The following is a 132,625-nucleotide window of genomic DNA, read 5'->3' on the forward strand; positions in this document are numbered from 1 at the left end:
CTGTATATGGTCCTTACGTGGACTTCAAATGCATTGGCTACCTGACGGGCGGTTTGTCCAGCTTGTAATCGTCCAAGGGCTTGCTGTCGCTGATTTTTTGTCATTCTTGGCACGTGGTAGCAATTCAATAACGAATGCATGTTATCCGATCTGGGTGGATTTGTATAGGGCAAGAAATGGGGGAACGCATGTGCATTTCAAATTGCACGGAGCTCACGTGCATCGGGTTACCATGGCCGTTGTCGTGATGCGTTTGGGCGATCGGTTTTATTGTCATCTGCTTTGTTTTTTTATCATCAAATTTCATTTTTCCGGACAAGGCAATGTTAAATTTTAGAAACTTGGACAAAAATTACCCAGATATATAAATGACAACTTTTCATGCAATGTTACTTATGGTGACGTTTCTTTTGCGGTTCAGTATATTTTAACGCGTGTATATGCCACTACATGGATGATCAGATATGTGCTGACTGATAACGAATATGTTAACAATTCAGTTCTTAGGACTTAGTTGTCAAAGGCGCCACAATTCGCTGTGCAGAGTTGCGTCCCTTGGGCACGTCAGTAAACTATGATCGTGGCTTCGAATCCCGAGTTCGCCCCGATACTTTCTAGGTTTGTCAGCACCATGCCCGTGCTCCAGGGTTTCACCAAAGTGGTAAACGTCTGAGACCTGCATCACTTCGGGCTTCGAATGCCTCCACTATTAAGCTGACACGCCGTGATATAACTGGAATACTGTTAACATCAACTTACTCACGTGTTCCGCGAAATCTACTCTTCAAAGATCAAGAGTAGAAAACTGAAGAGATCATTCGAAGTGTTCTGTTGATCGTGCAATCTTGTAAATACAGCTAGAATACTTCAGATTCCAATTAAGTAAAAATCGCCATTTTCGTTCCACCTTTTATGAGGCGACATATACGATTCCACTTAATCACCTGGAACAGCTGCCGTGGTTCGGTATGCAGGTATGTGGGGTCGAGACATTTCACGTTGGGTATACTTTATATTGTGACTAAACCTTTCAGAAACAGGTACAACAAATGTATCCTGACCGTACCGCCCGTTTGAACTGTGGGTATAATATTTGTTATAAAACTAGAATCTAGAAGCTTGACGCGTCAGTGGGAGAGACATGATGTTTTACGTCAGCAATATTCCAGTTTTATAAAGCAGTCATGCATGTAAATAACCGAATCTGCTGGTGGACGTAAGACCTTGTACATCCACCACACGAGTCCGAGTTTCAGTATCATTCGGTAGATTCCAGTGTTGCTGTGAGACGCGTCTTATCTGTTATGACCGAACCTCGCGGTTTATACAGATATATACATTACACGTGTATGGTGAAGGGTTTCTATGGCTTTGCTTTCCATGATGTTTGGATCGCTACGAGTGATTATCACTGCATGATGGACGTCAACAGCAACTTAGATTATCGGATTGACATTTGAATCGACACGACCATTCTCGACAAGGAAGGGCACTGTGTACATTTTACGAACGTTTCGAAAATAATACATGGCAGTAGCTCTGCAAAGAACCATGGTCGAGTGTTGGGCTGTGATCTCAGGAACACGTGTTGCTTTGCTTGTCTTGCCAGAAAGTGTGGCTGCATCAAGTTCAAACACGAATAATAGGGGAATCTCATTTTTCACATTATCATTATAATAAAATCATTTATTTTCTTTACGGTTCAAGATAAGCGACTTAGAAATCCACTGGAAGAAAATAATCTTTATAAAATGCATAAAATACACAACCCCAGACACAAGCATGACACTTGAATCTTATCGTGCATGCTTATTAAACAGACGTGTCAGCTGGTGTGAAGTGAAATATGTAACGTTTTTTCTTGGATACTTCCCAAATTCTATTAAATAGGTATGAGATTCGTGCACAGACTATATTGTCAGTTACAAAATCTGTAGTTACCCTTGGAGTGTTTGTAGCTCCGTTGCTATGTAATACAAGCATATGTATCTACATACTCACCAAGGAATATACAGATGTGGCTAACTTGAAACGATTAATACTAGGCTTCATGTTTTTACTCAATCTACACTATACATATGGACAGAGACCATATATCGGTATATGGTCTCTGATCTGGAGAACATGTAATGATTCAAAACTAAACTGTCGGGCAAGAGAAAGTATACGTTTAAAAATTTAATATTGGTTGGTTTGTTGTTTAACGCCGCACTCAGCAATATTCCAGCTAAAATTTAATATGACCCTAAAATTAACTAACGTTATCAATACATTACTATGCTAAAAATCAGTCACCGAAACACTGCAAAATTATTAGGTCCAAAACACAACTATGATACCCTATCAAACACGTTAGTCTGTTAAAGTATGTGAGTTGCCACAGTCTTAGCCCTACGATAATTTTGTGAATTCTAAAGGTGGACCGTTGTATGGTATTAAATTCATACTTTTCAACTTTTGACGTGTTTGAAGTATTATTCTGTTAAACTCAATTGGACTGTGCCGTGGATCGTGTAGGTGTCAGCCTGTTCATACTCAACAGTATAATTCTAAAAACATTATAAATGGCAAGTAATAAATAAAATACTAAACTCGCTCCCGTGTAAAACCAATTTTATGAAACTCTGAATTCGCTCGTCAGATACCACAACTATTCACTGGTTTCATAAAATTGGTATTACACGAGAGCTCGTTTAGTATTCTATATATAAGGAAACAAGAAACCTAAAAAGTCAGTACCTACATTCAACATCTGAAGCACAAGCAATAATATTAATCAGCACTGCAAACAAAAATAACAAAGCTCCTTAATTTATGAGAAGTGAAAGTTTAATGAACTCAATGACTGGCTGAAAAGTTTAAAATCAACAATAACCGATGAAAAGCATAAAACACATGAAGTTCTATTTCTGGGAAGAACCTGGGGGTTCCATTACAGACATGGTAACTAGTCATCTGCTGTGTTGGTGGGGCACCTGTATCTGACCTAATTTACACCAGAATATATCCTGAGTCAGTGGAAGTCACTTACAATGCCCTATGTCACTGAACTTGGACTAATGTTCATAGTGATGGAAGTCACTGATATCTGTATGGGGTAGGAGTTATGGGCCTGAGATTGACAACAAAGTGTAATATGATGAAACTTGAAGTTGATGAACAGTGCAGTTTCTTACACAGAAACTTAAACCAGTACATGGGTTTGAATGTTTACACATCAAAATCACTCAAATGGAAGAAAAACAAGTCAATGTAAGAGAAGAGTAACAAAACATGGCTTAAACAGTAAGGAGGAATCTTAGTCAGTACATAATTAATAACCCTCAACTCATATAAAACAGGTGGAATTAACAATTACTGTCAATTTCCTTCATAACTTTGATGTAGATTTCAAGTGTGCAAGTCAATCCAAACAAGTCACTTTATAACCTGCTGATAAACCAAGTCAAAGAAATTATCAATACTCCCTTCAGATAAACCGGAAAATGATAAAACTCAAGACATAGATCCTGAACACTATAAATTCCTTAGTCCTATTTTTAAATTGATTCAGATATCTTAAATTGATTTAGTTTGTCTTCCCTGATGATTATAGAAGACTATTGGAAGTGACGTAAAAAGTAAGTGAGTGAGTTGGTTGGATTTTATTGTCCCATTTTGAACACTATTTCAGTTCTATCATGTTGTATCAGTTTGAGGTAAGAGAAAAGCCTGAAGTGATGCAGGTCTTCGACGTTTACCACTTTGGGGAAACTCACAAGCACAGGTATGATGCTGACAAACCTAAAACATAATTGGCTTGAACCAGGGATTATGATCATAGGTTTCTGGCATGCCAAAGGGACGCAACTCTGCACAGGGAATTGCGTCACATTTGACGACCAGGTAACCTGTGAAGTAATAATGCTGGCGAGGTAAGCCTGCAGCACTGCTACAAAACAGGTCGGTATCTCAATGTCAACATAATCAGTGATAAGCTCTCTCTGAAATAAAAACATATCATTGAATCATTTGTGCATTAACTATACACCATGTTTTTCCATACAAAAAAGAGCAAATATACAATTTACTTTAAGCAGTTAACCATGTCTGCTGTTTGTTGTCATATGTCTGCTGTTTGTTGCAAGTTGAAACAAAAAAAATGGAACAGGTGACAGGACTAGTTTTGTACAAAAGGGATGGAACTTAATGGTGTGTTTCTTATAAGAGATGGGTTTACAGCTTAAGTCATGAACAGATTCAGAGAAATGGTGTATCAATGTCTAGTTGGAAAGTCATGTTGGTTTCCTCATAAATAACAAAACAAAACAAATGTATATAATTAGATGTGTGAAAAGAGAAATTACCCCTAGCATAAAATAGAAAGGCACAAAAGATTTTTTTTTTTACAGTTAAAATAATAACGAAGCAATTTCTAATGTATTTATGGAGTGATACACGAGATACAAATTTACATAAGTCTAAAAACTTTTTGAATAATTTACAAGGCATTATAAGATTTTTTTTTACAGATTTAAAATGTCTGTCAAAATAATCAACTCAGACTATGTACAAATTTTCAATTGCAGTTTCCAGATTTAGCATAGGCCACTTGTCTTCATCAAAATGTCAAGATCAAGCACTTTACAGCTCATAAATAACAGTCAATGTCAAATCCTTCACCATATTCTGAAATCAAACTTAAGTATAGCCATGCATATATTAAATTCAAATAATAATTATCAAATTTGATGATGATCATCCATAACATGCACACAACATAACACATTGTTCTTAAACTAATGCAAGAATTTTGAATTCATAATTTAATATCTGAATCTGAAAATAAAAATATTTTCAGATCATTGTGCAAGCATCAATAACTTATCCTTAACAAAATGTGAGCATGTCTGTGATCAGTTTACAAATTCACACAGAAAATGGAAAATAAACTTTATAGGCAAGCTACCTGGTGCTGCTTGTGTTTGCATGAACTACACACAGATTGGAACAATGCCCAAGGCATATTTCCTGTGAAAGATTGTCATATTGCCTAAAAAAGTTGATAAAAATTTAGAACTGTCACATGTGTATTGTGATCATCAAAACAAACCTGGATGGATTATGGAATTTGATAAATATGCCATAACAGCTTAGAAAACAAGAGACTTGAAAAGAATGTATATGTTTTGGTGAATGATTCTGAAATTGGTGGTAATGGTACATGCTTAGGTGAAACAATTGAGTTACTAAACATGGAATACAATTATGTACACTTCAAATCAAATGGTGGCCTTTAAGGCAATGTAACGTTGTCAACTAGTATCCCAGTTGAAGCATGCAGCAAGAAAGGAAACAACACAGCTAGGCAACACATGGAATGCTGGATGGCTCAGTGTGGAAACTGAGTGTGGAAAAATTAAAATATATTTAATTATTATATTTGAGTTTTATACTGGTTCCTACTTTTGCTCATGAAAATTACACAAAATTGACAGCCATGATAAACACTTCTAACCTCTTAGCACTTTGTCATAAATATATTTGCAGTTGCCTAAAATTCAAAAGACAACAGTCACTGGTAATAGCAATGTAAAATATAGCATATGTAAGGGTTCAGAACAAGAAAAAGATTATAAGTAGGAATAATGCATTTCCTTTGAAGGTTTTAAAATCTAATTCCCCAAAACACAGAAACATGGTTGGACAAAGACAAAATCAATCTTTTTTATATTTCACATAGACATACATAATCAAATGTTGGAAGTTTAATCATGATGGTATCGAGAGTTTTAGAATGACACACTTTCCACATTACAGTACAAAATCTTATCACATATTGTATGCTGAAAGACCTGTATTAGATAAATTTGGATCTTCAATCGCATAAGGCATTCAGTCTTGTACTCAAATTATGTTTTAAGTATAGCAAGGGAAGAACAAAAATGATGTAAATGCTAAATTCCCTTCTAGTCCATCATTTCAGTTCATTAACATGTTGGCATGAATATTAAACCATCAAGATGAGGGTGATGAGGTAATGTATACAATGACATGATTTTCTTCTGTTACTGGCAGTTTTTTGTACCATGAAAGGCATTAGATGATATTTTCGGACAAACATTCACAATAATTGTAGAACATCAATGTTTCACCTTTTCACACATTTTCTTTATTTCCAGGACGCTTTTCTTATCAAGGTTGCTGCACTGTGCACATGGTTTGATTACCTGGCCAACAATACAATCTTAGTCATGGAATACCCATCTTTGTTAAATAATCCTAACCACCATTCAGTTGAGTTTGAATGCTCATAATGTATCAATACCGTTGATCAGAATCTGCCATTTGTTAACAGATACATCATTATATAATAAATATTTCATCTAACTCTTTTTTGATTTTTCAATAACATACTTCATGATTTCAATATGACCATTTGACTGTAATATCCCATATCCCAAGCTGAATGTTTCAGACCACATAAACCATGTGCAGCATGAGATGGCCTCCATCTGCCGGTATCCGTAACAAGCAGTGACTATAGGTAGGCTAACATACACGAGAGGAAGGTGTGGCTGGCGTGTGTGGATGTCAGTGGTAACCACCCTGCCTCTGTGATTGCTTCAGGAACTCTTCATAAGCTGCTTCTGTTTCATCATCCATCTCATCATCATTAGGGCTGTGAAGAACAAGAAATTACTTACAATTTCTTCAAGAAGTCTGTCATGTTACTTAGCATGTGAGTAACTGTCTTCATATTCTGCCATAATTCATACTTTCTAATACATTGGACTTGGACATATATAGTCCATATCCTGAAATGTATTTACAATGAACAAACAAATTTATCCTTACAACAAAGGTTAATTGTTTGAAATTGAAACAAAGGGGTTCATGTCATAACATTAATGTTAACAATTAAAGATAAAGGTCGTCCATTATCAAAATACTATAGCAAGGACCCGCTCAAAACACTGTAAATCTATTGTCAATGAATAGAGAACTCTTCCATCAAATAAGCAATTACACATAAGGCCAATTTTTGGTTTTATTGTTCGATCACCAAGTTTTTCTACCAAAGTTAAGAAGTCAGAGGAGGGAGGGGGGTGGGGTAGGGGGTAAGAGGAGACATGACATCTGTCTCAATAGAACTGTTAGTGAGCAAAATGTTTGCATTTCTCATGAGACTTTGGCAAATTATGTGTATTGATGACAATCAACAAAACTCTAAATTTATTAATTTATCCAATAAACACATGGTAAAGCTGTTCAGATTCAGTGAGAATGTAGAACTAGTGAGAACTTACTAATATCCATAGTATGTCTGGTCCTCATTGTTCGACCAACTACTGTAAGCATCATTGTGAACTCCCTCGTTGTTGGCTTCAGCCTGCCACTCCAGGAAGGCTTGCTCCTCATCTTCATTGAGAATATACTCTCCATCTTCCACCTCCTCATTGTAGAACCCTGCCTCCTCTCGAGTGATGGTCTGACCACTGGCGTTGTAAAACACTGGCTCATTCTGGTTGAACAGATAGTATTGAAATTACAACAAGAGTTTGCCACTAACGTGGCTATATCCCCCGCCCCTGTTGCAGAATTTATGACATAATTAAATCTAAACAAACCCTAAACTTTTTTAACCGAGGTGGAACTTGTCATGGAAATTGTAAAAAAAAGAAGAGTTTCGAACTCTTGCTGCCATGGAAACGTAAAAAAAATAAAAATGTCTAAAATTTCTAAATAGCAAAAGGCACCAGCTCAGCATGTACCTGACAAACCCGCAAAGTTTGATGAAAAAATATTGAACGGTTTCTGAGTTATGCTCCGGAAACGAAACATGAAGGACGGACATACTTTGTTGGGGGTATTATAACAGTTCAAAGCATGGGGAGGATCTAGTGTCAACGCAACATAGCTGGTACCAGAAGGTGTATGCCCCCAAAGCTGCCTAAGCAATGACTTCAGATAAAACATCACAAATAAATACATTTTATTCTTAAAATCAAAGCAATCTTGCAAATTCTATCCATTGTCTTGCCATTAAGTAGACATATTCTGCTGGGCTTGTGACTTTGTTCTAAACCATGCAGTACAGAGGCAGACGTGGGGAATAATCAACAATCGTTTGTCCTTGCTCTTCCATACCTGTACAAGTTCATGAGGCAAGGACCCATTGAATTCTGAGTCACCACCCTGTGATGAGGAGGTGGAATCAGGCCGCCCCCAATTGGACGTCCTTAGGTTCAATACGGATTTGATTAAGAACTTGGAGTTCCTGAAAAATATAGAACAAAATACCATGTGGGTATTAGCTACAACTTTCTTTGAAGCTGTGTTTAGGCACACATGCCTACAGCAAGTAAACAAAATAAATCTGATATTGATACAAATGAATTGAAAGTATAAAACTCATATTAACATGATTATCTGTTAAAATGTATACATTGATAACAGTACTCAGACCTGCTTGGTTTAAATTTGTGATTGTTAATCAACATCACCTGGGGATTGATAATAAGAAGTTCACAACGCATGCATATAGCACTTCATGTTCAAATGATGGGTAATAATTGTTGACCTATGGGACACAACTCTGGACAGTATACTGTGGTGCCACATATGGCCACTTACCATCCTGAAAGTGGAGTATATATACTGATCTGTTTACAGGTCACCCCTAGAAAACAGCTGTTCGATTGAGATGAGTTTAACTTGTGCAATGTAACGTGACTTACATTGAGTTGGAAAAAGTATGCAGCTTTAACTTCGAAGTGGGGTATAAAGGATTTATTCTCCTGCTGAAAAATCCATGAGCAGCCTGTTTTCATCGAGAAGGGGTATAAGGGATTTATTCCCGCTGAGAAATTTATTTCCCTCCAAGGTGGGATACATCGTATTTTATCTAGATCATGTGAACCAATCAGATCTCATTATTCTGATATGTAGGTATGATATGTTCTTTATGTATATAACTCTAGAAGTTATATATTGAAGCCTTGTGCAGTAAGAACAAATAAATAAATGTAACTACATTTGACCTGAAACTAAAAATATAGTTTGCTAGCTGTTCACCCAAACTGCTGGTATCTGGAGTTAACAAAGAAATATAAAAGCAGATGCCATGATAGTCTGTGGGGTAATATTCCATTATCGATTTTATTATAATAGAATCAATAATTGTATTTAAGCAAAATCAGTATTCAGTAAAGCAAAAAAATGATAAACCTGTACACTACTAGTTTCCAGTTTTCACTTACTCTTCTAGCGACCTCGATTGCATAACGAGTTGTAATTGAGAAAATACTTCATCGAAATTATCAGCTGGTTCCATCATGTCCTCCATGTTTGCACCGACAAGCTGTGAACACAAACACAGCTGGTTACTGCAGCCGTCCCAGCAGGATATAATGTAGCAGACAAAATGAAACAATGACATGAAACAAAAACAAAGGTAAAACAAATAAAGGGACTATCCAAGAGCTTGCTGAGTGGAAAAATAGTTTATTGGGCATAGGGACTGAGAGTTAGGAAATAAAAGCTTCAAAATATCCTTTAATGTTACAATATGAGCAAGATGGGCTCAGCTAATAAGACTGTATCATTGTAGTTAACTTCTAATAAGTAGGCTTCTCATCTGTCTGTTTGCAGTGAATGTATTTATTCCCATGATCACTGTCCGTGACTTCAGTCACTGGTCCAAAACCTACTGGTAGTAACATTCAGTTCGGTCAAGTAAGCTTAGCAAGTAACTGTCCATATAACAAGAAAATCTGCTGAAAATTATGCTTAGAGCCAGGTTTGGTCTTGCAGACTCAAAAGTTTCTGTTACACATGTACACATTTTCTTTGTCACTCACCTTGAGCAATTGACAGGAACACTTGACCGTCTCTTTGCCAGGCTGAGATAACAATGTGAGAACCAGATCTTTCAGAATATTTGGAAGGATTTTCATCTTCGTTGCTCTTCCATCTGCTGAAGGAACCTGTGCACAAAGTGAGGGAGTGAGTTGGTTTTATGCCGCTTCAGTGTCTTCAGACATTGTACCTATGTGGGGAATCAAACCTAGACCTTCAGCTTCATGTGTGAATGCTGTAACCATAAGGCTACCCCCTCTTCACAATGATTTCACGTACACAATTACAGATCATCCTACTGTGTGCACTGGAGTGTGAACTGAGGCATATTTTGAATAGTCACATGCCTAAGGAGACACCTCATGCAACTGGTGTTTCAGTGTGGGGCAGGACCAAATCCCTAGAAACTCTCAAGGGTAAAGCATGCACCCAGTGCAGAGGACAGAGGACAGAGGACAGACAATCTATATCTTTGGTGAAATGACACCTCTTCTTTAACACAACTAACCTAAAACTGAGACCAAACAGACAACACAGTTATCTCAAATGACAAAGTTTGTAAATATTCTGCTTTTAAAAGGTAATGCTGAATGAGGAAACTGTGAAATAAAGATGAACAGCTTAATTGTAAACAATATGACATAAAAAGGGTTATTACCTCCAAGTTAAGGAACAATTCCCCCATAAATAACGTGAAACCAGTGAGTTCCTCAACTTTGTCTGGTATTGTGACCAGTTGCTCTCGTTTCTCATACTGTTTCTGACATCTGAAATGAACATTGTAACATCAGTTTGGAAGCTGTAGTTTCATGGTACTATGTTTTTAAAGCTATTGAGCTTCTCAAGATATTGAGCTTATTAACCAAGTGTGTATCTTTATTGTAAATTATTCCATAACTATCACATGCCATAGTATATTAGGAATAACAGTTGTATCAAAGAAAGTCTTTTGGCAGTGAACCCCCCATTTATTATAGAGTGACAAATGATGAGTAGAAATTTACATGCAATGCCATTTAGAAAGTGGTCAAATGTAACAAATGTTTCGGCCATGGGAGCCATGCCAATTCACACTTGTCAGAGGGGTACTGTTATGTCATCTAGACTACCAGTTCATTTTTGTGGAAGCCTCGGTGACTGAGTGGGTTCGATCACTGACTTTGTGTGCTGGCGACTAGGTGCTTCAATCTGGCAGTGTGGATTCGAATCCCAGATGGGATTCAACCCAAAACAATACTAGAATGATGAGTACTTTACTTAGATAGGGCTATCCCCAAATAAAATTCATTACATTTGACCACTTTGTAAATGGCAGTGTGTGTTCATAGCTTTCGGCCATGGGAGCCATGCCAATTCACACTTGTCAGAGGGGTACACAAAGTATGTCAACTAGACTACCAGTTCATTTTTGTGGAAGCCTCGGTGACTTTGTGGGTTAGATCACTGACGTTGTGTGCTGGCGACTAGGTGCCTCACTCTGGCAGTGTGGGTTCAAATCCCAGAAGGGGCTCCACCCCAAAAAGTACTAGAATCCATACTTTACTTACAAAATGTCATCCCAAATAAACATTTGTTACAGATGAGTAGTCATGTTTGTTAACAAATAAGATAAACACCTGCGATTAAGGAAACCCTTCAAAATTTACAGGAAATATTAGGCAATTGTTGCATTGCATGGAGTTTACTTCATTTGACTATTCATTGGATCGCAATTCCAAGTTTATCGAATAGATTTATTGCATTGTTAACATTATCTTTACAACGAACAAAAATACTTCATAGTCTAGTAATTATCTTGGTAATAAATGGAAATGTCACTCTATGAATAGTTGAGCTAAAAATAATATTACTGGTGTCATAAAACCATTTGTTTGGATGAAGCATACCTTTTCAAAAAGGCATTTCTGAATGAAGCAAACAAAGAATGATCTTTGAGTCTGCTGCATATCTGCTGGCATATTCTGGCCCCTGTGTATCGAAAATTTGACTCTGCAACACTCTGGAAAACAAAACCCCAAACCAAACAAATAAGATATGTACAGAGCAAGCGGAGAACACTGCAACACATAATTAACAACATGAACTCAGCGGTTCCACCTGGTCATTCAAACCAAACTTCTACACTGCCTTTTTGTCCATGAAGTAACACCAACATAACCATTATAACAGATGTCTCTCTGCGTTATTTTTTACAGACAGACAGACAATGTAAGACATGAAAAAGGACCTGTCATACACCTGAATGTAGCGTAATTTATTCATGACCTCACTATACCATACTCCTATCATGGCACCAAGAATTGCCTTGCACCAAAGCTGTAATGAACTGTAAAACACCTAGCAATAAAAAAAGGGAAAATACAGTGAAAGTCGGTCAGATCACCTCACTTTCCAGCTGATCTTGTTGGGAAAGGCCATTTGTATCAAATAACATTACTCATAATCCACAGTTTAATAAATTGGAAAATTATTAATGCAGACAGTTTCATTGGGAACAGATTACCGAAGTATAAATGTGTTTTATTAATTATCAAAATTCACCTGGAGAAATAAAACGTCAATGATCTCTGTAAGATGTTCAGCAGTGGTGACCCCATGTTTGAACTTCTCACACAAAGGTCGCATGTACTCCTCCACATTGCCAGGACTGGTGTTCAGTATCCTCAACGTCTGTTTGAACTCCTCCAGGACGGGATCATAGTCAATCTGGGAGATGTAGAAAGTCATCAATGTTAACTTCAATCTCACTTAAATCCAATCTCTTACCCCGATGAATATATCTCTCCATCAAGAACTGACACACACTGCATAAGAGGTTATGTCAGGTTAACTTTGTCCTAGGCATTTGGGGCAGTACATCTAATTTCAAATCATCTAATCTCAAAAACAAAAAGTAAACAGGTAGTTCTAAATGCAAATAATAACAGCAAAGCTATATTGTGAATATGAGTAAAATCTAAATATTTTTTACATTTGGATACTTATCCTGCATTACTACCTTAATGCTTCTACTGCTGTTCTTTTGACCTAGGAGACAGAGCTGTGAGAGGTCTTGGCTACAGAAGTTGTTGTATCAACCACTTCTGTGGCCTCTTTCCTCCCACAGATTTTACTTAATTCTTTAGCTAATCCCGCATTACTGCCATAATGCACCTTTATCAGATGGAGCCGGGGGGGAATACTTTTCAGATGGAATTTAGGATAGATCATTCAACCAGTCCGGGTAACCAGATAACATCCTGGAGGTTGAAAACGAAAAAACCCACAGACTTTCCTGTCCTATAGAGCCACATGAAGTATAGGACGTGTGAAATCCAGTCGTATAAAACAGGAAAAGTAGAAAAGGGTGTCAGCCAAGTTCTAAATTCCAATTCATGTAGCTGGAATAAGCGGAAAAATGAAAAAATTACTACCAGATAGGCCGCAGGGTCAGTTCAGAGGTGTAAGAATCAAGATCATCTGGGATGAGTGACCTGCTTTGCTACAAACTGTGGACCAAACCTATGAACACCTTGCACATCCTCAAGAGACACGTCTTGGAGACAATGGTGGATTGCATATGCAGAACAGTTGCTGTGGAGAGCCATGGTCGACAGCTCGAATCTCCTAGGGGATGTTGGCTAAGGCAGGTCCTGCTAGGTCGTACGCCTGCAGTATGATGGAGCGCAGCCATAGTGAGATAGTGTTATGACTAACTTCCATGAGACCGGAATAAACAGTCTTTTTCGAGATCAACGTTGTGTCTTGGATCAACAGAGGAAAACTCAAACTGGGCACAGAATTAGTTCATCCTCAACTTCGGATCCCACTATTGATGACAAGAGAGGAACGGTGAAAGATCTGTCTGGCTGTTGAGTCTTAGCAATGAAATCAAAGCACAGCCCAAGATGCACACTTTCAAATCCCAAACTGGGGGATGAAACTTGGCATGTTGATACTCCAGACGAACGAACGCAAAAGTGACTGAAGTTCCAGGATCTCGGTCATTCTGCAATCTGAATGGAGGCCAATAGGAATGACAAATGGGGAGACCCCTTGTTGCGAAGACACCAGACGATCGTGTAACGGACGTAGTTGGAGTCGGCCTCTGGCTGTCTGATATTGAGCTGGCCTATTATTATCTGCCTTTGAGGCTGTGTGCGAAGTTTGTGAAGGGCAGGAAGAACATGGTGCTATTTTTATGTGCCACCTGTCGTCTGGAACCAGGAGGAGATCCTGGTCCATGCCAGACAGGCCGCCTATGAACTGGAGCTTGAATGACGGATTGAGTTCTGACTTGAGCTTGTTATGCAAGTTTCCGTGTCCTGATGATTTAGTAGGCATTCATGGATGTAAGACTCAAACTGAATGTTTTAGATGCAGGTATACGGTAATTGTCTTGGTAATCTGGGTAAACAACCCCAGGGCCGTGGAAATGGCAAATAGAAGGACCACCCACTGGTAGTGTATACCCTGAAAGAAGAACCTGAGCAACTACCTGTGACTTGGGTGGATGGGGACATAAATATAAGCGTCCTGGAGGTCAAGACTGATCAGGCAATCATTGGCATTGATTCTGGTCCTGAACAGTCTCAACGTAGTTATATGAAAGTAGGGAGGATGTTCCAAGGGCGGACAAGAGGTAGTCATAGATATTGGCCATAGAGGTGTGTGAATATGCAGGGTAAGGGGAGGTATTAGCACAGGTGCAGAGGCTGGGGGCGTTGGAGGTGTACTGATTGATGGTTGAAACCTTGGAGGCTCCAGAGTAATCAATGGTGTCGTGACAGCCAAGGGGCACGTTGGGTGTGATGTTTTCTCAAAACCGTGAGGTAAACAGCTTAGTTGCTAGGGGAGAGATTGTGGAACAGTGACGAGGTGAGGTGAGGTGAAATGGGGTTTAACGTCGCGTCCAAGATTATTGCACTTATATAGCGACGTGCATGCACGTGTATGTGTGTGTCTGCTTGTACTAGTCCGAACTGATGCCGATTTATAGTGCTAGCACACTGAGATACCATGCCGCAGTTTAACACGAATACCCCACTCAGACACAGGATACTGACTCCGAGGCAACCAGTCCTTGTTTTAGCCCCATGATGCCGAGCGCCAGACAGGGTAACAACAAGTACCATCTTTTAACGTCTTTTGGTATGACGCGGCTGGGGATTGAACCCCAGACCTTCCGCTCTCTGGGCGGATGCTCTACCATTAGACCACAGAGGCGGTCGGAACAGTGACGATGAGGAACAGGGACCGTGCAATTGGCGCACCGGAGGGGCGGATCCCTTGCTGAGTTATTGCCCTAGCATAATGAGCAAAGCGACATATAATCTATAAAAAAAATAGACAAACATTGCAAGCAGAATAGACACACATGTCAACAAAGAAAGACGGACATGTAATTATTACTCAAACTTCTAGAAAGTTTACAAGAGAAATTACAAAAAAAAGAGAGTATAATTATACAATTAAAAGGCCCAGAACTGAAAAGTATTTAGCACCTGAACAAGAGCTGAGATAGACATATTGAATTATCTAAACACAAGACATGTAAATATGACAACATGGCAAAACAAGATGGCGAAGGGTACAACACAGGCACAAAGTAAGCATAAGTCAGGCAACAATTACGCTAAGGTAAGCCTGAAAAGACTACCCTAGTACACCAGACTACAAAATACACAATCAATGGAAAATGTACTGGTTGCCAAAGGATAAGCAAAAGGATAGGCGAAGAATGCAATCTGGTTCTCGAATGTCTGTTCAGTCCGATGACTAGCAGTGATGTGATGATACATGACATCGCCTTTCCAGTAACATGGTCGCTGTGGGAGTAAGGAAGCCACACAACTGGTTGGTACTACAACTTATGTAGCCAGGACCCCTCACAGCCTAGGTCAAAAGAACAGCAGTAGCATTAAGATAAAAAATTTAACACTGGGTTCACCTGACATGATGTTCTATCGAGGGTTTGTCAGATATTGAGAGATAGGCATTTAAAATATGCAAAAAATTGGATTCTATTGAGATTGTGAAAACTGCACACAGTCTAATGAAGGAAAGAAAACAATCATAACACTTACCAACCTAAGTTGGATTCTGAGACACTTGCATTATTCAAACTTTTCAGGGTACAAATAATGACAGTTACTTTTCACACATTGTTTCACATAACCTACATGTAAGCTCCTTAAGAGCCAATCCAGCAAAGAGCCTGACCTAATCAAGAGCGAGAAATGTTCCTTATCAAGGAAATGTATAACAGCCTAGAGTTGTGATAACACAAGACAGAAACAGGTTGCTGTGTCAATGTGACCTCACATCAGTGAATGTTGTTAAGGTCAACAAGTACATTATAGCTGCTTGTAAATAATGGAACTGACAAACCAGTGATTGAAGGCATGAGCAACGATGTACACCTTGTAAATAAGGGACCCGTCAAACCAGTGATTGAAGGCATGAGCAACAATCCACACCTTTAAAAAATCAACCCGACAAACCAGTGATTGAAGGCATGAGCAACGATGTACACCTTGTAAATAAGGGACCCGTCAAACCAGTGATTGAAGGCATGAGCAACAATCCACACCTTTAAAAAATCAACCCGACAAACCAGTGATTGAAAGCATGAGCAACGATGTAACCTTGTAAATAAGGGACCCGTCAAACCAGTGACTGAAGGCATGAGCAACAATCCACACCTTTAAAAAATCAACCCGACAAACCAGTGATTGAAGGCATGAGCAACGATGTACACCTTTTAAATAATAGACCTAACAAACCAGTGATTGAAGGCATGAGCAACGATGTACACCTTTTAAATAATAGACCCAACAAACCAGTGATTGAAGGCATGAGCAACGATGTACACCTTGTAAATAATAGACCCAACAAACCAGTGATTGAAGGCATGAGCAACAATCCAAACCTTCTAAATTATGGACCTGACAAAACAGTGATTGAAGGCATGAGCAACGATGTACACCTTGTAAATAATAGACCCAACAAACCAGTGATTGAAGGCATGAGCAACGATGTACACCTTTTAAATAATGGACCCGACAAACCAGTGATTGAAGGCATGAGCAACGATGTACACCTTTATAATAATAGACCCAACAAACCAGTGATTGAAGGCATGAGCAACAATCCAAACCTTCTAAATTATGGACCTGACAAAACAGTGATTGAAGGCATGAGCAACGATGTACACCTTGTAAATAATAGACCTAACAAACCAGTGATTGAAGGCATGAGCAACGATGTACACCTTTTAAATAATAGACCCAACAAACCAGTGATTGAAGGCATGAGCAACGATGTACACCTTGTAAATAATAGACCCAACAAACCAGTGATTGAAGGCATGAGCAACAATCCAAACCTTCTAAATAATGGACCTGACAAAACAGTGATTGAAGGCATGAGCAACGATGTACACCTTTTAAATAATAGACCCGACAAACCAGTGATTGAAGGCATGAGCAACGATGTACACCTTGTAAATAATAGACCCAACAAACCAGTGATTGAAGGCAAGAGCAACAATCCAAACCTTCTAAATTATGGACCTGACAAACCAGTGACTGAAAGCATGAGCAATGATCCACATGTTGGGGACACAACGACAGTCAAGTCAACAAGACCACTTGTTCCTCGTTAGATAGCTCTTACTACAAACGTTGGATGCTGTCTGGGGACCTATTCTTCCCTAGAATCATCATTGGGACCTGTACATGTAGAATCAAATTCCAGAAATAAATGTTACTGGGACCTCAGAATCCCCTTGGGTTGTTCCCAGTGAGTGGTATCTTATAGTCTGTGCTCTGTCATGTGTATGTATAGTAGAAGTTCCGTTTACGAAACCAGTGTCAGATAGTGTCAACATAAACCAATGCCACCCAGGGCAGGAGAAAGCCAGTCTTTCAAAGATCAATACATGATCAGCCATTTTGGCCAACAAGCGCATACTAGTTGATTTTATGACCAGTTCTAGGTCACAATTCTTTATTTGATTAAAATGTTCTTGAACACTTCACGATTACTCTGTGTATTTCAACCATCTATACAGATGAAACCAACAATTGTAAGCATTTGTTTGTCTAATGCACGCTTAGCAATAATCCAGCTATATGATGGCAACCTTTAAATAATGATGTCAGGACCAGACAAACCAGTAACTGATATTGTGAGGCACAATTCAAAACATTGGGGTATGTTGACGCACAATCAACAAAATCACGTGGCCTGACCACCCAGTCCATAAAGTCACCTCATATAACAAGCATAGGATGCTGAAGACCACTTCTAACCCATAACTCCATGGGGAAGCATTTCTCTGATCAACAAGTATGTAATTTTCCACTCAATGCACATAATTCAGCAATAACTCAGGCAGGAAAGACCTTGTTATGTGTGGATTAATAGCAGACATTTAAACTTAAACACAAATATTGTACTAGTGACTGAAAACTATTTTGCAAAGGTTCTTGCACTAGGAGCACTTTGAATGTAATGAAAATGGTGGGGAAAAAAATGAAAGCACTCAATTAAGCATAAGCTCACACAGACATTACCTGTGGTGGCAATATAAAATAATATATATGCCAAAACCAGTCATTAATCTTTATTGAGGTTGGGACCCTTATCTCACTGTTCACATGCTGTGTAAGCTGATGATCTTCATTCTTGAAGATCATAAAAGTGTCTGTAGCATACACCTGCTACCTATCTTTTCAGATACAAGACTAGATTATGTATTTGCAACTGGCTACATGTATATAAAATTTCAGTCAAGTTTCAAACTGATAAGAAATGTCAAACAGAAATTTGTTTGAGTTAGCACTTTGAACAGTACATCAGTTATAGTTGTCATAAGATTGTATGGTGACATAAACAACTCAAGTTCATCTTGAGGATGAGAGTGTCTGAAAATGCAGCCAGGCATCGTCAATACTTCACATATATACACCACCTTCATCCATTACTGTTGAATATATACAGCCCCCCCGTGCACTGAAGTCACTATTTTTAACCACTGGTGAGAGGGAAACAAGCAAATTTTCTGAGACCAATGAGCTCTCAGATTACATCTCACCATGGCAACATATCTTGTGCAACACATGTTACAACCTTGCAGCCACTTTCAAAATATATTGCTTAACTACCAGGCAACGTGATTACTATTCTGAACAACCATCTACGTCATTGGGGTATGATGACATGTAATCAACCAAGTTACCTAGTCTGACAACCCGGTCCATTTGGTCACTGCTTATGACCATCATAGGTTGCTAGGGACCTCTTCTAACCTTGAATCCCCACAAGTTCGGCGGTATTTATTCATGGTAGTCAGACGAATGTAGTGTATACAAACCCGTGAAGTATTAATGATGAGGCCAAGTATTTCCCTTAAGTGACTCTTAAACTTTTGGAACTGTACAATACTTGACTAGAGTGTAAAATATACAAACTGAGCTTCACAGTTATATACTGCCCTTCATTCACACTGAATTAAATTGATTGTTATACATAATTATATCATAAAGCAAATCCATTGTTGTCAGTTCTCCAACTCTACCTCTAATATTTGATAATCCCTAATTACCATTTACAGAGCACGACTTGGTATTGCATTCTGTGATGACTTTGTGCATGCACATGGAGAAAGAATGAGTACTACCTGCTGAGGCTGTGAGTACACGTCAGCACCCATCTGCTGTCTGGGCACAAACACAGGGGCGGAAGCGGACAGTGTGGGGGGCTTATAGCCAGATCGGCCCTACAACAAAGTCAGCAGTGCTAACACTTGATATTCACAAAAGGGCGAAAAATGTAATGTAAAAAATATTGTGGTATTGTGGTTAGGAAGGCCATTGTTTTATATAAAAAATAATTACCCGTTCCCACAAAATTGAGTAAAAATAATTAGAATTACATAATGTATAAACAAAACAAAAAATAGGTCACATATGCAGTACCACAATTGTTAACACCTTAGTAAAAAAATATGCAATTTTATTAGAAGATACTTTTTTCAGAAAATATTATCTCCCTTGGAATATGTAAATGTCAAGTGTTCAACAAATGAAGCATTTGGCTGAAAGTTATCTCCAGTACGTTTAAACAAAGCAGAAAATGTATGTAACTACCCTATCACTGTCTCCATTTGAAAATATAATGATCACAAATGCAACTGGCATCTTTCATAAGTTTTATACTACAGCTGCAAAAAGCCGGATCATTGCTGATGCTGCTGTCAACATAAATTACTCAACCACTTCCTTTCATGCTCATTGGTCAACTTAGTGTTTTTCTTTCTCAATCTTTCTTTCCTTCCAAAGCTGAAATTATTACTTTCTTATTCATAAATATATCTACTGAAGTAACAGCTTTGGTGGACACACAGACACTATTGCAACAACCCATTAGTGGTTGACTGGAAATATTGTTCCATGCGTAAAAATTATCCGGCAATAGCGATCAGCTGTAGCAAAGTTAGTACTACACTTATGGTTATTATTATCCTAAATACATATAGTAAAGTTGCAACAAAAATAACACATTATTGGAATATATTACTCCTGAAAAAATAATAGTTTAAGATACAATTCTTCCGATCACAGCATCAAAATTCTTTAAAGTTATATTATTAGGTAATTTCTAACCGAATCACCGGTAGAAATTGTGTGTACAGCTAATTTCTGTTTCTGGATTAGTTTACGAGTAAATACACACGGTTATCGTAATCTCTGCATATAAAACAATGCCCAGTAGAGCTGGAAATACAATTTAAACTGTAAATCATCATGTCCAGTGATTTTAAATTTGTATTAACCAAATATATCACCTGTTCGTTTACCTGAATTTGATGAAGGGATATGATGTAAAAACTTCTGCACATAACAATTTCCCCCCGAAAATGCTGAATACCCTAGTTTGAGGTGAAAATGATACAATAGACATACATGTACAACGTAAAAAATTATTATTTATTGTTTATTGATCTGTGTAGTAGCAATGCTGTTGTGCATACAAGATAGAAAATTAATCTTTTAAATTCCATTCAGTACTCTAAGTGTTCTCTTTAGTTTTGCAAGTGCTCCTATATTGAAATAATAAGGAGTACGTACTCCTGATGCTGAAAATTATCTGGAACCCTGTAACTTGAAATGCAAGCCAGAAACCCTCTTTATGATATTTATATGGCTCACAAAGTCTTAAGTTTTGATTTATATCTGTATAATTTTTACATTGTAAACAAAGAGTGACTAACAGCTATGCTTTTGTACACAATAGGGGTGAAACGATACAGTAAGGTCACAGTATTATATGTATTGTGATACGCATATTTACGTCAAATCGCATTGAAACTTCTTGACAATATAGATATTTCAAAGCAGGTTGAAAAAAAGAAGCTTGCTATAGTCACATGTTCGTAGTGGCTACTTTTGGTAGTAAACTTGAAAAGCAAATAAAAACGCATTTTGCTAAACCAGACTGACAAAAACACCAGGGGTCATTAAAGGAGTTGCAAGTATTTTTTTTCAGTGTATCTTGTATCGATACAGAAAAATAAGCATCGTGTCGTATTGTCCCATGAATACTCACAACTCCCCGATGTATTGCTTCACCCCTAGTACACAACTAATACAAAATAGAATTTGAGAAACTAAGCCAGCATTCAAGATCAAAAGAAGTAGAACAGAAGAAAAGACCCAATAGCTCACCTGATTCTAAAAATTATCATAAATAAAATAAATAGGATCAAAAGCCTAAAATTTGTTTGCAAAAAAGACAACACGAGATTTCACACAACAAATGTACTTGCTGAACATAACACACTGATACATGAATTACTGTCTTCAGCATGTTGAGTAAAGGGACAATTTACATTTCAACAGCAATATCTATAACAATTCAATGTTGTATTAGAATTCAAAACTATCGATGCTGATCAGAAAGTTCACCTGACTGTGCATCTTATGGAGAGAGATATGGCATTGGGTGTAATAGATCTGATTTTAATGAGAATATTGCTCAGACAAGAGTCAGCTTTGTCAACTCTGTGCTTTAAGTGGAAATTTGGAAACAGAAGGATAACTAAGGCGTCATGAACAAATGATAACAAGAAATAGGCGAAAATGGGAATAAACTGCCATTATTAATATTGATTACAATACTTTGAACATATATAGTAAAACATCATTGCAGGGATCATTCAAGCAATGTTTCAGCAACATTGAGTTTTAGTTTCTAAGGACATTTCAAAAACGTAAAAGCTTACAGTGGACGGGAAAGGACATAAGCAATACTTCAGCCTCAGATTCAGGTGAGCTAAAATTTCAGCATGGCAGGCCTAGTTTCAGAGAAGATATCAGAAAGACTGTGATAGTGGACAATAGGAGAACTTGCCTAGACAAACTCAAACAATTTAGTAACCCTGTACCAGTGTAAGTTGCACTGTTAAAAGAAAGGCAGATGGCCAAGGGAGATAATTCAGATGGAAAAGTCTCTTAAACTTTGATCTATCCCTATCCAACCTGCATTTCTGGTAATCACAAGATTTCTGTGAAGTAATTATTGGAATCAACTAAATTTCAGTATTGTAATAGTGTAATTAATATGTCATGAGATTGTAGCCAAGCATGTCCAAATATTCAAACCTGATGCCAGTCACAACGAAACATTTTCAAATATTAATGTAATAATAACATTATCAGAGGGTAAATGTCTATTTACAATTACAAACAGCACAAAAGCAGTTAACATGACAAAAAATGCAGAGTAAGCCATTGACAAACATAAAGTTGTGAAAATAGAATATGAACATGAGGCATGATCATAAATGAATAATTCAATTTCTTCTGCCAGAGTCTATTACAATTCTGTTTGACCTAGTGAACTCAGTGAATAATAAAATATAATAACACTAAAATCTATTCAAAATGATACCAAAAGCCAAATGCAGGCAAATAGACTTAAAAGTTTTTAACACAGACTGCTACTGAATTAATGTTGAATTGATTGTACTTAAATGCAAAACACATTTACAAGATACACATTTACATCAAAATACAATTCCACAACACATTAGGAAACTAGTGTTGTTATGTGTATTTTCAATAATAAAGCTTGAGTGGCCTACCAGTCAGAAATATAATCAATTACATTTATAATCTTTTATTCATCTGATAAATTGTAACTTACTGATGATCCACCAAATCTGGGAACAAATTCAGGAGCACTTGCAGACAAGTTGGAGGCCTTCGTCTGACCTCCCCCTAGAAAGAAAAACTCTAAGCTATGGGCATACTCATGGTCATATGCTGTCGCTGTTATACAATCAAAAAATAACCATATGAATATTACACACAAACGTCAAAATTTCATGCAACTTTCCACCATTGAAGATCAGGGTATACAGGCTAGGGTGTTATGTGTCAACTGAAGTTACACCTTGATTGTAACACATTTCAGGATCACAGCCCAATCAGATAACATATCAATATCAACTTGTTGATTTTTCAGTTGGGAATCATTTCTTAGCTTAAGCTACCAATTTAGTTATGCTCTTTCTTGTAAACATAGTACTCCAAATAAAATGTCCAGAGCACCTATAGAATACAGCACCACATCTTCTTGTGAGGATGATTTCTGCCTTAGGTCACATGTCACTTATACAAGCAACCAGTTTTCGTGACAATCTGTCAGATGCAAACCCGCAACCTTTGGAGCGTTAACCCAAGAGCTACCCGACTGAGCTACGTCCACACTTAATGCAAATGTACATAGTCATGCCCAAGACGTTACGGACGTTACGTTAAGGCACTTACGACCAATACCGATGCCATTTGGCACACTTGTCCCATTCCGTAATCTACAAAATACCAACTTATGAGGAATGAGCCAACATGCCGTCAGACATTGAATTCGCGGATACACATGAATAACATGGAATCTTATAATTCATCAAGTCATTTTGTGACAGAAAAGTGTGAGAAGTAACACTGTTAGGAAAATGTGGATCATAGTAAGGAACAAGGAAGGCATAAGCATGGCTAGTGACGCCATGAGGGTGAGTCGGCTTTTGAATCATTACTGGACACATGTAGCGGGTGAAAGTAGCTTGTGTGGATCTTCCAGAACAGTTTCCAGTTGCCAAAATATTCAAAACTGTCCACAACACTGGGCTTATCCAATGACATTGCATGTTGAGATAATAGATCACTGAGAAAAGCTTATGCACACTTGATGATCCCAGCAACTCTGTTGATGGCTGACATCACAGGGATTGTTTCGCCTATGTGTTTGCAACAACATTTCACAAATCACATCACAGGGTATAGTGACGTGTTTGTAGACTTTTGTGGTGCTGAATTCTAAAGGTAAGTCAAATGTCCTACATCTGAATTCACAACATGAAAAGGTAATATGGATACAATTTCTGCACCACAAAAATGCATTTTGAAATTTTGAAATTTTCATTGTTTCACACACAGATAACTTTGACTTAGTATAAGCAAATCTCTGGTTATCCCCTAATTGACATAAGGCTTAGCAGCAGAACAATTGAGCAAATATGCACTGCCATATTATCATCACAGTAAAGTGAGATAAAAAAACAACAAATATGACATGCTTGTATTAGCCAGAAATATAGTTTACAAAGGCATGACTGAAATAAGGACAAAACGAAACTTCACAGTGGTAACAAGCTACTATATCACAAATCCAATCTACATTAGTCAAGTTGCTTACTTTGATTCAAATGAAGTAGGCTACACTTGGCTGACAGAATAATTAGCATTTTCATTCTTCCATAATATGACAATCGTTATTATGGTTTTGTAATATTCATGACAAGGACATTACGTCGGTTACTGAATAAATATACAAGACTTTTGGATGACAAAAATGATCCATATGGTTTGCAAAACATCACACCACGGTTATTTAGCAGACGAGATATTGTCTCTTCCTTTGGCTGCCGCAATCCTGAATTCGCATTTTCTCCTGCTGGCATGTCGTCTTTGCTTTGTTGACCTCCACAAGAAGCCATTGCTTCAAATAAGCAGGAACCTAAATTTTGATCGACTTGTCCAGGAGTTTGCTAAGAATGTAAAGTCTGCGAAATTTTAGCCTGCCCGTCTTCCTTTCCCAGATTTCCCTTCGCTCCGTAACATTTGATATCAAGAAATGATGTTCCTACAATATATTTCATTATAAAGACAACAAAATATGGACCTTTTGCAAATAAATATTTACAACACTGATTTACAACCATACATTCATTAAGACTTATTTAATACGAAGCATATGTAAATGGTTTATTTAATTACTAAAGTTTGAATATTAATATCTTTGGAGAACATTGCGTAGATCAAATTCGCGATTTTATTTAAATTATACCCATGAAACATCAACATATTTTGTATATGCTATGTAAAATGTCAAAAAATTAAAACTATATTTAAGACATTTGTTAGTTCCTAATATTGTCAAAACATGGTCCGCAGTTAATTAATATTAACAAGATGGCGAAGCGCAAGGTTGAAGATGGGAAAAAAGCCAAAGAGACAGTCAAGAAACCCAAAGTTGAAGATATCATTCTGCCCCCTGTTGTTTCCTCGAGCGTCAGACCAAAAATACAAGTGAGTAGCACGAAGTACATGGTCAAGAATACGCTGATAACCTTCTCAATCTAGTTTCTACGATGTAAACAAACCATTTTACTGCGAGCACGTGTTCATCTGAAACATTCCTTCGGTTTTCGCGCACAATATGTGGTGAATTAGGAATGCATTTTATCTGTCGCAGCGTTTCGGTTTTTAATGTGCTTTGCATCCAAATATGAAAAAAGGCCTCAATGGGTTGTAGGTTGTTAAAATGGGAAGTAAATTTATGAAGATAGTGAAAACTGAAAGTTGTAAAAGGACTTGCTATAGATCTATATCCCCACTTCACACGTTTTCGAGCCGCTTAATTATACGTGACCACGCGCTTAAGCCCACTGAAGAAGTGTTCGCCACCTTTTGCTGAAGTTATATTGCGAATTATGCTACACGAGGAAAGATATTCAATAAGTAATGAAAATAACTCAAAAACTTACTTTTCACTTATGCACATTTTAGTCAAACCTGATCTGATGATAATTTTGCATCAGAACAATTGTATGCAACAATTACCGTATATTGCTGTGTATAAGGAAAAATTTTCGTACCTTAGATTATAACTGTGAGCACGTAACACCGTAAATACCATGTCAACAAATCCGTAATGAAGTATACCAACTGATCATGCAATTACACTGTCTGGTTATAAAAAACAGTTATTTATATATCTGGACCTACCTTTGTAGTCTATTTTATTAATTTTATTCAAAATTTCATTCAATATTGTTTATTTAAGATTGCACAACTCACAACTCATATTATCGCTATTGACACCTTGAAACAAACTTTAGTGGATAGAGAATATATATATTTATCATCCAAAACTGGCTCCCACAGGAGATATCGCTTGGATGAGATCAAGCGATATCTACACTGTAGATATCGCTGCAATGAAATTACATCACAATGCTTTGCAGACCATTGTGACATCACTGGTTACCATGATGTCACAATCAAATGACATCACTAATGGCTCTGCTACTGAAGCTGTTTGCAGTACTTTTTACACTGAAGACACTGCTAATTACTGTCTACAAATTGAAAAAGTTGAAAGAATGATGTTGGATGATAAATAAAATCTCACCCTCGTGTCTTTTGATATCAAATATATCAACACTCGTTGATAAAAGTGGCAAAAATCATAAATGCGGCCATACTTTGACTCTCGGAAAGTCATATTTGTTGCGAGCGCATCGGCAGTCATAGGTCAATTTGTTCCATACGAAAAAAATAGCAATCAGCTGTACCAAAGTGCTACGCTTATGGTTATTAATTCATTTCAAATATATAGTAAAATACTACATAAATAACATGATATTGGAATAAATTATTCCGAATAAAATAATGGTTTCAGATTTCATTCTTTTGATATTTGTATGAAAATTCTTGAAAGTTATATTATTGGGTAATTATTAACCAAAACACCGGTAGATTCTCAGAAACGTGTGTCCAGCTGATTGCTACTTCCATCTCTGTTTACGAGAAAATACACACCGTCATCTTAATCTGCGCATATAACACAATGCCCTATCAGAACAGGAAATACAATTTAATCGGTAAAAGATCATGGCGAGTGTTTTTTTAATTTCAACTTTTAAATTTGTATTGACCAAGTTTAATTGTTAGGATCTGTTGGTTTCCCTGATCACTGAAGTTATTAGATATGTAATCAGAAATACTTCTTAAGGGCTCAAATAAGACGTAACACAAGGATATTGGTACAGTTGCCAGGCATCACCTAATAGCATTCTTTGTTTCATATCAACTACTCTCTGTCACTGTGGGGACAATGGATGGATCTTGTGCACTGTACTATTTACAACACTTCTGCATCTTGAATTGGCAATGTCATAAAATATATGCAAAACCTAAACACCAGTCCCTCCTTAATCAGTTACCTCCAATTCCAAATATGTTTTTTGTTTAAATCCATACTCAGAAATATTGCAGCTCCTAATAAATAAAGCTGGAACAGACAAGTTATTAATTTTATACTGTAAGCAACATCCCACAGTGACACACAATCAACCAAATCACTGAACCTGAACAACCCATCTGATTTAGTCACATCTTACAACAAGCATAAGTTGCAGAGGACCCATTCTAACTTGGAATCCCCAGGGGCTCCAAACATGTATAGTTTGTATCATTGAAAGTGAACAGTGTTATTTGGGTGTGAGGCATTAAAAATATAATTTACCTGTGAAGAACCAGGTTAGAATAGGTCTTAAGTAAGCCATGCTTATCGTAAGAGGCAACTAGCTGGATCGGGTGGTCAGGCTAGCTGACTTGGTTGATGCATGCCATTTTATCCCAATTTCGTGGACCGATGCTCATGATATTTATCATTGGATTGTCTGGTCCAGACTAAATTATTTACAGCTCGCCATCATATGGCTGGAATATTGCTGAGTGTAGCGTTAAACCCAAAAACATACAAACAAGATCTGGTTATCTTAACATATATTTCATAATGGTAGCAAATTCAAAACATTCGTTGTCATGCTTTGCAAAATTCCTTTACTTAAACATACTAACATCAGTGTTGATAAGAATCTTCAACTTTAAAGCATCATTCTGGAATAATAAGCAAGGGAGACTCTGCTCTATCATTGCCTGGTCAGAGCTCCAGATAACTTTTTGAGCAATTGAGTTTTTTTACTCTGGGGTTTCTATTTTAATTGGGCTATTACAATTTTCTTTGGGTAACCAATATTTTTTCACTCCTCTATTTATCCCTATTTTGGGTTTTTCCCAAAATTAGTGAATATTTTAAGATATAAAAAAATGAAATAATGTTTTGGATGTATATAACTATTCTAAATATATACATGATATGGGCTTGACTCGGAAAGTAAGTTAGCTCGCAACTGTGTTTCGGAAATTAGCTCATTTGTACGCTTGCTGAAAAAGCTTCTTTCGGTTTTTACACATGCTGTTTTTATACATTTGAGTTTTTCATTTAATGTATGCGTTTCTGTACACAAGTTAATTGAAAGTAATTGGGCTTTGACATTTTTTTTGGGGGGGGGAGGTATTTTACGCAAATACGCTGCTTATCTGTAACTCTGCCTGGTGCTAACTGAGGTCTAGACAATATGATAATTTGATACAGGTTGCAGCAGTCCCTGTAGATGCTCTTATAGATTCATGTTACTGGCTTCTCCTTCAAATGACTGGTGGTATGTAGATCCTTAAGGAAAATATGTAGAGATGGTAGGTCAGGCATGATACATAAAGTTATGATTGTAAACAGTATCTTTTGTTCAGACCAAAATGAGGAACAGAAATTTGTGAAGCAGAAACTCCTGACAGACAGCTGATCATGTAGACAAAATTAAAAATGTAGTTAGACCAAATCATTTTAGAAGCTGGCAAACACATGCTGAAAACCCCATGCACCATTCATTTTGATTGGACGGGGAAAGTGCATCCAGGGTTGACCCAACATGACCAATGGAGGGTTTTGTCAGATCTTGGATAGTGGTATGAATTAAAAGCAAAAGATCTGTTCTTAATGAAATTGAGTTACAATGTACCTAGTAGTGCAGTAACATTACAGGCAATTAATAACAAGAATGTTGAGCGATTCCCATGGGAAGGAATCCAAGACTTCCCTTGCAAGATACCCTTCTACCATGTTTATAGGGTGTTAATTAGGAACAAGACAATGTACAATGTATGTAAGTTGCTGAATTTGATCTGTTTATGTAGCTTGTGTTTATTTGTCTTCCTTTACTTTCAGAAAAAATGGACTAACAAACAGCGCGTGTTGGTTTTTTCATCCCGAGGCATTACTTTCCGAGCAAGGCATTTAATGAATGACCTCAGGACTACAATGCCTCATGCCAAACCAGGTAGTTTACTGATGATTGTAATTGTGGTGTATTAGATTAATGCGCTTATCATTATCATGCGATCTATTGTACGTTTTAGACACTTACGTTTCATGTATAATAAATGCTTCCATACAGGTCAGCGCACATGAGCATTGTGTGAGTAAATCTGCCTTCCGCCTTGATCAATGTTACAAATGTGTTGTGCGGGGGACAGTTCAAAACCAAGATACAACAGTAATTTCGCCTGCAAGAGTTAACTTGTACATTTATAATTTCAAGTAATTTTCTGGTATTTATGACCCAAAGACTTCAGTTATCTTCATGTCAGATGTCCTACATGAAACCTACCATGGATCCCAATTTCATTAAGAAAAGATCTTAGTTCTTGCTAGATCTAAAAAGCAACGTGAGGACATCCCATTACAGGTCACATCAAAACAACCTTCCATCCGACAATCAGATTGTTGCTTGCCAGATCAGGAAAGTGACAGTCGGAATGTTCTTTTGTTCAGTTTTCAATTTGTAATGGAGAACATATCTTTCAACATTTTTCGAGCATAGACTTGTCTTGAAGTGGAAGTCACCAGCTTGAAACTAGTGCTGTAAACCTTCAGAAAGCTGCTTTCTGATTGGCTAATGTCAACTTCTTGTTGGTCATTTCATTGGTCGGTCAAGGTTCTCGAAAGGTCGTTCTGACATGGACCATAGTGGGAAGTCCTCAGATCTTTGTTTAGATGTAGTGAAAACTAAGATTTGATTAATGAGATTGCCATGGATCCTGTCCTTCTGACTTTTGTTTTGTCTGAATTTATTTTTAGTCTTTCTTTAATGTGTCACAGCAGAAATTCACCTGACACGTTTACTAGCTCAAATAACCACGGTAACACATACATGTGCCCCTAGATAGTCTGAATTTTCTACTAGCCCTCAGGATACCTTTTAAGTTAGATGAACTGACCAACTGGCTCGTGCCAATTTCTATCTCTGTCAGTAGAAACCAAGAGGCTCTGTTCTGTTATGCATACTGTGTAATGGTGTTTGGTGTCTTCAGTTTAGTGTCTCAAATGATTCTTCATTATTTATTTATGTCCTTGTAAGCTGATTAGTTTCTTGGTCCAGATAATGTGGCCAAGAATGTAATCAACTTCAAATACTAGGATAAAGAAGAAAGAAATCTCCCTTAGTACTTGTTCTCCTGTTTTGGTGCTGACTGAAATATTATCTGATGTTAGTTGATGGAAGTGTCATCTGTCCAGTGTTATGCAGGCAGCTAGCATGAGTTGGTTGGTTTCCATTTCAGAAACTAAAATGGACAGAAAAGACAAGCTGCATGTAATCAATGAGGTACGTGTATGTCAAAGGGGGGGAAGGTTTGTACCCCTGTAGAGATCCAGGGCAGAACAGGTCCCCGGTAAGACATGTTTGTACCCCTGTAGAGATCCAGGGCAGAACAGGTCCCTGGTAAGACATGTTTGTACCCCTGTAGACATCCAGGGCAGAACAGGTCCCTGGTAAGACATGTTTGTACCCCTGTAGAGATCCAGGGCAGAACAGGTCCCCAGTAAGACATGTTTGTACCCCTGTAGAGATCCAGGGCAGAACAGGTCCCTGGTAGACATGTTTGTACCCCTGTGGAGATCCAGGGCAGAACAGGTCCCTGGTAGACATGTTTGTAACCCTGTGGAGATCCAGGGCAGAACAGGTCCCCAGTAAGACATGTTTGTACCCTGTGGAGATCCAGGGCAGAACAGGTCGCCAGTAAGACATGTTTGTAACCCTGTGGAGATCCAGGGCAGAACAGGTCCCCAGTAAGACATGTTTGTAACCCTGTGGAGATCCAGTGCAGAACAGGTCCCCAGTAAGACATGTTTGTAACCCTGTGGAGATCCAGTGCAGAACAGGTCCCCAGTAAGACATGTTTGTAACCCTGTGGAGATCCAGTGCAGAACAGGTCCCCAGTAAGACATGTTTGTACCCCTGTGGAGAACCAGGGCAGAACAGGTCCCTGGTAGACATGTTTGTAACCCTGTGGAGATCCAGGGCAGAACCACCTGATTCTTTCATTTACTATGTCAATTCAATGTTCAATTTTAACTCACTCACTCATTTACTATGCTTAATCTGTTATTTGAGATACCATACTTGACACTCATTAACTGATTGTTATGATGAAGAACCTCTCAGAACATAACAAACACAGAAGTTGCAAGAATGGGCATTATTCTGTTTTTATTTTTTTATTTCTGCTTTGTCCAGATTTGTGAGATGAAGAACTGCAACAAGTGCATCTACTTTGAAGGCAAAAAGAATCAGGATCTTTATATGTGGTAAGTTGTTTCAGGATCTTTGCCGGTGGCAGGTTGTTTCAGGATCTCTGCCGGTGGCAGGTTGTTTCAGGATCTTTTTATGTGGTAGGTTGTTTCAGGATCTCTGTCTGTGGTAGGTTGTTTCAGGATCTTTATATGTGGTAGGTTGTTTCAGGATCTATATATGTGGCAGGTTGTTTCAGGATCTATATATGTGGTAAGTTGTTTCAGGATCTCTTTCTGTGGTAGGTTGTTTCAGGATCTCTTTCTGTGGTAGGTTGTTTCAGGATCCCTGTCTGTGGCATGTTGTTTCAGGATCCCTGTCTGTCTGGCAGGTTGTTTCAGGATCTCTTTCTGTGGTAAGTTGTTTCAGGATCTCTTTCTGTGGTAGGTTGTTTCAGCATCTCTTTCTATGGTAGGTTGTTTCAGGATCCCTGTCTCTCTGGCATGTTGTTTCAGGATCTTTATATATGGCAGGTTGTTTCAGGATCTCTTTCTGTGGTAAGTTGTTTCAGGATCTCTTTCTGTGGTAGGTTGTTTCAGCATCTCTTTCTGTGGTAGGTTGTTTCAGGATCCCTGTCTGTGGCATGTTGTTTCAGGATCTTTATATATGGCAGGTTCTTTCAGGATCTCTTTCTGTGGTAAGTTGTTTCAGGATCTCTTTCTGTGGTAAGTTGTTTCAGGATCTCTTTCTGTGGTAAGTTGTTTCAGGATTTCTTTCTGTGGTAGGTTGTTTCAGGATCCCTGTCTGTCTGGCATGTTGTTTCAGGATCTTTATATATGGCAGGTTGTTTCAGGATCTCTTTCTGTGGTAGGTTGTTTCAGGATCTCTGTCTGGGGTAGATTGTTTCAGGATCTCTGTCTGTGGTAGGTTGTTTCAGCATCTCTGTCTGTGGTAGGTTGTTTCAGCATCTCTGTCTGTGGTAAGTTGTTTCAGGATCTCTTTCTGTGGTAAGTTGTTTCAGGATCTCTTTCTGTGGTAGGTTGTTTCAGCATCTCTTTCTGTGGTAGGTTGTTTCAGGATCCCTGTCTGTGGCATGTTGTTTCAGGATCTTTATATATGGCAGGTTGTTTCAGGATCTCTTTCTGTGGTAAGTTGTTTCAGGATCTCTTTCTGTGGTAAGTTGTTTCAGGATTTCTTTCTGTGGTAGGTTGTTTCAGGATCCCTGTCTGTCTGGCATGTTGTTTCAGGATCTTTATATATGGCAGGTTGTTTCAGGATCTCTTTCTGTGGTAGGTTGTTTCAGGATCTCTGTCTGGGGTAGATTGTTTCAGGATCTCTGTCTGTGGTAGGTTGTTTCAGCATCTCTGTCTGTGGTAGGTTGTTTCAGCATCTCTGTCTGTGGTAAGTTGTTTCAGGATCTCTTTCTGTGGTAAGTTGTTTCAGGATCTCTTTCTGTGGTAGGTTGTTTCAGGATCCCTGTCTGTCTGGCATGTTGTTTCAGGATCTTTATATATGGCAGGTTGTTTCAGGATCTCTTTCTGTGGTAGGTTGTTTCAGGATCTCTGTCTGGGGTAGATTGTTTCAGGATCTCTGTCTGTGGTAGGTTGTTTCAGCATCTCTGTCTGTGGTAGGTTGTTTCAGCATCTCTGTCTTTGGCATGTTGTTTCAGGATCCCTGTCTCTCTGGCATGTTGTTTCAGGATCCCTGTCTGTGGTAGGTTGTTTCAGCATCTCTTTCTGTGGTAGGTTGTTTCAGGATCTCTGTCTTTGGCATGTTGTTTCAGGATCCCTGTCTCTCTGGCATGTTGTTTCAGGATCTCTTTCTGTGGTAAGTTGTTTCAGGATCTCTTTCTGTGGCAGGTTGTTTCAGCATCTCTTTCTGTGGTAGGTTGTTTCAGGATCTCTGTCTGTCTGGCATGTTGTTTCAGGATCTTTATATATGGCAGGTTGTTTCAGGATCTCTTTCTGTGGTAAGTTGTTTCAGCATCTCTGTCTGTGGTAGGTTGTTTCAGGATCTCTTTCTGTTGTAAGTTGTTTCAGGATCTCTTTCTGTGGTAAGTTGTTTCAGGATCTCTTTCTGTGGTAGGTTGTTTCAGGATCCCTGTCTGTCTGGCATGTTGTTTCAGGATCCCTGTCTGTGGCATGTTGTTTCAGGATCTTTATACATGGCAGGTTGTTTCAGGATCTCTTTCTGTGGTAAGTTGTTTCAGGATCTCTTTCTGTGGTAGGTTGTTTCAGGATCTTTGTCTGTGGCAGGTTGTTTCAGGATCTCTTTCTGTGGTAAGTTGTTTCAGGATCACTATCTGTGTGTGGTAGGTTGTTTCAGGATCACTATCTGTGTGTGGTAGGTTGTTTCAGGATCACTATCTGTGTGTGGTAGGTTGTTTCAGGATCTCTATCTATGTGTGGCAGGTTGTTTCAGGATCTCTGTCTGTGATAGGTTGTTTCAGGATCTCTTTCTGTGGTAAGTTGTTTCAGGATCTCTTTCTGTGGTAGGTTGTTTTAGGATCTCTGTCTGTGGCAGGTTGTTTCAGGATCTCTGTCTGTGGTAGGTTGTTTCAGGATCTCTGTCTGTGGTAGGTTGTTTTAGGATCTCTGTCTGTGGCAGGTTGTTTCAGGATCTCTGTCTGTGGTAGGTTGTTTCAGCATCTCTGTCTGTGGTAGGTTGTTTCAGCATCTCTGTCTGTGGCATGTTGTATCAGGATCCCTGTCTCTCTGGCATGTTGTTTCAGGATCCCTGTCTGTGGTAGGTTGTTTCAGGATCTCTGTCTGTGGCATGTTGTTTCAGGATCCCTGTCTGTGGTAGGTTGTTTCAGGATCCCTGTCTGTCACTGTGGTAGGTTGTTTCAGGATCTCTGTCTGTGGCAGGTGGTCTAAGTTCCTGCAACTTGGCTGAAGAGTTAATTTATTGTTTAAGGATCGTCAGATTGTTGTTGAATTGCCCCTTGATGATGATACTTGGTTTCTCAGCATCAACCCATGCCCATAGGCTTCACCAACTTGGCTAGCTTCTGCAACCTGCTTCAACTTCTCCTTTTCTTCTCTCATTTAGCTGTGATGTAGCTGAAATGATGCTCAAAGCAATGTTTAACGTACTTGCATGACATGCTTGGGGTTATCTTAGTTGTGGAGACCCTTGCTCACTTGTCCTGTGATTCCACATTTACAGGCTGCGGTCATCTGGCTGGCATGTTACACAGACAAACAGACACAGTGAATCTTCCTGTCATGACTCCATCTGTGTACCTAAATACTGAGAGGCGTTTTTTTTTCTATCCATGGCTATTTGTTTTTACCTTCATGTGAGGGAGACTGTACAAGACTTCATGCTTGGATTCATGTATGTTTCAGGCTATCAAACTGTCCGTCGGGGCCATCAGCAAAGTTTTTAGTGGAAAATTGTGAGTATAACATACAAGAGTCGACAAGCATGGATTTAGGACATTGAATGATTTTGTGTTGGCATTCACAATTCGTTGTGCAGAGTTGTATCCCTTGGACACACCAGAAGTCTATGACTGTGGGTTCGAATCCTGGTTTGTCAGCACCATAGCCTACATCGTGGGTTTCACCAAAGTGGTAAGCGTCTGAGACCTGCAGACTTTCCTTCCACATTAAGCTGACACGCCTTGATATTACTGTAATATTGTTCAAAGCGGTGTTAAATCTCAACTCACTCACTCTTGTCAATCACACATCCTGATTTTGGCTTCCCACATAAAGATTCTTTGGTTCAAATATTGATCAATGCTGCACTAAATGCCTTAGCCAGGTTGGGAGATATTTTATGACAGATTGTTACAACAATTGTAAGTGTGTGGATCTCATATTCGGCTGAGTACATTGTGTAAGTGTATGATAGTGATATTGTCACTATTAGAATGTGGACATTGAGGAGAGTGATAATAATTCCTCTTCTTGCAGTGCACACAATGATGGAGCTCAAGATGACAGGAAATTGTCTGAAAGGGTCACGACCTCTACTGTCTTTTGACACTGTAAGTTGAAGATTTTAAGGGATAGTAACTTTAAAGTTTATCTTCTACGGGGAATGATGAAAGTTCACCGACATCGGGTGGATTTTGTGTTTCTAACATATACATGATTTATTTATAAGAGATTACTATTTGAATTACTACTATAATATTTATATCTTTATATACATTTGATATGTGTAGCTTTAGCTTTTAAAATGTGTTTTGACCATGGTTGTCTTTACTTCAGTAAACTTTCCTCGTAAGACTGATTAAATATTTGTTCTGTCGTAGGGTCAAATATATACTACTCATACCATGACAGGTTGAGTTTAATGATATGAAAGAATTGGTTGGTCCTTAACATTTTGTTAGTAGTGTCTCCTTATTACCACAGATTGGGAGTGTCATAAAACAGTGTTCTAGACAACCAAGTTCTATTTCTGAATTCTTCACTTTGCAGGCATTTGATGAAGCGCCACAGTGGAAGTTATTGAAGGAATTGTTCATACAGGTAGGATAGTAGTAAACGTCTATGATCTGCATCACTTTCGGCTTCCACCCACATCAAGCTGACATGCTGTCATATAAGTGAAATACTGTTCAAAGCAGCATGAAACCTAACTCACTCACTCACTGGAGTTTGATGTAAAACTGATATATTTAACTGATTGTATGGTACAGATAACTTGCATGGAATGCGAATGTAGACACAAAGTCACTGCAAGGAGGTATGTTTGTTGGTTGGCATGGTTTGCTTCTTTCAATAGTGTGTTGCCTTGCAGATATTTGGTACCCCAAACTGCCACCCCAAGAGTCAGCCGTTCTTCGACCATGTGCTGTCCTTCTCCATCATGGACAACAGAATCTGGTTCCGGAATTATCAGATCCTGGAGGAGGATGGGGCACTCACAGAAATAGGTCAGTTCCAGCACACAACATTATCTCTGTTGCCATGGTGATTGTGCTTACAGTCGCTGCACTCACGGTGTTTATGACTGCCGTGGTAATTGTACTCACAATCACAGGAAGGTTCCTTTAATTATGCAAACTTCTGAAAAGTCATCTTTCGGGGCAGGGGCATTAACTGACTATGAAAGTCCAATTTCCAACCTTGCCGAACTAAGCTGGAATTTCCAGGCTCCAATTACAAGTTATGTCCCTTCTATTGACCAATCAGTTTCCATCTCTTACATTTGCTTCAAACAAAATGGCAGCATCCAGTCAAGCCGATCTGATCAATAATTAAGATCTATATTTTAATACGAAAGAAGTGCGTCAAATCACTTGAGCATCTTGATTAAAAACAATAATATATATGGAAAATGTCTGTCGACGCCCATGTGGATGAACACATGCTTTGCAAATCCTGCAGTCGACTGAAATCTGCACGTTGAAAACCATGTTGTTCGCAAACTAGATGTGTAGTTTGTTTCGCGATTTTGATGGGACTATGTATAGACTTGTTCAGCCAAAAGGTAACTCCGGAATTCCAACGTAGTTCAGCAAGGGTGGAAAGTGGACTTTTACAGTCAGTTAACTCCCTTGCCTCGGGATGCTGAAATGTGTGTGTGCAAAGAACAACTGGAACCACAACAGCAACAACACAACATAACACAGCCAATAGCTATTTACCATGTTTATAACTGTTTTGCTAGGTCCCAGATTTGTGATGAACCCCATCCGAATATTTGAAGGCAGCTTCCATGGGAGGACTCTGTACCAGAATCCACATTACGTCTCTCCTAATGAGGTCAGTTTCATGTTGCTATGTTAACTTGAGGCCTGTTTGGTTTTATTATGTATGACCATTGGTTCGTTGTATTTTGTCCATGCCGATTAACCCCCATTTTGTGAAGTTACTTTCTTTAACACTCGGTTGTGCCAGGATCCACTGGTAGTGGGTTTAAATCCTACTTTTGCCATGGGTTGGAATTGCTGGCATGCCCTTGATTTGTCTGCACTGACCAGGTGCAAATGTTTTTCACCAAAGTGGTAAATGTCAAATGCATCACTTCAGGCTTTCTCCCATATCAAGCTGACAAGCAGTGATATGCCTCAAATACTGTTCAAAGCGGCATTAAACCTCACTTACTCTTCCTCCCATTATCAGCATCGACGGAAGCTGCGGCAGATAGTGGCCAGCAAGTACATCAACCGGGTAGATGCTAAGAAGTCATTGGAGGTCCGAAGACCTAAAGAATCCTACCGCCTTGATCCCACGGACGACGTGTTCACCACCATCAGACCGGAGGATGCCCGGCCAGCGGAGGAGAAGGCTGACTCGTTGAGGAATTCATGAAGAGAAACCAAATTTGATGGACTGAGGCTGGGAAGAGTCTGTTACATTCGAAGGAGTGTATGGATCACTTGTATGTGATTAGGCATCTGCATATGATCTGTATATGTACCAGTGACAATTAGGTGTACCAGTATCAAAATATTCTGGTATTTTCTCTGAGGAGCACAGTAAGTTCAGTGCACATGACTCGTGTACATGAATATCAGAGTATGTAAGGATGCTGTTAGTTTATCGCTTTAGGAATCGTTTGACCAACTGGTGTAAGATAAAAGTGAGCAATTTGTTTAATAATGACCCATCAAATGCGTAATATAGACTTTGGTCCCTAATAAAGAGATTCACTTCTCAGACACAAGTGAAAACATGTTTGTTATAATGAATTAATATGTAAGTTTCAAGGTTGTCAATAAATGCTGTCCTTGTATATAAAACATGTGAATAAAACTAGTGTACAGCTTAGCTCTCTTCTCTTTAGCATTGAATTACAAAGCAGAAGCAGGTCCCCATGGACCTTTTGGAAAATCAATTTGCCCTATGATTGACGGACATTGATCATCATGGTAAATGAATAAATAATGAGCCTAACAAATATGGCACTGTGGCAGTTTTGTTTTTAATTTGACCAAACCTGTAATGTTTCATGATCTATGATGGGGCATGGAAGGCCCAGTCGTCTAAGGTGCCACGTATCGCTGTGCAGAGTTGCATCCCTTGGGCATGCCAGAAACCTATGATTGTGGGTTCAAATCGCGGTTCGCCCTATTTGTTTCTAGGTTTGTCAGCACCATACCCGTGCTCGTGGGTTTCACCGAAGTGGTAAATGTCTATGACCTGCATCACATTGGGCTTTCCTCCCACATTAAGCTGACACGCCACAATATGACTGGAATACTGTTTAAAGAGGTGTTGAACCCAACTCACTCTCACTCGTGATCTATAAGACACATTTGGTCATATTCGATTAGTCCACTGTTTATTTCAGATTAGTAGTTAAGTAGCCACAAAGACATGTTTGTGAGAGCTGGCATCCTTGTTATCAACTAGAAATAATCAAGCATGTAACTGGCTAAAAGTGAGGGCCAAGGTCATTAAACCAGGAGAGCATATAATGTTTTGGTTAATGAAGTTGGTGATGCAAACATAATAGATAAGTCACTAAGCATATGAAAACACTTTTCCCAAACCAGCTGCAACATTCAACCAGAAGGATGTGTGAACTTCTAATTAAAGATGGCTAGAGTCCTTTAACTTTCTGGTTGATTCGGGGAATGTTTTTCTCAAACCAGAAGTGATGTCATTGGAGTGGCTCATACCTTCAGGTTTACTGGCAAGATTCTTCAGTTTGGCCTGAGGTTGTGGTGGGCATGTATTTCGTCAAAACAAAGGTAATGTTATCACACTGGAAAAGGATGGTGGGGCCTTGTAGAAATGAACAGACTTGGTGTCATAATCTGAGTTCCTTTCAAAGTAGACTGCTTAGTCACTTAACCATAGTGAAAAAGTTTCCAGTTGTATGACAGCGGTCTGTAAATAATTGACTCTGAACCAGACAATCAAGTGATTGACATCATGAGCATCGATCTATGCAATTGGGATATGATGACATGCAAATCCCGTCGGTGGCCTCTTACGACAAGCAGTCACCTTTCTTGTACTGTTACTCCTACCATCAACCATTGGTTTGTCTGGTGGTGTTATGAACCATCACTACTCAGCACAAAACATCATTACTTATGGTTGATGGTATGAGCAACAGTACAAGTAATGATACTGTGTTCTGAGTTTTGATGGTTCATGACACAACCAAACCAGTGGTTGATGGTATGAGCAACAGCATGAGTAATGATGCTGTGTGCTGAGTAGTGATGGTTCATAACACCACCAGACAAACCAGTGGTTGCTGGTTGGTTGGTTGGTTGTTTAACGCCACACTCAGTAATATTCCAGCTATATGACGGCGGTCTGTAAATAATCGAGTCTAGACCAGACATTCCAGTGATTGACAGCATGAGCTGGATTGTCTGGTCCAGACTCGATTATTTACAGACCATCGTCATATAGCTGGAATTTTTCAGAGTGTGGTGTTAAACAACAAACCAATAAACCAACCAACCAACCATCAATCACTGGTTTGTCTGGTGTTGTGGTGTTATGAGTGAGTGAGTGAGTTGGGCTTAACGCTGCTTTTAACAGTATTCCAGTTATATCACGGCGTGTCAGCTTAATGTGGGAGGAAAGCCCGAAGTGATGCAGGTCTCAGACGTTTACCACTTCGGTTTACCACTATGGTGCTGACAAACCTAGAAACATAATCGGGGCTAACCTGGATTCGAACCCACAATCATAGGTTTCTGGCCACAAGGGACACAGCAAATTGCGGCGCCTTAGACAACTGGGCCACCCGTGCCCCCGGTGGTGTTATGAACCATCACTACTCAGCACACAGCATCATTACTCATGCTGTTGCTCAAACCATCAACCACTGGTTTGGTTGTGTCATGAACCATCAAAACTCAGCACACAGTATCATTACTTGTACTGTTGCTCGTACCATCAACCACTGGTTTGGTTGTGTCATGAACCATCAAAATTCAGCACACATCATTACTTGTACTGTTGCTCATACTATCAGCCTATGGTTTATCTGGTGTTGTGAACCATCACTACTCAGCTCAAAACATCATTACTTGTACTGTTGCTCATACCATCAGCCTATGGTTTGGTTGTGTCATGAACCATCACTACTCAGCTCAAAACATCATTACTTGTACTGTTGCTCATACCATCAACCATTGGTTTGTCTGATGGTTTTATGAACCATCAAAGCTCGGCATACTAAATCAAAGAAAAACAAATCTTGAAGGTTACATACATCATGTTTATTTTTTAAGTGATGATTTTTGCTCACTACATGAAAATGGAAAAAAGCACAGTAAATATCTGATCAATGCCTTCAGTATTCTGATTCAATTCATAGCCAATAAATGTAATAATCCATGTGAATGTGAATGAAACCAAGCCTAAATAATAACTGGTGACTGAATTGTGTATAGAATAAACTAGGTGACAGAATGAAAGTGAAAGGAAACATAGAACACTACAATCATTGGATGTTCACTACATTCAGAGATACTTACATGAACTTTAAGCAATACTAGTAAATAACCCCAAAGTATACTTCTGCTAATTTCTACAACAAGGAAACAAGTCAATATAGAAGCACACCTTTCCAGGACGTTGTAAAATAATCATAAAATCATTCCAGACCAATTTTCTCTTTTGTACATTTAATTAATCAGTCTAATTTGAAGCAAGATTGCCTGCCTCCTTCAGTTTACTGACGATTTTCGTAAGTGTTACGAATATGGAGGCGATAGTGATTCCCATGGAGACGACAGTGCCCTCCATCCCTCACCGAGATACGATACAAGACACTTATGTTATGTTACAGTAAGACAGATAGAAGCTACTAGGGTGATTCTATTCTCATCGTTTCCGATGTCCTGGACTCGGGGACGATGTCCGCGTTGAGCTGCGTGATGGCATCACCTCTTCATCATCAGAGTCCTGAAATCAAACAAGTTACTGACACTGAGAACTCGATCCTTACCATCTCCAGTGATGGTATTTTAGAACCTTAGGACTAAATAACTCATAAGATATTTACAGTAGATCTCTGGTAACAACTTCTGAAAACACTTGACCATGCACTCTGCAGTGACTATAGGTGATCTATATTTTAGTCATAGGGGTCGAGCCTACAGCTTTGCCCGCTGTGTCTAAAAATAGTAACAGTTTCTGACAATGACTGAGGCAGTAAGCTTGACCAATTCATGTTTTCAGAATCATAGCTATAAAAATACATCTCCAAAGTAAAGGTTTGACTGTATTCATGTTGGAGAACATGGAGGTATAATTATGCCTGGTGTCACAAGACACGTCCCACTAAAAAATAATGTCGTCCAATTTACAATGTAATGAATTGCAAGCACATGTTCAAATCTCCAGAAATGACATCATTTTAGAACAAAATTTTTGAGAAATAAACCACGCTTTGTTCATTGCTATCTTATATAGGTGAGTTGAAATGGGGTCGCATTCAAGATGATTGCAGTTATATAGTGAAGTTTGTGAATGGCTGCTTGTACTAGTCCGGACTAACGCCAATTTTTTAGTGTGGGCCCACTGAGATACCATGCCGCAGCTTAACATGTATACCCCAATCAGACACAGTCTACTTTCTCAGTTTTAGCCTCTTAATGCCCCAGGCATGGCAACAACAAGTACCATCTTTTAACATCTTTTGGTATAATGTGCCCAGGGATTGAACCCTGACCTTCCGCTCTGTGGGCAGACACTCTACCACTAGACCACAGAGGCAGTCTCCAAGCAGAGGCTCTAACACCTAACCATGGAGGCGGTCCTATCTTACATATGACAATGGGGTATTTCCCTTCCCTTACAATTACTAAGCAATCTGTTGAATGTTTCAGGTCTTGTCATCATGTGAAATAATGCATGGATTTGTGACGGTTCAAGTACTTGTGAAATTATGGCAATACTATTACGATGGTGTTTTTGACTATCAACAGTCACCTCTACCAGAGTTTATCCATACTTCATGCCCAATGTCACCACAGAGTACCTATTTCTTTCTAAGCCCCAATAGTTATGAGTGATCTCATTCAAACTTCAACAAAACCTCCCAACAAACATAATCATGATAACAGTTTCAATTCCTGCAATTTTGTTTTACATAGAATTTGAAGAAAGATACATACACTATCTTCCGATTCATCATCACTGATGATGGGCTTAGCCTTTGCCTTCCTCGGTTTGGGCCCTCGTTGCTTGCTACTTGATGGAGTCTGTAACAATGACACACTCTTAGGATATTGTACAGCTTTCCAACACTGCATCCAAATTCACAAAAACTTTCCTTCAAAATTGTTGAAAAGGTTACTCATAAACTGAAATGTTAAACCAACCTTTTTGCTTTCTTTGGACAATTTATGTTTCTTCACATGCTGACCTGAAAAAACCCAACACATTTGGAGTTAACATCTGTAGGAAGTCCTCATCAATTCATATAATACTTACGAAAAGGAACAAATTAAATAAAACTTTGTTTCAAGAATGATGCTTACAATAGATACCAATCTTTGCATAAATAAAATTCATCTAACTCTCAGAGAGTGAGAGTGGATAGTTTTACTTCAATATTACCTATATTGCATAATCTCAGGTCTTCACAGTGACAAGTGTGACAAACCACTAAAGTATCGAATACAAAATTCTACAAAATCTAAAACTTACACAGTGTGTGTACGTGGATATAGATAACATAGTCAACCTATGTGACTGACCTACAAGTTTGTACAGAAGCAATCAGTCTACTCACTGTCATCGTCATCAGCGTCATCGTCTTGGTCGTCTTTGTCATCGATGTCCTCCTCCTCCTCACTTGCTCCGCTCTCGTCGGAGGACACCATGCCCTCCTTCTCCAACCTCTCTCTAGCACTTGTAAATACTGACTGTAGCACGATGGAGTCCTCATAGATCTGGCAAAAAACAAATGTGGTTTGTGACAGTAGCAACTAGTTTCCAATCGCTGAATGTTTCTGTGAGCTCAACATAACTGTTTTGAAAAGTATTTCAGTTATATTACAGTGTCACTAGTTTGGTGACAGAAACATACCCAGGGCTAACTCAGATTCGAATGAATGATGATAGGTTTCTGGCATGCCTGAGGGATGCAACACTGGGACACACATCGAGGGAGGGGAGGGGAGGTGAGGCAAGGAAACTGTTTACCTCTTATAAAATGAGCACAGGAACAACATTTACAAATCAGAGATTGTTATTGTGGCAAATCTGCGACTCAAACCCATGGCCAGCAGATCCTGGCTTTTTCCAGGGACATTATTCTGTATTGAGTTAAAGTAATCTCTACTTATGTGCCACCATGCTCCATCAAATACCCCAGAGTTTTCTCTCTACTTACCACTGATCCTTCCACATTGTAAGCCTGGGCATTTTTACACAACAACATGACATCATTTTCTAAGTCATCTATACTGCGGTACTTGTGGTCGACGATGCGTTGCTGCAACAAGCCATGGAATCATTCAGTGAATAACAACTCATAATAACAGCTGATATTGTCATTTCTTTAAGCCCAATGCTCAATTTCACGGGGTATTTCTATAAATGACAACTTTGGAAAATTAATTACGAATAAACTCGTATTCATTCCACCTACCTTAATCTTTCTAAAATCGACAGCTTTCCTGATAATTTCGTAGTATTCAGGGAGCTCCTTCTTTGATGGCAGCTGCATGAACATACTGCTCAATACTCGGCCATCACTGAAACAGGTGAAAAACACTTAAACATCAACAACATGATTGATCACGCACATGCCATTTTCAGGGTCTTCAATCAATCAAATCAGTACTTTTAGGCCCCAGACCCCCTTGGTGTAGAGAATGGATGCAGAAAAAGAATATACTGCGTTCTGAGGGACACACAATAATATTCATTTTACCTACAGCGCATCAAGAGCAGTGGTGCTTTTTTGTCTGTAATTTCATCCATCAATCATGACCACAGTCCACATGATCATTGATTCATTCCAGGCTTTCAAGCATTTTTCAAATTGTACAGTACACTGCACCATTTCATTACTTTGAAGGACCCTCATATTGCCTTCATGAACCCTTAACATTAATTATTGGGGGAACCAATGGACCCCCACTTCGTAAGTCAAGGTAAAACCCTGCATTTTAATCATATACTGAAGGAAACTTATAATGGACAAAGTGTAATGCTGCTTTCAGTATAAATTTTTATGTGAAAAGACATAGAAATGTTAAGTTCCTGGAACAACTTGATAGTTAAACATCCTCTGTCCATCTTTGGAGTTCATATGGCAAACAAACACTTTCCCATACAATGTCATTAACATCTCTGCATGAAGACCCGACAAATTTTCTATAAGTGAAATTCCTTATAAGCAAGTCTACAAAAGTGCAAAGCTTTCAAAGCAGCATATCCGATGCCTGTCTAAAAAAAGGAACATAATTGGGCAGTTTCCAATGGACAATAATGAATGTTGCGCGATCTATATTGAGGATACTTTATATTCAATTTTTGTTTCTGCGAACCATGACATCTACACCAAAAGGTGTGTACTACAAACACAGAGGAATTGTACTAGAGGAAAACTAAAATAAATGGAAGAAAGGTGCCAAAAAGGGATATCACTGAAACAGCCCTACTGGACATAGTATAAATTAGCCAGATCACAACCAAGTTGGCCTTGCAAAACATGTACAATGCAGTTGCCATTTGTCCACCCAATACCCATTTCTCTCATGACAAGCATACCACAGGCCTAAGAATCCCTATGACATACTGACATAACTAATGAAACAGCCTCAAATCTGTGCATCTTCTTGACCAAAGCGTAGACCATGCCACCCACCTGTCCTTGTAGTTTATCACAACATCAAGTATTTTCTTCATCCTCTTTGTCAGTTTTGGTGGGTTTGGGGTCATTTTCTCTACTGGAGGTCGACCTCGCCTCTTCTTAATTTTTGGCGTTTGCTCCATATCATCATCCACTGGTTTCCTCTTACGACCTTTCTTGGTGACTCGCTTCTTGTCTTCCACTTCATCCAGGTTCCCATCTTCAATAGCCTGAAGGAGACAACAGTCCATGTTCCAAACATTTATCTTAATGATTGCAGAAATTGTGTCTTAAGATAAAAAAAATCTATTTCATGTGGACCACAGTACTGCATAAGTTAATATGGGTGCTGAAGTCCTAGGGGTCGCTGAGGTGAGGTGAAATGGGGTTTAACGTTGCATTCAAGAATATTGCACTTATATAGCGACTTGTGTGAGTGTGTGTGTGTGTGGGTGTGTGACTGCTTGTAAAAGTCTGGACTAATGCCAATTATTTTGTGCTAGTCCACTGAGATACCATGCCACAGCTTAACATGTATACCCCCCCCCCCCCCCACACACACACACACACACAGTATACTGACTCCGAGCCAACCAGATCTTGCCTGAGCCTCTTAATGCCAAGTGCCAGGCAGGGCAACAAGAAGTACCATCTTTTGGTATGACGCAGCCAGGAATTGAACACCCAACTTTCCGCTCTCCGGGCAAGATGCTCTTCCACTAGACCACGAAAGCGGTCTAGGGGCCCTTAAAGGTTTTGTGTTTAGTCTTTGAAACAAGAACACAACAATTCTTATTCTCAGCATAAGGGTTATGATAAGAACCTATTGACTCAATACACTGAAAGAGGATTGTATGTGTGACAGTGTATACAACAATTTTTTAATGAGTGAATGTAATACAACAGTCACATCACAACAGAGAACTTCTAGATATCCCTAATTTCATACAGGCAGATGTATGACATCTTACCCGAAGCCACTGCTTCTCTGTGAGCTGATCTGAATAGTCGACCTCCTTCCTCTGGCGAGACCCACGGCCGAACAGCTTGTCTTCCTCCTCCTCGCACGTCAGTCGGTCAACCTGGAGGCAAGAGCAATCATGACAGTTATCTAAAGCAGCTTTGGAACAGACAACTGCTCTTCCCCTTTTGATCCATTCAAGTAAAATTCACTAGTCATGTGACTATCATTGAGCATGGGGAAGACAGTACACTTGTTTATAACGAACATGCTTTTAATGAACTGACAGATATAACAAACATTTTTTTGGTCCTGTCCATTTGCTGTATATATGCTGTTTATATGCTCATAATGAAATACAGTCACAATGAACTAAAATCATAGATCCCTTTGAGTTCATTATTACCGTAGTTTACAGTATCCGCTGACATGGAACCTTCATGTGGTCATGCAACAAAACCATCAGAACTTACCTCTTCCTCATCCTTGGTAATCCAAGATGGCAGTTCATCAATTTCCATCAGTCGTGGCTTCCTCTTCCCTCCATCTCTGGCCTCGTTACGACGTCGCTCAATGTCCATTTTCTGTAAAGATCAAGAAAGTACCATTCTGAATTGACCATTACTTGAAGTTGTGGATAATAGTAGTGATGGAAATATTCTTGGAATAAAGCAGAGACTCTCAATTATGATCAGCATCTGTACCTACCTGATAGACCTCAAACTCATCCTCGCTTCTGGCCAACATCTGGTTGATGGTCTCATCATCAGGAACCTCATCTTCTTCCTGAGTAACAACAAAACAGTTGAAGAGCAAGGGAGGATATATCACTGAATTCTATTTAAACACATCTTACCGTGTATTTTATTTGCACACACCATGAATTTCCTATCACAAACATAAATCTTTATCTTGTTATCCAGTCCCAAACATACCTCACATGTTTATATCAAATGTTTTCTGTGTCAGATTCCAAATGGGTGCCTAAATTTGAAATTAAATAGGAAAGAAATTCTTGAACTTACCTCTTCTCCATTTTGTTCATTCATGAGAATCTCGTTCAGGAACTGTTTCCTCTCAAAGCCAGTGGACTTCTGGTCGAACATGCCAGCCTGGATGACCTTCTCATCCACGTTCAGCTTGTAGCGGGCTGCAGCTAGGATGCGCTCCTCCACGCTGTTGACTGACATGAGACGCAGGACACGCACCTCTGCCTTCTGACCGATACGATGAGCTCGATCCTGGGCTTGCAAGTCCTAGCAGGAAACACCATACATTCAGACAAAACACTTTGACCAGAAAGAAAACTTTAAACATGCTGGTGTTCCTTATGATCAAATAAGTACCTGTTATGCACATATCCCCCTGACAACATTACAAACTGTCACATCTATTTTTACGCGACATTTCAGACAAATCTACCACCTATCACAGCATGACTGAATTGTCTTCAGCAAACATAAAATTATCCTCTCATTTGGAATGTACACTTCCAAAGCCTATTATACTATCAGTACAAAACACTCACCTCGCATCATTTCATTGTCCCATTAACCATCTGTGTTATACTAACCTAGACCACTAACCATCTGTGTAGCACTAACCCAGTCAACCAACCATCTGTGTAGCACTAACCTAGACCACTAACCATCTGTGTAACATTAACCTAGACCACTAACCATCTGTGTTATACTAACCTAGACCACTTACCATCTGTGTAGCACTAACCTAGACCACTAACCATCTGTGTAACATTAACCTAGTCAACCAACCATCTGTGTAGCATTAACCTAGTCAACCAACCATCTGTGTAGCACTATCCTAGTCAACCAACCATCTGTGTAGCACTAACCTAGACCACTAACCATCTGTGTAACATTAACCTAGACCACTAACCATCTGTGTTATACTAACCTAGACCACTAACCATCTGTGTAGCACTAACCTAGTCAACCAACCATCTGTGTTGCACTAACCTAGACCACCAACCATCTGTGTTGCACTAACCTAGACCACTAACCTAGACCACTAACCATCTGTGTAGCACTAACCTAGTCAACCAACCATCTATGTTGCACTAACCTAGACCACTAACCATCTGTGTAGCACTAACCTAGACCACTAACCATCTGTGTTGCACTAACCTAGACCACTAACCATCTGTGTAGCACTAACCTAGACCACTAAGCATCTGTGTAGAACTAACCTAGACCACTAAGCATCTGTGTTGCACTAACCTAGACCACTAACCATCTGTGTTTCACTAACTTAGACCACTAACCATCTGTGTAGCACTAATCTAGGCCACTAACCATCTGTGTAACACTAACCTAGACCACTAACCATCTGTGTAACACTAACCTAGACCACTAACCATCTGTGTAGCACTAACCATCTGTGTAGCACTAATCTAGGCCACTAACCATCTGTGTAACACTAACCTAGACCACTAACCATCTGTGTAACACTAACCTAGACCACTAACCATCTGTGTAGCACTAACCTAGTCCACTAACCATCCATGTCACACTAACCAAGTCAACCAACCATCTGTGTAGCATTAACCTAGTCAACCAACCATCTGTGTAGCACTAACCTAGTCAACCAACCATCTGTGTAACACTAACCTAGACCACTAACCATCTGTGTAGCACTAACCTAGACCACTAACCATCTGTGTAACATTAACCTAGTCAACCAACCATCTGTGTTGCACTAACCTAGTCAACCAACCATCTGTGTAACACTAACCTAGTCAACCAACCATCTGTGTAGCACTAACCTAGACCACTAACCATCTGTGTAACATTAACCTAGTTAACCAACCATCTGTGTTGCACTAACCTAGGCCACTAACCATCTGTGTAGCACTAACCTAGTCAACCAACCATCTGTGTTGCACTAACCTAGACCACTAACCATCTGTGTAACATTAACCTAGTCAACCAACCATCTGTGTTGCACTAACCTAGACCACTAACCATCTGTGTAGCACTAACCTAGTCAACCAACCATCTGTGTAACACTAACCTAGACCACTAACCATCTGTGTAACATTAACCTAGTCAACCAACCATCTGTGTAACACTAACCTAGGCCACTAACCATCTGTGTAGCACTAACCTAGTCAACCAACCATCTGTGTAACACTAACCTAAACCACTAACCATCTGTGTAACATTAACCTTGTCAACCAACCATCTGTGTTGCACTAACCTAGACCACTAACCATCTGTGTAACACTAACCTAGACTACTAACCATCTGTGTAGCACTAACCTAGACCACTAAGCATCTGTGTTGCACAAACCTAGACCACTAACCATCTGTGTAACATTAACCTAGTCAACCAACCATCTGTGTAGCATTAACCTAGTCAACCAACCATCTGTGTAGCACTATCCTAGTCAACCAACTATCTGTGTAGCACTAACCTAGACCACTAACCATCTGTGTAACATTAACCTAGACCACTAACCATCTGTGTAACATTAACCTAGTCCATTAACCATCTTTGTGTAGCATTAACCTAGTCCATTAACCAACTGTGTAGCACTAACCTTGTCCATTAACCATCTGTGTAGTATTAACCTAGTACATTAACCATCTGTGTAGCACTAATCTTGTCCACTAACCATTTTTGTAGCTCTAACATAGTCCACTAACCATCTGTCATCTGTGTAGCACTAACCATCTGTCATCTGTGTAGCACTAACCATCTGTCATCTCTGCAGCACTAACCTAGTCCACTAACCATCTGTCATCTGTGTAGCACTAACCATCTGTCATCTCTGTAGCCCTAACCTAGTCCACTAACCCCTCCAATCTAACACAAGTTCACCCCACCTGATGAGGGTTCCAGTCGGAGTCGAAGATGATGACTGTGTCGGCAGCCTGAAGGTTGAGACCGAGACCTCCAGCCCTGGTACTCAGCAGGAACACGAAGTAGGGGGAGTCCTGTTGGTTGAACAGGTGTAGGAGGTGACCTCGATCCTCAGACTTGGTTGTTCCATCAAGACGCAGGTACCGGAAACCTTGAAGAATTACAGTGTCAATTTGAAACAAAAAGTAATCAGAGGATTGAAAGTCAAGATTCATTTCTTCAAAATTACAAAAGTTTGCATCTTTGAGAGAGAGATGAGAGAAGTTTCTGTATGTGTCGAATACTACTTACTTCTGTATACACAGAAGCATCTCTACCCTGTTTAGCTTAGTGCTTAGCTCTAAATGCACTTAACAATGCTTACCTCTGTATACAAAATAGTCCTCCATGATGCTCATCAGAGATGTCATCTGACAGAACAGCAAGACTCGGTGGTTACGTAACTTCAGTTTTGGCAACATTCTGTCCAGCAACTCAAATTTTCCAGAAGATCTGTACAGATCAGGGCTGGAAACAGAAACACACATCAATGTGAATTCCCAGGGGTGGAGTCAGATGTTTGTTTGTTTGTTGTTTAACGCCACACTCAGCAATATTCCAGCTATATGACAGCGGTCTGTAAATAATCGAGTCTGGACCATGAGCATCGATCCACACAATTGGGATACGATGACATGCATCAACCAAGCCAGCAAGCCTGACCACCCGACCCCGTTAGCCGCCTCTTACGACAAGCACACTCACCTGTTAAGGCAAGCATGGGTAGCTGAAGACCAATTCTTACCCGGATCTTCACAGTACAACACACATGCACAAAAGCTAAGACAGAAACAAACCTGCTTAAAAGAAAAGGAATCAATATCTGGCTTTTGTGACTTACCCAGTGACAATTCCGCCCTGTGATCCTGCTGTCTCTGCGAAGGCCTCCTCAATGTGAGGAAACATGAATGGATGGTTACAGATCTTTCTCAGCTGCATGATGGTGTTCATCAGAAGCTTGGCTCCTCCCTTGCCCTGGAGACACACAACACTTCATCATTATCATTCTGCTATAGCATGAGTCACAATACTGTTGGCCTTCCATTTGCAGAGGGTAGTTGAGGCTAAACCTGCTTAGAGTGAGTGTGAGTGAGTTAGTTGGGTTTAACGCCGCTTTTAACAGTATTCCAGTTATATCACGGCGTGTCAGCTTAATGTTGGAGGAAAGCCCAAAGTGATGTAGGTCTCAGGCGTTTACCACTTCGGTGAAACCCACGAGCACGGGTATGGTGCTGACAAACCTAGAAACATAATTGGGGCGAACTGGGATTCGAACCCACAATCCTAGGTATATGGCGTGCCCAAGGGACGCAACTCTGCACAGCGAATCGCGGCGTCTGAGACGCCTGGGCCAACCGTGCCCCCCAAACCTGTTTAGAACAGTGTTTCAGCATTTTCACTGCATGTCAGTTAAATGTGACTGGGATGCCCAATGTGTGCACCTAATGAACAGTAACACCCTAAAGAAGAATGGAGCTGCTCAGACAGGCCAAGATCTTATCTGGGTAATTCTAGGATTTGAACCCTCAACCAGTAGTTCCTGGCAGCACAGTCTGTACATGACTTGTAGCTCTCTCCAGTCAAACATGTCTGTCAGAACACAGTTTGTTGAATCAATACATTTACATCAAACCAATGCCTGCACTTCTACTGCTTAACTTAATCTGCAATTCCTGTTAGTTTTATTACATTTACATAAAAGGAAACTGAAATTTGCTATTATTGATCTTATTCACATACTACATAGCAACAACAAAGTGTTTGCATTACATGTTGCCCTGTTGTCTTACCTTCTTGTCCTTCTCCGATCCATCTGTGAGCAGGACACCCTTGTGTTGCATGTGTCGGTACAGGAAGCGCTGTAGAGCCGACATCTCACACTTGATCACATACTCAACCTGAAACAGTCATCCAGGTCATACAGGGTCTTATACTGCTTGCAGCAATACTGCAACCATGCTGCACAATGGAGGCACCAGGGAAGAAGGGTGATGAAGACAGGTCCATCAGGTATTAATAAATCAGTCAAGGAAATGAAGAGCCTCCTCTTTCCAATGGACATATATTTCTTACATGAATGAATTATCACAGTTATTTATCCCTGTGGTGATTAGAAGACAACTGGAAGTATTACTGGTCACAGGATATCTGACAGGCCACAATATTGTTGTCATCCATAAAAAGAGGAAACTAAGGCGTACATACTGGTGGAGACAAAGTGTTCAACAAGCGCAAAAGTAACAGTTTTGACAAGGTGACTTGGAAGAGTGGCACTGTGCCCCACATATCAGTTGACACTTTAGTGTTCAGTATGAGAGCAAAGTTTACCTTCTCAGGTAGCTGAGACTCCACCTCCTTCTTCAGCCGTCTCAGTAGGAAGGGTCGAAGCACCTTGTGGAGACGTCGGATGATGAGCAGTGTCTCTTCCTGATTCAACTCAACCTGACGAAACAAAGTCATACATGTGTATAAGGGAAGCATTGTCCAGGCCTTGGGTATAGGGAGTTTTGGGTATTTTCCAATTACGCTCTGAAGTTGCCAACCTTTCCCATCAAAATTAGAAACGACAAGATCATATTGGTGTTGGGGCAGGCAAAGTGTTAGATGCACATCTCATCTTAAACTTCATTTTGAAAGATGCAAGGAAAACAATGGCTAGTGAGATAATGAGTCAGGTTTAAAGCTGCTCTGAAACATATTTCTTTCATATCACAGTTTGTCAGTAAATAGGCGATGAAAGCCCAAAGTGATGTATGGCTCTGATGTTTAGCACTTTGGTGAAACACGTGAACATTAGTATAGTGCTTAAAATCATGGATAATGATCAGAGTGAGCAAGGATTTGAAATCCACATAGGATCCTGACATGACAAAGGGAAGCAAGTCTGCACAGCAATTTCCTCACTGGTTGATGGTTTCCTTGATAGCTTGTGATCTAGGATCCAATACACACCTTCTCTCCTGTCATGGCGAAAGGAGCGTTGAACCACTGCTCAAATGTGGCACAGGATTTGAAGATGGATGGCAAGAGGAAGTTCAGAAGGGCCCACAACTCTGGCAATTTGTTCTGTGGAGACAATAACCAAATACATTTTTCCATGCAAAAACACTAGTGCAACACAATATCAATTGCAATAGTTTATTAGAATGTACTTGTCCCAGTGCTTTCCAGAACGCAATATTCCACTCTAGCAACCAGTCTGGAGCATATTTTCTACCCCATACATTAATACTAAAGTAAACCAATACTGAAACCAAAATTCTTGTGTTGGCTTGTGGACTAAAATGTTTATGAAACATACGCACTAATACTTCAGGGAAGGACAGAATCTACTTTACCAGTTCGTATCTATATGTATTACAGGGAACCATATATTCTTATGATTCAAAAACTAAAATATCATCAAACTTGTACTTTATGCTACTGTTTTTGGTTTTCGAATGACATTTACAGGTATCAAACCTATGTTTGTAACCTATAAACTGAAGACACAGTAAATTATCTCTCAACTGAATGTGAACATACAGTAAACTACAGTTATAACAAACTCAAAGGGACCACTAATTTTAGTTTGTTATATCAGTTTTTGTTATACGCATTTCGACCGTCAGACATCTTTTATCAAGTCATGTGACATCATCTTACTCAATAAATAACAAAAGTGTGCACCGTTCATTTACAGAATATATCCACTTCAATCACTATGTTACTATTGTTAATTGAGGGTGTAACTTGAGGACAAGGTGTCAGTACTTATAAGTAAATCACTTGCCTCCAGTTGTTTATTGATGCTTTGAACAGCCGCGCCTGGCTACACATTTTGTTAGGCGGATTGGTGACACGTAAGGAGCTCAGCCCAGGGATTAACAGTTTGGTATACACTTAAACATTATCGTTGACAGAGTTCACACAGGACCACAAGGTGAGTTCGCTATATCTGTTATTTCATTATGAGCGTGTTCGTTATATCCATCAACTTTATATGATAAAATATATGGCAAATGGCCGGGACCAAAAGAACAGTTTGTTATATCAGTCAGTTTGTTAAAAGTGTGTTCATTATAAACTTAGTTTACTATATTTGATGTTATTAGAAATACGGTGAGTGGGTGAGGCTGACCTGGAGCGGGGTCCCTGTGAGCAGCAGTCTGTGGGGAGCGATGTAGTGGGTGTTCAGGACCTGGGTCAGCTTACAGTGGTGGTTCTTCATACGATGACCTTCATCGATGATCATGTACCTCCAGCGCAACTACAAAGCAAGGAGAGACATCGATGATCATGTACCTCCAGCACAACTACAAAGCAAGGAGAGAGTGAGTGTATGCTCAAGACCTAAATACCTAAAAAAATTGAGGCCTTGGCTTTGCACACTAGAAGTTGATACCATGAGCAGCAATCCATGCTGATGGACCAACATAGGTTTGAATGATTCATGCATTGAGAATAACAGAGAGGCCATAATTGAAAAGCACCTTTTCGTACATAATCATTTTTCTTGAAATCCTGAAAATTTATAAATTAGAGTATTGAGTAAATAATGTATGTTTCATGAAACTGGAACATACCAATTTACCCAAATCACTGCTATATGTATTCCAACACAATACTGTGGTCTTATCTCTGCAGTGAATTGATTATCTCCCTTACCTTGGACAGAATGGCCTTGTCCTTGATGATGTACTCATATGTTGTTAGGAGCACATTAAACTTGCCTCCCTTCAATTGTGGGGCAATGTTTCTCCTGACCAGTGGTGATCCTTTGTATGGGATCTTGATAACAGAGGGGGCCCACTTCTCGAACTCTATGATCCAGTTGGACAAAGTTCTGCAGAAAAAATAATGGGATAAAATTGTAAATACAATCATGCTAACAAATACTGTCAAACATGAACACTCAGGATAATCTTCATACTACTTCTTTGAAACATAATGTCTCCAATTGAATTATTGAATCACTGAAAATACTGTCAAAAAGGCTTCAAGCAGTGGTATTTCTACAACAATGGCACAAAGATCAACCATTCAAGCAATGGCATACTTACGACAATGGTACAATGATGAGGAATGGTCCGTTAACTCTCTTTCTTTCCATGAGGTATGTGATAAGACCAATGGTCTGAATGGTCTTTCCTAGACCCATCTCATCAGCAAGAATACCATTCAGGTGATTGTTGTACAGGGAGACGAGCCATTCTAGACCCTTCACCTGTGAAGTGAGTAGGATAAGCTATATTGCAACATGTCATTAGATGACGCTTGAGCTCAAATTAACATCCTTTTTCAAGGAGAATATTTACAGTGCACTTGAATGCCAAAAATAGATCTATGTAGCACATTTCATCCAATGTCACACAGTCTACATTTGTCAAGGGGCCCATGCCACAAACCAATCTTTGAGTAATGATCATTATATGTTTTTAATAAATCATAAGTGTTAAGGCCAGATGGTATGTTGACATGGCCTTCCATGGAATAAGTTTTTGCTGACATTTCACTACCACATTGGACACTGTCAAGACAAGGTACCAAGAAAGAAATTTACATCTAGTTATCTATGTAGTTTCCATCTTCAAACATTCTTTCAATAATTTAACATAGAAAATCAGGCCAATGCCACCAATCAATAACATGTCAAGATGGTGACAACCTACCTGGTACTCCTTCAGTGTTCCATTGACCAAGATGGACGCTTGTTCGAACACCTTCTCTCTGACGGTGTGAGCAACACCATAGTAGTTTTCAAGATTCTTGTACTCATCATCCTCATCCTTAGTAGATGCTTGTCTGAAAGAACATCAGGTCAATGTAAAAACTATGTGCCTCTTGTATTTGTAACAATTAAAGTTAAATTCACTTCAAAAGCTCAAACTACAAATGTGACATGTTCTGTGGTCAAAGATTGCTTATCAATCGGACAATACTGCTAATATGCAGCATTACGACCCATACAACTCTACACCCTAGACAACAGGAACACAGGGGTAAACCTACTGTATAATCTGGTTGGCAGTCTCCTCATCTAGGTTTTCTGGGCTTGTGGCTATAGTCCCAGGTCTATTCTCAGTCAATATCGAAGGTGGCGGCAGTGGCTCGTCAGCTTCAGACTCCTGAAACATCATAAAAACTTACAATTAACAACAGAAAACACTAAACCCTACTTAGTTATTAATCACTTTGAAATAATAATTGTTAAAAGTAAGTGAGAGAATGTTAGTTTTGTCATAGTCAGTGATATTCTAATACTATGATGGTAGTCTGTACAAAAGAGTCATCAGGAGATGTCATATCCCACAGTCTGGCGCAATTTGGCAGTGGAGTTTGGCTACTCATACCCTACTTTTGGTTTATTGCCATTGGATACCTTCACTTGAGTGAAGAAAAACATAATACTGTTCAGTATTTTTTAACATCCCAAATCATAAAAAGGCACCAGTTCACTACTAGACTGATCTGTGCAGCAAGTTTTGAAAAGAAATATTTAACGGTTATGAGTTATGAAACGAAAAATGGACAGCTGACGGACAGACATGCTGACACTTTTTTCAAACCTGAGGGATAAAAAGCGAGTCTTGGCCAGGCAAACCAGTGTTTGGCAGGTGGACCAATGTTCCACAAATATGGAAATGGCTACACCCAACCAACCAGGTCACGCAGAATAATCAATTGTTCGTTAGTTGAATCTTATGACAAGGGATACGAAGGATCTATTCAACTCCGTGGGAACTGCCTTGGGTACTAGAGAATATTCTGCCCTGAGTCTCCCTTTCTTTTTGACATCTGGGAGATGAGAAGGTGGCATTTAGCAAGCGTTTTACCAGAAGCAAAATATCTTGTCAAGGACGAATATAAATTGAGAATGGATGCAAATGATTTACATGGCAACCACTTGGACATGCAAAGGTTTGAATCATCAAAATTAATCTAAATTGTAGATTGTATATTTCATGTAAACATCATTACTCTTCTTGTAACAGAATACAAGAGTGTCAGTTGTTCATGTTCTTCAATATGACATTGAAATCCCTGGTTTTTTTTCCATAAGGCTTAAGGCTTCTAAGCAGGCGAAGCCAAGTGCAGTGAAGCTTGTCACATGTTGCCATACATGAATCTTGACAGACCCAGTTTATTCCTTGCTCACCTCATCTGACTCTTCTTCATCTGAATTTTCATCATCTTCTCCCCCTTCTGTCGGCACCACCTCATAACTGCAATGGAAGAAATATTTAACAAATTAGTAAAATCTAAATATTTTTTACATTTGTATACTTATCCTGCATTACTCCTTAATGCATTCACTGCTTACTTACGACAACTAGAAGGACAGCCTGCGAAGGTCCTGGGTGAAGAAATAAAGTTGTTGTTCTCAAGTCCCAATAAGTGGCCTTCCGTCGCTGTCCTGTGACCTTGATGACACCTAAGGTAATCTTCACATCACTGCCTGTCGCCCAAGCTCTTAGAAAAACATACTTTTGAGGTTTCTGAAGCCAAAGTGGGGAGGCAAGTCTTACGACGGGTGGGCCTTAAGCGTAGTAATGCAGGATAAGTATACAAATGTAAAAAATATTTAGATTTTACTAAATTTTTTACTTATCCTGCATTACTCCTTAATGCATCTGTATCGGACGGTTTGGAGGTGGGTAAACCTTCAGAATACAGAAACCTCAATAATTCACACCCTACAATACGACACCAGTTGGTCGATAAACCGTGAAGCGGAAAAGTTCAGAAAGGAAACAAAACGCCATTACGGTAGGGTTGTTCAAAAATCAAAAAGATTGAACATAGGAATTAAAGAGAAATTCCCTATATATACACGCATAGTAATAAAGAAAATAATAGCTATTCAGCTAATTCTTTACTTACTACGTCATCGAGCCGTCGCTGACAAACAAGATTGTCTAATATTCTTCCACTGGCGGCGACTGAGTGACTGCACATGGAAGTTGACTGGCTCTGTATAGGGCGAGTTCATTACTTGCGTCAGGGGTTGGCAACCTACAGGATAACAACCAGAGGGCCAAACTTCAAACGTTTTCGACATCCCCGAGAGCCCCAACGCGAAGGTTATGACTAACGAAAATATGTGTCGAATCTCCAGAAATATCCTTCCGTGATTGTTCCAAAACCACAAGTGCCGTGTTGAGTCCTGGTAAGGCTGACACCTTGAGATCTTGAGGGTAATTCGCTCTCGGCGAGTTCCGCTTGGCGATCTCGTATGTCTGAAGGATTACTGCACGTAACCATAGAGATATGGTGTTTGCAATTATGCGACTAACTTCGGTCGTTGACAAAGTAAATACGGGTATCAATGACCGCTTCCTCGAACTCCTCGTCGAACTCCTAGTCTTGGAGCGTCGAATGAAAACTCGAACTGCTCGCACCGAGCCCAGGAGAACTTCACCATGTACGATTCCCACACTAGTCGATATCGGTGGGATGGTGAAGGAACGGTCGGGTTGGCCCGGTAGTAGATTTTAGCAATAAAATCCCAGCATAACCCTAGATGTCCCGTTCCGTGCGTCCCATGCTCAAAACGGATCCGGGTTGAGTCAATCACATGTAGTTCGCTCACCCGTACCGCCATTGCTAATGCCAAGAGAAACCATTGTTTCCTTGGTGATGTCCAAGCTCCTCACAGCGATAGCCCGTTCGCGGAGCTCTCTATACTATACCGAGAGTGTAACGAAGGTGTCACGCGATGGGAAGGAGCTTGAAAATGAGGATGAAATGAGGATGCAATGAGGGGCCCGAAGGGGGCCCTCGCAAACCTCGAAGTACCACGTTCAAGTCCCAATCAGGTGGCTGGAACTTGGCCTTCTGATCCTCAAGCCTGAATGAGCATAATATGGCCTGTAGTTCCGTGACCTTAATCACATTGTGATTTTCCGGAAACGGCCAACACTAAGATAATTGCAGCCAATTACGTAGTAATGGTGCTACCTTCCAAGTGTTTTTGGGTACGCAATGTAGGAGGTATTCCTCTAGGAATTGTGACGCAATCGTAGGGTCTTGATTCTTTCCTTCCCTGTAAAAAGTCTCAAGTGATCCCCACTTGTCATCGTCGTCTCTGGGAGAGTAACGATGAATTAAAGCTATAGCTTTGCTGCCCGTGTCGAAATAACCCTTCGCACTTAAACGCCTTTTAAAGACGAACCATGCTTGCAGACGTTGGGTGAGGCAATTTTCTGTTGAGGGTGGATGAGTAGGTTGGACCACTGTGAGAGGGGTAGTGAATCGTTTTAGATTTTTCCGAGCTTGACGAACTACCCTCTCGCCGGTTACCAGGGTGCGACCAAAGGAGAGATCGAGATACCTTGTCTCCTTGATCCCCTGTATCACCTTGGGAAGTAAAAGTGGTGGCAGAAAAGTGTTAGTTTTTTTTGCCCTTCCCAAGTGATACTGAACTCGTCCACCGCCCAAGTCTGCGGATCCGGCAACGGGGAGATATACGTCATGAGTTGGTGGCCTAGGCAAGTAATAAACAAGACAATGTTTGGTTGCCTGAATTCCTGAAGCAGTAACTGGAATGCTTCTGTGAGAAATTTCCACTCGGTGGGAGCCACCCTGTCTGGACGTGATAAAGTATCGGCCAGTCTGTTTCTACATCCGGGGATGTGCTGAACTATGAACTTTAGTCACAGCCGATCCACTAGATGGAACAAATCTGAATGTCCTTAGAAGTAAAGAGTGGGAGTGTGTTGTTCCCCGATTGCACAGGCACCACACCACAGTGCTGTTGTCTGTGGATATTGCGAGTCGGGCTAACTGTAGTTGATTCTGCCAATGTGATATAGCCAGAATTAAAGCTTCCAACTCCAAGTTGTTTGTGTGCCACTTCCATTGAGCGCCGGGCCATAGCCCTGAGTTTATCTGGTCTTGTAAGTGAAGACCCCACCCCTGAAAGGGGCCGTCCACAAACAGGTGAGTATTCGGGGAAAACCCGAATAAAGAGACTCCGCAGACATTCAACGCCACAAATTGAGGCAAGGCTCTAGATTAGTCGGTAGAGTGATGGCCTTGAGTGGATCCTGACTCCTGATGTAAGGGTTCAGGAAAAAATTGAATTGGTCGCAGTTGTAAGCGGCCCATGCTAGTTAACTCCTGTGCCGAGGTGATTAACCCTAGCAACACTTGCCACTGGCGAAGTGTGTGTGGTTGGTGTAGAGTAGATGACAAAAGAAGTAGAAACTTGTGCCATCTGTCCCTCGGTACAGATAGGATATCCTGGTCTGTCTTGAACAGGTCTCCTATGAACTGAAGTCAATAGGAAGGAGAATACTCCCGACTTCGTCTCGTTGATTGTCTATCCCAGTTATTGACATGTGTTGATGATACAGTAGATCGCCCTCCATCTACGACTCGAACCAAGTGTTCATCACGTGTAGATAGTTATTGGCTTCATTACTCCTGTAAATAGCCATAAGTGTCACTGACATGTCAAATGGGAAATACTACCATTGGTAGTGAACCTCAATGAACTGGACCTGAAAAGTCTACGGTTGGGATGGATAGTCGAGACTGATCAAGAGTCAAACGTTCGTTGAACACAGAGATTGTGGATCATTCTCATCTTGTCTGGGTCCTTCATGAGTACCAGGTAGGTGTGAGGATAAAACCCCGGTGTAAAAACTGGGTTGTGAACCCACTCTACAGCTCTTCTTACCAACAGTATATCAATGTTGGATTTTCCCAATCAAACTGTGGTCAACGGTGGGGTTATCTCTACCCGTATACGGACACCATGATATAGTGCGATAAGTACGAAATCGTCCTTGAGACTTGTCTCTGCCACTCCCTTCTCAGTAAGGGAATGCTGGTCTTCCCTGAGAAACGCGCGTCAAGGCTTATAATTCCCTGACTTGCCAGCCCGCTTGGACTTTCCAAGCTTTTTGGGAACTTGACGTGCGTGTCTGCGATCTGTTCGTTGAACAGGGGAGTAGATGACCAAGGTTGACGTAATAGACTGCCCTTGAAACCAGCATCTCAGTTGGAAACGCTGTAAAGTCTTGGGTGTGACGGTAATCTCCGTCAGAACGGTCTCAAGATGAATTTTCCTGTGGTCAAACTGACGCTGTAGGAAAAACACGATAGTTTGAAAGTGATCTATTCAGATAGGGTTATCCTCTAATAGATTCTGATCCACTGCAAACATTGACGATATTGGTCGCTTAAATGACGGAGCAAAAGTGAGTTTTGGAGAAGTCTTCCTCCAATGACCTCGTGGTGTCCCTCTTATTTACCCTGTTATCAGGGGAGGGCGTTACTGACACGAGATGGTTTGCTTCCCAATCGGGTACATGTGCTAAGCTGATCATGTGCCGGTTACGTAACCGAGTACACTGTAAGCCTTGGGCTAACGTCATTGTAGAGACCTTGATTGGTACGCAGACGCTGCGCTCAGCGCAGGTCTGGAATGTTGGAACAGCGCTAAGCTGATCGTGCGACGTTTGCGTAATAGGAGCGCATTGGGTAGCAGTCAGACGCTGCGCTCGGCGCAGGTCTATGCTGGATATGTTGGAACAGTGCTAAGCTGATCGTGCGTCGCTTGCGTGATAGGAGCGCTTGGGTAGCAGTCAGACGCTGCGCTCGGCGCATGTCTATGCTGGATATGTTGGAACAGCGCTAAGCTGATCGTGCGTCGCTTGCGTAATAGAAGTGCTTGGGTTGTAGTCAAGTGCTGCGCTCGGCGCAGATAAATCAGACACAAAGCTCAAAAGTATTGACTGGATCAAGGCTTGCGTCTAATCTACCCCCATCATAGCATCTTGATACGCTGGTGCTGTCGCCGACCTCACAGATTAACATACATGTATCTGGAAGTGTCCGGCGGCTGAAAAAATAAGAGCAGTTACGATACTCACAAAATCCTCCGGTATTGTTGATTTCGGTGGATGGTGTACTTCTGCAGTCACAGGCGTCATAATACCTGCTGATAATAACGGTTGGGTGGTAATGACCGAACCATGTCATTCGCTATTCTGCGATAGTGACATTCCTCTCGTCTCACGACGGAATAACTGCAAAATATGATTGTGAGTAATCTGCTTTTATATAGTAAACTCGTTGGATTAGAGATTTACACAAAAATTACATTTTGAATTTGGGCGAGCACATCTACATGCATGCCTAGGACCGTGGATAAAGAGCTTTGGGCGAATATTCCACGACAATATGTACACCACGCAAACATAAGTTACGCAATTAAACCATTGAAGAAATGGTACTGGAAGAATGCCGTAGAATTGAACAGTAATCTATCGGCAAAAATACGAATTCCAAGGGTATATAATATTTTTATATACGCAATTCAATGTAAACCAAGGCTATTTACATTTAGAGATTGGAGAGCACATCTGCTCGCAAACCAACCAACGTGGATGATAATCTTTGTAAGGTTTTTTCCACGACAATTAGTACAATGCTCAAAGGTATGTTACACAATTAAACCCTTGTTGATGAGACAATACTGGAAGAGTGCCGAAGAATTTGAACTCTAATCTATCGGCAAAATTATGAGTTGCAAAGGTATACAATCTTTTTGTATGCGCAACTAAATGTAAACCAAGGGTATTTATATTTTCATTTAGGGTTTGGAGAGCACATCTGCGTACAGACCAAACAACGTGGATGATAATCTTGTAAGATTTTTCCCACGACAATTAGTACCACGCTCAATCATAAGTTACACAATTACGCCATTGTTGATGAAGCGGTACTGGAATAATGCCATAGAATTGAACAATAATCTATCGGCAAAACTACAAGTTGCAAGAGTATACAATAGTTCATATACGCAACTCAATGTAAACCAAAAAGACCAACAAAAACCTATTTAATTGCATAAACATAGGTACGCAATAAAAGAATTGTTGATAAAGCGGGACTGGAAGAATGCCGTAGATTCGGCAACCATATTTTTAACGAGTTGAAAAAGTATACAATAATTTGAGTATACGCAACTCACTGTTACGCCAAAGCTAGTAGTATTTAAGAACATAAGAATATGTTATACATACGTAGCTGAGAATTGTAAACAATATGACTACCTTGGCAGGCAAACGATTGTAACACAATTCAAAATGGCGGCGAACAACAATATTTTGGCGGGAAAAAAGACAAGAGTCTTTACACGCCTAATTAATTCACATAAAACTACACAACATGGTGAAAGTAATATGAAAAGAATACATCACCCATCGCAGATCAATTTTTAAGATTGTAGACAAACTGAAGGTCTATAATTAATCCAAAAGGAGAGCTCCGCTGGGACACGTCCTAGCTGTGCTGCGACAAGCAGTGATGTGAAGATTACCTTAGGTGTCATCAAGGTCACAGGACAGCGACGGAAGGCCACTTATTGGGACTTGAGAACAACAACTTTATTTCTTCACCCAGGACCTTCGCAGGCTGTCCTTCTAGTTGTCGTAAGTAAGCAGTGAATGCATTAAGGAGTAATGCAGGATAAGTAAAAAAATTAACCCTCTTCCTCTACCAAAAAAAAGTCAATGAAAATTGATATACAGTGAAAGTGAAGCATGAATGAAGAAAATAAACTAGATTCCTTTGAAAATATATATATTTACCCTGCGAAAGTATGAACACTATTTTATTAAGGTCATGTCATGGTGAAACAGAGGTTGTAGACACATAACACATAACATAGAATCCACAAGCATGGTTTTGTGCTGATGCACCAAAGATTGACTATTCAAGTTGCTGTTACAAATGAAGCTCTTGCAGTGGCCAAATATCTATATGGTGGTAAACAGGTGAGGAAAATGCAACTTATTCATTGACTATCAGTTTAGAACAAACAGAGAGTAGTTGAATGGTGATAATTGTTGTAGTCACCAGCCTGTAAATCTGGGTCACACAAACCAATAACTGATATTATGAGCAACATTCCATGCCATCAGGTTACAATGACAGGCAATTAACCAAGTTACCAAGAGATATAACCCACTTAGTCTCTTTTCCAAGTTCTGAGCCTCACAAAAAAGGAAATCTTTTGTTGTGGACGTCACTCGATGTCATTGAGGCATATCCACAAAAAACTTCTCAACGGAGCAAAGTCAGTAAAGTAAGAAGGGGGTCTGTGACCTTAGAAACTAGACAAACTTGAGGAAAGTTCAGTGATAGAATTTACCAGAACATTTGTAGATTAGTCTGGACACAGTCCATCCCGAATACCCAGCTGAAGCCTAAAAAGGTCCACTTACCCAGGGTGCAGTTCTAGCCAAGCGTCAAGTTGACCAGCAGTGGGAGCATCCTCCCCGGTCAACAGTTTCCCAGTAGCCGTCTCCTTGACGGTTGCGTGTATTTCACTCATGTTGGAGCTCTCGTCCAGGCCCTGCAACAGGGGGCACCATTACATGCTGCACTTCAAACATGCTCATCACTAGGTTAATCTTCATCTTACAACCATTAGCTTTCCATATTAGATTGCAAAATATGAAACATAAATTTTCAGGAATCACTTCCGGAGCATATGCTATCAAAATTCACACAAAAGAGATGACTTAATGGGATATTTAAGAATCTGGTACTAATTTGGTAACTGGTAACTCAAAATGTTGTAATTATTTAACAACACACGAAGTAACTTCATGCATCACACGTTGCATATAACTATATCTAAGAAAGTCACATCTCAAAAAGTCAAATTATCTATATGATAAAATGCAGTAGATTCAAGCATAACAGCTTTGATGTGATTTGCAGCTGCACCGAGGCAAGGATATCAAACAAGCTATATGGCTTTCATATCCTCTACCTGTGATGATTTCACTTCTACATCTAATTCTAATTTAATGTAAATCTTAGTTTATTTATAACTACCATAGCAAATAAAAACTGAAGCAAATAAAAGTAGTAAATATAATTGTTCAGTAGTAAGAGGCTATAATAAAAAGCATCAACTTTAGGCTGTAGTGAAACCTTGTATGCCTTAAGTCATTGTAGTGTTAGATTTCAGCAATAGAAATATTAGATTAACAACTTGGAAATAGTTCTTTACAGGCTAGGCCGCTCCCATCTCTGATTCTAATGTTGTTTCTTAAAATAAATTCCTAGAAAACTTATCCTCTTTCATGAAGCCAGTCAATATCAACAAAAACATGATTAAGTAGAAAAACTTGTTCAGAAAATACCCCCAACCTATAAACAAAGTATCACCTATTTTAAAATGAAGATTTCAAAGAAAAACAAAAAATGCTAAAAATATGAAAAATGATATGAAGAAGATTAACAATTGGATTGTTTTTCTAGGTTCAGCCAAAGTCAGGAGATCAGATGTGAGTAAACAAAGGATAACTTAGTTGCATTATCCACACCAATTTTGACTTGAAACAGAGTGAATAGCTGGTAAGGTGAACTAGATGAGGTGTGTTAAGTTTTAGAGGAAGCAGAGTGAGCGAATCAGATTCTCCTCTGCATCAGCAGCCACAGTGACATAGAAAGAACTATTTGTTGCATTTCCTGCGAAAGACAGGCTTTCCTTCACAACTATAAGATATGTTGGCAGTGAAGAGGAAATCTGTTGAAAATTAAAAACATTTTATAGTCTGATTCTCAGCCTATACAGGAATTTAAGGCGATGATGTAAGAGAGGTAGGGTATTTAAAGCAATTATTACTATTTGTGTAAAGGTGCCACAGGGCACATTACTTCATCAGAATATCCAGGTTACTTGTGAGAAACTATAGTTATCAGTGGCTCCATACAAAAAAACATAACTCAAAGCTAGAAAATATTTATGATTTTCATGTATGCCCTGTGGGCAACGTGACCTGACCATGCCATTGGCATTCTAACAAGGAATTTCAAAACATGCCAATCTACATCCATGTGAACCGACTGCTGTGACAATATTGTTACATCCCAGCTGGCAAAGCTTGACATGCCATTCCGCTGTTTCTCACAGGTTCTTTCCAGCTAAGCATTTTCAATATACACATTACATCCGCCATTTCCAAATTCTTCAATCTCCACAAGGTAAGGATCTTGAGAATGTATGAACATCTGAACACAGGGGTAGACAACTACTGGCCATATCTAACTCATCCCAAGCTTATTTTAGACTCATGTTTATGCAAAATAACTTTTGGAAGAAATCCGTTTGTCCCTCTTGATTTTAATTTGTCTTGGGACTTCCTGGCTTAGGCCATGTCTAACACTGTAGTGGATTTTAAATTATCATTTTCTGGTGTCTTCGTAAAGTGAAGTATTCCTGGATATTATAGTAAATGAATTGGGTTTAACGCTGCTTTTAACAGTATTCCAGTTATATCACGGCATGTCAGCTTAATGTGGGAGGAAAGCCCGAAGTGATGTAGGTCTCAGACGTTAACCACTTCGGTGAAACCCACGAGCACGGGTATGGTGCTGACAAACCTAGAAACATAATCGGGGCGAACCGGGATTTGAACCCACAATCATAGGTTTCTGGCATGTCCAAGGGACGCAACTCTGCACAGCGAATCGCGGCGCCTCAGACGACTGGGCACCCGTGCCCCCCCTGGATATTATAAACTTCTTAACATTGTTTCAAGACAGCTGATAACTATGGCTTCTTTGGGGCTTATACCTCATTTGAGTTCATTTTGAAAATTATTCTTGCAAAATGAAAACTTATGCTGAACTGGATTCTCATATGGGTATCATATTTGACTTAACAGGAAGTTTGAGAAACACCCATCTAGAGAAACCACAAACACCAAAGTGAGGTATAAAATGAAATAATATGTTATAAGTGATATCACTTGCTTGATAAAGGTGTTAGGATCTACACCGAAACGTCGCACTAATTGTAATAAAGAAGTTGTTCATCCATAGAACTCGTCTTACTTTATTTAATATCTGCACAATACAACTTTAAATGATACTTAAATAATATATAATATTAATAAACAGCATCATTGCTATTTCTACTGAATTCTAGGCAGCCTTTTATCACGAAACATGTCTCATTCATAAGAGTTACATAATTGCAAATACACCAATTAAGTTTTTCATTCATTAAAATCTTGTTCATATTACAGTAAACTGCGTTTATAACGAACACGCTTATATACGATATAACAAAATTATTTTTTAGTCCATACCATTTGTTGTATAAATTCTGTATATATGCTTATAACGAACTACGGTTAATACGAACTAAAATTAGTGGTCCCTTCAAGTTCGTTATAACCGTAGTTTACTGTATATTGTCACCAGACTATGATATGAACGTAGCCATTTGGCAATGACTAGCAGTAACTATTTGAATAAATGGTCACTGGTCACCTTGCTGACAGCATAACAATATAGAGCGGAGGATTTCAAGATGGACAACAACTGATTGATGATCATATGAACACCAAAGATAACAAGATTTCTGGAGTCACAACCATGCCAGATAAAACATAATATTCATCCACAAATTCCTAGCATTCAAAGACATTTCCCAACAATGCTGCATAAAGACAATGAACGATAAATCTGTCCTTTCAAATGCACAACAGTTGCAGTGAAGCATACCACAACTGGATCACAGAAAGTACACACACAAAATGGACTCGATACACAAAATGACACTGCCATACTGCCACAAACATCTCAGCAGAAAAGTCAAATCTATCACTTCCTACACCAGAATAAAGATGGCAATTCAAATTATTTTCTGTAATAAGCAACAGAAAAGGGTTGAGCATAATACTGGTACAATATACACAATTCTGGATTAATGAATAAACTGAGCATGACATAGGTGGAATTAACATAGCAGCTGCTATTCTGGAGCTACGGATTAGTAAAGCATGTAGATACACATCCTCGAATCCTTATGGCGTTTCATCTCCTTCAGTTTCTGATTTCTACTGTATTTCCACTCTACACAATCCATTGATGATTGGGATAAAATACTTTTCAAAAACCGAGTTACAAATAAGCCAGAAAATCTTCACTAACTTCATTTAACATTAGTTTTGAAAAACTCCATCATAACATTGGCTGATAAATGGTTCATGGCATGTACAATTTGGAAGTCTGACAAATATATTTTCATTGAGTACTTGTCCAGTGGAAAGTGGGTTTACTGGGCCCAAATCATGTTTTTCTTCAATAAGAATTTCACAACCATTACAACTTCAGGAGAAGTGAATTTTTTCAATGTCATATATTTTGATTTGTTGTGCCATATAATTTGGTCCTTTCAACCCCCGTAGACTTAATTTAAAAACAGTAATGCATATATGGTCTGTTTTCTGGAGGGAAATAAAGAAGAGACAATACCAAGGTGCCCAGAATTGTAAATACCTTAAAATAGAAAGACTGATCCAAGCAATTTTGACCTCACTGGTTTGGCCACCAATGAGAAAATTCATCAACCTCTAAATTTTCAAAATGGTCTGTTTCATAATGACATATATTTTGATTTGTCAGAGAGGTAAAAGTTTGAATAAGAATAGCTTGGGCCAAACTATAAGTTAAAACTGATAACCTTTCCCCAGTGGAAACAGTTATACATCAGAGTATGGATATAAAAGAGCCGTGGTAGTTCGAGGATGCTCGATACAATGCTACACTTACCCCTTCCTTAAGGGCATCGCCACTCTGCCCTTCCTGGAAAGTTTTAACCACAAGTCAATAATCAACCAAGGTGCTTCAATGGCACTTACTTTATCTTAGTTTGTAACATGCATCATGTGCTTCTAAGTATACTGAACTCATACTTTTGCTTGTCTATGAGTATTTTCTTTGCAAAGAAACATGGTACTGTCGGTGATGATGAAAACACCATATACCATTAATAATTGTGTAAATTTGGTGTTTCATCAGAATTCATCTCAGATCTGGTTATCAATTCCAGCATAAAATACTTGAGAAACACATACATGTTTCCTAAACCTTGCTTTGCCGGAATTTCTTATTTCAACATCTCTCATCTTACTCTCTGCAAAATCCATATAAACATCAGTAATATTTCTATGAAACTGAATTCAAATTTAGATTTATTATCAGATTATGGAGGAGAAATGTTGAACACCACTTGTGTTTTGTCCTTGCTGACATCTTTACCTTGGGTGTCTTGGGCCTCTTCTTCTTCTTAATCCTGTGCCTCTTCTTCTTGCGGATATCTTCCTTGTGTTCGTGGACCAACTTCATTAGATTGTCGATGTACTCGTCAGTCTGGTGGAGAAGGTAGGCCAAGCGCTTGTCTTTCTTCTGATCAATCAGCTTACGGTAACCTTCTTCATCTTCCGCCTAGGAGAAAGACAGGAAAATTGAAACAAAGTTTACTGTCACACAGTCTGCAATCAATGACAAACCAAACCAGTGGTCAATAGTATGAACAAGTATTGGGCAGTGAGTATGGTTTGACACCACTGTTTGTGTTCAAGTAGTTACACAACAAATGAAGAAGGGGCAAAAACACTTTGTACCAGTGTTGGGAAGCAAACCCAGGTTATAGCCATGATGAGCAAATCAGAGCTCAAATGTAAAGACCTTGATTTAACTTGCTCCAGGTGCATGTGGACATGAAAAGCTAGTTGCACCAGACAAAACCAGGTTGCACTCTGGTCCCATAAATGTATCATAGTTGAATCAAAGATGCACAAACTAGTCTAAATAAGTACAATCTCTGATCTCCGATGACTGTCATGTTTCATGAATTCCAGATAACACAGCAATTAGTGATGTGGTGTGGTATAAATAAAGCATAGAGGTATTGAGGGTGCTCAAGGATAATTGCTATGTGGACAAGTAAAGGTTAGTCAGACACAAATTTAAAAAGAAAATTTACATGCACCAAAAATACTTTGTTTTACATAGCTAAATCAAGCCCTGTAAACCCATTATCCATGTTTAGCCTTTCATGGGGTATACCATACTCCTCAGCCTTTGAGATTTATTCATAGACTAATGAAAGGCATCAGGATTTATACACTTTCTCAAGTAAAGTTTTGGATATGTAATTATAGCAATTCTCATCATCAACTGACCATGAGACGTCTCATACGCTCTTTCTCTATTCTCTCCTGCTCCTTCTTCTGCTCCCGCTCGGTGTTTGCATGGTACGTCATCACAGCCTTGTTCAACTTGCTGATCTTGGCCGTCACATTCCTGTGGAACTCCTTGAAGTCCTTGGCATGTTGTAGCACAGCATTCAGATATTCCTGAAAACAATATAGATGCATCATCAGTATCAACCCAGGGAGAAGGACACACACCTCCATTAACCTGCTGGTTTATCTACCTTAACACCAACACATACCAATTTAGAAAACCTTTACTCAAAACCAGTTTAAGAAAACTACTCCACCCTAATGAAGTAGTCATTAAAGGTTTCACACTGTCAGCACTTGAAACACAAACATTTCTTTATCAAGCGAGTACAACAGATTTCATTGTGGTACGTCGCCTGGAAAAAGGTAAGAAACTTCTAAGACTTTTGTCTTAAAATCAGTCCGAAGAAAAATGGCAATTCAGGATTGTTGCTTTTCACATCTGAAACACTCAGGTCAAATTATATGATCTACATAGTTGAATTATCAAGTCATCTGGACTTGTTCTTCTCCTACCTGATGTTTCTGCCTCTTCTTCCTCTCCTGTTCCACCTTCTGTTGTTTCTCAAGCTTCTCAGTGATACGGGCTTCTCTCAGTGACTGTCGCTTGCTGCGCTTGTACGCCTTGGTGTTGAGAGCCGTCTCTAGAGTGGTGTCACGTCTCATGCATGACACAACATCAGTTCTCAGCTGTGAGGCATTCAAACACATATGTAGTGATTGCAACAAACAACTGACAGCAAATGACAGTACAATCAAGTCCCATAAATCTCACATGTTAAAACAATAAAAATGTTCAAAAAATAAACAAATCTCACATGCTTAGTTGTATATGATTAAGTCGGATTAACGAGTATGTCAGATAAACAAAATTAAGTAGTATCAACATTTGTGATTGAAAATCGGAAAACTACACAATAGATAACGATGCAAACAGTAACAAAGAACTACTGTTACTGGCTGTATAACTGATTCAAATTCTTTTGAAAGCATAGTCTGGAATGGGTTGCCAGTTTGAAACTCGTACTGCAAAGCTCAAGAAAGCAGCTTTTTCAGTGGTCAATGTCCACTTCCCGTTAAGTCATTTAATTGGTCTGTCAAAGTTCGCAAAAGGTCGTTCTGACATGACCTGAAATGGGATGTCGTCAGCTGTAGCGAGAACTTGTATCTGAACTTAATGAGATTGAGGTAATCCAAGCACGTGATTAATCCTGTTTCGTTTAGTTAAAGCATTAAATGTTTATTGAGCAAGTCTATCTCTGCAGCCGTTGTAATATGCAGCCAATAGCTGACTTGTCTGGATGTAAAACAATGCCTAGCAGAACAAAAAATACCATTTAAACGGTATATCAAGTCTGGTGATTTTTTATCTCAAATTTCAAATTTGTACTAACCAAGTTTCCTATCACCTGTTTGTTTACCGGAATTTGCTGAAGGGGTACTGAATCCGCAAGAGGGGGGTGCGCACTTATACTTGGGGTGCATTGTACTTCAGTGCGCACTATACTCAAGAAAATACAGTAGCTGATCTTACAAGAATGAACAGAATTTGACTTTGGCTTTGGACAAGTGGTTAAATGTCAGACTAAAGTAAGATGGACTTACGTCGTAGGGAACACTATATCAGTAATGTCAATACATGGCTAAATTGGGAAGTGACGCAGGTGATAGATGTTTACCACTTTGCAGAAAACATTACGGGCATGGAACTGACTGATCACGGAGCATATCTGAACCCAACACCTGCAGATTGCAGCAGCTAAGGGACAGCAATGAGATCTCAGACCACTGGGCTGTCAATAGCTCTCATGCAACAAAGGGCACTGACTTATCTTGACAAGTTTCTTCAGACAATCAATCCCTTGTTCTGGGAGAGCATAACAAATCATGTCAGTATTTGCTACCATTAGCTGCCACAAATTTAATCACTTAATAGTTTTAAACAATACAAAAAGCATGTGCTGAAAATAACACCAGGTTCCCAGACAAAATATTTTTTCTCTTTTCACATAAAATCCCCAAATACACAAGTACCTGTCTTTGGAAGTTGAGCAGTCTGAGAGCCCGGAGCTCTATCATGGCCTTGCATCTCATGTCTTCAGGCATGGTGGCAGGCATCTTGCTGAGTTCCTGGATCCGAGACCCGATACGAGCAGCAAGTCTAGAGCACAATGAACACATCACTTTAACACATTCCCTGATACTGAACAAGGCATGAAACGATTAAGTGTTCTTTCTATAGCAATGCACCCTACATTGTAATTTCTAGAATAATAACCTGCAGCAGTTGGACGAAATGTTTCCAAACAAATTAATTTAATATTGTAACATTATACAACCTTAGGATAAATATGTAACATGCTAAAATGCTGGTATGTTTACAATGTCTATAACATCAGTGTTCGAAATAAAGTGGGGCCGTGAAGTCCTCGAGGCACCACCACAGTATTTGAATCTTGTGTCCTCCTAACTCTTCAGATTTTAACATTAGATTTGTGAGAAGGACCCCTTGACTTTAAAGCTTAACTTAAAAAATGTTAATAAGCTCTGCATTTAGCTCTCACCTGTTTTCTCTCTCACTCAACATCTCAATAGGATCCAGTCCCTGTGGTTTAGCTACAGGTGCAATACGGTTCTGCTTCTGTTGAAGGGCCATCATGGCTTGCACTGAAGGTGGTGGGGGCTGACTAGGCTGGGTGGGTCTGGGTGTTGAAGCGCCACTATCAGGTGTTGATGTTGGGGGCGGTGCTCCATTAGGCTGGGCAGTGCTTGACATTGTCCTCATCTGCATTTGTTGTGGCTGCTGTGATGGATCAGATGACTGTTGTGACTGCTGCTGCTGCTGTTGTTGTTGTTGCTGCTGCTGCTGCTGATGCTGCATCCTCATCTGCTGCATCTGGTGAGGATCTGCTGTTATAGGAAAGGTATAATAACTATCTACATCCTACACACCAAGTTATTACTGAAGCAAATATTTTTCAATTTGAGCAACAGCATCGTTTTGTCTACAAGAGTTAAGCATCTTCATCAACATCAACTCTTAAAAAAAATCATGCAAACAACAGACCATCCTTCCCACATAGCCCACTCCCTAGAGCAAGTGTCTCTATCTTTCCAAAAGCCAGCACACCCACCCATTTACAAAGCAAAGGTTTTTGCTGTCCAGGACAGTTTACAATATTCTCCGACTGGCTCAGGTTTTTACCTGGTCTAGGAAATGGTCCCAGTGGCCTCTTACCCTCCACAGCTAACCGGAGTGTGTCCGGGATGATCTGGTTGCGAGCTAGTAACTTGTAGGCCATGATCTGTGCTCGCAACTGATGGAGCTGTGCGGAGCTGAAGGCAGTTGGGCGGGGTCCTCCGGGGGGCATCTGACCAGGGGGCATTCCTTGAGGGGCACTTCCTGGAGAAGAACGTTTAATTCACTACATTAGACTTATGTTAATCCTGTATTTTCACTTTTAATCTCTAAGACATGGATATAAAGACTGAATAGTTACTGCATGGTCTTTTGTTAAACACCACACACAGGAATTTTCCAGCATGCAAATAAATAAGTCTGGACCAGACAACCCAGTGACGGATACTTTGAGCAACATCCGATGTCAAGGGATACGATGACATCTGCAAAAAGTTATATTCAGTCAAAAACCGTTCAATGCGTCAAACTTACGGTTGTCTTGACTTAAAGGCTTGGTCCCTTTGTATTCCTATGATTATTCATTTTCAGCTGTGTCAAACCTTCGATAACCCGAAGTATTTAAATAGGTCCCTTCAACTTCGACACAACAGTGGTTTGACTGTACAATTAACATGATTAATTACTTCAATACAAAACAGTAAAGACAGAGAGTGATTTCCCTAAATGTCCCTATAGTAACCTATGAATTTGGAACAGAAGTAAATAATTGTGCCTAACTCAGTAAAATGCACACTGATATTTTCTAATTGGAAAGTTAGATTATGTTGTCTAGATTTGAAAAATAACTTTCTCACAAAAAGTTAACATTCGGTCATATATTCATACTTTGAAAGGTTTACAACCGAGGTGTATCACTCAAATGTCAAAAAAAGCCTTGATGCCAGAGAGAGAGAACCAAAGATTTCCTTAACAAGCATTTTAACTTTGAATAAAGAAGCAAATCAGTTCCTACCTTGGATCTTACCTTGCCCTTGATTCCCCTCCATGTTGTGCGGTGGCATGTTTGGTCCCATCCCCATGTTCCCTGAAACAGGTCCCATAGGCCCAGGTCCAGAGTTCATACCAGGGCCAGCCATGGTTGTGTTCATAGCTCCACCACTACCGCTAGTATTGGGTACTGAGGGGCCGCCCATGTTGGATGATGGTTGTGACATCGATGTACTACTTGTTGGCACGTTGGGATTGTTCATGTTGGGAGGCATGTTCATGCCTGGTGCCGCCATTGGCCCGTCGTTGGGTCCTCCCATGTTTTGTGAGGCCATATTGCCCGGCATGTTGGGACCAGGACCACCCATTCCTCCGTGAGGCATGCCTCCAGGTCCTTGCATACCTGGAGGACCAGGCATACCCTGTTGGGGACCTCCTGGCATACCTTGCTGTGGGCCCCCATTCATGCCTTGTTGAGATCCTCCATTTATGTTCTGCCCTCCACCCATTCCTTGCTGTGGGCCACCAGGCCCACCCATCCCAGATTGAGATCCTCCCATCCCTTGTTGAGAAGCAGTCATTCCTGGTTGTGGGCCACCCATTCCTGGCATTGGACCACCTGACATCCCTGGTGGTCCTCCCATTCCCTGTGGACCTTGGTGCATTCCTGGCATAGGCCCTTGCATTCCTTGTGACTGTGGTCCCATGTTCATTCCATGAGGAGGGGTGCCAGCCATTCCAGGCCCACCTGGTCCCCCTTGCATAACATGTGGTCCAGGCCCGCCTGGCATGTTTTTGGCTCTGTTAGCCATGACCATCAGTTGATCATATCTTGGGTCTCCTTGCATTCCTTTCTCTTCCATCTGGCTGATAGCCTATGAACAACAAAGCATCAACATTACATCATCATGACTGAATATGGCCCATGGAAAATAAGATACTATGTCTTAAGTTACCTATTTACCAGTGAGAAAAAATATTCTGCTCTTCAAAATGGTTATGTTAGCTGTCACTTCTCCACAGAATGCTAATGTTAGCTATCACTACTCTACAGAATGCTTATGTTAGCTGTCACTACTCCACAGAATGGTTATGTTAGCTGTCACTACTCCACAGAATGGTTATATTAGCTATCACTACTCCACAGAATGGTTATGTTAGCTATCACCACTCTTCAGGATGGTTCCATAAATGATGGCCACTCGCAGAATGGTTATGTTAGCTATCACCACTCGAAAGAATGGTTCCATAAATGATGGCCACTCGCAGAATGTTTATGTAAGCTATCACCACTCCACAGAATGGCTTGGTCAGCGATCACCACTCTGCAGAATGGTTCTGTCTGCAGAAAGAATGATATCCCTTCAGGCAGTTATGGAAATCCTTAAACAAAATATGACATCAAATCTGATTGAGAGAATCTATAGACACCCATTTCAACAATTTATCATCAAAATTATTACTCCAAAGATTAAAAGACAATGCTTTAAAAGTGTTTCTAATTCACGCATCAGCTGTACAAAATAGGCACCAAAAAAGTAATAAAAGGAATAGGTTACCATGGTTACCTTCTGTAACATCTGGACATTGTCTTGAGGGTAAGATGGGCTAGGCCCTGGGGGTGGTGTATTCATCATGTTGCTGTCGTCCCCAGTTGCCATACTGGCTGCCACTCACACGCGTGAGTTACTTCCCTTCCCCTTCCCCAAAGCCTGCAATACAAACAAGTTAAACATCATTCAACCCCTAATGTGTTTAGTTGAGCTGGCTAAGACAATGTAGTATTGTACTATTTTGTAGCCATGAAGCAACTATTCATCATGTTCATGTTTTGATTGACAAAAGCTGTAATGCATAATACAAGAAAAGTACATGACATCTTCATGATCTACACCTGGAAAAACATTCATATATCTTCAACATCCATCTTGTGTCTACGTAATATCCTTAATCATTTACAATTATGTTCACATGTTCACCTCACGTACAGATGCATTACAATTCGCAATACTGAGTCACGATAAAAATACTTCACCAGTTTACCATCTGGCCTGGTTAACAAGAGGTTGCTGCTATAAACCAGTTTGTGTTTCGACTTCAATGATTGGTATGACTTGGTATGATAGCATGATGCAATCAGATTAAGCATCATGTTTCGTGATAGACGGGGAGGTAATTCTGGCCTGTGTAGTAATCAAGACAGGTTATAGTCAAACTGTAATTTGTAAATATTACTTTACCATGGATTTCTTTATGGTCGTGTAATTTGAACTGATACATGCAGGGATTTATCTATGGCTTCTAATCTAAGCACCCTTGTCAGGCAAACTGGGAAAGGGTATTTTGTTTCAAACATTTGATTTTGTGTTATATACCTTTACTGGTCCTGCTATCAGTGAAACACAAGTCCCTTCTTCAAAGCCATAACATCAGCTGAATATTAGGAGTTGTGAAATTTCTAATTCCAATTGGGAATGTTTACTGACATTTGTTGCAGACCTTTGGCCAAATATCAGGCTTTGAGCAGGTCTAAATAAATCCCTGACATGGGTCGGTGATTTGGGGGGATTAAAGACATTTTCATGATTTTATCAACCTTTGATTGGACATTGTTCCATTTCATTACCAACTTCAAAACAATCTTTAAGACACTTTTGGAGTACATTAATCATGTCCTTGAAAGTGAAACAAACTGACACACATGGGTAAGGTGTACTATCTTGTATCACCAGGTGCTAATCCATAAATCCTTGCTAAATTATTGAATCATGTCGTCCCCAAAACATGTAGAAGGCATTGCATGCTGGGTGGGGCTGCGTGAATGCTGTATGTTATTGGCATTTTCATAAATGTCTTTTTCCAAGTATTACAGTGATTTGGAAATCCATGCAACATTAATGATTTCTACCATGACATTATTGACATACCACACTGAGGTCAAAATCATTCACCTCCTTCATTGTCTCTTATTATGACATTCTAAAACTACATATCAAAGCCCACTTAAGACTTGAAGTCGAAGCTATGTTGCAAATTAAGCTACATGAAGAAAGATATTCAATAGGTAATGAAAACATTACTTACTTTTTCACTATTACACATTTTAATCAAACTTGATCTGATGGTAATTTTGCATCACAAAAATAAACAAAATTATAATAACATGCTCATTTGACCATCCAAGTGTAATCAGAAATAAATGTTCTCCAAGGTAAGACTTAATTTTAGTGTATTGAGATGGTTATTAGACACATAAATTGATAATGAGAAATATTTCTTTGGGGTTTGAAAATCCATAACAAGAGGATATCATGGTTGGATTGCTAAGCATCTTAAGCTGACTACATCAACCTAAGGAACCAAACAAACACATTTAGTCTTGCGCATCATTGTCATGAATTACCCTGGAAAAGAGAAACAGCAGCATAATATATATATATATGTCTGTCAAAGGTGAACTATGAGCAGTAATAATTCGAAGCAATAATATTACCAGAACTAATTTAAACATCAGAAACATGATAAAGACTAATTAAGGCCATATTCAAGCCTTGTCAGCTTTACACGGTCATATCTTAATTAGGACACAAAGGGATATTGATGGTCTCATCATGCCCATTATTTTCATGTCAGTCTCATAATTTGACCATGGTGCTCATATGGTCTGTGGTACTAAAGCATGTAAAGATCTAATGTAAGATAATGATAATAAAACCGCCTTTAATTTGTCCCACATACAGGAATAGAAAAAGATATCATCATAAGGAACACACAGTTCCTTACTTAAAGTCTCAGAGTTAATGTTTTCCCATATAACTAGAATGTAAGCCTATCTCATTGAGAAATTGTACCCACTAGACAACATATATTTTGTTATTGAAAAAGTACAAAATAAATTAAAAATGTTTATGACATACTGAAACACAATTCCATAAAACTGTCTTCACATGATATTAAAACTTCAATGATTATATCACTATCATTACAAAACTGTAGATGAAATGATATTCCACAAAACTGGACTGAGTGGATTCCCACATCTAGGCTATGACTGGGCATAAAAAGAAAATCAATATGAAAGCAGATGAAATACTTACAAGGCATCAACAGAAGGTAGTGGATATGCTACTTGGAAACTTGTTGACTTTAAATTTGTTAATTGGAATGTGTAAAATCGTTTTAGACATGGTCTAATCACAAATTTGGTGTTGGATTTTTCCACTCGAGACCTTGGTTAGAACAAAGGCCAAACGGATGAGCAAAACACCACTACCAAGCGAAATAAACAGCCCCTAGATCATAATTTGGTTGGCTTCTTTGAAGAGATGAATTACTAAAGCACCGATATGCCGATACGCGAAACGCCAACGTGCACACTTACCGGTGTAATAAGTCAATAACACTGGCCTTGTGATAAAAGAAGTGTCCCAGATTGCTATTTCCGTGATCAGCTTCAAGCCAGTGCGCACGGAGACTACGCATGCTGGCCCAGAACCGGTGTTGTGTCATTTTGACCCCACAGCATTATTAGGCCTCAAAGAACGCTCGCTTTTGCGAAACAAACTTTAATTATATACACTAAGAGATTTAATTGATTGTATTATCAAGCATTTGACACCAACTACGAATATTAAACAATATCATATTGGTCAAATATAAATGTATTCACGACAATAGCCATCCCTAGAGATTCGAATTACATGGACGTATAATTGTTAACTCACACGCGTAACAAGTTTGAAGATTTGAGGAAGCGTATTTTCCAAATGTAGTTCTCCTAAACATAACCATGAAGTGAAGGGTATGCTATAGTGCGATACTGTCAAGAACATATCAATTTAGACCATTGTATAACAAGAAATTACAAACGATTTAATGATTATGAACCCGAATAAATGTTTGTCTCTGAACAAGTGCCGCCTTCATAGTAAGGGAAGCAACTGCTCATAAAGTACAATTCGTCGAGCAAAGATTTACCTCCCTTTGAGTAAAAACCAATCACAAACATGGCGTCATTGACAGCGGGGTCTTTGACTGACTAGAGCATAACATGGAATTTATCTGGTAGGCTCTTATTTTTCAGTTAAGAAGCAACGAAATAAATTGCACATGTATTTCTTTAATGACTGATTTGGCGAGGTTATTACTGTCAAGCTGGACGACTAGGAATTTATTTCTGTTATCGTTGGTTCATGTGCAAACTTGCATCTTTTCTTGAAATATTGTTGACAAGTGAACCGAGTTTAAGTATTCACATGGCTAGAGGAAAAGCATGACAAACTGCATCATGATTCTGTTGAAATGATATTCATTGATAGTTCACATCAGAGCAATAGTGACAGTCCTCTACATTGTAATGTGAATCCTATGGTAATTTACTAATTATTTAATGCTTCAAAACAATCAATGTTCAATAGTAAAACTAGCGTTAGAATTACTTACTACTAGGGGAGGACTTGTTAAACCCTGATTTTATTAGTATTCAGAGTGTGTAACTAGTCCACCAAATGAGATAACAGATAAAAACACCAGTCACAATGATTTTACCAGTTTTAGAAAACCATTGTGGAATCAATTCAGTTTAATTGTCACAGTCTCAGCTGTTGCTAGTCTTGACATATGATAAAGCTTTAAGCGTTAATGTAGCCCACCTGTGCAGGAAGTCAAAGTAAGAACGCTTGTTACCAAATAGTCAACAAATGTCTCCAGTCATTAGGGACTTGCATCAGCATGATCAATAGCTGGTTAAAGCAACATCATTAACATCGTAAATCAGATCTACTCCAATACTAGCGATACTATGTGAGAAAAACCCCATAGCAAGTCGCATCATGTGAACCCTGAGCAACTCTTGATCACCCATTCTAAAAGTAGGATGCATGGGTTCTTGAGCCGGTCAGATGTCAATCTCATTAAAATCAGAACTTAGTTCTCAATACCGCTAAACAAAGACCTGAGGACATTCCATTTTTTATCCCGTCTGAACGACCTTTCACGAACTGTGTCCTACCAATGTATTGACTAACAAGAACTTGACATTAGCCAATCACAAAGCACCTTTCTCAAGCTTTATGGCACTAGTTTCAAACTGGAATCTTCCATTTAAGACTACATTTGAAAAACATGTTGACTAAGTTCTCTATCAAAAATTTGAAAACTCAACAAAAGAACATTCTGGAATGTCTAATATATGGTCGAGATTGTATGACACTATGCAAGGTCGCTTCCGTTCAAATGTTTTCTCACGTTGAAGCAAGAGACAGGCAATGATTTTGAGGGAATCAGTCGTACAGGCTGCACCTGTCATTCGGAATACCCCATGTTGTCCTTTTTTCAAAGTGCATGATTAGAAAACACATTCCAACTGTCACTATCCTGATCTGGTAAGCCATACTCTGATTGGTCAGTTGAAAGGTCGTTCTGACCTGACCAGTAATGGGATGTCCTCAGATCTTTGTTTGAACGATATAGAGAACTGATCAATCTTTCTAGTTTCACTTAAGGTTAATTTCCAAGAGTGAAAACTTCATAATATTGGTAGAAAGTATTTAAATATCTCAGAGAAAGTGCTGATATAACACACTCCATAATCAGCTTCGAAAACAAATCTTTTTTGTGGCGTGGCTAAAAGCTACTGGGAAAGCGGTTTTCATTGGCTGATATGTTTGCAATGTTTATCCATCTTGTGATTCTTAGCTGCAATATAGATACCGTTTCTGCTATTTCTGTTCATCGTACAATAATAACAACTCATTGCATGCATTGTTGAATGTGTGGAATGTCACCTTTGGTCTTTACAATTAACAATCTGTAATATGCCTTTTGTGACTAACATCCTGTTGGGGGAAAATAACCACCTGCTGCCCACACAATGAATGCCTATCAGGAATTATTCCCTTGAGTAGACAACTGAAAGCATCATCAATGTTCTTACTAATAAGGCATAAGTTCACGGAAGTTGTGGACACAGTGAAAAAGAGTATGAGCAGACAGAAAAAGACCGTAAAACAATTAAGCATCCAAGGCAGAAGCAGGCAGACAGGGCGCCAGCCCAATTGTAGAAATAGCGCAGCACGTCAGACACCAGAGCCCCTTTGAACCCCAGCGAGGGGAGTTTCATTTTGGGGATTTCGCCTGTCATTTTCTATTGTTTGTTTTGCGCAAATTTCCGTTTTTCAAAATTAATTTTGGTCAAGCATTTGTGACTAAGTATGCCCTAAAGTATCAAAATCTGCAAAGATACTAAGTTGAGTTTACTTGCCCTTTAAGCTGGTTTAACACGACAAACAAAAGTTTGTCTATTTATGTTTGCAAGCATATGTTTGTGTGTGTGAACATTGTGAAAACAGTTTGCAAAGTAGTTTGTGAAGTTTGACAAACTCTCAGCTCTTATTTCACCACTTACAACCAACCAAAGAGTATGTAGATATCACAGTTTTTTACATTAATCTGCTACAAAATGGCATCAGTATTTGAGAGAAGTGAAGAGGAACTAAGTAACAACAGCAAATATTTTGAATGAAAACACAAGTTGGCAAACTTATTGGAGTTTGCCAACGTGTATTTGCAAACTTATGTTGCCCAGGGAGATCGCATTTAGTTGCGAATTGCAACCTAGGGAGCAGTTCAAGAGTTAAATGTGGGATGAAAGTTAATTTCTTTTTGGGGCTGGGAGGTAAACATGCCTGCAAGTTGGCCATCTAACAAATGTGACTTGATGGCATGACAACGTGTCATGACACTTTGGATTGTTTGCCCATATTATCAATCACTGGATTGATTGGTCCAGACTGGATTATTTAGAGGCCACCATATGATTGAGTAAGGTGTTAAACAATGAGCACACACTCATTTCTTGCTTTTCTGACCAATATCTTTTCTACATGTTTCAGTTGTAGTTAAGAAAGAAACTGAAAATGTCTTTTGTGAGGCCAGGACACAAGAAGAAGCGAGTTGTTACTCGAAAAAAGCCAATTTGGGATGTAAGTATGAAGTACAATTATGTTTATTTTAGACATGCCCTTGAAAGAAATTAGTGCCTTTGTGTGAAAGAATAACTTTGTCATTTTGAATTTCATTATTCTATAGGCTATTGTGAAATATTGATGGGATTATCATCCCCTCCCACCTCACTACCAAAACAACTCCCTCACATGTTACTGTCCTCGAGTAACTTCTGATGAAGAAAATATCTGTGTTCCCTTCGTTCTTCACTGAAAGAAATACAGCAAATACATAGTCCTACCAAACAACTAGGGATGATACAGCGATGCACCGGTGCGATGATATGATACATGATACATTTTCTTTCTCTATTGATATGAGACGATACACTTCCTAAAATACATTACTTACTACTTGTTTAATGACCCCACCACCCTACCCCCTCCCAGCTTTTTGTCAGTCAGTTATTGCAAAATGTGTTGTAATTAGCATTTCAAGCTCACTACAGAAAAAAAACACAACAAACATGTGTCTTGTGTTTTCCTTTTGAACCTGCTCTGAAATAGTTTATAGTCAAGAGGTTTCCACACAATGTAATGTAACTATGCGTATCGTGACCTATGTATCATGTCATTGCTGTATTGTTTTACCCCAACAGAGAACCTGCCTCACATGATATTATTGTCCCCAAGTATCTTCTGATGAAGAAAATATCTGTATTCCCCTCTTTCTTCTTGTGATGAAATACATAAAATACATAGTCCTACCAAACACTAATACCCTTAAGATTCAAGTGTATTTATTGTCATTATTGAAATTTGAAGTAGCACTGAACATTAATTGGGTACTACATTGATAAAACAGTACTGCTTTCCAGAACATTTTTTCTGAATTTTGTTCCGTACATTACTGATATGAAATCTTTTCTCAGGTTGCATTTTAAGATGAGTTTTGAACATTAGCTATTTCATAGAACAAATACATTGTTGAATATATTTGGAACAGAGGTTGCAATTCAGGGATTTATCTAGACTCTCAGATGCTGAAATTCAGCCTCAAGTGTGCAGCAAAGGTATCAAAAACTTCCCAAATTGGGATAATTTGATAATGTCCCAATTCATGTTAATGGTTTATTTGTTAATAGTTACAACTAACATTATGGCTTCGTAGATGTGACTTTCAATGATACAAGGACCAATATATAAAGAGAAAGAGGCTTTAGCAGTCTGTGACAAATACTTTTGAGTCTACTAGTACATGAACATGAGCATGAACATGTATTTCGGCAAATTGTTTTTGTTGATTTTTACTTTTACCATAATGGACTAGAATAAGCAAATCTTACAAGACCCCAAACATTTTTTCTTGACTCTGGCTTCAGACTTCTGTCTAAAATTGCAGGCTGATTTAATGCTTAGATTGACAATATTGCATTGTTAAAATCTGAAATCAAGAACAACTTTTTAAAAATCCAAATCTTGAACAAATGTAGATTTTGGGCCAATATGGAACCCTGGACACATCCCTGTGCTTCTGATGAAGACAATGAATAATAATTAGTTGTGGAACTTGGTCACAAGTTAAAGATGGTACATGGCTCAGTGTTTAATATTTTGGGGGATCATGGGGTCTTTGGGGTTTGCTTCCACGGTATTTGTATCAAGGGACCCTCTATAATTGTAATGTTTTGAATTTAGGCTCTGAGAAGGAGTACTTGACTTTCATGCTTAATTGTCTGAACACTTTGTTTTGAAGAGTTTTTTGTTTTACAGGACTCGCTCAATGATTTGTCGGTCTTCAAGCCATCAGCACAAGAGCTGGTAAGTTTATTTCTCTCAACATGACAATTGTGGGTACTCGAAGTAAGCAATGCCTTCTTCTTGATCAAAATCACATGACGAACAAGACATCCAGTTCATAAACAAACATGGATTTCAACGGGCAGATGTCCGTCCGGATTTGCAAAGCATGTGTACTGTCAACTGGAGGTCGAAAGATATTTTCCAAATCTTTTCATGTTTTTAATTTGATGCACTTTGTGAAGTAAGAACCATTTTATTACAACATAGATCTTGATTATGGATCAGATCGTCTTGACTGGGTGCCACCGTTTTGTTTCAAGCAAATGCATGATATTAGTTGTGGATTTTGATTGAGTAATAGGGGTGACATGGAAGAGACATAATACGTAATAGCCACTGGTGGCACTACAATCGAGCCACAAAATTCCAGCAAGGGTGGAAACTGGACTTTTGTAGTTAGTTAACGCCCTAGTCTCATGATGAAGCAATGCCTGCTGAACAAATGTGTCCTTTTTCTACCTTCATCATCATCACCATCATTCCTTCTTGGCCCATGTGTCTTCATAGTTGTGGGGAGGCTTGGGTGGCCCAGTTGTCCAAGGTGTCACGATTCACTGTACAGAGTTGTTTCCCTTAGGTGTGCCAGACCTTCATTACACCAAAGACGTATATCGGTTAGAGATTGCAGACAAGGGAAAATCAGCCAACTTTCCCCTTACATTCCAATTACATGATAGTTGAAATGAAATAGAAATTGAAATTGGCAAACAAACAAACAAAGAAAATAATTATCTGGTGTAAGAGTATTTGGGGTCACGACAGTCATCACTTGTTTGTAAACATAACAGTCAGTCTGTTACAAGTTCAACTCCATGTATGGTTGTGGCCATCCTTCACGCAGCGTTAGAAATTGGCACTAGTCCTGTAGTCATTTCCAAAGTGCCCAATAGTTAAGGTATCATAAGGACTAGCAGACATTTGCAATTTTAAGGGTTTTGCTATATGTTATCATTATAAGGACTAGTGGACTAAAAATGTTAGTTTCTACCGCTGTTTACAGTGGGGAGCTTTGACTGGTGGCAGTGACAGTATAGAGAGCTCTCTAAATGGACCATCACTGTGAGGAGCTTGGGCCAGAGCCCCAAATTTGACCTAATTATGTGTCTAGGTTTATCAGCACACTACCATTGCTTCTGTCAGAGACCATAGACATCGGTATATGGTCTCTGCATCTGGGTTTTACTGAAGAGTAAATGTCCAGCATCACACATTGTTTTCCTCCCGCATCAAGCTGACATACCGTGATAACACTGAAATACTGGTCAAAGTGGTGTTAAACTAAGTTACTCATAATCAGATGTGTTATAAAACAACAACTAGGCCAGACATACATTCTTCTATGGAACTAAGAGATAGATATCAACCATATTTGGTTGGAAATATTTTCCAGTTGTGAGGATTCAAATTTGTACAATTGGTGGGACTGACCCCCCAAGGGGCTGAGGGACGAGGCCAAATAGGGATAATTTGGCTATAATGCTTTAAACATGATTTCTCTGGAACTAAGCGATAGATAACAACCATATTTGGTTGAAAGCATTCTCCGGTGGTGAGGATTCAAAATTGTACAGTTGGTGGGGCTGACCCCCCAAGGGGCTGAGGGGTGTGGCCAAATGGGGATAATTTGGCTATATTGCTTTAAACGACTTCTTCTCTGGAACTACGAGATAGATATCAACTCTATTTGGTTGGAAGCATTCTCCCGTGGTGAGGATTCAAAATTGTACAAATGGTGGGGCTGACCCCTCAAGGGACTGAGTGGCGGGGCCAAATAGGAGTAATTTGGAATGCACATATGCTACCAGGACCATAACATGCAAACCGATATTATCCCCACCCTACACCCCCACATTGTATTTGTTTGTTTGTTTATTGTTTAACACCACACTCAGCAATATTCCAGCTATATGACAGCGGTCTGTAAGTAATCGAGTCTGGACCAGACAATCCGATGATTGACAACATGAACATTGATCCATGCAATTGGGATCGATGACATGCATCAACCAAGTCAGCTAGCCTGACCACCCGATCCCATTAGTTGCCTCTTACGACAAGCATAGTCGCCTTTTACGGCAAGCATGGGTCACTGAAGACCTATTCTACCCCAGATCTTCACAGGCCCCACATTGTATACATTTGTTTGTTACAAAGGGAATAATACATTTATGCCAATAGGATTCGCTGTGGGGTGCAGCCTTGCCTCTGGAAACTTAGATGGAAACGGTTCAGATCTTGATGCTTCATTTGTATCTAGAGAAATACATGTTCATGTAGGATTTGCCATCTAGCTATTTTAAATGCTGACATTAAAAATTACTAAATATTTGCAGTATTATATACATGTACAATGCAAATGTATATTTTGTCATGATTGCGTAAATATCCAGGTGAGCGATAAAGGCCCTATGGGCCTCTTGTTTTTAATATGTATGAGTTTGAATGTTTGTTAAAACCTTTACTTCAAGACTTTCTTTGTAGGAAGTTAACCACAGATAAGACCTCATAACACGTTTTATGTATTTTATTTTGCTTAGTGAAAAGTGGGCAAGACTCACTGATAAGTGAAAGCACATAGTCATCCAGTTCTGATAAACTTCTGCAGATTTTACGACCAGTGTGGTCAGTGTATGTATGTCAAATTTTCCATATGTATGTGATTTACCTAAATAACACATTGTTGAATACTTTCAATACAATTTCTTGAAGTGAAGCCATATACTCCACTATATATTTCAGGTAGAACGACATGTCGCCCATAAGTCAAAGAATCACATGACTGTCAAACTTGAGAAAATGAGAAAAGGTGAGTATGTTACTCTCAACTTTCTTAGTGCTCATCTTTCTTGGACTATACTTGTTATGTTCTTGATTCTCTTCACTGTGTTGCTCAAGCTTTTCATAGCATCAAGCATAGGTATGAATATAGGAGGCTTAGAAAGGAATCAGGTACCTAATATGACAATTGTTCAACATGTATTGTTAACCCAAACTTACATAAAGAAGCAAAATAACCTGTATGGAATATTTATAATACTTATAACAACTTTCACGTGAAGAATACTAAACACATATAAGGAACCACCCATATCTGGTGTCCCAAGCCTTGATATTGCTGGAATATGGTGAGTAAAACCACACTCACTCACAATAAGGAGCTTCTGTGTATGAGTGCATGTGTCTGACACCTGATTGGGGCCTCTCCAGTCTCTATATACATGCTTCAGGTATATACACAAGTGACAGGTATTTATATATACAAAACATACTGTATATATGCGGGATGTGGTGTACATCTATGATATATTATTCATATCTATGATACAGGTCTTACTTAATATCTATGTAGTGTATGGTCTGAATCTGTTATATGTATCTGGTTATATGTATGCACATTTTGTGTTCAGTGTTTATTAGTGGGTTGTTTTCTGCAAGTTTTCATTTCCATAAGCTAAAAATACCCATCAGTTTATGCCCACTACCGGATTACTGTGTCCCCTGCTCAGCTGATAATCATCATTGCAGGATTGTGCTGAGCAATGTCACAGATTTTGTATTGTTATCGTCAGTTTTTGTGTGTTAATGATGAAATAAGCAGCCTGTGATGTTATTATCATGATTATTGTTAACTTATTTATTTATACAAATACTCCAGTATCTTGACCTCCATGAAGTAGTGTTTTTATTTACAAACTTGACATAACATTTATGAAGACAACATCTCACTTGACTGCAGAATTACACATTATCTCGACCTGTAAATTACAGTGGTAGGTTGAACGTGTTTCATCCAATCGTCACACACTTCCCTTTATTTCCAATGGCGGTTTGTTCCCATCACAGCTAATGGCACTGTTCCACTTTCAGCCAAACAGAAGAACACCAGCTTGTCCAATGCAGAGGCTCGTCAGATGGCTATAATGAAGGAGGTTCTGTACGACCAGCAGCAGGTGTGTTAATTTGTGACCTTGATAGTAAAGACCACTCCGTGCCTCCGTTTCAATTTTGAAATGCATTGGTCATGTGTTTTCCCAAACCAGAAGTGGTGTTATTGAACATTACTTTATTATCATATTAATTGAATGCATTAAGTTTTCTTCTGATCACATGTCAAGATCAGCTTGTCACCTTATCAGTTGCAGAAAGTTTATAGTAAAGTGAAACCATGTGTACACTGTCCATGATTACTGTAGGAAACGTTGATGTAAAGTAAAAGGGACATTATCTGGAAATCTAATCAGATGAATTCACTTGGAAAGGTACTGTCTGCATTAACAATGTTTCACTGTATATAGCCACAAATAACTGCAACATTGCTGATGAGGCGTAAACAGTAATCACTCACTCATGATGTATTTTTCAACTTGGCATTTTTTTTCTTTCAAGCCCAGATTTGTCTTTTGTACCATTGCAAGAGACAATTATAAAACAAATATAGATGGTGTTCATCATGTTCATCATGATATGAATTATTCAATGCCTCCACAGCTGAAATATTCTTGTCTGTGGCATAAAACAACATTCACTCACAACTTTTCACAATATATCTATTTCAGCTCCATGACACTTTATCCAAGTCTGACAAGATGATGGCGGTTGTGAAAGACCTGTTTGGAGATGACCCTCGGGTATGTTACCTAGGATATAATAGTTTATTATTGTCAACATTTTATGCCTGCAAAATAAATAAGATAAGGATGTTAATTTCTATTGTAAATGACCTTCAAGAGCCAGCTGGGTTGTTTGATGCTGTCCAATATATGCTGTCTGTCTCTTCTCAACAGAACTATGTAAACCCATTTCTTCCGGTCCTTGCAACCATGATTGTCCAAATTTCCCCGTTACTGATATAGCAGGGTCCATTCAACTAGAAAAGTACTTAAATTTTACCCTTTCTCTAACAACATACTTGAAACATGCTAGATTAACAGAGTATTAATACTAACAATTCTGAAATTTGCAGGAATTGTATTAACACTAACAATCCTTTATATGTGCAGGCACTGTATTATCAATGCTAGAATTGTATTAACACTGCTTGAAAAGTGCTGACATTGTATAGACATTCCATGAAATTTACTGGAATTGGAATTGGAACAAACATCTCCTTGAAAGATTTACTGAAATAACTCACTCTAATCATTATCTCTTTGTCACTTGGAGAAAGTGTCAGGTGACTTTTATGGAAACTTGAAGCTCTTAAATTGTTGAATTGATTCTGTTGAAGTGGAAATGGATTCATCTGAACCTTAGATGACTAATTGGAATATTCTTGGATGATTTAAAAAAAGTCCTTGAAAAGTGATTGAATTGTGACCCTAAAGATCTGTATGAACCCTGTAAAGTGATACTGAAAAACAGGGGGAAACAGCTACCGGTATAAACTAAGTTGCAATTCACCAGCAGGGGACATTTTATTTAGGCCAGGCTTTTTTTAAACACATCCGAGGGTTGTTATGATATTTAAAACCCGCATCCCGAGAGATTTTCCGAGGGAAAGGTTTTTAAATATCATAACAACCTGAGGGGAAGTGTTTTATCTTACTTATAAACCGATTTCGAACCTTAAAACAACATTTATCAACATTTTTATGTTTCGAACATACTTTCCATGAACCTTGGGAAACGGGCATAAAATATCTGTTGCTGGCATACGGATCTTGAAAAGGACATTCTAAAAAGCACTGCGGCTTATCAACACCTCTGTAGCCTTGTGGTACACTCACTTGGCTACAGATATGAAGGTTGCGAGTTCAATCCTCGGGAATATAAAGAAAATATTATGTCATTTGATTTTACATTTCATTACATGTTACAATCTGAACAGAAGTTATATAAATAAAATACCCAGGACATTATAAAAAATCACTGGGATATTATAACACATTATATAGCAAATATGACTTGAATATCCTTTAAAATCCCTGGGATGTTATATAAAATCCCAGGGACATTACAACGTCCCTGTTTATGAGATTTAACCCGACTGGAGAACAATAGGATGACGTCACCAGAGGGTTTTTTATTTTAGGATTACAGATTTTTCAGCCCAAAGTCTAGGGTCGGAGGAAGGGGAAAAGAAAAAAAGCTGGATGCATTTTTTAATGCAGAATGCCTCTGGCATACTTTATGAACATATTCTGTGCTCAAAAGACAGCCATTTGTGACGATAAAGCCCCTTGTAACAATAAAAATTCTACCAGTTGTCAAGGGAGGCTATTTATGTTCGGCTTCAAGATCAACAAAGATCAATTATGTATCAGTTTACTAGTTTACAACGTTAAATTCATATGCTTTTTACTTAAAGGTGATGATAACAAATAAAATAACTGACTACGCGGCTATTGGGGGAAAAAAATGGAAATCTGATTTATTTTTTTACATTTTCTAAAAAATTAGAGTCGGCAAGGTCTGTAATCCGAAAAATATAAAACGCGTGACCTTAGGATCATGGTGTAATGATTGTGTATGTTTTGTGTTGTTTATTTCAGAGATTCCTGGGTATCCCCAATGTAACCTCAGTGCCTGGCCAGGAGGGGACACACATGAGGTCAGGAGACTACCCACATTGGGTGGGAATATCATAGAATAGGATTAAACCCTAATATCATTCAGGAGTCTGTTTGGAGGCATAGGTGGACTAGTCAGAATGCACTGCTTTTTGCTGTGAAGAGTTGCATCCCTTAGCAATGACAGGATCCATTATTTGTGATAGGTTTTACACATGCAAAGAGGGCACGGGTGGCCAAATGGTCCAAGGGGCTGCAATTTGTTTTGATGATTTGCATCCCTCTATTGTGCCAGGATCCACTGTTTGTGGGACTTACCCTGATTATGATCTTGGATCTGTCAGTACCAATAGGACACCCTAAGTGGCTGTGATAAAATTGAAAGTGTTCAAAGTAGTGTCAAACCTCACTTACATGATTGTTTGGGTATTATTTTTCATGAAATATGGATTGATTTAGGATTGCATTGGTATAATGTGTGAAACCTATTTTTGTTTTCCTGTGCTGTGAAATGTCTGGAATATTGCTATAAGCTGTGAAAAACAAACATCAATCACTTTTTTAACAGGGTGCCGTTGTACCAAACAACCTCAGAACTACGACTGTCGTAAGACTATGTTAAGGTATGGGAGTTACGATCACCTTAGCACTAAGATCACTTTGTACAACGGCACCCATATCTTTATGATTTGTGACCTACTGTCTGACACAGTTTATTGAGGTGAGGACTGCCCTAGGGACGTGTTGGTTAGAATAGGTCCCCAGTAACCTACGCTTGTCGTAAGAGGAAATTAAATGAATCAGATGGTTATATGCCATGCCATGGCTGATTGCATGTCATTGAACCCTGACAGCGTGGGACATTGCTCATAATATCAACCACTGATTTGTCTGGTCAAGACTTTACAATGCTGTAATATTGATGACTGAGGCATTACACAGTGTGAAATAACTTACAACCAAATATCAAAGGATTTTATGAAACCATAAAATAAGTACACATTCCGTAAAATATTTGCCATGCCCTTCTGTTCCAGGACTAAGCATATTGTAGCCCCAGTGAAGGACATCAGAACCAAGTCTGAAACTATGAGTGAGTCGGTGATGGACCAAGTAGCACTCAATGATTTTACAGATTCAGAATCAGGTATGTTGCTAGATTGGCAGGGAATGATACAAAGTCTCTTCAGAAATTGTCACTTGTGTAATGTGAAGAAATGTTGGTATGTTCATGAAAATGAAGTGAACATTATCTTTTCTTAGTTGTAGAAGCTGTGTACACTTGTTATTTACAGAGGAGTCATGTGTATGTGGTATATTGCTTCTTGAGTTTGTGGAAGAAAAAAGTATGTTCATTGGCCAGAAAGACTGAGGATTTCTACCCCAAAGAAGACCAGAATTCTTACTTCTGTGTTCTTGCATGTCATAAACAAGAGCAGTTTTCAGGACATCAGGGATGAATTGGTCCTTGGTGTTAAACATGTGCTTGTTAGAGCATTGGAAGTTGTTCATGCAGTCAACTATTTGGTTTGTCTGGTCCAGACTTGATAATTTACGGGTCGCTGTGGTATAGCAGGAAAATTGCAGACTGATGTTACACAACATTCACTCTGTCATATATTCAAGGGATAATTTCTATAAACAACCGAAAGATGAAGTCAAACATTTTGATATCCGGTGAAGTGCGAGGCTGGGATATTGCAGACTGTAGATGAAGTCAAACATTTTGATATCCGGTGAAGTGCGAGGCTGGGATATTGCAGACTGTAGATGAAGTCAAACATTTTGATATCCGGTGAAGTGCGAGGCTGGGATATTGCAGACTGTAGATGAAGTCAAACATTTTGATATCCGGTGAAGTGGGAGGCTGGAATATTGCAGACTGATGTTACACAACATTCACGCTGTCATATATTAAGGGATAATTGCTATAAACAACTGAAAGATGAAGTCAAACATGTTGATATCCTGTGAAGTCGGAGGCTGGAATATTGCAGACTGAGGAATTATCCCATTAAGATAAATTGTTTGTTGGACATTCTGGATTTCTTGAAGAACAATGTGTTGTGAACGAAAAATTGAATTGTTTGGCTTCTTTTTTCACAGAATTTTGTGTTTGTTTTGAAGCAGTGAATTAAAAAAATATCTTGTCTCTTACAATGAACATGTCGTGGGTTTTTTATGCTTTCCATTATAAACATGTGATGGTTCCATGCAGGGTTTGACATTCTTCTGGAAGCAAGAGGCAAGTTATGAGTAAAAGAGGCTTTTAACTTAGTCAGGCTGATACAATCACTAATGTGACAACACAATGCTATTTCAACATAGAAGCCACAAGAGCATTTCCAGCTATTGAATTTATAAAGACTTGATGTAAGGAAAAATTCTGAGGTAAATGGTAGACATCATATTTCACTGCTTGACATGATGCATTGCTTTTTCATTAATTTGTCGATTGGTGTGAAGATTATTTTTAACTAATATATTCAGTTTTAAGTCAGTGACTGGTTGAAGGATCTCAAGTATCTAAGGTTCCCAGACTCAGACTGTAGCTACTGTTGCATAGCCCAAGTGAAGTAAAATATCATTTAGTCAGGTCAGCTCAAATTAACCCATGTATTAACATTAAGAGCTGTTAAAATTGCTGCCAATAGTCAAGTACAGGCAAGTAGACAAAAAAGCTTCAGATGCAGACTTGTGCTTAACAGAGTAGTCTCACTCCTAAACATAAACCAAAAATGGCTGACACAATGTTAATGCTTGCAGCTTAGATCATTCCCAGGAAGTTGATAGCTGTAACAAACAAATTGTTGCTGTAACGAACAGTTTGATGCTGAAGTTGGTGTGTGTTTAAGAGATTGAGACATGGGATGTTTATTTTCAGAGTCCTGTTGTAATTAAGTGGCCTCTATGCATTATGCACCTTAGTGTATTATTTTATGGTGTTGTACATGTATTTGTATTTTGTTCTAGCAGAATAAACTTTTTTTTAAATTAGCACTCTGCCAATATCCATTTGTTACTGATCCTGTTGAATATCTTAAATTGGGAGGGCATGAAGCCTCTCACACACCCCAGCATTCTCTGTATCCAACTATATAAATATGTGGATAAAAATGTCAGGGATAGATCTCAGCAAGTTTTCAAAACATATCGCCAAAACAATGTGTCTGTTCGTCTCTGTGTGTCTGTTTGTGTCCGACTAAATGACTTCACCTACATGACTTCAGGATTTCACTAAACATGTGGCTGACTTGCAGTGACATACCCAAATTACTGTTGAAAGCAGTATTTAGCTCCACTCGTTCACACAGTAATAAGAAAGTATTATTTGATAGGCATTACTTAGAAGTTGATGGATGACAAAGTAGACACAATGTATAGATAACAACAGTAAATAAAGAAGTTGTTATTCATAAATTATGCCTACTTTGTTAATAAGAAAGTATGTTAAGTTTGACTTGTCAGACTAAGGAAAAAAATTTTCTCTGATGCAATAGCACTTTAATGTTGGATTTTGTTCTTTGACATGATGAAATGTTGTCCTGTACCTGTCTCAGATGACGGGGATGCCATGGAACCCATCGTGTACCAGCCCCAGATGAACCTCCAGAGATTCCAGCAGTTCCTGGCTGCAGAGGAGGAGAGGAACCAAACCCTCAGCTCCATCGGTGGCCAGGCGCAGCTCACCCAGAATGCATCAGGACCAATACAGAGCACCAGACTTCAGTCCACACAAGGTTGGGGGAGAAACAGACGGAATGGCAACATTTGGTTGTTTGAGACAAACAAGAAGAGTTACAGAACTGGATAGCTAGACTGAGTTATGTTTGTGCTGTTACCAGTAAAGGTTCAGCCGAGGTAGAATAAGGGCTACAGTTAGGACATAACCTTTTTTTTCAGTTGAGTGGTTTTGAATGGAGATTCAATACCTGTACATTTTATTTGCAATAGCTTGAGGTTTCAATTTTGAAGAATTGAGCGGTATTGAATCTTCATTGAAACCTCTAAATTGAAAACACTAGGTTTACCTCCATTCTATCTTGAGGGACGGTCTCTGTGGTCTAGTGGTAGAGTGTCTGCCCAGAGAGCAGAAGGTTGGTGGCTCGATCCCGAGCTGTGTCATACCAAAAGAAGTTAAAAGATGGTACTCGTTGTTATCCTGCCTGGCACTTGGGATCAAGGAGCTATATCAAAGACTGGTCAGCTCTGAGTCAGTATACTGTTGTCTGAGTGGGCTGTACATGTTAAAGTCCGGTCTAGTACAAGCTGCCTATTGATTGATTATCTTCACGCACTGAGGGGGGGGGGGGGGGGTACGGGTGGCACGGGTGGCACGGGTGGCCCAGTTTTCTAAGGCGCTGCGATTTGCTGTGCAGAGTTGCGTCCCTTGGGCACGCCAGAAACCTATGATTGTGGGTTCGAATCTCGGTTTGCCCCGATTATGTTTCTAGGTTTGTCAGCACCATACCCGTGCTCGTGGGTTTCACAGAGGTGTTAAATGTCTAAGACCTGCATCACTTCGGGCTTTCCTCCCACATTAAGCTGACACGCCGCAATATAACTGGAATACTGTTAAAAGCGGCGTTAAACCCAACTGACTCACTCACTCACTCACTCACACACCGAGGCATCATGTGGGAGTAAAAGCTCTGATTTAATGAGATGGTGATTTATACCAACTATCATAAGGCTAATATCCTGGGATGTATTCTACACTGATATAACAGATACATTGATCTACTATCCAGATGTCACTGGCTGTGAGACCCCCAAGAATGGCCACAATGAGTCTATCGAGATGCTGCGAACACCCCGCTCAGCCATCAACGACACACGGAAGGTGAAGAAGACGAAGAAGAGAGTCTCCCCACAGAAGGAAAACAGGCCACAAACTGCTTCCGCTCTCAACCTTACAGATCTCAGGAAGGTCAGATTATGAAGTTGTTTTCTCGTATGTGCAGGATTTGCACAGGTTTCAAAGGATTTGCACTTTGAGGTCTGTTGAAAAGTTTTCCAATTTAGAATCTGCTTTGAAAAGGCCTTAAATTTTCTTCACCAGTCCCCATCTCAACTAAATTACCTAAAAATAAACACAACTTTCATTCTGACAATAAAGGTGAAAATTTCGTAACAAATCTGTTTTAAAGTACATTTGGGTCTTTACTAATGCTTATCTCAACTGAATTACCTAAAAATAAATACAACTTTCATTCTGACAATAAAGGTAAACATGTCGTAATAAATCTGTTTGAATGTACAATTGTGTCTTACTTTTTGCCCTGAAAATCGTCATTATTGCCTTTAAAAAGTCTAAATTTATGGGCTCAAGTCTTGTGTGAACCATTGTATTACTGTGCGATGTTTGGTTATTGTGTTTTATTCCACATGCTCAGGAAACTGTTTCTGCTATTTCAAAATTCAAATCTAGGTTTACATGGTTTGGGTCAGGGATGCAGCTTGACCTGGAACATTTACTTGCCTGAATAATGATAACATAGAAGGACATCCCTTAAAAGGCCCTGATTATGTTTCTAGGTTTGTCAGCACCATATCCGTGTTTGTGGGTTTCAACAAAGTGGTAAATCTCTAAGACCTGCATCCCTTCAGGCTTGCTTCCCACCTTTAATAAGCTGTTTTATTACCCACGTGGTGAAGATACAGGTGGTAAGATACTAAATCCGTACGTCACACGTGTGTCGTACAAGGTTGACCTTGTTTTATTCGTTTTGATTGGATAACCGTGACCTCTGTCACACCGGGACTACTTTTTTCATTCATAAAAAATCGCGAGACGTCATTCATTTTGCGATTACAAGGCAGAACTGAAGAAATTCATGAGAACGAGAGATATTTACAAACACTTTATTAAACCAAACAAGATAGTCACACGCATCAAATTCGGTTTGCATTCAATATAAGTTATGCATAGAGCTCCTACAGACGTATAATCGAGCTAGATCTATAAATCGATTTACAATGTACGACTGCCGATCGAGCGCGTCCCTTGAGCGTGACGCACCCGACCATTTTCGCAACTTTCAATTTGATTTAACGTAAAAGGATAAGCGTGGTGAAATGAAGTCTGTTTAAACTATCTGGACAGATATCTAGACTTACTTGCGATGATCCGGTTGTGCCATCGGTGTCCCCTTTGAAGCGTATTTTGTGGCGCTGTTTCGGTAGGTGTTGTTCATGAATGAACGAACACGACAGCACGACCAGATCACTTAAAGTTCACAGTTCCGATAAAAATCATTCGAAAACTCCGTGGAAGTGTGCCTGACTTCTGATTTTGTGGCCCCAAACATCCCAAATGTGAACAGTAACATTCCCTATCTCTAGCGTAAAATGCTGTGAGTGGATCGCGGTTGTCTTTTCTTATTACGGTGGCGACCTTGCCCTTCGATCGTTCGAAGCTGTCACTGACATGCAAGCAGACTTGAGTTTGTTGATTTTCACGTCTTCAGTAAAGGGTGGCACAGTTAACATGAATGTCTTTGGCGAACAGTCTGATTTCCCTCTTCCAAAATGGTACGGACATGATATAAATTCAGCTGATAGATCAAGGAAACCGAACCATTTTGATTGCACAGACAGGACCCCGGCAGTGTGACCGACTGTTGGTCCGATATTCAAAGCGCGGCGCTAATGTGACATTTCAAATTTTCTTATCGGTGTCCTGCGTACTAACAACATGGCGCTTGAATTGCCATAAGTTGAAGACTTTCTTCCAAAAGGATCTTGAGCGTCGGTGCTGGTTTGTTTGCAAACAGAACAGCAGGCGCATGTTGTTAATGCGTATGCATAAACATGTCAACAATGCCCATATTTGGTCATATATCAATATTCATGCACAACCAGATTTTGCAACCGGTTTCAGTTTGGTCTGTCAACGAACGAAAGTTGTTATGTATTTACACTTAAATATATATTTAACGTGGGTAATAAATAAAATACCACACTCATTCTCGTTAGATACAATTTTTACGAAACTCGTGAACTTTCTATGGTATCTGACCTCGCTTTCGCTCGGTCAGATACCATAGAAAGTCCACTCGTTTCGTAAAAATGGTATCTAACGAGAATGAGTGTAGTATTCTCTATATATAACTTATAAATTCTACTTGCCCTAAGGATATCTTTAACATCAGGCAAGCTGACTCGAGAGGGTGCCATGTTGCATTCCTTTTTAATATTTATTTGGTTTTTGTACAATCCTTCAGAAAAGGCAGATCAAGGTCAATCTCATTAAAATCAGATCTTAGTTCTCGCAATCGCTAAACAAAGATCTGAGGACATCCCATTACAGGTCACTTCAGAACGACCTTTCATCCAACCTATCAAAGCGTCGCTTACCAGATCTTGCAAGTGACAGTCAGAATGTGTTTTCTAATCATGCAACCTCGAAAACGTTAAAACAGGGTATTCCGAAAGACAGTTCCTGCCCATACGACTGATTCCGTCAAAATTATCGTCTATCTCTCACTTCCAAGGGATAAACATTTGAACGGAGGAGGCATTGCACATTACGTTGGAAGCACTGCCATACAATCGCAACCATATGTTAGACAACCCGGGGATGTTAGTTTGCACAGTTTTCAAAATTTTGATCGAGAACTGTGTCAACATATTTTTCAAGCGTAATCTGAAATGGAAGACGCCAGGTTGAAATGAGTGCTGTAAAGCTTGAGAAAGCTGCTTTCTCATTGGCTGATATCGACTATTGTTATTTGTTTCAGTGGTCGGTCAAAGTTCGCGAAGGGACGTTCTGACGTGACCCGTAATTGGATTTCCTCAGATCTTTGTTTAATGGCAGCGTGAACTTAGATCTGATTTTAATGAGATTGGATCAAGGTCAACAGTAAGCCAAATAGATTGACATCAATGTCACAGGACAACATAAGTTTTGGTATGTTCAAGGTAGTAACTTGTGCTCATCTAAACTGTGTTGACACTGTTTGTTTGTCTTTGTCAGGTCTTGGGTCATCTAGAGAATGAGATTGAGGAGTACGAGAAACAAACAGGTCGTCGTCCGCCAGCTGAGAAACAGAGATCTGAGACATTCAGTGGCTACACGGTGGCTCTTGTAGATTCTGTGTCAAAGCTTGCCACATATCTGCGGGAGGTGAGATTGTGTGATGAAGGAAAATAGGTGGATCATGATATGCTTACTTTGTGAATTGATGCGTATTGCAATACTTGAATCACGATGTGCATCACATAAACAGTTTGCTGGGTTTTTTTGTTGTGAAATTCTCCATTTTCCATGTGGCCCAGCTGACAAGAAGTTGTTGCTATCAGTCAGTTTGTGTTTAACCTTCATGACTGGATTTAGGTTTCTTTGATAGATTTATGCAGTAAGATTTAACATTTTGTTTCATGATATGCTGTCAGGTAGTGCTGGTCTGAGTAATTATGAGGCCAGGTGATTGCAAAACTTTGTAAATACATGTAATAATTTTGAGAATTGATACAATATAAGACTTGAATGGATACATGGGTAGGCATATCGTGAATCACATCAGTGAATCGTGATAACATGTCATTAGAAACAAAAACATTATTTTCACAAGTGTAAAGAGGTTTGACTGTACCTGTTACTGCATTATGGCTAAAGCTGACCATCTGTATTGTGTGTTCTCTGCCGCAGACTGACCTGCGCATCCAGGCCGAGGTGACGGTCAGGGAGCAGCTGACCCAAGATGTCTTCCAGCTGCGACACATCGTGGACACCCTCACCTCTGTGAGTCATACCAGTAGCAACATATATATCATATCCAAGCCCTCGGTGGTCTAGTGGTAGAGCGTCCGCCCGTAGAGAGGAAGGTTTGGGGTTCGATACCCGGCCACGTCATACCAAAAGACGTTAAAAGATGGTACTTCTTGTTACCCTGTTACCCTACATCGAGCAGGAGACCATTGTTTGCATAGAGTGGCCAGCCCAGTCACCAGGCCTCAACAAGCTGCAGATCACCCTCTCACAATGCCTTGTCCTTCCGGCAACTCTTCAGGAACTGGCCAATGCATTTACTGTAGAGTGGAACAACCTTCCGTTGGCCACAGTGTTCGAAATAAGTGCCTGGCTGTATGCCCGGAGCAGGTAGATCTTGTGTCGGGCCCGTATTTTTAGATTTGTATGGGTTCTCAAGGCCTGCTGTAAATTTATGTGTTGATTTATTTGTCACACAATAAGCTGCATTTTTTTGCCATGATGTCCTAAAGAGTTTAGTCAGGGCCTGCAGCCTCGAAAGTATATGGGTCCTGATGGCAGCCTCGCAATAACATTTTATTTCAAACGCTGCTTAGCAACCGCCCAGACACTTATTGGGAACATGAGTTAATAGTGCCAGGCTGTGATCGCAGCACATGGATCATATACATGCTGCTGAGTGTTGTTTTTTGGACAATGAATTCGTGTTCATGATTTTTTATGTTTCATTCTTTGTCAGATACTCTCATTTTGAGGGATGATCTGACTGATTATTTGTCATATGTTTGTTGGCATTGTGTGGCACATGACAACAAACTTTTGTTCTTCTGACATGACTTCACGCTATATTGTCTTGGCAATTGCAACAGATGCACACAATTTGACGTATTACCTTTTAAAGTGATGATCCATATCACACTTTGAGTCATATATAACAGAAATACTGGTCAAGGAGGTGTTTAACCAAACTTGCTGAGTCAATTACCATGTTAACCACCCAAAAGAACATATTTTGTATCTTAATGATAATCTGTTTTTGTTTAGGATATTATCGTAACTCAAGAGGATTATGGGAAGATGTTGACATCATTTGAGCGGTATCGGTCTGAGAGTAAGGAAGAGATAAACAGGCTGAAGGTATTTATGTCGCTGTGTAGATCTAAGGCACTACAATGAGCTGTTGCATCCCTCAGGAGTTGGAACTGCTGGTTCAGGGTTCAAATACAATATTCAAACTGATTCTGTCTGTGCCAAATTCTTTAAAGTGTACCACTCCAAACTTGTATCTTTGCATTATTTTCAGTAGATTTTTAGTCTTTATCATATGGACAAGTATCAGCTGGTTTTATCAGCTATTTTACCTGATTTGGGCTGCTGACTAGTGGCTATAGTCACAGACTGCTGATTATGACTGAAACTAATGTTGGAAGCAGCATCAAACCCAACTCTCTCTTCTAATGCAACTGAACACTAGTGGTGTCAAGAACTCAAGATGTCTGGGGAATTTACACCTGGATGGAAAGTAAATGAGGGAACTTTGGGCTTTAGATACTTTGGAGAAATGGGTGTGAACAGGGCTGCTTCTGTTTTTGTACTTGCAAACACTTCTTTTTGTATTTTGTGTTTGAGGGTTTCTATGACAATGATATGTTTGGAACCATGCATATAGGTAACCCTCCAATTGTCAGATGGCCCAACTGACTGTTCTGTTTATGTATGGAGAAGTTAATTTTTTCAATGCATTCTTATTCTCTCTAGCATTTAATTCACTTGATAAGAATGCAAAATTAACTTAAAGGTCAAACGATTTTATTAACATAAACTGAGTCCTATGTTCTATATCATTGACAAACTACTCCAAAGATTTTTTGAAAGAACACAAGCAGCCAGGCACAGGTCAAACACAATCATAATTTGGTTCATCTGTATTACCTGATGAGTTGGAGTATCTCACTCTGCTGACAGTGGAACATGCTCATTAATTATGTAGGTAAGACAAGGTAGTGATACTAGTCACACTTCACTGACCTGTCTCATGATTGGCATATCTGACAATTGGGGCGTCTGACAATTATGAGTGAACCTGCATATTTGTTTGGGTTTCCATGTCGTTTGGAAAGAGGCAAGTGTACATATTATTACTACTCCAGCTTGCACTGCAAGAGACAGTGAGACTTCAGTCATCTCCACCAGAAGGATCCTCAGCTCCCCACACACAAGATGGTGGCAGGTCATACACACAAGATGGTGGCAGGTCATACACACAAGATGGTGGTAGGTCACACACACATGATGGTGGCATTTCATACAGACATGAACATGGCATGTCACACACACAGCACAGTCAAGGTGAGAAGCATAAGTTGGATATCATTATAGTGACACTGTGATTTGAATATTTCAAAAAAGATGAATGGGGACAAAATTAACAAAGGTCTGATTTTGTACTTGGAAAAATATCAATAAAAGTCAAACGATTTTTTAACATACACTGAGTCCTATGTTCTATTTCATTGACAAACTACTCCAAAGATTTTTTGAAAGAACACAAGCAGCCAGACGCAGGTCAAACACAATCATAATCCACTTCACCTGTATCACCTGATTAGCTGGAGTATCTCACTCAGACAGTGGAACATGCTCATATATTATGTAGGTAAGACAAGGTAGTCTGATTTTGTTACTTGGAAAAATATCACTCAGTGCCTAAATGTTTGTGTACTTCAGAAGCATTTGTCAAACCTGCCGGCGCCATAGACATTGACACAAGTTACACAGGTCTTCCTGAGCGTGTTCCATCACACGCTGTTGTCCTGTCACCACCCATCAGGAAGACAAGAGTCACCGACGGACCAGAGCCTCAACCAGCTCCACCAAGTGAGTGACACTAACGTTTATTTTTCAGTAATGCTATTTATCACATAATAAGTAGCTTTGTCAGTCAGATAAAGCCAATGGATTAAAACGGTATCCAATGGGGCCTGATATGGAGAAGTATACATATAAAGAGGTCGGTTAGGTATTACTTTCAGTGTTTACAAACATGGTGCTGACTTTGTCTATCAACGATCAGGTCAGAATTAACCATTGGGTATTTGGACAAATTACTGGGATAATTAGTGTTATTATTAAAATAATAGTCCAAGATACCAAAAGTCATTGTCGAACAGGGATGTAGCTGAGGCCTTTCACAAGTGTAGGCAGCTTTGGAGATTTAAATTGCAAAGACATGTACAATGATGGTCAGGAACCTCCCACACCTGTACTTGTAGACCACTGCGGCTTGGAGTCTTTTCCCAAACAGTTGGATTTGGATGAAAAATGCACAGCAATCACTGACAAAGATGAAAATATTTGTGTAGGCAGTTGTCTTTTTGCCTATTTGGTAGTAATTTACAAGTTTAGGCACTATCTAAAAGTTTCAGTTGGAACTATCTTGACAATTGCCACTATCTGGCTGACTAATCACTGACATTCTGACATAATGTGTTAATGTGCATATTCTAGGAAAACTTGCAATGTTAAGATACTGTGAGAGATGACATTATGTGATAAAGAGGTTATCATACTTGTGTGTTTTGGGATAGTTAATATCCTGTATTAGGAATAAACACTATGTATTTAGCTTGCCAAGGATGACTTATGTTTATTCCAAATACAGGATATTTACCATCCTCAAACTCACTTACATGATAGCCTCTATACATGTATGACTGTGGTACCTCAGTATGCAGACACAGGGAAAAACTCGCCTCTATTATGGGGCATTCCTGCTCCCTTCCCATGTATCATCATCCTTTTATCTCTATTTTTGTCTTTCCCTTCATATGGTACTTCTCTATTTCTCTTATTCCCCAGGTTCTCCATTTCTCATATTTCCTGCTTCTTTTCCATTTCTCATCTTCCCTGCTTCTTTTCCATTTCTCATATTTCCCTGCTTTTCAATTTCTGACCTTTCCCTGCTTCTTCTCCATTTCTCATATTTCCCTGCTTCTCCGTCTCATATTTTCATGATTCTTTTCCATTTCTGATCTTTCCCCGCTTCTTCTCCAATTCTCATATTCCCCTGCTTCTTCTCCATTTCTCACATTTCCATGCTTCTTCTACATTTATCGTCTTCCCTTGTTTTTTCTCCATTTATTTTCTTCCTTTGTTTCCTCTGCGTTATCCACCCCTTTGTATCTTCACACTCTTCCCCATTGCATTATCCACTTCTGATCATTCTTCTGCATTACCCTGTTACTTTGTGTTTCTCTGTCTGATGTACTCTCAGCTCTTTAGTCTTTCATGAATTTTCTTTTTTACTATTCTTCCTCCATTTGTTCTGCTGTCACTTTTCTGTCTATGTTGTCATTGTCATGGTAACGGTATAGCTGTAATATTGCTGACGCCATGTAAATTATTTGTAACTCTTATTGTCATGATTCAAATGGCTATAACAATACCTGACTTCTTCCAGAGAGACAAACCTCCCTAATTGACATCTCCACCTTGAGTGAGCCTGTTGCCTCACATCACCTGCCTCCTCACATGGCCCGATCAGGTCAGCCACCACCCCAAGTGGCCACTGTCAGTGTCCCCCGTCCAGCCCCCCTCGTACAGTCCAACCTTCCTGGAGGGAGCCTCTCCACATCGGGACACTATCACCCCACCCAGTCTGTTTCCATGCCAGTGACTGAGACCTCAGGACCGATGTCAGCACAAATTGCTGAGCTGAACAGACAGCACGAAGAAGCACAGAAAAGGCTTCAGATCCTGTTTCAGCAGCAGGAGAGACAACACATGCAGATGGTGATGCAGCAACAGCAGAAGTTTGATCATCAGCAACAGGGGATGCAGCAGCTGAGCTCAGATCCACAGCCTGTTCCAGTGTCAAGTACCATGAGACCCGGCCTAGAGCAAGGTGTACATGGTCTTGATAACATCTCACATGCTGGGGTAAACGAGATGGCACAGTTTGACACACCGCCTAAACCACAAGCCCAGGTAACATTATAAAACATGATTATGATTAAATGGTCACCATCAAATGATCCATGGAGACTGTATGAGTGGCACTATTCAAGAGATTACAGATGAGACTTTGCACAGAGAAGGCACATGTTGCACAATCCATGGAGGGGGTTGAGCAGGTTGTATTCTTGTTGGGGGCACTGGTGTTTCTATTCTTGGAGGTGGAACAGGTAGCACTATCCTTGGAGGGGTCACAGGTAGCACTATTCTTGGATGGGGCACAGGTAGGACTACTCATGGAGGGGGAACAGGTAGCACTATTTATAGAGGTGGAACAGGTAGCACTATTTATGGAGGGGTCACAGGTAGCACTATTCAAGGAGGTGGAACAGGTAGCACTATTCATGGAGGGGGCACAGGTAGCACTATTTAAGGACCGAGCACAGGTAGCTCTATTCAAGGTGTGGGCACAGGTAGCACTATTCTTGGATGGGGCACAGGTAGGACTACTCATGGAGGGGGAACAGGTAGCACTATTTATAGAGGTGGAACAGGTAGCACTATTCATGGAGGGGGAACAGGTAGCACTATTCAAGAAGGGGGAACAGGTAGCACTATTCATGGAGGGATCACAGGTAGCACTATTCATGGTGTGGGCACAGGTAGCACTATTCATGGAACAGACACAGGTAGCACTATTCATGGCGGGGCCACAGGTAGCACTATTCATGGAGGGGACACAGGTACATATGGTTCATTTTATCAAGTTAAGAAAGAAAGGACCACACACAGCTGTTTTTCTTGTCTGTTGGTACTTGGCAACCATCAAATGATGGAATGTGTGTGCAGCAGTGAGGAAGATGGGGATGATAATACAATATTGAGTTTACTCTGAACATGTATGAAATTATCTGAGATCAGAAAGACAATATTTAATTCCAATATTTCCCGTTTCCAGTCTCGTATCCAGGGGCCAATCTCCCCACCAATCTCCCCCATCTCCTACCGATCTGATAACTTCACAGTGTTACAACACCTGCAGGAGAGACAGAGGCAGGTCAGTGTTTGTGGTGTTCTCAGTCCGGGGTTGTAACGCAATTTAATCATTTTATTTCTTAGACTGATGCCAGCGTCGCAAATACCCCAAGCTTGTAAACATTAAGACTTCAATTTCCATTTTACTTGCGAAAAAACATTATCAGTGGCTTCACATAATTAACATTGTTTATATAATGTTAAAAAGATTTATATCTATTGCCAAGAATACTTATGCCCTTAGCTGTGCCATTTGCACTACTATAATACAAGGAATTTTTCAACCCTGCATGCAGGTTAACATTATAGGATGTGTACTTGAGGTTTGCTGCTTTAGCATGTGAATCTAGTGACCTCCTAAACATTTACCTTTCAACATTAAGATAACAACACAGACACTTTGACTTTCATGCTTATTTTCAAATGCTGCTATTCCTGTTTTCTTGTACATGTAAGTATCTGTTTTACATTCTCTGCTTCAGTATGGTGGAGGTACTGGTCGGGAGATAACCGTGTCCCTCCCGGTGATGGACCTTGAGATATCAGGAGGAAGTCCATCTTCGCCGAGAGCTTTCTTACCAGCTCATTGACAGGACAGATGACCTCACATACTTGCTCCCCTTGACCGACAGAAGTGTCTCACCAGGAACACCCTCCATCACACATCAACTGGACATAGAAAGTGATAAAGGAAAAACATTGTTTGTTTTTTCCCACTGTTATATCACAATTAGGGGACAATAGGGGGCCATGTTTTCCAAGGCGAGGATATTCTCTGTGCAGAGTTGTGCCCCTTAGAAATGAATTATTGTGGGCGATATCTCAGTTTCACCCTGTGCTTGTGGGTTTCTCCAATGTGGTATACATCTGAGACCTGCATCACTTAAAGCTTTACTCCCACATTAAGCTAATATGCCATTATGTAGCTGGAATACTGTTCAAAGCGGCATTATACTAGATCCACTCAGTCCCTCCCTCACACGTGAACGTGTAAGGTTAAGTCTTAACATAGTTGATCCATAGTCTGGTCATGTATAGGGTAGAAGGATCTTGTTCACAAGCAGTGCCATATCAAACATATGGGTGCACACATGTAGGATTTTTAATCTCGGACTTCTTCAAAAGAAATAAATATTTTACTCTATTTCAAATGTTCCACGTTGTACATGTAGTAAGGGGAAAAATTCTTTTAGCAGGTCCAATTTTAGTGTTATGGCTAAAGTAAAGTTCTGATAATCATATCACCAATATCACTTTGTTAATGGGCACTTTTAGGCCTGGACTGGCCACAATAGTTGTAACAACTCTGCAGTTAATTTTTGCCGTCACAATGCTGGGATGTAGTTTGTAAAATCAAGTTTGTCTAATCATATTAATTCAGTAATGATTCCAAATAATTTATTAAGATTCTGCACATGTTCCCTTTAACTGCCAGCATCAATCCTGCTGAAATTGGTTGATGTAATGTTGCAGCAGCATCTCAACAAGCAGAATCTCACTGTTCATCAACTTGCCAGTGTCAAAGACAGCAGAGGGGTGGTGGGGTATAGTTTAGAGGTCAAATCCGTCTCCCATCATGCCAAAGTTCTGGTTTCTATTCCCCACATGGGTACAGTGTGTGAATCCAGTATCTGGTGTTCCCTGCTGTAATATTGCTGGAATATTGCAAAAAGAGACATAAATTTAACTCGCTCGTGACAACTGAGTGCTGGATGTAGGGTTAGTGTTGCTCTTCCCCGGACAGTTATGGACCGTGATTCCAGTGGCTGTCAAAGTGGCCGTACAAGTATTAGTATCTTTGGATGTTGGGGACCTGTATCTGTGTACATTTTGCGTCATATTTATTACAAAAACATGTTTAACATTTTGTACATTAAGTAATACTTTACTGCTGAGCAACTATTTTTTAAATATTTGGCTTGTCTGGATTCATATTATTTAATATGTTGAAATTCGGTAATACCAGTTGTTATGATGCGATACTCATTGTCTCACAATGACTGATGTGATATACTGACCATCCAGCCTGATACAACTTAAGTCATGGTTTAGACAATATGCAGAAAGTTTTCTGAAAGGACACCATTCCTCATCAATTATCCAGTGTAGCATATATCCATTTTAAAACACTGTTTGGTCAGGCTTAATGATGTGGGAAGTACATGTATAAACAATGCTACTGGGAGTCCTACTGACCTCACACCGTTGACCATTCTGGGATTAATGTCAGATTGTTATTATACATCTGTTTGCTTATGTCCAATTCTGTAAATATGAATAATAAATGACACTATTAACCTTTGTCATGAAAACATATTATTTATTTGCTTTTAGAAACTTGTCTTTGTTCTGATGTAAATTGTCTTAATTTGACGGCTAGGAGTTCAAACATACAAATAACACGTGCTTGGAATACCAACTAAGTATTTTGTTGTCACTGGTAAGCATATTGTACACAGAGCACTAATGCACAGTGAATGCTGCGCTATACAAATGCTTTTATTATTATTATTGTATACAAGCATTCAATATTCACTTTGAAAAAGACTTCCACTACAACTAACTTATTTGAGACTCGACACGTGCAGATCTGAGTTACAATTGGTCTTCAGCAACCCATGCTTGTTATGAGAGGCAACTAACGAGGTTGGTGGTCAGGCTCACTGACATGGTTGATGCATGTCATCACATCCCTATTGCATAGATCAGTGCTCATAATTTCAATCAATGTTGATTGTCTGGTTCAAACTTGATTATTTACAGACTGCTGTCATATAGCTGGACTATTGCTGTGTGCGGGGTTACACAGCAACAAAACAAACATCATTTAAGACTCACAATTTCTATGTAAACTGACCCCATGACTAACCCAGACTAAAAGGGGACTGCATGGTTACAGTGTGTGACCTGGCTAATCTTGTGCAGAAGAAACCTTATTCTGTTTGTCCAGTGTGGAGATACAGGGTTAGAACAGGTCCCCAGCAACCTATACAATACAGATCACTGGATTGTCTGGTCTTGACTAAATTATTGTTGAGAATGATGATAAACAACTGAGAAACAAACTTTGTGTGTATAATTTCTTTGGGAGGGGGAGGGCGGGCACAGGTGGCCCAGTCATCTAAGGTGGCACAATTCACTGTGCTGAGTTGCATCCCTTGGGCACACCAGAAATTGTTGTAGGTCCAAATCCTGGTTTCTAGGTTTGTCAGCCCCATACATGTTTTTGTTGGTTTTACCAAAGTGGTAAACGTCTGAGAACTGCATCACATCTGGCTTTCCTCCCACATTAGCCTGACATGCCACGATATGACCAGAATACTGTTCAAAGCTTCGTTAAAACTAACTCTTTCAAATGCGTAGCTTTTCACGGAGAACTTATTGACAATTTTTGTAACACTTTTGGGGGGTCAAAAATCTAAAGGAAAGACATTACGACAGAGTGTATTTGCTCATCTTCAACAAAATGACTTATTTGACAAGTATCTAAGCCCATACAGAGCTGACCACAGGAGAACCCTGTTTGGGATTATGGATGACCATGGACATGTGACAAGTGATAGTCAATGTTTCCATTTTGTTTCAGTCTTTCCATCTTGTGGTGTTCCTCAGGGATCACTTCATTGTCTGATGATTTTCACCTTATGTTCTAAAACCCTTTCCCGATTTTAGGGATCGTAATTGGCAACTAAATTAGGTCAGATGGTGAGGCTGATAATTTATTATGGTATCCGACAGCATGGAATGTTGCTCTTCCTTCAGCATGTTCAGTCGCTAGTCTTTCTGGTCCGAATAATTATACAGGCATCCATGTTATGTCTGGAATGTTGGTGACTGGTGGAAACCGTCTTGGATACACCAGGTGCATTTCTACAAATGGAGGACTGCATCAGAAATATCAAATCATGTATGACCTTTATCAGGCTTAAACATGTTGTTGACAATATGTGTAATGCTTGATGGTACCATGAAACAAACAGGAGCTATTGACACAATTCTAATGTTGTGATTCATGATACCATTCCATACATCTGCAAAATTCTAGGGATGGGTATATAATCTGACCTGAAAATAGAGAGTCAGACAAACAACAGCTGCACAAAACATGCAATGCAGAAGTTAGATCTAAAATTGGAATTAGTGACATTTATTTGTTTTTAAATGAAGTATCTCAGAAAACATAGGGTCAATTTTCAGCCCATTCAAACACCTGTACTGCCTCTGGTCAAGTTAATGGAGCATCTGCCTGGAGAGCGGAAGGTTGGTGGTTCAATCACCAGCCCAGTCACACCAAAAGACAGCAAAATATGGTACTTGTTACTCTGCCTGGTGCTCGGTAATGGTGCGGCCATAAAATTTCCGAGTCCCATGATGGGATTCGAACCACAGGCCTTTGGACCGAGGCTTTCTCCACATGACCAAAGAGGTTTACCCCGTCAGCAAGCTGACATGGTAAGGATGTCATCTGTGGGATGACTCCACGCCCTGCTACATTAGGGGGATAAAACAAGAACTGGTCAGTACCGTGCAATGGTTTGTCACTGGGTTAGCACCATAAAACCAGTAGTAGTCTGGACTAGTGTTACAGCTGATAATGCCGAGAAAATTAAGACTTGCTGTTGGGTGTGAATCTGTTTATTTACGAGACATAGAAGAATATTAATACCCCTTGAACATATACCGGTATTATGATTATGAAATATATGAACATCACAGTAGAGCTCATATCACAGTGGTATCATAGATTCAATGGAAGAGAAAATAAGGGAGATAACTGAGACACACGTGTCACATTTAACATTAAATAAATACATTTATGTCAATTTTCCCTTTCAGTTATTTCACTTACAAAATGTTACTTGGTATATAGTAGTGATTCATAAACAATACATATTTTCTCCACATGAGAATCTAATGTACATCTTAATATTTCTTATTCAAAATTAGCTCACCCGTCTAGAAAACAAAGCAACTGTGTCGTCTCTGTAGGGCGGCTAACTGATAGGGATTCCAAAATGAACAGTGACAACGTATGTACAGACATTCAACACACGTTTATGACAAGACAACATCACCAATAACACATTACTCCTCACATTCTCAGAACCTGTTATCACAGCAATACAACCTACATGCTTGATACAGGCAATGAATGTAATATTTATTAAAGTGTTAACTGAAACATTAGCATTATGAACTTTGCGACCTGAACCAGTTTAGCCAAACATAGTGACACATTTACGTCTATAAAATCCTTAAATCAAAATAACTTATATGTTTTAGTCAAGAACTTTAGTTCATATATACATGTAATACTAACCATTCTAGGACCTAACTTTAAACCTTTTTACAAAAAATAGATAAACTAACCAGGTGACCACTCTCTGGCATTCAACCTAAAATGTTGAGCTCACAAACTGCAGTGGACACTTCACCTCAACTCACCTTATCTGAAGTATAGCTGTTGAATCAAGAACAGGCAGAGTGGACATATTGACAGCTAAACAGATGTGCCTTTGTGATACCTGTACCGTGTCTCTTCACTATCTGAGCAATGATTCAACAATCAGTAGGCTGTCGTAGGCAAAAGTTGGGTGCATCTAATTACTGGACATATCAAACAGAAGACAATTAGTGTATGCATAACAAAGGTAAATGGCAAATTAACCCATGCTAACTGGTGTTGGCGGTTCATCAATACAGAGGAACTAGAATTGGGGGTGTATCATGATAAAAAGAATATTTTATAATAAAATATAAACAGCTTTTGCATTTTGTCTTTTGAGAGAAAGGTCACCAAAAATATAAGTTTCTAGGGGAGTGTTCTAAAACAAAATACACATTGTTGGGGGGTCACAATATAAGAATATTTTATTATATTTTTTTTATTTTGTCTTTTCAGGGAGGGTCATGAAGAAAATGTACAAGGACACAGGGCAGGTCATCCAGAAATATAAGCATTAGGGGAGGATATTATTTTCAGTATATTAGTTCATACAAGAGTGCAAGATAAATCATATTTTGGCTATCATAACATTATAAAATCTTTAGATTTTCACCAGAAATCCTTTTCACTGACTTCTGTTTACTATCCATAGTAAACTAAGCCAAGATCTAGTTGAGATGCCACTTTTCCTATATTTGAAAATAACAATTTAAAGTTTCACAATTACTGAAGCCACTCATCCCATTAACAGACGAATTTGCGTTGACAGTTACCACAAAATGGATTGAATATTCTTTGCCTGGAATCTACTTGATGGATTAAAATAAGAGTGCGTGAAATAAGATCACCAGTGCAACCCCACCGCACTCCTACCCAGAGTTCCATGCGACCATCTTACACAGCCCATTCAAGATATTGCATATGCTTTTCATCCGTTTCAGGGGGCACGGGTGGCCCAGTCGTCTAAGGCGCCGCAATTCGCTGTGCAGAGTTGCGTCCCTTGGGCACGCCAGAAACCTATGATTGTGGGTTCGAATCCCGGTTCACCCCGATTATGTTTCTAGGTTTGTCAGCACCATACCCGTGCTCGTGGGTTTCACCGAAGTGGTAAACGTCTGAGACCTGCATCACTTCGGGCTTTCCTCCCACATTAAGCTGACACGCCATGATATAACTGGAATACTGTTAAAAGTGGCTTTAAACCAAACTCACTCACTCACTCACTCATCCGTTTCATCAGAGACCATATTGTCTCTGGTTTCATGTTTAACAAGTCTACACATTTTCATAAACAAATGTCAAAGAACGATTACTGCATATTCATTAAGAAAGTACCATAATGCGTTAAAATCTACTTATTTGTGCGTAGTTATCCTTTGTTTACATTTGTTGTACGGCTCCACGTGCTACCACCGAAGCCCAACGGAGAGATGGCGATACGGTCACTTTGATGTATATATATATATATATATATACATATATATATATATATATATTGTCATGCAACTCACTGTCGCAGTTGTAGTAGCATATCTATATAATTATGCAAAACGATATGTAAAGCGCCCCCAAATACTTGCATTAGCCGTTCTATACTGATTCCTGAAAAAGACCGTTTGTTTACAAACAAGAGAAAAGTTCGGTCACGTTATGCAAATTAGCCTGTGGCTGTGGTGAGTCACCACTGCGCCGGAGTGTGGTGCAACCCCCGTTGTTGCTACCCAGAGTTCCATGTGTCCAACCTCGTGTAATTACGTCACCACTGCACCGGAGTGTGACCCTCAGCGTCTTTTCATTGGAGCTAGTCAGCATTACAAGCTTTTCCTGGGTGAATTATTTTGTTGAAAATATTTCAGTGAATATCTAGATACATGTCACCTTCAACTTTGTGTATGAAGAAAGCCATATACCTAGCTCTCACCCTAACCAGTAGTATATTGATCCAAAAAGAACGGACATGGCTTTGTGCGATCAGAAACAACTACATCCTCGAACCCGCAAAATGGTCCACGACGCTGCCCATTTTTGCGCGCGGGGTTCAGGTTAACAAGTAACGGGGTCTCAAAGGTCCAAACAAATATATGGTTTTGTCTAGCATAATTTCAACCTTTACTGTACAGCCATTGGCACGTGTACGTGTGTGGAAATAATTAACTGTATGCTTATCGATTCGTCTTAAAGTCACCAGGGTCATGGGTTTGAAGCGACCCAGAATATAAATTATTTAAAGGCCCATTATGAGACTGCCAACTCCCTTTTGGTCCGCAGGGCTCGGGGCTCTATTTATAGGGTGTAAAGACTCGGAGCAGTGTGGTAGATGTCCGCGGGGCGCAAATAGATTTGCATTTGGTACTATGGGCAGATTCAACATTTAAAATAACACAATTATTGTTGTGTATAGTAAAATGTGTCCCCAGTTCATAAAAAAACGTCTTTTACACATGTTAGTTTGTTGGATATTATTTCAGTTATGAACTTCAAATCGCACCCTTTTGAGATTTGTTAGTGGTGAGGTGAAATTGGGTTTAACGTCGCGTTGCATTTATATAGCGACGTGCATGTACGTGTATGTGTTTGTGTGGCTGCTTGTACTAGTCCGGACTGATGCCGATTTATAGTGCTAGCTCACTGAGATACCATGCCGCAGTTTAACATGAATACCCCACTCAGACACAGTATACTGACCCCGAGCCGACCAGTCCTTGTTTTAGCCCCTTAATGCCGAGAGCCAGACAGGGTAACAACAAGTACCATCTTTTAACGTCTTTTGGTATGACGCGGCCGGGGATCGAACGCTCTACCACAAGACTACGGAGGCGGTCAGATTTGTTAGTGTGTGTTAAATAATATTTGAGATTCAGGTATGAGTAATGAGACTCAATCGCCCTCAATCATATTTCATATGGTTTGTTTTTTGTTGTTGTTGTTTAACACTCAGCAAAATTCAAGCTATATGAAGGGGGTCTGTAAACAATCGAGTCTGGACCAGACAATCCAGTGATAGACACCATGAGCATCGATCTACGCAATTGTCAGCGAGCCTGACCACCTGATCCCGTTAGTCACCTTTTAAGGCAAGCATGGGTTGCTGAAGACCTATTCTACCCCGGATCTTATAATGGAACGTCCCATGCCTGAACGCATATTTATTACAGATATACGGATCAGAAAAAGAAATAAACCTTATACCTCGTAGCATAATATTAATTTTGTAGTCACGTGTTTTTCTTCCGCCAGTTTGGCATAAACTGATGAAAGAAAAACACGAGACTACTAAATTAATAAATAGGTCTTCAGCAACCCATGCTTGCCATGAAAGGCGACTATGCTTGTCATTGCCTAAGCCCCTCCTATGGACCAATCAGATTCCACCTCTCGTGTCACTTGCGTTTGCTTCACACAAAATGGTGACGCACGGTCGGGACGATCTGAACGATAATCAAGATCTTGTCAAGATATTGTGATAAAACGGGTCTTACATCGCGAAATGCATCAAATCACGTGAGCACCTTGATTAAAAACACGAGAAGATTTGGAAAATATCTGCTGACAACTATTTGGCGGTGCACATGTTTTGCAAATCCTGCAATCGACCGAAATCTGCACGACAGTTTACGAACCGGATTTTAATTTCGGAGCGCGATTTTGATTGGACTATGCATAGACTCGTTAGTCCAGCCAAAATGTAACTCCATAATACCAGCCTAGTTCGGCAAGGGTGGAAACTGGACTTTTATAGTCAGTTAACTCTCTTGCCTCGGGAAGATGAATCACATACAGTTTATGCGAAACACCACCTTGAACACGTTGAAAGTATTACAGTTATATATATTCCAGCTCTTCTGCTTATGTGGGAGGAAAGCAAAATGTGAGGCAAGTCTTTACTTTTTTTGCTGTCCAACATACAAACGCGGATATGGTGCTAAAAAATGGTCAACCTAGGATTCAATTCTAGGGTGAGCGGATCCCATAATAGTTAAGAAGGGACGCAACTCTGCCTGGTAAATTGCAGAGCCAGCAGTGGTCCAACGTTTGACCAATCTGAACTGACCCGTGGTTGAACGAGTTTGGTTGTTTCACGGCTTTAGCTTTAAGGCCGCTTTGAAGAGTATGCCAGTTGTATCAGGGTGTCATCGCGCCTTTAAGAGTGACATGCATGCAGTTGAATATATATGAATATATTTGACTGTCAAGAACAGGAGGGACACGGGTGGCCCATTTGTCTAAGGTTCAGCAATCCATGGGCAGCTGTGCCAAGATCTAATGATTGTGGGTTCAAATCCCAAATTCGTCCTATTTATACTTACCCTTGGTTTGTCTGCACCATACTCGGGCCAGAGTGCTAAACACCTACGACCTACATCATCATATTTGGGTTTTCCTCGTCACGCCGAAGGCTGGGTTAGATTACCGACATGGGTACAATGCGTGAGGCCGTCGAGATGTTGCTGGAATATTGCTCAATACGTGGTAAAACCACCCTCACTCACGCCCACATTAAGCTGAATCGCCATGATTTAACTGAGGTACTGTTGAAAGCTGCCTCAACTCCAACTCGCCCAATACAGACGCATCAAAGCGGCTTAATTTGTTCCTCCCACTGCAATTATAGCGTGGCTGTCACAGTACAGGATGTAGCTACTCTACTCACATGAGGGAATGACCAAAATCTCGAGTGTCGAGACCCGTGCCCCGTGTATGTATGTATATTTAATGTGGTACATAGCGAATACGTTCGGAAGTTACCTTATAAAGGATCAGGAAGAGACAAATTTATTCATTCGGAGCAGATAATCAAAACCATTTACTTTATATCATTCAAGCAATGACACATCACTGCACTTATATGGAGGCCTGTAAACAATCGAGTGAATGATATTATGAGCAACGATCCACGCCGCCGGGAACAGCCATCGGCCATGTCACCGACAACCTAATCCATTTAGCCGCCTCTTACAATAAGCATTGATGATGGGGATCTATTCTAACCCGGAATCCCATTAGGTCGATTCAAGCAGTAATTAAAAATAGGTAAGCTTTGAAGTGCAAGTGTCGTGGGCATATACAACTTTGCAGACATGGATAGATCGTAACATCGTTTATGCAAATATCGTATATTAACATCGAAAGCGGCTCGGAAATAAGGTTTATTTTTACCTTTGTTCTGACTATCAATTTCAAAGTCTATAAAAAACGGAAATAAATCAGAGGCGGAGCCTTTATATGCAGAGGCTCCATATATGGCCTTGTTGGAGGAAGTTTCACGCTTGATCGTACAGTCGCTCTCTAGCAGGCAAGCCTATGTTCACGGCCATGGTCGGCTGCACACGTTCTCTTTAAAGCTAACCTGTTCTTCACCCCTTTTAACCCTAAGAAATTCTCCCACAATAAGCAATCAATATCTGTACAATACTTTTCTTCGCATGGGTGGGATTAAAAGATTAAACGAATTAAATATACTCCACTTTCATTTAGCAACGGAAAATATATTAAATTTCAAAATCGTACAATTCACGGTAAAACAAGGTTATTTGACACGTCCCCACTAGCCATACTGTTGACCGACATGTAATCCATGCCGGTATTATATATACAACACAGGTCTTTCTACAACTAATGAAATGATCGTCTATACTCTGTGCCGGGATGGTGGTGACATGCCGAGGTGCCTTATTGCAGAATATGTGTTCATGGCTTTGATGATCTATACTAAATATATGACAATTGAGAGCAACCGAATTTTAACACATTGTGAAAAAAAGGATCTACTACGAAAGTGCATGTAGATAAAAAAGAAACCATCACCATAAAGTCATATAGTTATTAAAATACATTCTTACCATTGACCTATTTCAAGTCATAAAACAAGACACAGGTTCGAATCAGTTTCACATTTCGAATCTCTTTGATTTTAAAACAAATATGTATCTTCTGACATGCAGTCTCGGGCAAAATGGAACTGGATATTCTATTGTAAATGTACGAACAAGGGAAACACTTTATACATAGATTTATATCGAGATAGTTTCTTAAATGTGTTTTAATTTATAAAATTAGAATGAAAGAATGGGCCTGATCTTGGTCAACAATCTGCGACGTTAGAGAGGTTGTGTCATGGTAAAAGAGAGACAATTCAATCGATTATGTTCCATGGGGTAACGTTTGTCAAACTCCTTCCCAGCAACATCGCTGGACGTGGCCATTACAAGTATCTTGAAATATGCCCTCTAACCCCATATGTAGTGACATATATTTGTGTGTGTGTTTTGGAATGCTATCATTTTGAAAAGGTTTACGAATGAAAATCAGATTGGTTCGAGATAACACACTGACGGAAAATCGCCCAATTTACACCTTACAATTCCACATTAATTGACATGAAATAGAAACTCAAATAGACAAACAAAGACGATAATTCAACAGAGGGATGGGTGTGTTTTCGGCGTCACGACAGTCATGGCTTGTTTGTAAAAATAAATCCATGCACCACTGTGTGCGCAAGTCATAGTTTGGAGATGTGACTGGTGGCAGCGATAGTAATAGAGAGCTCCGCGAACGGGCTATTGCCGCGAAGTGCTTGAACGTTTGTGGTCAAAGGGAAGTAATTCAGGTTGGTAACTAAACTGTGCTCCGCTCTGACCAAAAGAGTTAAACTTGCGGCTCGTACGAACAGTGGAACCAGTTTACATGTGACCTCAAAACGGGATTAGGTCACGTGTACAAGCTCTCTTCAGGTTCTACATGCAAACTTGAGACAGTGCGTTGTATTTTACCAAAGGGAAGTAACTGTGTTAAAAAAATAATCTTAGACTGGTACCCCGTCCTCCTTCCGGCGACGGGGAAGCGCTCTAGGAGCAGGCAACCAGTCTAAAATAATATGCGTGCGAACCAAGTTATGACGTCTTCATGCTCCTTCCCAGCGCGTGACACCTTCGTTACACTCTCGGTAACATCGCTGCCACCAGTGTGGGCGCGGCCATTAAAAGAATCTTGAAATTTGCCCTCTTACCCCATATGAAGTAACGTTTATACGTTTGTTTATGTCTTTGGGAATGCCATCATATTTCATTTTGAAAAGGTTTACCACTGACCATGTTTTCCAGATGAATTTACTTTGTTGGTTTAAAAATCAGATTGGTTCGAGATTGCAGACGAACGGAAAATCAACCAATTGCTCCCTAACATTCTTACTATATAAATTAAAGATGATAGTTTTAATGAAATAGAAATTCAAACTGAAAAACAAAGAAAGTTATTTATAAGCGGTAATAGTAATCGGCATCACGTCAGTCGTCTTTTGTTTGTAAACATAACGGTCATTCGGTTGCGAGTTCAACTCCAAGCATGGTTGGGGCCACCTATCACAGTGGGGAGTTTTGACTGGTGGCAGCGATAGTATAGAGAGCTCCGCGAACGGACTATCGCTGTGAGGAGTGTAACGAAGGTGTCACGCGCTGGGAAGGAGCTTGTGACGTCTTATAGCAAGGGAGATAACCAGTAATTTCTAAGCACCATTCTAGTGCTTGAATGGTCTGTCGCTGTGAGGAGCTAGCCTTTAGGACTCGCTCAATTTGTAAGGAGTTTGAATTAAGACACTGTAAGGAGCTCATACAAGGGACCTTACTCTCATTTATTATTTGCAAATCATAGCGCGATTATCTCCCTTAGACCATTATAATCTTTCAACGACGTTTATTTAACGTCTCTTGCTTTTCTTTTAAAAAAATATTCGGGCTCATAGGTTTGATAAATAAACATATCTTGATTCGCAGCTGTAGATGAAAATATGTCTAATCTCCAGACAAAATCCAAGCTCCCCCCCACCCAGCACCCCAGAATATCAAATGGTCGATCCCTTGGAATTAGTTTTTAGCAACCCATGCTTGTCGTCTGGATCATGTGGTCAGGCTCGATGACCTGGTTGATGCATGTCATCATATCGCAATTATGCAGATGCTGATGATGTTTAAATGAAGCATCATTTGTCACCACTCATTCCTTTGTGACAAGAAGGCTTGTCCTGAAGTGACACTAGTTGGTCACAATTGGAAGGATGAGTGGGGTCTTGAACCAATCAGATATCAGCGATTAGTCTTTATGTCTTCATAAGAAATACAAAATAAAAGAGACCATTGAAACAGATTCATCTGTTTCCTTTTTATATACATGCATAACTATTTAGTGTGAAAAAACACTCCACAAGACTGTATGAGGGATGATTTCAACTTTCAAATGCTCAACCTTCCCTTTATGTCAGCAATATTCCAGCAGCTCCAGCCTTGGAGTCTACATTTCATAACTTTTGAGGTACAATCGAGTATGCTCTTTCTCCAAAAATTCCAAAGAGTATCATAAGGCTTTTGCTGAAAAGTTGTTCTATCAAGGTTTCAACATTTAAGGCTTCAGCAAACCTTTTATGGTGGCCATGTGGGCGACATTTCCAAATTGAAGCATCAGTGTCAAAAATTATATCTGATGCAATTCCATATCTTGACTTCCACCATAGTTATTTTAGGTGAGCAATTGACTTGCCTTTGCATGTGTGTGCGATGGATGCCACCGTTGAGGCATGACACCTGGTATCATAACTACTTGATAGCGATTCATTAACACTTGCTCATGATGTAGTGAGAATCATACAATCGACTCTGCTTTTAACAGTGATTTCTTACGAATATGGAAAGGGTTTTGTCACTTTTATTTACCACATTGATTCAGAACATGTCTTAGCAAAAGTGAATGAGTGAATTGTGTTTCACACCGCTTTTACCAGTATTCCAGTTATATCACGGCGTGTCAGCTTAATGTGGGAGGAAAGCCCGAAGTGATGCAGGTCTCAGCACGGGTATGATAGTGACAAACCTAGAAACATAATTGGGGCAAACTGGGATTCGAACCCACAATCATAGGTTAAGCAAAAGAAAACGCTACAGAACACATATACATTCTTGAAAGAACAACCTTTAGGGTGTACAGTCTATGGCCCTTAGAAATGGGTGTATAAAATATCTACAACATTATTTACGGCTTTATGTTTCTGATTTTGGAGCTCAAAGGTTATATTCCTTTTTGAGATATACGAATCAGATCTACTTGTTTGAATGCTTCGCTCATCTATAAAGACAATTTATTGCACTAGTATCAAACTGACGACTTCCATTCCAGCCTACCCTTTGAAAAAGATGGATTCAAAATTTGAAAACTGAACAAAAGAAAATCCTAGAATGTCTAACAGATTGCCGAGATTGTGTGGCAGTACTTCCCATGGGCTATAGAAAATATCTTCCATTTCAGAAATTTATCCCATTTAAACAGTAGTATAGGTAATGATGGTTCTGCCGCAACCCCACTGGAGCTGGATTTATATACCTATACCGCTACTACAGAGGGATTTTTTTATGTTCAAATGACTATGGGATTCAATGATAGTCATGAGTTGTATTAAACGAAACATCAATATTAATTAATAATGAATAAAATTTACTATAGCCCTCGAGGATATTGGAAAGGTGTAGGAGCAATAAAAAAATTAGCCACCGCGGCTAAGGTATCTAAAGATGTGGCCAAGATTGGTTAAAGAAACAAGCGATGTGGCAAATATACTTACGGGCACCGCGTTATATACCGAGGAAGAAGTTTGATATTTTTACAACGAATGAAGTTCATCAGGCTGACCTCTTGTTTCTTCCTCATGATAAGGTAAAACGCAAAACGTATAAACACGCTTTAACAGTAGTGGATGTGGCTAGTCCATACAAAGAGGCTGAGCCATTAACCTCGAAAGATTCAACAGAAGTAGCTAATGCACTGAGCTGCATATATAAACGCGGACCGCTAAAATGGCCTAAGCTATTTCAAGTAGATCCCGGTCGCGAGTTTATGGGATCGATAACTAAACTGTTAACAAAGCACGATGTTCAAATCAGGCGTGGTGAAAGACAGGCCCACCGCAGTCAAGCTATCCTTGAAAGATTTAACAGGACATTAGCGGATCGTTTGTTTGGCTATCAGTATGGGATCGAAATGAAATCCGAACGATTAAGATGAACCGAATGGGTGACACGATTATCAGCTGTTGTATCAGCGCTGAATAATGAAGTAACAAGATTAATAGGGAAGAAACCATCCGATGCTATTAAAATGAAATCCGTGACTTCCGAATCTTCAGCACCGAGGAGAGGCAAAGAACGAAAACTTCCGGATAGAGTAAGGGTAAGATATTTATACCAGCCCGGTGAACTCGAGGGAGGCCTACGTCGCGCAACGGATCCGATTTGGTCCCTTAAGACATATAACATTAGTCGATTGGTTACGAAAGAAGGAGAGCCTATTCTTTATTATCTTCAAGATGGACCGGGTAGGGCATTTGTACGGTACGGTATTACCACCATAACCATATGCATAGGTAGTTACACCATCCTTATCAATCCATCTCTTTGTATCTAAGGGGGATAATGATGTCTTGTTCATTCTTACTCCATATATCTTATGATTGTAACTTCTTAAAGAGTTCATCTCGTGTTTGAGCGTTCTACCGTTGAATAATGATTCTTTATACTGTTAGTGTTTGATATGCTTTTTTACCACATACTTCTTAACACCCTTAGCTTTTCTTATCTCTCCATCATCGGACTTTTTTATAGAATACATCTTAGGTCTTAATCCGACATACTCCGCTATAGGGGTCCCAGCACATTCATCCTTCATCTTACCTAACACCTTTTTATTTAGTCTGCTGTGCAGTGGATTATCTTTTGGGTAATCGCTCGTGTCTTACATATCTATTTTTTCTGCCATATCTTTATACACATCCTCGGTTTGTATTTCCATCAACAAAGAATCTGTGTCGGTATATAACACCTCGCATCTATCGCCGTATTGCTTCTTAAGTTCGTTGTAATAAAAGATATACATTAAGTGTTTTGACGAGTCGAGAATACTCATACGGACGTACACCAGTCTGTTGAATTTTATATTACTCTTCTGCATATGCAACGCGGCTAAGTCGTTATCGAATATCTTGCTTCTGTTAAAAGCCGGACTGGCTATAAGTTTCCTGAGTCTTTCTTCCTCATTAGATCTGACTAATTTAACATCAACACACTTCCTTAGATTCTCCATAGTTTTACCAAATACTGAGTTATTCATGAGCTTATATAGATTCTTTTCGAAATCGCTGGTAGCAATCTTTCTTAATTCTATGTTCAACCTTATATAGGGCTCCATCCAAGGGCTTTGATCAAACTTTAGAACTCTGTGTATTTTCTTAAGTTTCATACCTAACGATAGATACAACTGGAGATTTCTGTAGTGAACTATATATTTTGTCTTATCCATCAAATTTGGTAAGAGTTTTTCTACGTTAGCTAACCTACTATTACCCATCAAGGAGCTTTGATATTCCGACATCCAATCTTTATTAACCATTAATCTTTCGGGAGCTAGCGGATAACTGTTATGATCTTTATGTAACGAACTTGGATATTCCAGGTCAACTTCTAGTATGTACCCTTTATTCTCATCATTATTATGGATATCATTCACTTCGATATCATTCTCATCGACCCACTGAAAACCACCCGTGGGTAAAGGTTGACTCATAGCCCATCTGTACAAATTCTTAGCGTCGAGATATAATATGTGAGATAAAACATGTGTGTGTCGGGTTTACTCGGATCGTATCCTTCCACTAATTTATTATTAGCCTTAGAATACCTTTTCGTTGCCATCGATATACCCCCTCTTAATCCTTTCTCAATAAACAAGTGCATATCGTAATCCGTGAGTAGTTTTAGTTACCCATCAAGGAGCTTTGATATTCCGACATCCAATCTTTATTAACCATTAATCTTTCGGGAGCTAGCGGATAACTGTTATGATCTTTATGTAACGAACTTTGATATTCCAGGTCAACTTCTAGTATGTACCCTTTATTCTCATCATTATTATGGATATCATTCACTTCGATATCATTCACTTCGATATCATTCTCATCGACCCACTCAAAACCACCCGTGGGTAAAGGTTGACTCATAGCCCATCTGTACAAATTCTTAGCGTCGAGATATAATATGTGAGATAAAATATGTGTGTGTCGGGTTTACTCGGATCGAATCCTTCCACTAATTTATTATTAGCCTTAGAATACCTTTTCGTTGCCATCGATATACCCCCTCTTAATCCTTTCTCAATAAACAAGTGCATATCGTAATCCGTGAGTAGTTTTAGTTCTACGTCGGTCTTCTTCAACAATGCATCCCACGATAGTCCAGGACTGGAATAGTACCATGCTGGGTCCAAGCCGTATTGTTTTAAACACGTCTTTCTAAATATCTCGAATATATCGGCGAGTAACAGTACATCGGTTTTTAAGTACAGATCGTGATAATCGCCTAAATTCTTGCAACCTAATTTATCCCAGACCGTCAGAGCGTGTTCATAATCGGCATCTGTTATTTTAGATTCTGTTAAGTTACTATAGAATGATTCGAGGGGTGGTAATTCAGTTTCTTCGAATCTAGACCAATCATCCATATATTCGTAAGGATATACACTTTTACTCAGCAACAAATGACGAGTTATCTTACCTGGATATTTATTTGTTATCGCGAAGTCATCGTGATTGTTCGCATTAGCTAAATTGTCCAGGGAAGATAACAGAAACTGTTCGGAGTCTATAAATCTAAGCCCATTACTTTGCTTTATTCTAGATTTCCCATCCTTGTCCCTATAATGTATAGGTTTAGTCAACGAGAACGATGTGTATTTTTCCATATTGTTAGGAAAGCACGTTAAACCGCCATCGGTCTTTGAGATAGCTTGCATGATGAGATGTGAATCGTATCCCCTAAGGTTATGAAACACCACGGGGATGGGTATTGTTTGAGAATTCATTTTTAGTTTCAAGTTACACTCGTTATGCGCGGCTCCCCGATAATTACCCGTGACGTGGCAATGATCTCTTACGGAATCCCCATCCAGGGGTTTATTACAAACGTGACAACTCGTTGACTTCTTATGGGCCCTCCAATCATCCCTCGTCATACACATGGGTTTCTTACACGATAATTTTTCCCTGATTATTCTCTCTTCATTTTGTAGATATTCTAGGAACTTTCCCGCTGCATCGGGACCTCTGTAAATCACGAGAGTGTTTGTTTTCCCATCATACCTTACAACTATATATCCAAACCCACAAGAAATATGTTCTTGAGTTTTGTATGTAAAACTACTATCTTGATTATTATCTTGATTACTTTCTATGGGTTTGATAAGCGCTTCGAAGTCGGCGTAAATTACGTACGGTATTGGCATTTGATTACAATAATGTTCAAATTTTAATATATTATTTCCCTCTTTAGGCATATCGATCCTGATAGCGGTCTGTCCAACACCTCTACAGTTTCCATGTAGACATCTTTCGCAGAAATATTTCTTTCTAGCATGTTTGTTTGATCTTATAATAGCCTGTTTAAACTCTTTATCCATGTATAATGATATTTTCCATCTTTTTCGATCAGAAATGAATTGATTCTGGGGATATGTTCCGGAGCGGAGCTTATCCTGTGTACAACAATTCCTTTAGAATGTCCGAAAACATTTATAGCTAAATTATTTTGCTTTTCCACCTTATCAATTTGTGATATTGGTGTAGGTTCGTCTATACCATCGTTTCGGGGATAGCTAGAAGGTCTATTTGCAATTTTAGAATCTACAGGGAACAATGCAGATCTCATCATCATAGTAAACAATATCTAGTAAAGCGATCAATTCAGCTCTTCTCATTCGTGAATAACCTCTCAGCCCACTGTTTCTCGCTTGAGCTTTGAGTTCTCTAACAGTCTGGGGTTTGTTGTATTCCAAACATAGTAAGGTAATCAATCAATTCAGCTTTTCTCATTCAAGAATATCCATGTAGACCACGTTGCTTTGCCATAGCCTTCAACTCTCTGACAAAAACCATTGTGGTTGAATGGTATATGCAAAATGAGACAAATGTCTAATTGGTTGTTTTTCATATATCTAAATATGTATTCTCCCCAACCTATTCCTCTCATTGATGTAATCTCTCTTCCTAGCATAAATAATCTGGTTCCTGACCCTATCAGCACCGTGTTCCTTACATAAACAATGACCTTTGACCCCTATCCCGCATACAGAACACTTATAGTTAATGTTTCCGCGCTTGATGTAATAATTGTGTATACCGCAGTAAATTTCAACACAGCGTTGGTTACATAGAGTTTTTTTCCCCATGAGTGTAAATTTGCAATGATTCATGGTTTATACATCTATCATATCATTTGTCTAAATGCAAATCACATATACACTACTGATTAGGCAGTCAGCCAATGCTATTTATAGATTAGCTGTCACTCTGACTTCCCTAACTAGGTCATGGTTTATGCATAGCCACAGCTGTCACTCTGGCTTATGCGTAATTGTATAGCTGAAAATCAATACAGCAGTCAATCCCAACATGATAAATTTTACCTCGCGGTTCTTTTGTTCCTCTGACAGTGTATAAAACTGACTCATTGTTTGTCTCGGTATTGGGTCAAGTTTTTTCCCATAAATGAGGAAGTATTCGTGCATGGCAGAATCGACATCCTTAAACGTTTGAATTGAATGTCCTTCTTTATGCATTTCTTCATGAATAAAGTCTAATCTCTTCATTCTCTGCCGTGTATATTGTGACTGAGCTGCTTGGAGTTGTTCCATTGCTTCGTTATGTCGTTCACGCTCCTCTTCAACTTCTTTAGCGTTTGATTCCCTCATACTAGAAAATAAATAATTACTCCCCGAAAAAGCTAGAGCATTAACAATAGCTCCACCGACCATCATCGCAATTGTTGCCATAGTTAATAATATAAAATATTCAAATGTTTAATTACTTCATTATGTCTTCCGGGATAATCCCTTGTTTGATGAGCATATCCTTCGTTGCCATAGATAATCCAATATCCAGAATCATCATACCAATATCATAACTATTAAAATCTAACTTGGGAGGTGTGGCTTTAGTAATCATTTTAGCTATACGGGCATAGCCAATGGCCAAGCTGGTGACCACCGCTGAATGATACGTTGCGTTTACCAACATTTTACCGTCTGTAACTGGAGTAGTCATGCTTCTTATAGCATTATATGGGGGCTAACCTCTAATTGAACTTCTTGTTGCATTGGGGGTGACGTTTTCTCTTCTCTGGTCTTATAAAAGAACCATACAGCCGCTATACCAGCAACTCCTACTAGTGCCCATGTTTTAATCGGATTAATATTTGAATTATTTATTAATTTCGCTTTCCTCGCGAGTCCTCCCTTCCTCCCAGCTGCTATTTTCAAAGGATTCTTTGTCACTCTGGCTTGTTTTTGTGTTTGTGGTGCAATCGCTGGTTTCTCATTCACATGTGGTGCAATCTGTGTTAGTGGTGCATTCACATCCTCATTCACTCGTTGTTCCGCAATCTGTTGTGGTTGTGCAGTTATTTCCTCGTTCACTTGTTGTTGCGTTTTCACAATCTGTTGAGTCTCCATTATTTATTTGAACTTCGTTCTTTATATTATTAAGTGGGCATGTATGTTTAAATTGACAATACCTAGCCTTTATTAAAGTTGTGGTGAACGGAGCTAAGAACATTCCGTATCTATGATAAAACTCACAGCTCACTGAGCTTATAGCGTGTTCGATGAATGGGTCTTTCTCTAGAGATTCGCATAAATACATGCGATGTTCTGCCGGGATACGGAGAAACGTACTAGCTACGACTGTGTATAGTTGTAACATAGCCGACCCTATCGTTTTAGTCATGGTAGCTCCCAGTCTAGACTCGTAACGCGCGTACAGTTTTTTAATCTCTTCGTCGTTCATGTTATCAATTTTTTTCAGTGGTATAATTTTCTCCCAAATGTTGGGAACATTTTCTAACGGCTACCAAAGCGGCGAGTCTTTCTCTATGTTTATCTAAAGATTTATCTGTAACTTGTTGATCTGCATCAGATTCTTTGAGCATTTGTTCAATGAGTCCGTCGCATTGCATAATGTAATACCTAAGGAGATATTTAAGTCTTACATAATATAATATGGCATATCCAATACATCCCGTAATAATGAACTGTTGCGAAAGAATGATGATTTCGAGCCACATTATGTCATATTAACCGCTAATGTTCAATTTGCTACATTTTGCTATATTTGCTACATTTTGCTATAATTTTGCTATTATTTTGCTACATTTTGCTAAGCAATTGCATAAGCAGCTGGTTGATCGGTTTTTAATACGAGTTTACAGTGCTTCGTTGCTGATAACAGTTTTCTGACTTTATCTCGTTCGAGCTTGGTATAAATGACATCATTTTCGCGTAAACATTCCTCGAATGAATCTCGATCTTTGCAATGAAACAGTGCTACCCATTTGGTCTGCTCTCTGAGATCTTTCAGTACAGAGTTGTATTTTTGAGTAAGTACCCAAACGCTATGTTGAGTATGCCGTCCGGAGAATGCTAAATACGAAAGCATATTTTTTTTTTTGTGAGTTCTTTACTCGCGCTGCAGTCGTCTATTACAAAAAGGGTTGATTCTCCTTTGTAATTTTCGTGACATACTCGTAAACAGTCTTGTAAACGATCGCCCGGATCGACTCTGTGTACCCCGTCGTCATTCATTACCCAATCTCTCGATAGGTATGTTTTTTTAATGTTTATAGTAGGGCACAGAATAATATGATCGAAAACGTCCTGATAATGACTTTGTAAAATATCTAGAATAAAAGCTGTTTTTCCGCAGCCCGTTTGCCCGCATATGATAGCGCAGTGCGGATCTTTAGGTAAAAGATTATTAATAGATTGCTTGCACGAATCTCCCATTCTGTATATTAAGTTGCGCATCCATAATCACGTACAAATATATGTTTAATTTACAAGCTGATTCCTGAAGCTTCGTTATCTGTATGGTGACACCCTCGCTAGCATTTTCTATTCTCCTCCCACTGCCGTGTAGTTGGTCATCGTCCGTTGTTCGCATGTCTAGCCATAGCGCGTACTTCGTCGTGGTGAGGTATTCACCCATCGATACACTCCCGAGAGACAGATCTTTCACGACCGCGATAACTTCTGGGGAACGTTTTATAGAAGGAAGTTTTTTAATCTCACCCCACTGGTGATACGCTAGCATTCCTTGGCTATATAGTTGATTAGGAGCACCTTCGATAGTCAATTCTACTTTCGTAATCTTGGGATTGTAGAACTTCTCAGTATTTCTTTTAAATGCATCGGAGGGGTCCTCGAACAACATCAAAATACCCTTCAACGACCTCGTGGGGACGTTTAGATTGATATTCCACATCAAATCTTTTTTGTCCCTCGTGATCTTTCGGTGTCTCAGCATGCGATCATACAAAATGGCTAAACTTTCTGTATAATGTAACAAATGTTATATTTGGGATAACACTTTCTTAGTAAAGTACAGATTCTAGTACATCTTTACTCGTAGAAACATTAAATTCCTGACAAATACGCTCATACGCGGACCTATCATAATTATTATTTGTGGAATTCCACGCTCGATCATGCGGTAACGGAGCACTAATATCTTTAAGTATACGTCTAATCTGATAGTACACGTGAAATGTTATAACAGACTTATTCAGTTCAAATCCTGGGGAATAAAGAGATATGCCACATCCCGTTGTGGCACACCATATGGCAAAGTTTAACTGATTCTGCCAAAATTGCATCGGATTGTGAAACCAATCGTGCATCATTTTATCGCTAGTTGCCGTGACCTTGTAATTTTTAAAGATATCGGGGAATTTAACGAAAAATTCAGCACCAGAGGCAGTTACTATAATCGATTGATTAGTAATGTAAGTTGATTTCATATTTAAGTTATGATATAGTATCACTGTATATTTAATATGTATGTTACACTCCCGGGAATAACAAATGGTCAGTCTATTGAACTGCTTCATACTATCGATAACTCGGATGGACAACTCGAAGTAGCTCTATGCGACGTAACGTATTACCCGCTGTGGACCAATATAAGTGCTGCGAGAGGTAATAATAAGATATGGTTATTAAATGAAAGAGGTGGTATTACTATACCTGATGGGTATTACAGTGTATGCTCACTCAATGATGAAATTTTTAAGCCTAATGGAATTAGTATCACACAAAATGAGTCGAATGGGACAGTGAAAATCAACAGTGGAGAAAAAGGTGTACGGATTTTTTAGAACTTATCTGCTACAATTGGATTTACACGCGGAATTTTATCAATATTAAGGTCAACATTTGATGGAAATACATTGCCCGATTTAGTTCCCTATAAAGAGTTGTGTATCCATATTGATCAAATAAGCACGACAAATAATATTCAACTAGAAAGTCCTTCAACTCTGCTCAGATGTGTTCCAGTGAAAAATGAAAATTATAATAGTGGTAGAACGGAATCTTTCTCATCATTACAATATAAAAAATTAAAGCGGGGTATCATTTCAGACCTCAAAATTTCTGTATTAGATGTAAAACACCAACCTGTACATGATGGGTATTACAGCGTATGCTCACTCAATGATGAAATTTTTAAGCCTAATGGAATTAGTCTCACACAAAATGAGTTGAGTGGGACAGTGAATTTAAGCACTGGAGAAACAAGTGTAATTCTTCACGAGAACTTCGCAATTACACTTGGATTTAGACAGCCAGTATTATTATCACCCAACAAAACAGTGAATGGAGATACATTACCCGATTTAGTTCCCTATAAAGAGTTGTGTATCCATCTTGATCAAATAAGCACGACGGATAATATTCAACTAGAAAGTCCTTCAACTTTGCTCAGATCTGTTCCAGTGAAAAATGAAAAATATAATAGTGGTAGAACGGAATCTTTCTCAACATTACAATATAAAAAATTGAAGCGGGGTATTATTTCAGACCTCAAAATTTCTGTATTAGATGTAAAACACCAACCTGTACATATAGGATACTTAAGTGTAACACTCCATATTATAAATAATGGTTGATGCATCAGGCCCTGGAACGCTCAGACAATGTAATACAATTGCGCTTTCCGATCTCGGAGACACAGAAGGATTCGGTAAACCCGGTATCGATGGTAAGTTATACGCTTTACACTTACACGATAATGTATACAAGCGGAAAGAAGTTACATTCACGGGTAATCTAGAAGATTTAAGCGATGTCGACGTTAGTAGACTCATTAAAAACACTTCGTACAATATTATTCTCAATGGCGAGAATAAATGGACTATGGTCGAAGCAAACATCGAGTGGCTAATGAATATCGTCATGACCCCACCTTATGTGATGATGGGTAAGGGACATAATTTAACTAAGAGAATAAATAGTGGCATCGTACTCGCGGCCTATATCCCGTCAAAACGAAAAAGTGTGTTAGTCACTCCCCTGCCAGAAGACCCAGGTCATATGTTATATAGTCGTCCGGCAGTCCAAAATGTTAGGTTAAATTTGGTTGCTGAATTCGATGATATTAAAGTAACTTGAGTGCAATACCTAATATTTCTACGCTTATTATTGAAGTCTTGTTCGGAGATGCACCAGTAGATGCCTTCGAAATATTACCAGGTCTATTGATTAAATGGTTCAAGAAACACGAGCGTCGACGTTGAAGTATTATTCATGTCGGAGCATCACCCGTTGCAACCCTCGAGGGGGTCCAAATTATTAAAAGTGGTAGTATTTCTCTTACTAAGCTATTCTTGCCGTATAATATACATTTGATAAGGTTGATGTATACTCTCAAAACATTTAAGCAAGACCAATTAAAGACTATTATATATTCGTAATATACACTATGAGTTTATATCCGGCGCTCGATGAAGCAATTGAAAAGATGGAAACTGTTGATGGATTTCGATTACATCAAATAAGCGACATAAAACATCGAATAGAGAAGGATAGGGAGTTGAGACTTGGATTGTATAAAAAGTATCGCAGAGCCGTGAATGCTCTGGACGGAGTTGACACCGCGCTTGTAGCAGCTGGCATGGGACTCGGTGTAGCTGGTGTCGGTTTACTATCAACTATAATCGCCGCGCCTATCGTGCTCAGCATGGAAATAGCCGCTGGAGTCTCGGGACTGGCAGGAATAGCGATAAAATTCATTTCTCGTAGGTTGCAAAAGAAAGCATTAAAACACGATAGTATTCGGATACTCGCCGAAGCAAAGTTGAACAGCATCGAGGATCATATTTCGACAGCAATGGTCGATTGTAAGATATCCGAGGATATTCGTTTAGTGCTATCGGAACTCACCAAGTACAATGAAATGAAGCAGGAGATTCGATCAAAATCTCGTAAGACCAGTGGTATTAGCGAAGACGAGAAAAAAAAGTTCACAGAACAGGGGAGGCAACAAGCGCGTCAATTATTCCGTGCCAAAACCAAAGAACTGGTTGGAGATTAAAAATAGATTGCTTACTATCGTTTGATCACATTTAGACAAATGCTTACATAAATAAATTTAATAATGGAGATCGAAAAAGCTATTAAATGGAGAGAATTACCACAAGGTTTTTATTATATCAGTGATGTCAAACCAACCAAATACAGTTATCAATTGTTTTCGGGCTAAAAAATGCCCATTTCAGCAAACCATTTCAGGCACAAAAAGAAATGAATCGGCGTTACATATTAAAATACGTAGATGACATCATAATATTTTCTAAAACGTTTTCAGAACATTTGAATCACCTCAAGGCAGTATTCCAAAAGATGAAAGAAGCGGGACTCACTCTAAAACCAAGCAAGTGTAAATTCACGACACGACTGATTGGCAGGGATCAAAATGAAAGTCAAGTTCACCAAATCTTTATATAGGACTTGGACCACTCATAGCAAACTTGATCACTAGTGTGTGATTGAGAGGTGGTGAGAATTTCTATGCGCTCAAGGACGCGAGAGTTCTTCCAAGACAAAATCAGTTACTAACGAAGGATTACGAATTTTAAGACCTCATGTTGAAGGTCAGTCAACACAAACATGATTTAGGTCTGTGGGTATGCTGTAGCGACTTTTCATTTGTAAATACCAAACATCAACACCAGATGACAACCAGTCTTGATGGAAGAAACAGAATCCATAGGGCGTAAATTGCAAATTAGTAGTGAAAATAATATGAATGGACCTTTGGAAATCTGTGATGGCACCATGTTTTCAGAAAATTGGTAATCATGTCCTGTCCTACAGGTATAGGAATGGCCACTATAACAACGCGTGTGGGTCTGGCGTTGATTAATGAACAATTTGCATACTCGTATATGCAAGGGACCGACGTATGGTTCTCAGTAGGAAGTGACAACTTGGAGACGATGGCTTGTGGTATATACAGTTATACTTTATACATGTTGATATATACATACAAAAGACACTATGTGCCTGGTCAGCACATAGTGGTAGTGGTTGTTGTCTACCTCTCTTATAATGGTGGCACAAACTCTACAATGAGGAACCATCTGAAACTGAAAAATTCAAAACTCCTGCACTGCCTGTATCCTCAAGTGTTGGCACCAAGACTCAAGTTGAAAATGTTTTAGTTTAAAAGGTTTCATCTTGTATCAGCTTTGAGGCATCAATATATTAAAGGGGCACTGATCTAACGCAATTTCCCGGGACTGGTTGTTGCCTTTGTTATTGTTTTTTCCCAGTGAGTACCTGGATGTATAGCAGAAATCTAGACTAGTTCGCGACCACTGCTGCGCCATTCGTAAGCGCATTAGTCACTTTTA

The 132,625-nt window shown here is 39.4% G+C and overlaps 4 protein-coding genes across 14 annotated transcripts; 2 read left to right on the forward strand and 2 right to left on the reverse strand.

The window, feature by feature from the left end:
- Positions 1 to 4,111: 4,111 nt before the first annotated feature.
- LOC139478727 (polyadenylate-binding protein-interacting protein 1-like) lies at positions 4,112 to 24,995 on the reverse strand. Of its 2 annotated transcripts, XM_071261335.1 has the most exons (11): positions 24,769 to 24,995; positions 23,032 to 23,105; positions 19,505 to 19,603; positions 12,382 to 12,546; positions 11,727 to 11,839; positions 10,499 to 10,607; positions 9,843 to 9,968; positions 9,243 to 9,343; positions 8,131 to 8,260; positions 7,290 to 7,504; positions 4,112 to 6,661 (listed from the first exon to the last, which is right to left on the reverse strand). In XM_071261335.1, the coding sequence occupies exons 1-11, from the start codon at positions 24,881 to 24,883 to the stop codon at positions 6,574 to 6,576; spliced, it is 1,335 nt and encodes a 444-aa protein (XP_071117436.1). In that variant the 5' UTR covers positions 24,884 to 24,995; the 3' UTR covers positions 4,112 to 6,573. The 2 variants fall into 2 exon arrangements, with proteins under 2 accessions (XP_071117436.1, XP_071117437.1); XM_071261336.1 differs by lacking the exon at positions 19,505 to 19,603.
- Positions 24,996 to 25,354: 359 nt separating this feature from the next.
- On the forward strand, positions 25,355 to 38,225 carry LOC139479149 (ribosome biogenesis protein BRX1 homolog). The gene is made up of 10 exons (XM_071261931.1): positions 25,355 to 25,475; positions 29,242 to 29,353; positions 30,636 to 30,679; positions 31,592 to 31,662; positions 34,936 to 34,985; positions 35,509 to 35,582; positions 36,022 to 36,072; positions 36,344 to 36,479; positions 37,217 to 37,311; positions 37,672 to 38,225. The coding sequence occupies exons 1-10, from the start codon at positions 25,359 to 25,361 to the stop codon at positions 37,858 to 37,860; spliced, it is 939 nt and encodes a 312-aa protein (XP_071118032.1). The 5' UTR covers positions 25,355 to 25,358; the 3' UTR covers positions 37,861 to 38,225.
- A 2,518-nt stretch (positions 38,226 to 40,743) lies between these two features.
- On the reverse strand, positions 40,744 to 78,853 carry LOC139479875 (probable global transcription activator SNF2L2). Of its 8 annotated transcripts, none has more exons than XM_071262779.1 (34): positions 78,772 to 78,853; positions 75,959 to 76,102; positions 74,416 to 75,265; positions 73,467 to 73,664; positions 72,826 to 73,171; positions 72,296 to 72,422; positions 70,778 to 70,951; positions 70,199 to 70,372; positions 69,273 to 69,458; positions 68,784 to 68,816; positions 64,433 to 64,563; positions 57,352 to 57,418; positions 56,205 to 56,320; positions 55,865 to 55,997; positions 55,256 to 55,419; positions 54,861 to 55,038; positions 54,334 to 54,462; positions 53,166 to 53,279; positions 52,542 to 52,655; positions 52,004 to 52,111; positions 51,055 to 51,188; positions 50,539 to 50,681; positions 50,138 to 50,325; positions 47,318 to 47,548; positions 47,001 to 47,078; positions 46,766 to 46,876; positions 46,303 to 46,413; positions 45,347 to 45,561; positions 44,123 to 44,228; positions 43,865 to 43,966; positions 43,262 to 43,421; positions 42,849 to 42,892; positions 42,642 to 42,728; positions 40,744 to 41,427 (listed from the first exon to the last, which is right to left on the reverse strand). In XM_071262779.1, the coding sequence occupies exons 2-34, from the start codon at positions 76,049 to 76,051 to the stop codon at positions 41,347 to 41,349; spliced, it is 5,226 nt and encodes a 1,741-aa protein (XP_071118880.1). In that variant the 5' UTR covers positions 76,052 to 76,102; positions 78,772 to 78,853; the 3' UTR covers positions 40,744 to 41,346. The 8 variants fall into 8 exon arrangements, with proteins under 8 accessions (XP_071118880.1, XP_071118881.1, XP_071118884.1 ...); XM_071262780.1 differs by having other exon boundaries at positions 74,428 to 75,265; positions 75,950 to 76,102; XM_071262783.1 differs by having other exon boundaries at positions 72,826 to 73,168; positions 73,500 to 73,664; positions 75,950 to 76,102.
- Positions 78,854 to 79,379: 526 nt separating this feature from the next.
- LOC139479851 (spindle and centriole-associated protein 1-like) lies at positions 79,380 to 107,774 on the forward strand. Of its 3 annotated transcripts, none has more exons than XM_071262748.1 (19): positions 79,380 to 79,454; positions 82,283 to 82,372; positions 84,107 to 84,154; positions 86,936 to 87,002; positions 88,064 to 88,146; positions 88,753 to 88,824; positions 90,688 to 90,746; positions 91,743 to 91,852; positions 92,924 to 92,950; positions 94,266 to 94,445; positions 95,457 to 95,635; positions 98,684 to 98,833; positions 99,359 to 99,451; positions 100,463 to 100,555; positions 101,569 to 101,767; positions 102,146 to 102,295; positions 103,878 to 104,404; positions 105,330 to 105,428; positions 105,889 to 107,774. In XM_071262748.1, exons 2-19 carry the CDS (start codon positions 82,307 to 82,309, stop codon positions 105,994 to 105,996), a joined length of 2,310 nt encoding a protein of 769 aa, XP_071118849.1. In that variant the 5' UTR covers positions 79,380 to 79,454; positions 82,283 to 82,306; the 3' UTR covers positions 105,997 to 107,774. The 3 variants fall into 3 exon arrangements, with proteins under 3 accessions (XP_071118849.1, XP_071118851.1, XP_071118850.1); XM_071262750.1 differs by having other exon boundaries at positions 101,569 to 101,692; XM_071262749.1 differs by lacking the exon at positions 92,924 to 92,950.
- The last annotated feature ends 24,851 nt before the right edge of the window (positions 107,775 to 132,625 follow it).

The sequence above is a fragment of the Haliotis cracherodii genome, unplaced genomic scaffold (genome assembly GCF_022045235.1).
Source record: "Haliotis cracherodii isolate W230 unplaced genomic scaffold, xgHalCrac1.p SCAF_4, whole genome shotgun sequence".
Lineage (NCBI taxonomy): Eukaryota > Metazoa > Mollusca > Gastropoda > Lepetellida > Haliotidae > Haliotis > Haliotis cracherodii.

Bases quoted from the DNA above. Each gene is read 5' to 3' on its own strand.
- LOC139478727 (XM_071261335.1), bottom strand. From the start codon at position 24,883: ATGGCTTCTTGTGGAGGTCAACAAAGCAAAGACGACATGCCAGCAGGA. The intron at 19,604-23,031 runs GTAAGTTACAAT...ACTTTGTTGTAG, and splicing joins CCAGATTTGGTGGATCATCA to GGCCGATCTGGCTATAAGCC. The intron at 11,840-12,381 runs GTGAATTTTGAT...TTTGTTTTCCAG, and splicing joins TTGACGTTTTATTTCTCCAG to AGTGTTGCAGAGTCAAATTT.
- LOC139479149 (XM_071261931.1), top strand. From the start codon at position 25,359: ATGGCGAAGCGCAAGGTTGAAGATGGGAAAAAAGCCAAAGAGACAGTC. The intron at 35,583-36,021 runs GTAAGTTGAAGA...TTCACTTTGCAG, and splicing joins CTCTACTGTCTTTTGACACT to GCATTTGATGAAGCGCCACA. The intron at 36,480-37,216 runs GTCAGTTCCAGC...CTGTTTTGCTAG, and splicing joins TGGGGCACTCACAGAAATAG to GTCCCAGATTTGTGATGAAC.
- LOC139479875 (XM_071262777.1), bottom strand. From the start codon at position 76,051: ATGGCAACTGGGGACGACAGCAACATGATGAATACACCACCCCCAGGG. The intron at 53,280-54,333 runs GTCAGCCTCACC...TTGTCTCCACAG, and splicing joins TCACAGGGACCCCGCTCCAG to AACAAATTGCCAGAGTTGTG. The intron at 42,893-43,261 runs GTGAGTAGACTG...GGGTTTTTTCAG, and splicing joins TGACGCTGATGACGATGACA to GTCAGCATGTGAAGAAACAT.
- LOC139479851 (XM_071262748.1), top strand. From the start codon at position 82,307: ATGTCTTTTGTGAGGCCAGGACACAAGAAGAAGCGAGTTGTTACTCGA. The intron at 82,373-84,106 runs GTAAGTATGAAG...TTTGTTTTACAG, and splicing joins GAAAAAAGCCAATTTGGGAT to GACTCGCTCAATGATTTGTC. The intron at 104,405-105,329 runs GTAACATTATAA...TCCCGTTTCCAG, and splicing joins CGCCTAAACCACAAGCCCAG to TCTCGTATCCAGGGGCCAAT.